General features: G+C 43.1%; 1 protein-coding gene across 1 annotated transcript; it reads left to right on the top strand.

Moving 5' to 3' along the window:
* The first annotated feature begins 11326 nt into the window (after nt 1-11326).
* On the top strand, nt 11327-74467 carry UBAC1 (UBA domain containing 1). Its single transcript, XM_073599692.1, has 10 exons — nt 11327-11573; nt 46633-46753; nt 48851-48924; nt 49741-49848; nt 50105-50207; nt 59626-59734; nt 63101-63320; nt 64447-64533; nt 64870-65008; nt 69626-74467. The coding sequence occupies exons 1-10, from the start codon at nt 11436-11438 to the stop codon at nt 69739-69741; spliced, it is 1215 nt and encodes a 404-aa protein (XP_073455793.1). The 5' UTR covers nt 11327-11435; the 3' UTR covers nt 69742-74467.
* The last annotated feature ends 33581 nt before the right edge of the window (nt 74468-108048 follow it).

The following is a 108048-nucleotide window of genomic DNA, read 5'->3' as shown; positions in this document are numbered from 1 at the left end:
AGGGGGTACAGGATAAGATACAAGGGGTTACTGGATGGCGTACTGGATGAGGTACAGGGGGTACAGGATAAGATACAAGGGGTTACTGGATGGGGTACTGGATGAGGTACAGGGGGTACTGGATGAGATACCGGGGGTACTGGAGGGGGTACAGCATAAGGTACAGGGGTACTGGATAAGATACAGGGTACTGGATGGGGTACTGGATGAGATAAGAGGGTACTGGATAAGATACAGGGGGTACTGGATGAGGGACAGGGGGTACTGGGTGAGGTACAGGATAGGATACAGGGGGTACTGAATGAGATACAGGGGTACTGGATAAGATAAGGGGGGTACTGGATGAGGGACAGGGGGTACTGGATGGGGTACTGGATGAGATACAAGGGGTACTGGAGGGGGTACTGGATAAGATACAGGGGGTACTGGATGCGGTACTGGATGAGATACAAGAGGTACTGGAGGGGGTACTGGATAAGATACAGGGGGTACTGGATAAGATACAGGTGGTACTTGATAAGATACAGTGGGTATTGGATGGGGTACTGAATAAGATACAGGGGGTACAGGATAAGATACAGGGGGTACTTGATAAGATACAGTGGGTATTGGATGGGGTACTGAATAAGATACAGGGGGTACTGGATGAGATACAGGGGGTGTTGGATGGGGTACTAGATAAGATGCAGGGGGTACTGGATGAGATACAGGGGGTACTGGATGGGGTAATGAATGAGATACAGGGGGTCCTGGATGAGGTACAGAATAAGATACAAAGGGTACTGGATAAGATACAGGGGGTGTTGGATGGGGTACTGGATGAGGTACAGGGGGTACTGGATGGGGTACTGGATGAGGTACAGGGGGTACTGGATGGGGTACTGGATGAGATACCGGGGGTACTGGATGAGGTACAGGGGGTACTGGAGGGGGTACAGCATAAGGTACAGGGGTACTGGATAAGATACAGGGGGTACTGGATGGGGTACAGCATAAGATACAGGGGTACTGGATACGATACAGGAGGTACTGGATGGGGTACTGGATGAGATAAGAGGGTACTGGATAAGATACAGGGGGTGCTGGATGAGGGACAGGGGGTACTGGGTGAGGTACAGGATAAGATACAGGGGGTACTGGATGAGGGACAGGGGGTACTGGATGAGATACAAGGGGTACTGGAGGGGGTACAGGATAAGATACAGGGGGTACTGGATAAGATACAGGGGGTACTGGATGCGGTACTGGATGAGATACAGGAGGTACTGGAGGGGGTACAGGATAAGATACAGGGGGTACTGGATAAGATACAGGGGGTACTGGATGGGGTACAGCATAAGATACAGGGGTACTGGATAAGATACAGGAGGTACTGGATGGGGTACTGGATGAGATAAGAGGGTACTGGATAAGATACAGGGGTACTGGATGAGGGACAGGGGGTACTGGGTGAGATACAGGATAAGATACAGGGGGTACTGGATGGGGTACTGAATGAGATACAGGGGGTACTGGATAAGATACGGGGGTACTGGATGAGGGACAGGGGGTACTGGATGTGGTACTGGATGAGATACAAGGGGTACTGGTGGGGGTACAGGATAAGATACAGGGGGTACTGGATGCGGTACTGGATGAGATACAGGAGGTACTGGAGGGCGTACAGGATAAGATACAGGGGGTACTGGATAAGATACAGGGGGTACTTGATAAGATACAGTGGGTATTGGATGGGGTACTGAATAAGATACAGGGGGTACTGGATGAGATACAGGGGGTGTTGGATGGGGTACTAGATAAGATACAGGGGGTACTGGATGAGATACAGGGGGTACTGGATGGGGTAATGGATGAGATACAGGGGGTCCTGGATGAGGTACAGGATAAGATACAAGGGGTACTGGATAAGATACAGGGGGTGTTGGATGGGGTACTGGATAAGATACAGGGGGTACTGGATGAGATACAGAGGGTACTGGATAAGATACAGGGGGTATTGGATGAGATACAGGAGGTACTGGATGGGGTACAGCATAAAATACAGGGGTACTGGATGGGGTACAGCATAAGGTACAGGGGTACTGGGTGAGATACAGGGGGTACTGAATGGGGTACTGGATGAGATACAAAGGGTACTGGATAAGATACAGGGGGTATTGGATGGGGTACTGGATAAGATACATGGGGTACTGGATAAGATACAGGGGGTACTGGATGAGATACAGGGTGTACTGGATGAGATACAGGGGGTACTGGATGGGGTACAGCATAAGATACAGGGGTACTGGATGAGATACAGGGGGTGCTGGATGAGTTACAGGGGGTACTGGATAAAATACAGGAGGTACTGGATGGGGTACTGGATGAGATACAGAGGGTACTGGATAAGATACAGGGGGTACTGGGTGAGGTACTGGATAAGATACAGGGGGTACTGGATGAGGGACAGGGGGTACAGGATAAGATACAGGGGGTACTGGATGGGGTACTGGATAAGATACAGGGGGTACTGGAGGGGGTACAGGATAACATACAGGGGGTACTGGATGAGATACAGTGGGGACTGGATGGGATACTGGAGGAGATACAGGGGGTACTGGATAGGATACAGGGGGTAATGGATGAGATACAGGGGGTACTGGATAAGATACAGGGGGTACTGGATGGGGTACTGAATAAGATACAGGGGGTACTGGATAAGATACAGGGGGTATTGGATGGGGTACTGGATAAGATACAGGGGGTAATGGATGAGATACAGGGGGTACTGGATGGGGTACTGAATAAGATACAGGGGGTACTGGATAAGATACAGGGGGTATTGGATGGGGTACTGGATAAGATACAGGGGGTATTGGATGGGGTACTGAATAAGATACAGGGGGTACTGGATAAGATACAGGGGGTATTGGATGGGGTACTGGATGAGATACAGGGGGTACTGGATGGGGTACTGAATAAGATACAGGGGGTACTGGATAAGATACAGGGGGTATTGGATGGGGTACTGGATAAGATACAGGGGGTACTGGATAAGATACAGGGGGTACTGGATGGGGTACTGAATAAGATACAGGGGGTACTGGATGGGGTACTGAATAAGATACAGGGGGTATTGGATGGGGTACTGGATAAGATACAGGGGGTAATGGATGAGATACAGGGGGTACTGGATGGGGTACTGAATAAGATACAGGGGGTACTGGATAAGATACAGGGGGTATTGGATGGGGTACTGGATAAGATACAGGGGGTATTGGATGGGGTACTGGATAAGATACAGGGGGTACTGGATGAGATACAGAGGGTACTGGATGGGGTACAGCATAAGATACAGGGGTACTGGATAAGATACAGGCGGTACTGGATGGGGTACCGGATAAGATACAAGGGGTACTGATTAAGATACAGGGGTACGGAATGAATACAGGGAGTAAATTATGAACAGGCTTGGAGAAGTTAACTATGACATGAAATGGCAGCCCAGCATTTTGGGCAGGAAGACAGGAAGCGGTATCTGTGTAAAGAGGCCTTGTAAACACATTCAAATCATCCATGTAAAGTATTAGCTGTAGTGATGTTACATTACAATATCCTGCTTATTTGGAAAGTCACTGCTTGTCACTTTGGACTAAAAATCAGATTATATGAATTGTCCTATGTGGTGTATTAGTCCAAAAAAAGATGTGATTGGACCCACAAGTGTATAGTGGGCCCTGTTTGCTGTGCACCTCTCTGTACACCTAAAGGAATTATTGAACATTAAAGTGTATCTATGATCAAAATGGAATATTATATAGTCATTTCCACATTGTATTTCAGTTATTTCCAGCCTACTCCTATTTGTAAACTATCTTTGTGAAGCTCCCACACATTTACTTATATGTATTCTGTGACACTTTGGGTAGGCACTGTGGTGTCACACATTTCACAAAGTCGGCCTTATGCTCTACAGAGATGCTGAGAGGAGGAGTTTTAGGAGGTGGAGGAAGTACAGGAAGCACTATTTGCAGGTAGCAAGGTACCATGGGATATGTAGTCCTTAGAAATGGGAAAATAATCAGCAGAGGAGAAGCTGCAAAGCATGCAGGGAATCCAGGAAGTTGTGAAGAGATGACCAGCAGACAGGCAGAACTCACAACATGAAAGGAGATTTTTTAAGTAAGTTTATATTGGATTGTAGAATATAACTATTGTTTGTATTGTTATTACAATGCTGCTTCTGTGACCATAGAACATCTTTAAAGTGGTTGTAAAGGTTTTTATCTTAATGCATTCTACGCATTAAAGTGGTTGTAAACCCTTACAGACCACTTTTTGCTACAGGTAAGCTTCTAATAAGGCTTACCTGTAGCTACCCCTGATATCTCCTAAACCTGCACGGTTTAGGAGATATCCCCTGTATTTGCATGTGCCGACTTCATTCGCACATGTGCACTGAAGCAAACTGAAACAACAACACGTATGTTTCATTGCTTCAGTAAATGTGCTGTTACCGGCGGCTCATGTGCACTTGCACTGGAGTGACGTCATCGCGGGTTTCGGCCAATCACAGCGCCGGAGTTGCGATACCCGAAAGTAACCCCCAGGAGTGATGTCGCCGGCCGTTGCTGTGTTCGGGCACCACAGCGAGGGCTTCCATCTCAGGTGAGTATTACATAATGAGCTAGTATGCTATGCATACTAGCTCATTATGCCTTTGTCTTGCAGGTGTTAGTTTTTTTTTTTCAAAGTGGGTCTACAACCACTTTAAGATAAAAAAACTTCTGTGTGCAGCAGCCCCCACTCCCCATACTTACCTGAGCTCATCTAGATCCAGCGATGTTGCAGGAGAGTATCAGCTGCCCGGGACTTTCCCTCCTCATTGGCTCAGACAGCAGCGTGGCACCATTGGCTCCCGCTGCTGTCAATCAAAGTCAGTGAGCCAATGAGGAGAGAGAGCATGTGGGAATGGACACACAGAGCAGCAGTTTGGCTCGGGTGTCCCCAAAGCAAGCTGCTTGCTCTGGGGGCAGGAGGGAGGGGCCAGGAGCAGCAAAGAGGGACCCGAGAAGAGGAGGATCTGGGCTGCTCTGTGCAAAACCAACTGCACAGAGGAGGTAAGTATAACATGTTGGTAATTTAAATGAAAAAAAAAATGATATTTTAGTATCACTTTAAAGTGTAAGTTCACCTTTACAGAATATCATCTGTAAGGTGAACTTACACTGGACCCTCTCCCTATCCCCCCCGGTCCCGATGTGTCCTAATCTCGCGATTCCCTGCTGTCAGACACTGGGACGCTGCTTCACCGGTTTAGGGATTTGAAATCCCTGTGACTCAATCTGTTATCTGTACCTCTTAGCGTGTACGGATAGGAGACATTCTAATTGGTCAGCACCGTCACATGGACAGCACTGACCAATCAGAATCTGCCTAGCCCATCCTGTTAGCGCTGGAGGAGAGGAGAGAAATCCAGGAGGATTTTAAATCCCTGGATCGGTGAAGTGACATCTGGTGTCTGACAGTGGGGAATCGCGGGACTCCAGTATAGCAGGACCAGGGGAGATAGGGAGGGGGTCCAGTGGGGGTACAGATTTTCTGTAAAGGTGAACTTACCCTTTAAGTTAAGTTGATTATGTGCCTCTAATGAGGGGAAGCACATGTTTACTTTAGTGATCATTTATACTGGATTGCAGTGCACTGTAATGCACACCTTTTCATGCATTAAAGCTGGCCTCACCCTTACTTTCAGTCTTTCTCAGATGCACAGGTCCCACTCTTGTACCGAAATTGCTTACTCTGACTTTACTTGAATGCGTTAGAAACTGCAGCAAGTCAAATAGAGCCCAACTGATGCCCCGGCTGGAGGATGTCCAGTATCATCTAGCCCTTTCCTTCATATCCTTACTGTCCCTGGCCTGCCCCTTTAATGCATTGGATTTTTTTTTTTCAATCAAGAATTCTCAGAATCACGTGTGGGTTTTGCCCAGGGCGGTATTCATGCAGCCTGCCTAGGAGTGCCTACAGTTCTGGACTGGCACCCACCAATCAAGGCATATTGATAGTTTCATAATACCTCCCAAGAGCCAGTCCACTGCTTGCATCAGGGCTGAGGGCTCCTGAGAGGAGTACTAAGGCAGAGCGCTGTGATATTTTCAGGAAACTATATACAGGACCCTGCTGGCTCCTCCCACCAGCCATGATCTGCCTGCATTGCATAGAGGAGCACAGAGAGTGGGCACAGCCTCACTGCAAGGGAATCATTTTTTTTTGCCTGCAGTTCAGCTTTAAGAAGACTTAAAGTGGAGTTCCACCCACTTTTACAACTCTTCAGCATCCCTCACTAAACTCTGCACTGTAAACGAATTGGATATTTTTAAATTTTTTTTCTCAGCACTTACTGTATATCTGCTGTATTCATTTTTCACTTCCTCCTCCCTGGCCGTGGCCCATCGCATCATTTCCTGTTTGCAATGCCTTCTGGGAAGGGGCAGCAACTTCCTCTGACACTGCCGTTGCTATGGAAACCTGACCTGAAACCTATTACACCGCTTGTGCTGCACTGAGCATGTGTGAGATCTGCAAGGATGAGGTCCAGGAAGAAATACAGTCTGGGTTCAGATGCCCACACTTAAGATGTCCACAGCCTGCTGTAAGTTTATAAAATAACAAACTACTGCTATAAACTAACAAAACAGACCTTAGTTTACAGACTAACCTTACTAGAATACATTAAGCTTGTGTATTATAGGGGTATTTTTATTTAAAAAGTATAATTTCGGCCGGAACACCACTTTAATGTGGAGCACTACCAATTAGGGAAGCTCCGCTTATTCGCACCCTTCCACTGCCACAGTTGGCACTTTTGGTGGGGTAGGTAGGAGCGGATACCTGTCAAAACCAGGTACCCGCTCCCACTTTCAGATAAGATCGGCAATCTACAAATTCTCCTCCTCCTCCGCCCCCCTGCTGCCTTCTGGGAGACACACAGGTCCCAGAACACAGCGGGGACCATTCAGAAAGTTCAGTGTGACTCGCACATGCGCAGCAAGAAACAGACTGTGAAGCCGCAAGGCTTCACTTCCTGTTTCTCTTGGTGAAGATGCCGGTGATGAATCAGTTAGGAGTGCCGACATTACGGGATTCCTGGACAGGTAAGTGTCCTTGTATTAAAAGTCAGCAGCTACAGTTTTTACAGGCACCCAGCTCCCACTTCCTCCCCTGGCACTGCAGGGCCGGAAGCAAGATCACCTCTCCTCCCTCCCTCCCTGCAATCTTCTGGGACACGTTGCAGGTCCCAGAAGATTGCCCGGTCATTCGCAGCGCGGCTCGTGCATTCGCAGTGCGCGCCTAGCTGTGAAGCCACAGCCGGGCGCCCACAGTTAGAATGCCGGCGCTGCGGAGAGGAGGGGGAGAGGAGCGGGGCTTCGTGAGCCCGCATCATTGGACCTAGGGACAGGTAAGTGTTTGATTATTAAAAGTCAGCAGCTACACTTTTTGTAGCTGCTGACTTTTAAATGGGTGGAACTCCGCTTTAAGGAGGGTGGTTGGCAGACAGCAAAAATGGAGCTCAACTGTGCACTTTTGCCAAAAACTGTAGCTGCTGACTTTTAATAAACAGCCACTCACCTGTCCCAGGATCCAGCGGTGTACTCACACAAGTCGTGTTCTTTGTGTCCTCCCTCACCAGCGCCGGCATCTTCACTATGGGCATCCGGCTGTGACAGCTTGCGGCTTTACAGCCGGGTGCTCACTGCGCATGCGTGAGTGGCGCTGTGCTCTGTGACTGGTCCTGAAGTCTTCTAGGACCTGTCATGAAGAAGAACTTCAGCTTCTGATCGTCTAAGGCGATTGGAGCGAAAGTGGGAACAGGTACCTGTCAAAATTAGGTACCTGCTCCCCCCTCCTCCCCAAAAGCTCAGGTTTCCCAAACAGGAGACCTGGGGAAGAGGCCTTAAAGGATAACTAAACCTTTGTTTTATTTGTTTTCTTAAATAACAAACATGTCATACTTACCTCCTCTGTGGAGTTGGTTTTGCACAGAGTGGCCCCAATCCTCCTCTTCTCGAGTGCCCCGTTGGAGAAGTGCTCTCTCTTAGGGCACATGTTCGGGCGCACTCCAACGTCCTGCTGCTGCGTCTATTGACACAGACAGAAGGACTCAGCCCTGCCCCTGGCTCCCGCGTTATTGGATTTGATTGACAGCAGTGGGAGCCAAAGGCTGCGCTGCTATCAATCTATCCAATCAGGACCTGAGACACCGGCTGGAGCTGGTGTGCTCGTTCTCGGTTCTGGAAAGACCGGGCGCAGGTGAGTAAAAGGGGGGGTCTGCACTATAGAAGGTGTTTCACCTTAATGCATAGAATGCATTAAGGTGAAAAACCACGAAAGTTTACAACCCCTTTAAAGCAGAACTTCCCCTTTTGGGTGGAGCTCCGATTTAATAGAAAGTGTTTGTTTTTTTATCCTAATGAAAACAAACTGACCCTGACCTTTGACACTGGCCTTGATGCTAACACAGGCCCTAAAACTAGTCTAGGTCAAACACACAGACTTTGTTTTCTACTCGGAGGAAGGAGGAGGAAGAGATACAAGTATGGAGGGAGGAAGAGATACAAGTATGTTTTTCTCCATTTAGAGGAGAAGGAGAGTAGAGAGGCATGTTTTCGGAGTGATGTGGTTGGCTTTCACAGTGATCATGTGATTCAGAGCCAAACCTCCCAGCTCCTGATTGTTAGTATGAGAGCTGGAGCTGTGGGTCTTAGCTTGGTCTTTGTTCTAGGAACACTTTATGGAGCACGTTTTGCAGGCACCTCAGAAGAAGACTCGCCTCCATGATGCTGGCATGATAGGTCTATAACGTCAAAAGAGCGCAGGGTCTCCGAGTTACGTCACCACATGGCCACACCCCAATGTTATATAAGAACTGTCAAACACCGGAACTGACAGAATGGCGGGAGCCAGCGTCGGAGGAGGAGTGTTTTTTTTTCAGCAGGACGGGGGTGACGGAGGAAGACATCTTGACTGACGTCGGAGCTACCACAGGGGACATTAGTCATTTTTAGTAAAGGACTTGTCAAAAACCGTCTCATGTTTTTATTATGTTATTTATTTTATTATTTTTTTGGGTGAATGGGTAGAGGTACTATGTACCCCATACTCATTCACATGGGGGGGAGATCTGGGGGCCCCTTTGTTAAAGGGGGCTTCCAGATTCCAATAAGCCCCTCCGCCCACAGACCCCCACAGCCCAGGGTTGTGGGGAAGAGGCCCTTGTCCCCATCAACATAGGGACAAGGTGCCTTGGGGCAGGGGGGCTCAAAGTACCCACCCCTCCATGTTGAGGGTATGGGTTCTGGTATGGTTCAGGAGGGGGAGCACTCGCTCGCCCCCCCCCCCCCCTTTTCCTGACTTGCCAGGCTGCATGCTCGTAAAAGGGTATGGTATGGATTTTGGGGGGGACCCCATGCCATTTTTTTTTATAAATTTGGCATGAGGTTTCATCCATTCCAGAGCCAAAGGAATTGTTTTGATTGGTCAAAGGACAAGTCACACTCAAAGTCGGATCAAAATTGGATCCTGTTCATTAACCACTTGCCGACCAGCGCATGCCGATATACTTCCTAACTTTGAGGACGGATATCGTTATTATGGCAGCAGCTAGCTACCATAACCCCGATATCCTCCTATTCAGCGGGCAAGATAAAAGTGGTCTCTGCCGCGAGATCACTTTTATGAACGCTGGGAGAGAGCCCCTCCTGCTGTGCTCCGGTGCCCTCCGCCGTCGGCAGCGGTGGAGGCGATCTGGTCTTTCTCCTGGCTGGGCGTGGAGACGGATGAGGGGAGGATGGCCCCCACCCGTCTCCATGACATTGCAGGGCGGAAGCGACATCAAAACGTCACTTCCGCCCATAGCTCTTAAAGGGCCATTTTTTGTAAATCATTTTTTTAAATGACAAATTTTTATTTTTTTTATTGCATTTTAGTGTAAATATGAGATCTGAGGTCTTTTTGACCCCAGCTCTCATATTTAAGAGGTCCTGTCATGCTTTTTTTCTATTACAAGGCATGTTTACATGCCTTGTAATAGGAATAAAAGTGACAAATTTATTTAAAAAAAAAAAAAACAGTGTAAAAATAAAAAATAAAAGGTAAAATAAATAAGAAAAAAAATGTAAACACGCCCCGTCCCGACGGGCTGGTGTGCAGAAGTGAACGCATGCATGAGTAGTGCCCACATATAAAAACAGTGTTCAAACCACGCATGTGAGGTATCACCGCGATCGGTAGAGTTAGAGCAATAATTCTAGCCCTGGACCTTCTCTGTAACTCTAAACATGCAACCTGTAGAATTTTTTAAATGTCGCCTACGGAGATTTTTAAGGGTAAAAGTTTGTCGCCATTCCACGAGCGGGCGCAATTATGAAGCATGACATGTTGGGTATCAATTTACTTGGCGTAACATTATCTTTCACAATAAGACCGCTGCGCAAATACGGTGTGACAGAAAGTATTGCAACGACTGCCATTTTATTCTCTAGGGTGTTAGGAAAAAAATGTATAATGTTTGGGGGTTCTAAGTAATTTTCTAGCAAAAAAACACAGTTTTTAACTTGTAAACAACAAATCTCAGAAAGAGGCTCAGTCCTTAAGTGGTTAAAGTCACATGGAAGTCAGATCCGAAGTCGCAGGGTAAAGTTGGATCGGAAGATGGCCTTAGTCTGAACAATGTTTATAAACGCTGTGTCCGGAGGTCCATGTTTGACAGCAGTTGTTGGAATAGCTGGTTTTGACAGCAGTGACTTGCTGGGGAATGTGAGGGATAGGGGGAACCACAGCAGGGGAGAAGGCGGGGAAGTATTAATCATGCCCTGTGTCCATCCATGAAGCTATTGGGGGGGTGCAGGCACACCAATCCTTGCACCTAGTTAGGGAAAATGATTGATCCTTATGTCAGTGAATGACACTTCCTTACATCATTTTGTAGCTAAATACTTCTATAAATGTTTTGTTGCCCCTTTTTTGTGATTCCTTACTATACTGTTCAATTTGTATTATAAAACCAAGTACTGATGTACCATAATCATTTTCTGGAATGAAGTGTCCCTCACTAGACATCATATGGACCCATACCTTATTCTGCGATTGTCTTTACTGGTCTATTACAGATTACATATTATCCATTACACTATACTGCTCTCCCTCGCCATCTACCGGCTGCTCTCGTTTAACACCTGCTGCAGCGCTACGCTATATAACAAGGCAGTTGTGCTGCTCTTGTCCGCCACCTGCCGGCGGCTGCGTATATCGCATTCTTATGGCTCTTCTTTCTCGCCGCCTACTGGTGGCTCGTAGGCTGCTGTATTTCCCGGCATGCCCCGGGCGGGGTTCCGGTGACAGAGGAGAGGGGGATCCTGTGACAGGCTGCTGCTCCCCTGTCCTTGGGCCGCTCCATGTTCGTGCAGGAGGAGAAGATCTTCCCCGGCCGGGTGATCAGACTCCATGTCTGCACCATGGAGGGGGCCGAGTGGCTGGAGGAGGTGACCGAGGAGCTGACCCTGGAGAGGCTGAAGGAGCAATGCCTGAGACATGTATGTGACATGGGGGAGGGGGGACTGAGACATGTATGTGACATGGGGGAGGGGGGGACTGAGACATGTATGTGACATGGGGGAGGGGGGGACTGAGACATGTATGTGACATGGGGGAGGGGGGGACTGAGACATGTATGTGACATGGGGGAGGGGGGACTGAGACATGTATGACATGGGGGAGGGGGGACTGAGACATGTATGTGACATGGGGGAGGGGGGACTGAGACATGTATGTGACATGGGGGAGGGGGGACTGAGACATGTATGTGACATGGGGGGGAGGGGGGGACTGAGACATGTATGTGACATGGGGGGGAGGGGGGGACTGAGACATGTATGTGACATGGGGGGGAGGGGGGGACTGAGACATGTATGTGACATGGGGGGGAGGGGGGGACTGAGACATGTATGTGACATGGGGGGGAGGGGGGGACTGAGACATGTATGTGACATGGGGGGGAGGGGGGGACTGAGACATGTATGTGACATGGGGGGGAGGGGGGGACTGAGACATGTATGTGACATGGGGGGGAGGGGGGGACTGAGACATGTATGTGACATGGGGGGGAGGGGGGGACTGAGACATGTATGTGACATGGGGGGGAGGGGGGGACTGAGACATGTATGTGACATGGGGGGGAGGGGGGGACTGAGACATGTATGTGACATGGGGGGGAGGGGGGGACTGAGACATGTATGTGACATGGGGGGGAGGGGGGACTGAGACATGTATGTGACATGGGGGGGACTGAGACATGTATGTGACATGGGGGAGGGGGGACTGAGACATGTATGTGACATGGGGGGAGGGGGGACTGAGACATGTATGTGACATGGGGGGAGGGGGGACTGAGACATGTATGTGACATGGGGGGAGGGGGGACTGAGACATGTATGTGACATGGGGGGAGGGGGGACTGAGACATGTATGTGACATGGGGGGGGGGGACTGAGACATGTATGTGACATGGGGGAGGGGGGACTGAGACATGTATGTGACATGGGGGAGGGGGGACTGAGACATGTATGTGACATGGGGGAGGGGGGACTGAGACATGTATGTGACATGGGGGAGGGGGGACTGAGACATGTATGTGACATGGGGGGGGGGGACTGAGACATGTATGTGACATGGGGGAGGGGGGACTGAGACATGTATGTGACATGGGGGACTGAGACATGTATGTGACATGGGGGAGGGGGGACTGAGACATGTATGTGACATGGGGGGGAGGGGGGGACTGAGACATGTATGTGACGTGGGGGGGAGGGGGGGACTGAGACATGTATGTGACGTGGGGGGGAGGGGGGGACTGAGACATGTATGTGACGTGGGGGGGAGGGGGGGACTGAGACATGTATGTGATGTGGGGGGGAGGGGGGGACTGAGACATGTATGTGACGTGGGGGGGAGGGGGGGACTGAGACATGTATGTGACGTGGGGGGGAGGGGGGGACTGAGACATGTATGTGACATATGGGGGGGGGACTGAGACATGTATGTGACGTGGGGGGGAGGGGGGGACTGAGACATGTATGTGACATATGGGGGGGGACTGAGACATGTATGTGACATATGGGGGGGGGACTGAGACATGTATGTGACATATGGGGGGGGGACTGAGACATGTATGTGACATATGGGGGGGGGGGACTGAGGCATGTATGTGACATATGGGGGGGGGACTGAGACATGTATGTGACATATGGGGGGGGGACTGAGACATGTATGTGACATATGGGGGGGGCTGAGACATGTATGTGACATATGGGGGGGGGGGGGCTGAGACATGTATGTGACATATGGGGGGGGGGCTGAGACATGTATGTGACATATGGGGGGGGGGACTGAGACATGTATGTGACATATGGGGGGGGGACTGAGACATGTATGTGACATATGGGGGGGGGACTGAGACATGTATGTGACATATGGGGGGGGGACTGAGACATGTATGTGACATATGGGGGGGGGGACTGAGACATGTATGTGACATATGGGGGGGGGACTGAGACATGTATGTGACATATGGGGGGGGGACTGAGACATGTATGTGACATATGGGGGGGGACTGAGACATGTATGTGACATATGGGGGGGGGACTGAGACATGTATGTGACATATGGGGGGGGACTGAGACATGTATGTGACATATGGGGGGGACTGAGACATGTATGTGACATATGGGGGGGACTGAGACATGTATGTGACAGTGAAGGGTGGGGGGGGGTCTAGTGAAGGGTCTAGGCTGTACACCGCGTGGAGCACATGCGTGTATAGAGATTAGTAGAATGATAGATTATCATAAATAGAGATTATAGAGCTGCACCATTAATTGTTACAAAATCGCAATCTCAATTCAACCCCCTCATGATGTTAAAGTGGAGGTCCGCCCACCGCTGCAAAAATGAAAAGCCAGCACATACTGCAGCTGCTGAATTTTAATAATCGGACACTTACCTGTCCTGGCGTCCAGTGATGTCGGCACCACAGTTGATGTTTCCATCAGCTGTGGGGTTCATGCCGCCTCCATTGCGAGTAAGGGAACCCGGCAGTGTAGCCTTTCAGCTTTGTGCCGGGAACCCTATTGCACGTGCGCAAGGCTCCGCTCCTCTCTCCTACTGGACCGCTGACGGGGGGGAGGGGGGAGCCCGGGCAGGGACGTCTATACCCACGGCTGAGGCTCCCGGAAGTGGGGAAATCATACCTGTGAAAGACAGGCAAGGGGGGAGTACAATGAGCGGAAGTTCCACTTTTGGGTGGAAATCTGTTTAATCCATCATTTCCACTATTCATGTGAGCAGAGCAGTTCTCCTCACAGCTATCAAAAATAAAAATAGCAGCCAGCAATGTTTATCAACAACATTGGCTGAGAGATAGATAAAAAAAACCCATTGTATCCTTTTGGTTCTTTTAGACATTAAAGGGATGAATTTCGTTCTGCAAATTAGGTCAGTTTAACCGCTTGGACCCCTTTCACACTGAGGCAGTTTTCAGGCGCCTTAGCGTTAGAAATAACCTCTGAAAAGCGCCTTCCATTCATTGCAGTGTTTTTGCACACTGGGGCGGTGCGCTTGTGGGACGTTACGAAAAGTCCTGCAAGCAGCATCTTTGTGGCGGTTTGGGAGCGATGTAAATAATGCTCCCAAAATGCCCTGCCCATTGCAATGACTTGTCAGCAATTGAAAAACACTTTGGAAGCGCCACAAAATGGGACTTTTTACTTTGTTTTTAAGCTAAAAACCGCCCCGCTACTGGTCGAAAAGTGCCGCTAGCCGCTAAAACAGCGTTAAGTGCCTCCAAAGCTTTAGCACCAATGGCACAGGCGTTCCAGTGTGAAAGGGGTCTTAAAGCGGTTGTATAACCCTCTTTGATTTTTACCTTTAAGTAAGCCTATAATAAGGCTTACCTGTAGGTAAAATTAATATATACTAAACATACACGGTTTAGGAGATATTCACCCTGCATGCAGCAAATTTGCCCTCTAATCATAGGCCTTGTTGACTTCTCTCCCAATGTAGTGTTTATGGTTGTGGCCAAAAAGCTCAATTTTGGTCTCATCACTCCAAATGACTTTGTTCCAGAAGGTTTGAGGCTTGTCTCTGTGCTGTTTGGCTTAGGCTCCATGCACACTGGAGCTCAAAAAAAGCTTTTTCTTGATGCCAGATTGCTGGCAGAAAACGCTGGTTGAAAAACTAGCTTGTAACAGCGTTTTGTACTAGCGTTAATGAGTGTTTATGAGCGTTTTTTAGCTTTAGCGTTAATGGGCGTTTTTTATAAAAATACACAGAGAACACTCCAAAAATCCCACAATGCATTCCAAACTCCCACAATGCATTGAAAAAATAGAACGCCGAACCTCAAATTAACGCACGTTTATGAACGTTTATCGGCGTTTGCCGTTTTTTGGCAGTGAAAAACGGCACTTTGAACGCAAATTTCTGGCGTTCAGGAAGAAGCCCATAAACTCCACTGCTCATTAAAGCTAAAAAACGGCCATGTGTGCATGGACACATAGGATAACATAGAGTGGAGTTTATGGGCTTTAAAAAAAAAAAAAAAAAACGCCCAAACTCCAATAAACTGCAGTTTATCAGCTCCAGTGTGCATGGAGCCTTATTGTAAGCGGGATACTTTTTGGCATTCGCGTAGTAATGGCTCTCTTCTGCCGACTCGACCATGCAGTCCATCATTCAAGTGCTTCCTTATTGTGCATCTTGAAACAGCCACACCATATGTTTTCAGAGTCCTGTATTTCACCTGAAGTTCTTTGTGGGTTTTTCTTTGCATCCCGAACAATTTTCATGGCAGTTGTGGATGAAATTTTAGTTGGTCTACCTGACCGTGGTTTGGCTTCAACAGAACCCCTCATTTTCTACTTCTTGATTAGAGTTTGAACACTGCTGATTGGCATTCTCAATTCCTTCGATATCTTTTTATATCCCTTTCCTGCTTTATACAGTTCAACTACCTTTTACCGCAGATCCTTTGACAATTCTTTTGCTTTCCCCATGACTCAGAATCCAGAAACGTCAGTGCAGCACTGAATGAAAGATGCAAGGGTCTGTCAGGTGTCCAGAAACTCATTGACCTTTTTTATACACACAGCACTAATTATAAGCACACAGATCACAGGTGAGGATGGTTACCTTTAATAGCCATTCAAACCCTTTGTGTGAACTTGTGTGCATGTAATCAGGCTAAAATCACCAGGATATGTAAACTTCTGATCAGGGTCATTTGGGTAGTTTCTGTTGTGATTATGATTTAAAAAGAGTAAACACAGTTGACTGATAATAAAAGGCTTCAGCCAAACACTAACCATGAGTGAAAGATGTTTTTGTGCCATCATTCATATTCTCTGCAAAATGGCCAAGAAATCATAAATTCTGCCAGGGTATGTAACCTTGTGATATAATATAATATAAAATTATTTTTTTTGTGTGTGTTTGTATGCTCTTTGGTGCATTTTTGGGCATGGTGTTTTTTCTGCTCAAACTCACGTGAGTTTGGTGGGGGGGGTTTTCTGCCTGTAAGGCGTCATGTACACTGCTGCTGGTAAACGGACATTCAGAGGCAGTTGGATGCTTTTTTTCAGCTGCCCCTGAACTCCTCCAATGTTATCTTATGTGTACATGTACGTAGGTTTGTTTAATGTCGTTTTTAGGCAGTTGAGTTTAGAGGCCTTTTTTGGAAAACAAATGAGTTCAGACGCTGAGTTTAGAGGCATTTCAAGCGCCAAACACTTCTAAACGTGGTAACTCACATTTAACTGCATTTTGTTTATAGGCGTTTTTAATTTTTGGCTATTTAAATTTTTTTTTTCAAACACAGCATGCAAATGCAGAAAAACGGCCGTTTTAAACATGGGTTACTTACTATCTGTCAAGTTAAATTGTTCAGGAGAGGTTGTAAAAATGTCCCATGTACATTCAGCCTAAGAGCATATGCCTGTAAACTCCTGAAAAAGCCATAGTGTGCATGGACACTGGCTAGCATGGAGGGGAGTTTCCAAGCAGAAAAAATGTCACGCTTCAAAATTGCGCCCGCTCGTGGAATGGTGACAAACTTTTACCCTTAATAATTTCCATAGGCGATGTTTAAAAAATTCTACAGGTTGCATGTTTTGAGTTAGAGGAGGTCTAGGGCTAAAATTGTTACTGCTCTCACTCTGATTGCAGCGATACCTCACATGTGTGGTTTGAAGACCGTTTTCATATGCGGGCGTTGCGTTCGTAGGCGCGTTTAAAAAAAAATTTTGTTTGTTTTTTTTTTTCTTATTTTTTCTTTATTTTTACACTGTTCTTTTAATTGTTCTTGTAATAGAAAAAAAGCATGACAGGACCTCTTGAATATGAGATCTGGGGTCAAAAAACACCTCAGATCTCATATTTACACTAAAATGCAATAAGGAAAAATAAATAAATGTCTCTTTAAGAGCTATGGGCGGAAGTGAAGTTTTGACGTCGCTTCCGCCCTGCAATGGTATGGAGACAGGTGGGGGCCATCTTCCCCTCACTCGTCTCCATACCTAACAGGCCCTCTCCCGCCGATAAAAGTGATCTTGTGGCGAATCTGCCGCTGAGACCACTTTTATCTGAAACCAGACCGCTCACTGAAGAAGATACCGGGGTTATGGTAGCTAGCTGCTGCCAAAACAACGTTATCCTTCTTCAAAATACCGACGTATAAAGACGGCGGGCAGTCCGTAAGTGGTTAAAGTGGTTGTAAACCTAGTTACACCACTTTTACCTACAGGTAAGCGTATAATAAGGCTTACCTGTAGGTACTGTAAATACCTCCTAAACCTACAAGGTTTAGGAGATATTTACCATATACGCTTGCGCCAACGTCATCGACGCATGCGCACTGAAGAAATGGCCCGAGCGTGCTGTTTCTTCAGCACCTGGGCTCCCGTGCCCATGTGCGGGAGGGATGTCATCACGGCTCTGGCCAATCATAGCGCCTGGAGCCCGCGAACCTGAAAATCACTCCGGGGGACATGTTGCCGGTCCTGTCTTATTTGCCACCTCTGTGCAGTTGGTTTTGCACAGAGCGGCCTGGATCCTCCTCTTCTCGGATCCCTCTTTGCTGCTCTTAGCCCCTTCCTCCTATCCATTGCCCCCACAGTCAGCAGCTTCCTATGGGAGCACTGGAGCAGAGTCACAGCTCCGTGTGTCAATTCCCTGACCCGGGCCCCACCCCCTCTCTCCCCCGTATGGCTGACTGACTTTGCCAATGGTGCCGCTGCTGTCTCAGCCAATCGAGAGGAGTGTTGTGGATGGCTTAGATCTTCCTGGACATCGCTGGAGAGAGATGGGGCTCAGGTAAGTAATTAGGGGGTGCTGTGAGGCTGCTACAAACAAGGTTTTTTTTTTTTTTTTTTTTTTTTTTTTTATCTTAATGCATAGAATGCTTTAAGATAAAAAAAAAAAAACCTTCTGCCTTTACAACTCCTTTAAGTTGGGAAACATTAAAATGATCCCTTGCAGTGGGACTGTGCCTACACTGCAAAGGCTAACTGCTCATTTTGTCTAGGGGAGATGAGAAATGCTTTTACCTATCCGATCTTCTGCTCCCCCAAAATATGGTGCTCCGGCAGTGAACTGCCCCTTAACATTATGCCCAGTGCAGGGCTTTGGAACCTAGCTTGGTTTTGATGACATCATGACCCTAGACCACTGGAGCATGGTGGAGAAGACTCTGTGGGGGAACGGTCAAGCTGCACAGAGGATTGAGTAAGTAAACCTTCTTTTCTGTGTTCTCTAGACCTACATGAGCAATTAACCCTTGCAGGGAACAGCTGTACTGCAAGGAATATTTTATGTTTCCCAAAGTTGGGCTTTAAAATCAGGCAGTAAGTAGTCCGAGGTCATTACTGCTTAGGTTTACTCAGCTTGAACATCAAGCATTGTTCAAGCTGTCTTCAGAAAGCCCAGCAATGTATGGGCATCAGATGTTTTTAATTTTCTAGTTAAAAATGGAAGGACAAACATTTGAGCGTGCATGAATGGGCACTGTAAGCATGCATTCATTTATCGCTTGCCGGTCAAAGTGCACCCACTCGTGTAACAAAAATCTTAAGTCTCTGCCTCTCTTTTCAATACAGTATTGGGTTTCAGATTATTGTTGTGCGTCAAGACACCTGAGCCATTTCACCGGATACAGAGCTGTGTCTTGGCCTCTAAGATTTTTCTGAAGGTGGCGTTCAAGCTGACCACAATATGCATTTTTTAATCCAGTTCCTTATGTTTTGAATAAGTGTTTTTAATGCAGTTTTGCCACCCTGTACAGATTGATGTTTGCAGCAAAAGGGTTGTTTATTCTTCCACAGTGTATAATCCAACACACTGCCACAGATAAAAATCAGTAGAATGGACGGTTGTTTTGTACATTGTAAAATGTACAAAATCACATTGTAAAATCTGCTTAGATGAAGATCAAACGCATTCATCCACTGTTTCACACCTGCTACAGTGTGTGTGTGTGTGTATGTATATAAAAAAACTATTGCAGCTTCCCTGCAAAGGCAAAGCATTTATACTTGCCTGCCCGGTGACCTGTGCCTCCACTGTTTGCTCAGTTCCAGCACTGCAGGCTCTGTTGGACCCTCTAGCATTTTAACCTTTTAGGAGTGTTGGATGCCTCTGTCCCCTGCTGCACAGTGTGGTTCCATCTTCTAGTCAATATATTACTGCTGGGTCCTATAGTGATGTAGGAGCTATAAGACAGAACCACAGTAAGCAGGCATATGGCACTCCTGGAGGTATTGCATGTTGAGGAGTGCGATGGAGGCTGCAGCACTGGAGAAGGGAGTATACTACCTCATAGAGCTGCACGATTCTGGCCAAAATGAGAATCACAATTTTTTTGCTTAGAATAAAGATCACGATTCTCGCGGCATAAAATTTTTCACATTATACAAAAAAAAATATTGGGCTAACTTTACTGGTTAGTTGTGTTTTTTTTTTTTTTTTTTTTTTTTTTTTTTGTAATTCATTTAAGTGTAATTTTTTTCCCGAAAAACGTCTGCTGTGTAAATACAGTGTGACATAAAATATTGCAACAAGCAACATTTTATTCTCTAGGATATAGAGATATATATATTATAGAGAGAGAGAGAGATATAGAGATATATATATATATATATAGAGAGAGAGAGAGATAGATATAGATATATATAGAGAGAGAGATATATAATGTTTGGGGGTTCTATGCAATTTTCTAGCCCAAAAAAAAAGATTTTAACTTGAAACCAACAAATGTCATAAAGGTTTAGTGGTTAAACTTCCCTCATATACACACCAAAGCATATTCCTTTGATCTAAAGGACAAATTGTTACAATGTTTATACATAAGTTCCACTGCTAAGTGCCGGTTCACACAGGGGCGACTTGTCAGGCGACTTAGCCACCTGACAAGTCGCGTTCCATTCTGTACTATGGAACCATTCTAATAGGAATGACTCAAGTTGCTCCAACTTAGAAAAAGGTTCCTGTACTACTTTGGGATGACCTCAGGGCGACTTGCATTGACCTCTAGACAGAAGTCATTTCGCAAGCCGCCGCTGAAGTCGTGTGCAGATCGCCTTACAAAGTCGCGCTGCAAGTCGGGCTGCCCCTGTGTGAACCGGCACTTAAGAATGTTGTGATTCTTGGCAGGCTGCCCTTCTTTTTTTTTTTTTTTTTTTTCTTTTTTTTTCCTGTTGGCTTCAGCAGAGCAGAGAGAATTCTCTGCATAGAAAGAATCAGGAAATACTTTGTCAAGATCGCAAGGGGGAAATAATTGTGATAACAATTCTTAACAATTAATCGTGCAGCTATACTATATACAGCTGAAGTTGGATTTTTGAATGCAAACAGGGTCTAATAAATTGTAACTTTTGTCAAAATTATCAGTAGCAACATATGTTTTATTTTTTAAGGCCTTTAAATCTACAATATATGATCCCAGTTGGCTGTTGCACTCTTCTCAGTAGTCTCAAACCACAAGCTCTCTCAGCCTACAGGAAGGAGCTCTAAACACTCATACACAGCCATAATTATTAATTCATTTTTAGATGCCTGAGTGTGGCAACGTCATATGATGATGCAGTGTTTCTATTCCATTGAGGGCCTGGATTTGTATGAGGTGTAGCATTACTGTGATGGTAGTCATTTTTCAGTGCTGACATTCACAGGACTGGTGGATAAAACAGAGCATCCCGGGAGCAGTTCTTAGGGGCTGACATCATTGTTTGGCACTCACTGAAGATATTTGTGTTACAGAATATTCTACTGTAATGTATAAGCCCTCATGGGAATTAGAAAAGAACTGCAGTGAGTGCTAATATAACCACTGATGGCTCTTACGAGAGCTCAGTCCTCTTTTCTCACATTTACTTTAAATGAAAAAAGGTGTACAAAAAAGACACCTTTATTGGCAAGCAAAATGTCTCTTTTCAAAAAACTTTTACTATTAAAAGAACCCTAAATAAAACTGCAATCTATAATTCTTAAATTTGTATGTTAAGCGACACAGGATGAAGTAATTCGGGTACATTGGGTTATACTGGTGCCTTAAGAAGATTGCACATAGGCAAACAAAGCTGTAAGGGCAGCCTAGAATAACTCCTTCCACTCCCATCATGCTTCCGTTTTTTGCGGGTGGCTGAGGAGAATGGATGTCTTCCCTCCTTTTTTTGACTTTTTATCATGATTATTTTTCTTCTAGTGAGTACTTTCGGTTGCTTCAATTTCCATGGAAGCTGTACCCAGGCCCCACTAAGAGGAAGAAGCATGGCTGGGCTGTAATGGGTCATTGAACACTGGACTTTACTAAAGGCACCCTCCTAGACACATGTGTAAACATGTGAGTCAGCTGCAGGGAGCTTTACAGGTCCAGGGATGCAGTGCATTCGTCTGGTGGATTTCTGTTCCTAAAGTCTCTTCAGGGAGTGTGCCCACTGGAGGGGTGAAGACTAGTGGAAGCAGCATGTTCCCAGAATCTTTCCTCTCTATACACTGTGTGTTGGTGTGGGAACCACAGGGCCTCTCAAGAACTCTACTGCAGTGAGTTTGGCCTTCTGCCCTTGTGTGCAGGGAGCCTGATGGTTCTTTCTTTGCTCTGGTTCTTTCCCTAAACCAGGGATATGCAATTAGCGGACCTTCAGCTGTTGCAGAACTACAAGTCCCATGAGGCATGGCAAGACTTTGACAGCAACAAGCATGATAGGCAGAGGCATGATGGGACTTGTAGTTTTGGAACAGCTGGAGGTCTGCTAATTGTATATCCCTGCCCTAAGGGATGAACTTGCAGTGCTTTAGCTGCCACACTATTGGTTCTATGGCCAGCGGTATGAATGGGAGTTATGCTATATTTTATCTATATTTTATTTTTTGCACTCTAGAAGCCTACTGCAGCTGTGCAAGTTCTTTGACACTACTGCTCCTTCACAGGCCTCCTCCCAGGGTTCCCATTGTGCATGTGTGTGCCATTTTCTGGTGCATTTGCTGACCTTGTTGCCTTCGCGCCATCTCCCCTGCCAATGTACTACCTCCACCATCCTCTGGACATTCCCCTTGGCTCCCTGTTGCCTTATAGAGACCTGATCACAGCTTAATGATGGCCTCTATTGAAGCAGTTCTATATGCCCAATTTTACTGCAGACCATTGCAACTTCATATTCTAGCAGTGTGGGATAAGCAGGCCCAGTCTAGACATACTCTTGACCCACAAAACCAGGCTTGCATTGGCCTGGTTGATCACAAGTCCAGCACAGGAGTCAAGGATATCCTCCCTCACATTGAACTGAAATGTTCTCATGATGGATGCTAGCCTGTCAGAATGGTGATAAGTCCTGGATCCTTTAAGCTATACGCAAACGTAGCTCCAAAAAAGTGACAATGTGCAAACAATGTGCACAATGTGCAATAATGTATACGACTCCATACAATATGAATACCAAAAGGGTCAGTATACCATATTTCACATAAAGTGACAAATGTGCAAAAAAGTCCAATATAAGTATGATATCCCAAAGTAAGAAAAAAATGCTTCAAGCTAAAAGTCTTTATATAAACGAAATATGTGACAGCAACGTCCTAGTATGCAAGCATTGCAATTAAAGTGCTTAGAGTGATCGACATCCAGTGCATCTTCGTGTGCATACACACTAGTGGGCAATGGCCCCTTACCTTAGGGTAATAGGGCAGAAGCATATGACCAGAAAAAACTTTTATGGCATCCACCTGGGGGCTCTAGCGCATCCCTCACCGTCCTAGATCCTAGGATATGGTTCCCTCAGATATGGTGCAGGGGGGTATATAAGATAATAAAGCAGGAAGGGTCCCAATAGTGTAATTCCATTTATTAAATTGATTTTTATTACAGAAATACAGGTACTCACATTGAAGATAAATAAATAGCGATTTAATCCGACGAGCGGCGAGCTCGACGGGACAGGCTGCATACACTGATAGAGGCTCACAAGCTCGCCGCTCGTCGGATTAAATCGCTATTTATTTATCTTCAATGTGAGTACCTGTATTTCTGTAATAAAAATAAATTTTTTAATAAATGGAATTACACTATTGGGACCCTTCCTGCTTTATTATCTTGTATACCCCCCTGCACCATATCTGAGGGAACCATATCCTAGGATCTAGGACGGTGAGGGATGCGCTGGAGCCCCCAGGTGGATGCCATAAAAGTTTTTCTGGTCATATGCTTCTGCCCTACGTTTGCATATAGCTTAAATCACGATTTATATTTACTTGCACTCTATTAAGGTTGTTTTGCTAATTGATTCTGAGTCAGTCATATGCTACGGTGATATATTTTTAAATATGTGTGTTTTTATGAAGAGTTTCTCACGTTTATGACATCTATTTATATTTTGGTAAGAGTCACGGATCACTCGAACCAGTCTATCTTCTGATGATATAAAACATGACTATTATTGAAGCCACATCTGTTTAACCGCACTTAGGACTAGCGCAGCACCACCCATTTACATATCCAATCCCTAGGTCAGGTGTATACCCGAATCGGTGCAAGCAGCTTCTCCACCCCTTTCACACTGGGGCGGTGGGGGCGACGGCGGTACAACAGCGCTATTTTTAGCGCTGCTGTACCGTCGTTCTTGCAGCTGTATTCGGCCGCTAGCGGTGCAGTTTTAACCCCCGCTGGTGGCCGAAAAAGGGTTAAAATCACTCGTAAAGCGCGGCTATAGCCGCGGTATTGCCGAGGTATAGCCGCGCTGTCCCATTGATTTCAATGGGCAGGAGCGGTTTAGGAGCGGTGAATTCACCGCTCCAAAGAAGCGGTTTGCAGGACTTTTTTCACCGTCCTGCCAGCGCACCGCTTCAGTGTGAAAGCCCTCGGGCTTTCACACTGAACAAACAGCGGAGGCTGTTTAGGGGCGGTTTGCAGGCGGTATTTTTAGCCTAATACCGCCTGCAAACCGCCCCAGTGTGAAAGGGGTCTAAGGGGAAGCTCATCTGATCTATATCCAGGAGCCCAGAGCGATTTGGTTATCTATTCATCACTAGATCTTAGTTGCAAGGTCATCCAAGCATGATCCAGCCAGACAGTTCCCCTGCAGTGGCTTCCATAAATCATCAGGTAGGAACCAGGAATCTTGCAGTTCAAAGGGAAGCGGATCAGATCCTGGCTTGGGACCTACACTATATTACCAAAAGTATTGAGGCGCTTGCCTTTACACTCACTCACATGAACTTTTAATGGCATCCCAATTAGAGGTCGACCGATATGGGTTTTTCTCTGGCCGATGCCGATATTTAGAAATTGCGGTGGCTGATGGCCGATATATGATGCCGATTTTTTTTTTGGGCCGATATATTAGGTCGATTTTTTTTTTTTTTTTTTTTTTCCTTCATCTCATAAAATCTAACAGTTAGACCCCTTTCATACTGGGGCATTTTTCAGGCGCTTTTGGGCTAAAAATAGCGCCTGTAAAGTGCCTGTAAAACGGCTCCCCTGCAGTCTCAGTGTGAAAGCCCGACTGCTTTCACACTGAGGCGATGCGATGGCAGGATGTTAAAAAAAAAAAGTCCTGCAAGCAGCATCTTTGGAGTGGTGTATACCGCTGCTCCACCACTCCTGCCCATTGAAATGAATGCGCACCGCTGCCGAAGCGCCTGCAAAGCGTTTCGGCAGCAGCGCTGAATGGGCGCAATTAACCCCTTCCTTGGCTGCTAGCTGGGTTATAAGCGCCCCGCTAGCAGCCGAATAGCGCCGCTAAAATGATGGTAAAGCGCCGCTAAAACTAACAGCGTTTTACCGTCAACGCATGCCCGCTCCAGTGTGAGAGCAACCTTAAGTAATAGAGAAAATTTTTTACATTTAAACATTTATTAAACAAAACAAACCTCCAATCAGTTCACTTGTATGTATAATTTAGATTAAAAAAAAAAAAAAATAACTATATCTTAAATATTAAATACACAAAAACAGGTAATCAAAACTTTTGGACGAAAAAAAATGGGCTAACTTTACTGCTTATTTTTTTTTTATTATTATTTCATTCATTTTTTTAAAAAAAAATTGCATTTGAAAGACCGCTGCGCAAATACCGTGTGACAAAAAATATTGCAACAACCGCTATTTTATTCCCTAGGGTCTCTGCTAAAAAAATATATATATATAATGTTTGGGGGTTCTAAGTGATTTTCTAGCAGAAAATACAGGATTTTTACTTGTAAGCAACAAATGTCAGAAAAGATTGAGTCTTTAAATGGTTAAACTGAGAGCTTCTACACACAGAGTTTAGCTCATTGATAAAAGAACTTGAAGAGATACAATGTTTCTTCTTATCAGACTTGGCAGGCTGCCCAGGGAGGAGAGAATCCTCTCCACAGATAACCTCAGGAAACTTGCATTGACTTCTATTACAGAAGTCATTTGCAAGTCCTGCTGAAGTTATAATCGGCTTTTTTTATCAGCACAATCGGCAAAGTGTCTATCGTTTTTTTTTTTTTGTAGTTCATTCACAAACTTTTCTTCTCATGATTATCTACTCACATGTTCTGTGTAATAAGTCCGCCTGTGTCCGATTTCGTTGTAAAGAATAACTTATAAAATTCACTGAAGGCGGTTTCCATCTTCATTGTGGGCATTTGAAGCCTACAAGCATGTATTTCCTGGATGCAGTGAATGCTGTGCTCCCAGCATTCACCGAAATGTTGTGATGACACTGTTGCACAATGCATGCTGGGAAGCCTGAGACTAGCTCCCAGGGGACTGTGGGAGGTCTGGGAGAGGCTAGAAACACGCCTACTCCCATGGGAGGAAAAGCAGGAAGTGCTAAGAAGATTAGAAAAAAAAAGGTAATTACGGCGAATTACATTTTTTTTACACAGAATGTCAGCATCTAGGCAAGGAAGAGAATGCATAGAGATAATGTTCAAAATTTGGGTGGAACCCCGCTTTAAGTAAAAAAAGCCAGATATCAGCCAATATATCGGCCGGCCGATATATCGGTTGACCTCTAATCCCAATCTTAGTCCGTATGGTACATTATTGAGTTTGCCCACCCTTCGCAGCTGAAACGGCTTAAACTCTTCCGTGAAGGCTATCCACATTGTTTAGCAGTGTGTCTATGGGGATGTATGACCATTCTTCCAGAAGCGCATTTGTGATGTTGGGTATGGACGAGAAGGCCTGGCTCACAGTCTCTGCTCTAATTCATCCCAAAGGTGTTCTATCGGGATAAGGTCAGGACTCTGTGCTGGCCAGTCAAGTTCCTCCACCCAAAAATTGCTCATACTTATCTTTTATGCACCTTTCATTGTGCACTGGTGCGCAGTCATGTTGAAACAGTAAGGGGCCATCCCCAAACTGTTCCCACAAAGTTGGGAGCATGAAATAGTTCAAAATGTCTTTGGTATGCTGACATCTCAAGAGTTCCTATCCCTGGAACAAAGGGGCCAAGTCTAACCCCTAAAAAAAACAACCCCACACCATAATCTCTCCTCCACCAAATGATTTGGACCAGTGCACAAAGCAACGTCCATGGATGAGCGAGTTTGGGTTGGAGGAGCTTGACTGGCCTGCAGAGTCCTGACCTCAACCCGATAGAACACCTTTGGGATGAATTAGAGCGGAGACTGTGAGCCAGGCCTTCTCGTCCACATCAGTGCCTGACCTCACAAATGTGCTTCTGGAAGAATGATCAAACATTACTGTAGACACACTCCTAAACCTTGTGGACAGCCTTCCAAGAAGAGTTGAAGCTGTTATAGCTGCGAAGGGTGGGCCAACTCCATATTGAACCCTACAGACTAAGACTGGGATACCATTAAAAAAACATCTGGACTTCAGGAAGAAGCTCAAGACCCATCTCTTCTGAAGACCCAGATGGACACTGGTGGCAAAGCGCCTTGAGGCGATTTAGTTAGCATATGTATCGCTATACAAGTTATTCATTCATTAAAGTTCATGTGCGTGTAAAGGTAGGCGTCCCAATTCTTTTGGTAATATAGTGTATATCTGCCATGCACATTTCAGCCATAGAAAATTGGTAGGCAGACTTCCTCAGTTGTCAAGGTCTGGACTGCAGAGAATGATCTTCTTAACCCTAAGGTATTTCAATATAGTGTAGAATACCAAACTGACTTAAGGTTCAGCAAGAAACCGACCAGGTTGGTCTCCAGGTCCAGGGATCCTCTAGCCTTCAGTGGATGCTCTGGTGACTATGGAATCGGTTCAAACCTGTCTATGCCTTTCATTCTCTAAACCCCCCTCCTCTCCTGCACTGCAGGATCAAGTTGAAGGGCATTGTTATTCTCATCAAACCAAACTGGTCCAGGTGGACTAGGTACTTAGACTCTTCCAGATCATCCAGATCTTCTTTCCCAAGGACCTGTTTATCACCTTGCTTCTTAATCTCCAACTTTAAAGGCCTGGCTGTTGAACTACAGGCCTTGAAGGATAGGAGTATCTCTGGTTCAGTTATCCCTACACAAAGCTAGAAAATCAACTTCTAACATATTCTACCTTCGCACCAGTGTATATCTGTCATGGTACAAGGGATGAAAATTAAATCTCAGAAAGTACTCAGTGGGATGAAATCTGTATTTCCCAAATTCTGGTCTGTATCAACATTTGGGTTTGAGTATCATCATGGGCCAAATCTTGGCCCTAGTGGTTCTTTTTCACCAGGATTCAGCAACTTATCATTGAAGCAGATGGACTTAAAGTGGTATTCAACGTTAGGTGTTTGTTTACCTTATTGCATTCTCTACATTAGGGTAAAAATGCACCAGTACCTATCTGTGCCCCCGCTTCCTAAAGTCCTGTTTTTTGGCACCACTGCCAGTCCTCACTGATCTGTGTTACTTCCCAGAATCTCTAGGCTCTTGAGACAATAGCGCGATCCGCTCCTGCTGTCTATAGACAAATTGCTGGGGAAGGTGTTTCCATTGAAGTCTATGGACCCCAGAATCGCAACTGCAAAGCACCAAACTCTGACAGGACCATTTTAAAAATCGAATCACAACCGCAGTGGGACAGATTATACTAGGCTGCCCTTACAGCTTTGTTTGCCAATGTCCAATCTCCTATAGGCCGCAATATAACGCACTGTACGTGAATTACTTAATCATATACATATATATATATATATATATATATATATATATATATATATATATATATATATATATATATATATATATAATGTACACAGTGGGGGCGGAAAATATTCAGACCCCCTTAAAGTTTTCACTCTTTGTGTTATATTGCAGCCATTTGCTAAAATCATTTAAGTTCATTTTTTTTTCTCATTAATGTACACACAGCACCCTATATTGGCAGAAAAACACAGAATTGTTGACATTTTTGCAGATTTATTAAAAAAGAAAAACTGAAATATGACATGGTCCTAAGTATTCAGACCCTTTGCTGTGACACTCGTATATTTAACTCCATTTCTTCTGATCATCCTTGAGATGGTTCTACACCTTCATTTGAGTCGAGCTGTGTCTGATTTTACTGATTGTACTTGATTAGGAAAGCCACACACCTGTCTATATAAGACCTTACAGCTCACAGTGCATGTCAGAGCAAATGAGAATCATGAGGTCAAGGGAACCGCCTGAAGAGCTCAGAGACAGAATTGTGGCGAGGCACAGTTCTGGCTAAGGTTACAAAAACATTTCTGCTGCACTTAAGGTTCCTAAGAGCACAGTGGCCTCCATAATCCTTAAATGTAAGACGTTTGGGACGACCGGAACCCTTCATAGAGCTGGCCGTCTGGCCAAACTGAGCTACCTGGGGAGAAGAGCCTTGGTGTGAGAGGTAAAGAAGTACCCAAAGATCACTGTGGCTGAGCTCCAGAGATGCAGTTGGGAGATGGGAGAAAGTTGTTGAAAGTCAACCATCACTGCAGCCCTCCACCAGTCGGGGCTTTATGGCAGAGTGGCCCGAAGGAAGCCTCTCAGTGCAAGACACATGAAAGCCCGCATGGAGTTTGCTAAAAAAAACACCTGAAGGACTCTAAGATGGTGAGAAATAAGATTCTTTGGTCTTATGAGACCAAAATGGAACTTTTTGGCCTCAATTTTAAGCGGTATGTGTGGAGGAAACCAGGCACTGCTCATCACCTGTCCAGTACAGTCCCAACAGTGAAGCAATGTGGTGGCAGCATCATGCTGGGGGGGTGTTTTTCAGCTGCAGGGACAGGACGACTGGTTGCAATCGAGGGAGAGATAAATGCAGCCAAGTACAGGGATATCCTGGATGAAAACCTTCTCCAGAGTGCTCAGGACCTCAGACTGGGCCGAAGGATTACTTTCCAACAAGACAATGACCCTAAGCACACAGCTAAAATAATGAAGGAGTGGCTTCACAACATATCCATGACTGTTCTTGAATGGCCCAGCCAAAGCCCTGACTTAAACCCAATTGAGCATCTCTGGAGAGACCTAAAAATGGCCGTCCACCAACGTTTACCATCAAACCTGACAGAACTGGAGAGGATCTGCAAGGAGGAATGGCAGAGAATCCCCAAATCCAGGTGTGAAAAATGTGTTGCATCTTTCCCAAAAAGACTCATGGCTGTATTAGATCAAAAGGGTGCTTCTACTAAATACTGAGAAAAAGGTCTGAATACTTAGGACCATGTGATATTTCAGTTTTTCTTTTTTAATAAATCTGCAAAAATGTCAACAATTCTGTGTTTTTCTGTCAATATGGGGGGTGCTGTGTGTACATTAATGAGAAAAAAATGAACTTAAATGATTTTAGCAAATGGCTGCAATATAACAAAGAGTGAAAACTTTAAGGGGGTCTGAATACTTTCCGCCCCCACTGTATATAATTATGTGTGTATTGCTCTCCTCCATTCATGCATTGTTAAAATTAGGAGCAAGAGGTGGGACTTTGAACAAAGCTTGTGGTTGAAATGAATACAATGGTGGAGAATGTGATATTTAATATGCCGTAAATAACAAAATCGCACACAATTTCCATATACATACAAATACATATTAATCATGACGTCAATTCCTAAAACAGTTGTAACTGGTAAAAATCTGGTTAAAAATGGGTAGCATGATAGAGTTAGAGTTAGAGTCCACCATATATCACAGTGGGGTACAAAAATGTTGCAAGGTAACATCTGAATGGCCTATGACCTTACTGGTCCCTGTCACATAATGTGATGGTACAAATATACAAATAATAAAAACTGTTATGCCCCGTACACACGGTCGGATTTTCCGATGGAAAATGTCCGATCGGAGCGTGTTGTCGGAAATTCCGACCGTGTGTGGGCTCCATCGGACATTTTCCATCGGATTTTCCGACACACAAAGTTGGAGAGCAGGAGATAAAATTTTCCGACAACAAAATCCGATCCCGTCAATTCCGACCGTGTGTGGCCTGTTCCGACGCACAAAGTGCCACACATGCTCAGAAGAAATTCCAAGACGGAACAGCTCGTTCTGGTAAACTTAGCGTTCGCAATGGATACAGCACTTTCGTCATGCTGCAATGTTAAAAATGGTTTAATACAGCGCAATCTCTTCTTCTTTATAATGTGACAAAAATTAAGTCGTTTTGCTGCTCATATTCACACACACTTCTCACAAACTTATTTCGTTACTATTTATCATGATTCCCTCAATATATTTTGATTTCTCACATCTGACAACATATTTTTGTATATTTTTTATATATTTTTTGGCTTGAATGTAGATTCTTTTTTTGTGTTTGGGCGATTTTGATTTGTACTCCCGAAAATGTTTGTGTGTGTTTTTTGTGTCAAGTTCCCACAACACCATTGATATGTTGTTCTATTTAATCTGTAGGAGATTGTTTGGTGTTGTTGTCCCTTGTTAATTTCACATTGTACTTTAGAAATGTACCTGAATCGTCACCAACAAACTGTCCTTTTTGGATGAAAAAACACACAGGAGAGTAGAATTTACCTAAAAAATGTTATTAAGGGGTCATAACTAAACAAAGAGGGAGGCAACGCTGGAGAAACTGCAGAAGTGGGTGAAGCCTTGGACCCCCAGGGCAGACATCAATCGTTTTAAAGCCAAATTGGTGGCCTGAGGAGTCCTTATCTAAGGGAGGGCAGTCTGGTCCAGAAGTCCCAGAGATCCGGAAAGCAGCAGATGACATCTGTGTCCCCAGGCTGTGGTCATACGAGAGACTGCAGCTTCTGTCAGACCAGACTGAACCCAGGGCCATCACTCTTTGGTCTTCCTTCCACGCGGTGGCTCTGGTGGTGGAGTTGTGGCAGCAGGAGGAGGAGGAGGATGGTCCAACTCAATAACATCCGTCTTGGGTGTTAGTTCCCCACTCACCCCCTTATGTAGGACTTTGTACAGAAGGTCCTCACAGAGCCTGCATTGACCCTCCTGCATGCCCTGCAATTTGGTGGCAGCCATGCAGGCAAAGGCCTCTTCAGGAGTTGGTAAGGCTCTGAGGGACGCAGAAGCCTCCTGGATCAGCCTGAATGCTGAATCCTGCACGGGACTCGGAGTGGCCTTCCTGGCTCGTTTATGTGGCAGGCGGAGGGTAGGAACCTGAGACTCAGTCAGGCTGCGACTGGTCCCAGGCTTCTCCTGGCTGACACTTAGCCCCGCCTCCTCCTGGCTGCCACTAATCCCCGCCTCCTCCTGACTGCCACATTCCACAACTCCTCCTGGCTGAGGTCTTCCTGTGTATGAAAAAGGGACATAGTTTGAGTTTTTTATTCATCAATCACACACAATTTTCACCTCCTGACTGTTGCAAATTGAATGTTAACAAATATAACAGACTATCCTTCTGAGCCCAGCATTTTTCATTCTTGTCCCAATTTTGGGTGCCCACTACTGTCTATTGATATGTAAGACACTTTCAATCAGCACTTAGTGATCAATACTAACATCTAGTAAACATCATTTATTTATTGACCAGAAATCAGTAGAACAATGCTATACCTGACTCCAGCTGGGCTCCTCCACTTCTTCCTGGCTGGAAGTCCCAGGTTGGACATCGGAAGCCTCAGCTAGTATGGAAGGAAGCGTGGAAGGAAGAGTAGAGAGGGATTCCCTGACTTCAGTGTGGTCTGACAGAAATCGCAGTCTCTCGTAGTACCACAGCCTGGGGACATAAATGTCATCTGCTGCAGCTCCGGACCTCTGGGAATCTGTGACCTTCTTGCGTTCCCTAAGATATGTGCTCCTCAGGCCACCAATTTTAGCTTTTAAATAAGGGATGGTTGCTGTGGGGACCACCGGCTTCACCAACTCCAGCAGTTTCTCCAGCGCTGCCTGCCTGCCTCTTCTGTTTGTGATTATAGTGGGGGTGTCTCACTTGCCACAGACAGGGCAGCTCCCTGTATTTGTCAATGAACAGGGGCAGGAAATTGTGGTCGTTGAACCCATCCATTTTCTCTGCAAGACACAACACAAGACAAACCCTAATGTCAGGCCAAACTCCCCTAATCTTGTTACAATATAGGCTTCCATTTCGAAGCAGTATAGGCGCAAGTTTAGATCTTACCTTGGTTATCACGATCGGCGTCTCCGATGCTCCTTCCTCCGCTCACAGATCGTACGTAATACGCACGTGTGTTACGCTTTATACACACTGCGCATGCGTATAAATCCGCCCGCCCCTGACGTTCTTTCTAGTCTATTCCCCGCCCCTTTTCGTTTGGCGCAGTGGGGGAAAAGCACATGGCGGATAGACAGCAGGTGCGTGCTAATTGTAGCAACGAGGGGGAGGAAAGGCCGGAGCCTGAAACGTCCCGATCCAGAAGGAGATTTAAGGACTCAAATATGTCCTTTGGGGAGATGTTGGAAATGGTGGACATCCTGAAGAAGTCCGACTATGATGGAAAGTATGGGCCTTACCCCAACCCCAATGTCCGAAAGGCCAAGATCATGGCGAAAGTGGTCAGGAGTCTGCACCGGAATTTCGGGGTACGACGATCGAAAGATCAGCTCAGGAAGCGGTGGTCGGACCTCAAATTACGAGAACATGAGCAGTACAGAAAGATCCGGAGAGTGCTGCAAAAAAGTAAGTAGTTGTGCTGTGTTCCTATTCTTTTTGTGTTTATTACGTTCGTGCTGCTCCATGTGCTTTTAGGAACTGTTGTACAATTTAAAATGGCAACTTTCATGTTCATGGGCACATTAGTCGTTCGGATCAAACATTTTTCGTTCCAACTATAAAATACCATTGTTTAGGCCATATGCATTTGGCCACCATTTTGACGCCCTATACTTGTCTTCAAAGAATTAGGTTGTGTAGATGGCTTTGTTACTAGAATGAAATGCAAACTAGATTCTGTGTAAGGAGAGGACACTCAGCAGCTGTTTTCACATCTGGACACTGGAGCACTAGTGTGGGACAAAAGAACACCATTTTTATTAGGGGGCCACACAGGTGCTCCAGTGTATACTATAGGGGGGTCTCCATCTGTGAAGCTTGTACCAAACAGGTAAAGTATTGCAGCTTGACAAAGGACACTAAAAAAGCTACATCTTGGAACTCTGCTAAAATAGACAATTGTACCCCACTTCCAAGCAATGTTTCATCTTTATAGTTCTGCCATCAAATATCTGTGTGCTAATTATACCATTTTTGCTTTACATAGGGGAGAAAAGACTCGGAAGACACCCCTCATCCGAGGAGACCAGAGACCCCCCCCCCTCTGGAAGAAGGGGAAATCCCCCCCAACACAAGCTGAGCAGGAGGAAGAAGACGTGGTGGAACTAGTCACCACAACAGGTGAGTGTCTGCAACCACAGGCTCAGATAAGAGATGGATGGCGGCATTTTTTTTAGACCTAATTTATTTTGGGGTTCCTCTCTTTTTAGGTGATCGTGAGGTTGTGGATCCAGATCCTTTCACATCCGAAAGTGCCCAGATCCTGATCGGGGAGATCATGGGGTGTAATTTACAATTGGAAATCATCAAGCAAAACATCAATGATGTTATTCCAAAAAATAAAAAAATCATTGATGTTTTGGGGCGAGTTTAAAGCCCCTCAAAATCACTTTCTTCTTTTGTGTGCTACAATGTGCTAAATGTTTTTGTGATTTTTCCCAAAGCCAAATTTGGAGGATGCACACAGTGTGTCAACATGTGCTATCTGCCATCATGGAAGATCAAAGGACGTGTTTTGGGGGTGCAACCCCTTCCTCAATAATAAAGTAGCTGAGAGGAAGGGCTTGCTCCCCCAAAACACATCCTTTGATCCCCCGTGATGGCAGCTAGCACATGTTGACATTGGCAAAATTGTGTGCATCTTCCAAATTTGGCTTTTCCAGGGGTGATTTCCCCCCATCTGAACGCAATATCAAACACAGTTCCTAAATACTCATGTATGATATTGCCTTCAAGTTCTACCAAATGTGAACTTTGTAAGTTCAAGATTTGTGTCTTTCTTGTTGGTTTTACACAGGCCTGTTTTATGTAAAATGGACATTTTGAGTTTTGATAATGCCACCACAAAAACTGGTATACCACAAACATGTTGTTTTTTTTAAAAGACCTTTGGTAAATGCACATGTGATTGTGCAGGTATTAAAAAGATTGTTAATCAAGAATGTGTGGATTATTGTCTCAACGCTACAACACTTTTGGGGTGATGTAATTGCTGTTTTCATTGCAAATGGGGGTTATTTACTAAGGGCAAATCCTCTTGGCACTACAAGTGCAGTTTCAGTGCATTTGCAAGTGCACTTGTAGTGAAATGTGTTTTTGCATTTAGGAAATAACAGCCAACAGTGCTTTGTATAAGGTTACACAATCACGACATTTTCTGCACTCAAAACATTTCTGTCAGGGTCAGCTAAAACAAACACAAGCAGTAAATGTCCACCAAGAATTTCTTTTTTTTTTTATTCTAAAAAGGCTTCACAGATTGTCTGGCATATTGATAGCCCCCCTACCCGCAAAGAACTCCAGGTAGCGTAACCGGACATCACGGGCACTCAGGGAGGGCAAGCCAGGACGGCCACTTTCAAGCGCCGTCAGTGTGGTTTGATGTAGGATTCCGGCCTCAGGCCCAACTGAGCTAGCATAGTTGGCCGAATGTTTCCTTAAAAAGTTATGGAGAACACAGCACGCCAGTATAATATGGTTCAGTTTATACTCCGCCATATGGATGGGTGTCATAAATAGGTGGAACCGGCTGGCCAGGATTCCAAATGTGTTCTCCACCACTCTTCGGGCTCTGGCCAGCCGGTAATTAAAAACCCTCTGTTCCGGGGTGAGGGTCCTCATTGGGAATGGCCGCATCAGGTGGTCCCCCAGCGCAAACGCTTCATCAGCAACGAACACAAATGGGAGTCCTTCAACATTGTCCTCTGGAGCTGGTAAGTCCAAGCTGCCATTCTGGAGTCGCCTGTAAAACTCCGTCTGGGCGATGACTCCACCATCGGACATCCGGCCATTCTTCCCCACGTCCACATACAAGAAATTGTAATTAGCCGACACCACCGCCAACATCACTATACTATTAAACCCCTTGTAATTATAATAGTACGACCCCGAGTTGGGTGGTGGGACGATGTGGACGTGTTTCCCATCAATTGCCCCTCCGCAGTTAGGAAAGTCCCACCGCTGGGCAAAGTGGGAGGCCACAGTCTGCCATTCCTGTGGCGTGGAAGGAAGCTGTTGAGGAAAAAACAATAAACATTACTATTTTTACTCAGAAACACGGCAAGCAGATTATACACAAACATTATGGGGCAACCTCCAGATAGTATTTACTAAGGGGAATTTAACAAGGCCAAAGTATAAGGTACACCTATCATATTCCCCCCCCCCCCCCCCTCATGGGCCATTTCTAACATTATAGGGGGTGTGTGGAAACCTTGGACAGGTAACCCTCTTCACTTCATTTAGAGATGAATGCCTAAATAATGGGTATTACTTTGAACAGACCCTCCTTAGTTACCCTATTGGCAGACCACTGGACAGGTAAGAAGTGTCATAATACAAAGATATAAATACACATTGTACACATTTGAGGACATTTGGACATTCTGCTATTACCTATAAAGATAATAATAGGATACAAAAACTTTAAACAGTACCATTTGAAAGTATACAGGCAGGCCCTTGCACTACATGCTTTGGGGAATTCATCCATAAATCTGACCACAAAAGGGATGGGTATAGTGTGTATGGGTTTGGCAAAGTCAGCAGATAGATGATTGAGGATAGAGAATTGGGATCAGCTGACTTAGCAGTTGGGGGAGGGAGGGTTACTAAAAATTTTTGGGGGACACCACCAAAAAAAAAACTCTGGCACTCTGCCTGAATTTAAATCAAAAATAAAATTTCCAAACATTTTAGGGGGTGTTTGGGGTAAAGCACTACTATGGAGCTGATAAAATACATTGTTAAGTGACTACATGAGGTGAATATAGGGCAGGAGACACCATGCTGGGGAGGTTATTGAAGGGCAAATATGTATGAAGGACATAAAATAATAATTACATAAAAATCCAGCATGCATGAGAACAAAGGGGAAATTCACAGCATATTACAATCATGGTAATTAGGGAATGAGGAAAGAAATACAATATATTAGCAAACATTCAATACAATAAAATGTGATATAAAAGGATAAAAATCTTACCTTCATATACTCCTGCAGGACCTGGATGATGGCAGAACAGGTCTCCGGGATAATGATCCCCAGAGCCTGGGGGGAGATGCCTGTCGAGAACTTCAAGTCCTGCAGGCTTCTCCCTGTGACCAAATACCGCAGGGTAGCGACCAACCTCTGCTCCAGAGTGATGGCTTGCCTCATGCAGGTATCCTGCCTGCTGATATAGGGGGTCAGCGAAGCCAACAAACGGTGAAACACGGGGTCCGTCATCCTGAGAAAGTTCCTAAAATCATCAGGATTATTCTCACGGAGCAAAGGCATATGAGAGAACTGGTCATGCTGAAGCAACCAATTCTTGGTCCATGAACTCTTCCCCACCCTGTTCATGGACTGGACTTGTGTCAAGGTCAGGACCCCAACACCAAGCCCCCGCACAGCACGAACTCTACGAGGAGTACGCATACGAAACATGGCTAGAAAACGGTCGGCTGCTCAGAACGAAGTAACAGAACGCACTGAAGAACAGCAAGGCCTGTGAAGAGCGACCTGAAAAACAGCAACGAGCGGACAAGATCGCACAGAAAACTCCAATACGAACTGACTGCACGCACTGAAGAGCAGATACAAACCCACAAGCACAAACTGAACGGCAGAAAACGATCTGAAAGCCACGAGTCTGAAAAAGCGCGAATCGTCTCTCACCAAACTTTTACTAACACGAGATTAGCAAAAGGAGCCCAAAGGGTGCCGCGCTTGGTTCTGAACCGGCCTTTTCTAGTCTCGTCGTACGTGGTGTACGTGACCGCGTGGTTGGCGATCGGAAATTCCGACAACTTTGTGCGACCGTGTGTAGACAAAATAAGTTTGAGCCAACATCCGTCTGAAAAAATCCTAGAATTTTGTTGTCGGAATGTCCGAACAAAGTCCGACCGTGTGTACGCCCTATTAGAGCTGTAGTATACTGGTATATGGCAGTTAGCTCAATGCGTTTCGCGGCTTGGTGCTGCTCATCAGAAAGCACGTGGTGTATCTGCAAATGGGAGATGAACAACCAGATACAAGATTATTTATCAATAGAGGGGAGGAGAATGAAAATGGAGACCCCCCCCCCCCCCCAATAGATCACTTACAGGTATATATGCAGCTGGAGGCATAATGTCAAGGGCCACGGACCACCCAAAGGCATCAGTGTCGGGAGCTGGGGGGGGGGCTGGTTCAACGGCGACACACATCACGGGCGGACCCAGGCACGCAGGGCATACCTAAGGTGAACATGTGACAATAAGAATAGGAGGTGAGTAGGCCAAATAAATGTAGTGCAAAATTGGTGTAAAAGTGGGTGTGATGACCGCGATGGTATGTATACAGGGGGAGGGGGAAAGAAAGGGGACTGGTGGGGGTTGAATGAACAGGAGTGAGGGTGGACAGCCATGGCAAAGGGTTGCCACCGAGGCGCCTATAAACAGGTGTGTTTATGAACGACTCTGTAACTCTATCATGTTACCACTGTTTTAGGAATTGACGCCACGATTAATGTGTATTCCTATTTGTATGTATATGGTAATTATGTGTGTAATTTTGTTATTTACGGAATATTAACCACTTCAATACCAGGCACTTAGACACCTTCCTGCCCAAGCCAAGTTTCAGCTTTCAGCACTGTCGCAATTTGAATGACAATTGCGCGGTCATACAACACTGTACCCAAACACATTTTTTTATCATTTTGTTCCCACAAATAGAGCTTTCTTTTGGTGGTATTTGATCACCTCTGCATTTTTATTTTTTGTGTAACAAATAAAAATTACCAAAAATTTTTTTTTAAAAACAAGTTTTCTTTGTTTTTGTAAATTTTTGTAAATAAGTAAGATTTCTTCACTGACGGGCACTGATAGGTGGCAATGGTATGCGGTACTTATGGCACTTATAGGTGGCATTTTGTGGGCACGGATAGGCACTGATAGGTGGCACCGATGGACACTGGGTGGCATTGCTGGGCATCACTGATATATAATGGTGCCAGTCAGTGCCCATTTGTGGGCACTGATTGGCACAGATTGGGCATAATTTGCACATGTGGATGGCCATGGGGTACATACCTGGCCATCCACATGTTGCCCCGTTCTCTGGTGGTCCTGGTGGCTTCCCTGGTCTAGTGTGGGCATCTGAGGGGGGTCTGCCCTGATAAACAATCAGCGCAGACCCACCTGTCAGGAGAGCCGCTGATCGGCTCTCCTCTACTCACGTCTGTCAGACGCAAGTGAGGAAAAGACAGTCAACGGCTTTTCCTGTTGACATCGTGATCAGCCATGATTGGACACGGCTGATCACATGGTAAAGAGCCTCCGCCACAGTCCCTCCCGTCCAATGGCGGGACTGCGAGTGGAGCCGAGTACACAGTACACTTGGCTCGGTCTTTTGCGGCAACGCTCGCTCCTCATCCTCTCAGAGACAGCAGGGAGGAAGGGTGGCGTGACGAGCCAAGTACACAGGCTTTGTCTATCTCGGCGGCAAATTTAACCACTTGACAACTGGGCACTTAAACCCCCTTCGTGACCAGACCAATTTTCAGCTTTCAGCGCTCTCACACTTTGAATGACAATTACTCAGTCATGTAATACTGTACCCAAATGAATTTTGTATCCTTTTTTTCATACAAATAGAGCTTTCTTTTGGTGGTATTGGATCACCTCTGGGCTTTTTATTTTTTGCGCTATAAATGAAAAAAGACCGAAAATTTAGAAAAAAAACGCATTTTTCTTCGTTTCTGTGATAAAATTTTGCAAATTATTAATTTTTTTTCATAAATTTTGGCCACAATTTATACTGCTACATATCTTTGGTAAAAATAACCAAAATTAGTGGATATTATTTGGTCTGTGTGAAAGTTATAGAGTCTACAAGTTGTGGTGCAAATCATAAAAAATTGATCACACCTGTTGTACTGGTGGCCTATCTCATTTCTTGTGACCCGAACAAGTCAGGACAGTACAAATACCCCCCAAATGACCCCTTTTTTGAAAGTAGACATTCCAAGGTATTTAGTGAGAGGCATGGTGAGGTTTTTGATGTTGTCATTTTTTCCCACAATTCTTTGCAAAATGAAGATTTTTTTTTTTTTTTTTCCTCCCATAAAATTTTAATTGTAATTGGTTATTTCTCTCACATGGCATGTGTATACCACAAATGACGCCCCAAAATACATTCTGCTACTCCTTCTAAGTATGGCGATACCACATGTGTGGGACTTTTTCACAGCCTAGCCACATAGAGAGGCCCAACATGCAGGGAGCACCATCAAGTGTTCTATGAGCATAAATGACACATCTAACTTGTTAACTACCTATTACACTTTTGAAGGCCCTGGAGCACCAGGACAATGGAAACGCCCACAAAATGACCCCATTTTGGAAAGCTAACACCCCAACGTATAATCTATGAGGCATAATGAGTCTTTTGAACGGTTCATATTTTTCCAGAAGTTTTTGGAAAATGTGGAAAAAAATGAAAACGCATTTTTTTTTACACAAAGTTGTCCATTTATAAGCTATTTCCAACACATAGCATGTACATAGCAAAAATAACACCTCAAAATACATTCTGCTACTCCTCCTGAGTATAGCGATACCACATGTGTAAGACTTTTACACAGCCTGGCCACATACAGGGGCACAATACTGAAATAGCACCTTCAAGGGTTTTAGGAGCATAAATTACACATCTCATTTCTCACCCACCTATTACACTTTTGAAGGCCCTGGAGCACCAGGACAATGGAAACGCCCACAAAATGACCCCATTTTGGAAAGCTAACACCCCAACGTATAATCTATGAGGCATAATGAGTCTTTTGAACGGTTCATTTTTTTCCAGAAGTTTTTGGAAAATGTGGAAAAAAATGAAAACGCATTTTTTTCTACACAAAGTTGTCCATTTATAAGCTATTTCCAACACATAGCATGTACATAGCAAAAATGACACCTCAAAATACATTCTGCTACTCCTCCTGAGTATAGCGATACCACATGTGTAAGACTTTTACACAGCCTGGCCACATACAAGGAACACCGTCAGGTGTTCTAGGGACACATAGCATGCACATACCAAGAATTACACCCCAAAATACATTCTGCTGAGCAAAGGGTAAAAAAAAAGATTACCTGTGGTTTTAGTAGCACAGTTGTCCACAGGAGGATAGCACTGGTCCAGGCAGCAGGCAGGGACTTGGTCAGCAAAAGCGAACGCAATTGTCCAGGCAACAGACAGGAACACTGTCCATAGTCAGTACAGACAGCAGGCAGGGATACTGTCCATATACAGTCCAGGGTCAGTGCAGGCAGAGATTGTCAGCAGTGCCAAAATATTGATCCTGGTAGTAGGCAGGAACATGGTCCATCCATGTGGTGTGGTCAGTTCATGCGACAGGCAGAGGTATGATGGCATAGGTCCTACAGGCAGCAGGCAGAAGTAGGGCCTCGTTCAGGACAGAATGGGGACAGGGATAGAGGCTTCTCCCACCCAAATCTCTTTGAAGACTCCGAGTCTCCAGACCCTAATCTAGGAAAGAGAAAACAAAAAAAATGTTTTCTTCATCCAGAAAAACAATTCTGGAGCCCCACACATATGTGAGACCCCTGTGTTATGAATCCCACTAGTCCAGTAGCAGGGTACAAGATCAGTCCAAGAGGCAGGCAAAAAGGATGGTCAAACAGTCCAGGGTCAGTTCCAGATCAGGCAGAGGTATGAACAGAATCGGTAGGCAGAAGCGTGGTCGAAAAACAAGCCAGGGTCAGTTCCAGATCAGGCAGAGATATAAACAGAATCGGTAGGCAGAAGCGTGGTCGAAAAACAAGCCAGGGTCAGTTCCAGATCAGGCAGAGATATAAACAGAATCGGTAGGCAGAAGCGTGGTCGAAAAACAAGCCAGGGTCAGTTACAGAGCAAGCAGAGGCATAAGGGGTGTGAAGGTAAATGGCAGGAAGTGAGGGTTATGTTTACCATACTTCACTAATAATTTAGTGAAGTATGGTAACGGCGGAAACAGTTAACTATACAGAGGCCTGGTTGGGAAGGACATTGGGGACAATAAAAAGTAGTGTCTCTTCTCACTCCTCCTTTGGTGCACACCCGGCATTTTTTCTGCCGTTTTTGGCCTGTTGGTCTGGGGGGGATTTTTTCGGGAAAGTGGCGTTCGGACAGTCTACTAATCACATCGGATCGAATGGTTTCTGGTGGGCCGTTCGGGTATATAAGGGCAGTGATGATTTCCTCCTGGTATCCAAGGAAGGATTTGGGGCTTGCAGTGGATTTATGATAAATAACATAGCTGTTATATATGGCCAAATTGAACAAATATATCGAAACTTTTTTATACCACTGGTATGTTCTTCTCGTGGCAAGATAGGGTTCGAGCATCTGGTCGTTGAAGTCGACACCCCCCATATACTTGTTGTATTCAAAGATGCATGTGGGCTTTTGGATTACCCCATTCCTCCTGGTTACCTCCACGACGGTGTTATTGTGGATTAATGAAAGCACGTAGACGTCCCTTCTGTCCCTCCACTTCACAGCCAGAATTTCCTCATTCCTCAAGCTCGCCATTTCCCCTCTTCTTAGCTTTTTGTTCACGAGGCTTTGAGGAAAGCCCTTCCGGTTCTTCCTTATGGTGCCACATGCTGGAGTCTTCTGTCTGTGAAGATTTTGGAACAGGGGCAGACTAGAATAAAAATTGTCCACATATAGATGGTAGCCTTTTTCCAGGAGTGGGTTTATGAGTTCCCAAACGACTTTCCCACTCGATCCGATATATTCTGGGCAATTAGGGGGATGTAGCTGGGTGTCCTTCCCTTCGTATACCATGAAGGCATAGGTATATCCTGTAGCTCGGTCGCATAATTTATACATTTTCACCCCATAGCGGGCCCTTTTGGTGGGAATAAATTGTTTTATGCCCAATCTGCCACTAAATTTGACCAGGGACTCATCCACACATATGTGCTGGTCTGGGGTAAATAACTGGGGGAAGATATCAGAAAAATATTTTAGTAGTGGGCGAATTTTATATAGCTTGTCAAAATGTGGGTCATTTCGGGGAGGGCACTGGGTATTGTCATTGTAGTGTAGGAATCTCATAATCATGAGATACCTGGTTTTGGGCATTACAGAGGAAAAGATGGGCATGTGGTGGATGGGGAGGGTAGACCAATAGGAACGTAATACATTTTTTTTGGTTAGTCCCATACAGAATGTGAGGCCCAAAAAAATTCTAAACTCCTTCACTGTTAGGGCTCTCCATTCGTAGGGACGGGCATAATAGGACGTTGGGTTACTTGCGATGTATTGTTGGGCATATAGATTGCACTGGGCCACAATCGATGCAAGCATGTCCTCAGTAAAAATAAGGTTGAAAAAATCTAATGGTGAAAAATTTTCTGTATCCACCTGGACTCCTGGCTGGGCAGTAAAAGGGGGAATGATAGCTTCTCCTGAATTGGGTGGCAGCCATAAGGGGTTCTCAAGGGAGTAGGGAAGGCTGGCATGGGACCTAACCCTTTGGGCCTGAGGTGACACCCCACTGGTACGTGGACTTTGTCGAGGTACTGCGGTGCTGGTGGATGGCACTGCGGTGCTGGTGGATGGCATTGCGGTGCTGGTGGATGGCACTGCATCCTCACCAGTACGTCTTCGTCTGGTGGGCGGACTCTCATCCTCCTCTGAGGCTGTCAGTGTACCACTGCTGAGGACAGGCTCGTAGTCCACGTCAGACTCAGAATCTGAATAGAAATCTGAAGCGGAGAGCTCCCCGTTGCTCTCGTCGGCCGCAAGAATATTATATGCCTCCTCGGCTGAATATACTCTTTGTGACATAGTGATGAAAAATGGCAGATATGTGGCACTGATGACACGTGACACTGGCAGATTGCACTGGTGATAGATGGCACTGATACGTGACACTGATGTGGTAGGTGACACTGATGACACTGATGTGGCAGGTGACAGACAGGTGGCACTGACGACAGATGGCACTGACAGATTGCACTGATACGTGGCACTGATACGTGGCAGGTGACACTGACAGGTGGCACTGATGTGACAGGTGGCACTGATGTGGCAGGTGACACTGACAGGTGGCACTGATGTGGCAGGTGACACTGATGTGGTAGGTGACACTGGTGACACTGATGTGGCAGGTGACAGACAGGTGGCACTGATGACAGATGGCACTGACAGATTGCACTGATACGTGGCACTGATACGTGGCACTGATACGTGGCAGGTGACACTGACAGGTGGCACTGATGTGACAGGTGGCACTGATGTGGCAGGTGGCACTGATGTGACAGGTGGCCATGATGTGGCAGGTGACACTGACAGGTGGCACTGATGTGGCAGGTGACACTGACAGGTGGCACTGATGTGGCAGGTGACACTGATGTGGCAGGTGACACTGACAGGTGGCACTGATGTGGCAGGTGACACTGACAGGTGGCACTGATGTGGCAGGTGACACTGACAGGTGGCACTAACGGCAGGTGACACTGACAGGTGGCACTAACGACAGATGGAAGCACTGTGGCACTGATGTGGCACTGTATGGGCACTGTATGGGCACTGTAGGGTGTTTCACTGAAGGCTCGGCACTCACAGTTATGACAGATCGCTCTCTCTCCTCACACACGGTCTCTGTGTGAGGAGAGAAAGCCGGCAATGAGAGATGATCTCATATGTTTACATTTGAGATCATCTCTCATTGGAAGCTCGGATCGCGCTGTAAACGGCCGCTGTGATTGGCCGTTTACGGCGATCTGTGACTGGCTGTGTCCAAGGGACACGGCCAGAGCAGAATTTCCCCGATGCACGCTCCCGGGAGCACGCATTGCGGAAGTGAACAGGAGGACGTCCAGGGACGCCCTCCCGGCAATTGGAGTCCGCGCTGTAGCCGTCTTTCGGCTATAGCGCGGACGCCTAGTGGTTATTAAACAATTAAATGCTGCATATGACAATGGGCAAGGCTGCAAATGGCACTTAGCAAGGCTGCAAATGGCACTGGACAAGGCTGCAGATGGACACTGATAAGGCTGCATTGATTGGCATTTAAATGTAAGGTTTTTTTTTTCCTTAAACTTCCCCCCTAAAAGTTTTTTTTCCCTTAAAATGCCCTCCTAAACTTGGGGTGCGTGTTATACGCCGATAAATATGGTATATCAACCAAGTATTTATTTTATGATCATTCGTCTTCTGTATCTAACCAGAAAACAAATTGCTAGGTATTAGAGGTCCTCTACTGCACCTAGTAGAAAACCATGGGTAGATTATGTTAAGTCTCTCCTACTGATGGAAATAGCTTGCCTATTGCCATCGTAAAGCGCTGCGTAAATTTGATCTGGTATAGCAGAGCTGGTTAGTTACCCCCAGATTGGCCCCTCAATGGTTGGTGATGAATAGGCTCTTACAGTTATGAGTGCTAATGGTTTCCCTAGTAAGGGTGGTAATGTTTCTGTACCCACCAGTTGTTTTTTTTCTGCTCCGAAATGGATTGTCCTTATGATTTGACCCGAAGAAAAATATTTTGTAATCCTACAGCAAAGAGCTGCTACCTGTTTAATTTGACTGTTTTTTATTTTTGTATGTCTTGATCTGAACGTTTTGTCCTTATTGGATCTCTGCGACTCCTATGATATGTGGACCGATGTGTACTGTTTTTTGTTCTTCACTCTTTTCTTCACTGGACGAAAACTAAATATGTACTGTCCTGTCATGTTCCATCTACTGTAAATCACCCAGGGCTGACCCAAAAAAAGCACCCACTGAGGCCAATGGATCAGCACCCTATAATATTATGGCAATCTATCCCCAGGATTGCGGCATCACAATGATCCACCAATCCACCTCTTACAGCAACATAGGTCTTCATACCAATGAAGTTTTCTAATAAATGCACATATTTTTACAAGAGAAAAAAGTGCATTTTTTTTCACATGAGCCTGCACAACCTGCTTCTCTGATGCCTGTATCCCTGTGTGGGCTTTCAGTTACTAAGCTGTTGGTAGCGTGATTGGGCTGCGAGTGTGTTGATCAGCAGGCTCATGGCGCATTGAAACTACAAGACCATCTGCTGTTGTGGCAGACATGACTTGTAGATCATTCATTCACTGATTTCTGTGAATGAATGACAAGGCTGTGCAGGTGGAGCCCCATACCCCCGTGACATTGTCAAATGTGACAGCAGGTACAGGGAGAGGATTCCTGGCCCACTGTCATATGAAGGGAGCTCTGGTGGCAGGAGGTGGTTGAATAGGGGCAATGTTGCATGTTATAACCTAAATATGGGTGTAACATTCTCCTAAAAGTGAACTTGGTATTTTAAATAAAAAGTAACCAAGTCCACATAAATGTGGATTGCAGATTGTTATGCTAGTCAGAATTGTCTTTTAATCATTATCAGTTAATAACTGCTTTATACATATTTTTCTTTCCTTGGCAGTGTGCACACGGAAGCCTAGAAGATCCCAAGGTCTTAACACATCATAAGCTAGTCCATGCCGCATCAGAGCGAGTCCTGTCTGACACCAAGACCATTGCAGAAGAAAACCTTCAGGACAGAGGTGATCCATGCGTTGTGAAATATTCGGAATTATTGTCAATTGCTATTAAAGTGTAACTAAAGACAAAACTAGAGGTCGATCGATATATCGGGCCAATATTTGGCTTTTTTTACTTAATCGGCAGATTGTGCTGATAAAAAAAGCCGATTATAACTTCAGCGGGACTTGCAAATGACTTCTGTAATAGAAGTCAATGCAAGTTGTCTGAAGTTTTCTTCTCTCCTCCCTGGGCAGCCTGCCAAGTCTGATAAGAAGATACATTGTATCTCTTCAGGTTCTTTTATCAATAGACTGAACTCCATGTGTAGAAGTTTAACCATTTAAAGACTAAATCTTTTCTGACACTTGTTGCTTACAAGTAAAAATCCTGTATTTTCTGCTAGAAAATCACTTAGAACCCCCAAACATTATATATATATATATATTTTTTTAGCAGAGACCCTAGGGAATAAAATAGCGGTTGTTGCAATATTTTATGTCACACGGTATTTGCGCAGCGCTCTTTCAAACGCAATTTTTTTTTTTAAAAATACACTAATGAAATAAAAAAAAAAAAAAATAAGCAGTAAAGTTAGCCCATTTTTTTTCGTCCAAAAGTTTTGATTACCTGTTTTTGTGTATTTAATATTTAAGATATAGTTTTTTATTTTTTTAATTTAAATTATACATACAAGTGAACTGATTGGAGGTTTGTTTTGTTTAATAAATGTTTAAATGTAAAAAAATTTCTGTATCACTTATTACTTAAGGCTGCTTTCACATTGGAGCGGGCATGCGTTGACGGTAAAACGCTGTTAGTTTTAGCGGCGCTTTACCGTCATTTTAGCGGCGCTATTTGGCTGCTAGCGGGTCGCTTATAACCCAGCTAGCGGCTGAAGAAGGGGTTAAATGCGCCCCTGAAGCGCTGCTGCCGAAACGCTTTGCAGGCGCTTCGGCAGCGGTGCGCATTCATTTCAATGGGCAGGAGTGGTGGAGGAGCGGTATACACCGCTCCAAAGATGCTGCTTGCAGGACTTTTTTTTTAACATCCTGCCGGCGCATCGCCTCAGTGTGAAAGCACTCGAGCTTTCACACAGACTGCAGGGGAGCTGTTTTACAGGCGCTATTTTTAGCCCAAAAGCGCCTGAAAAACGCCCCAGTGTGAAAGGGGTCTAACTGTTAGATTTTATGAGATGAAGGGGGGGAAAAAAAAAAAATCAGCCTAATATAGCGGCCCAAAAAAATCGGCATCTTATATCGGCTACCGCAATTTCTAAATATCGGCTTTGGCATCGGCCAGAGAAAAACCCATATCGGTCGACCTCTAGACAAAACACCTGTGGGGTTTTAATGGATCTCTGTGACCCCCGTTGGGGAGATTCACCCTCTCTATTTGTCCTCATTACAGTTCTCATTGAAAGTAAAAGAAAATCCCAAATTTTGGGTTGTCTGTAGAATGGGGATAGAGGGAAAAGCTTCTAATGGGGACACTAATTCTGTTAACCCTGGTGACACCCCAGGATTCCATCACTTAAGGGATTTCCCCTCTTGTTTTGATTGTGGGACAGGAAGTGAAGAAAAATCTCCTCTATTGGACACAAATGGCAAATATAAAAGTGAGAGAGGTTACAATCCTCCCTTACTCTATCCAAAATGGAAAAAAGGAAACCATTTTCCTTTTAGTTCTAATTTATTTCCAAACAATAAAGCTTCTAGGTGATGTAAGCTGCTGCTGATTTCCTAACCGACATTCAGCAAGGATGCTGATTTCACTGTCTGATGTAAATATAGCCACTTGCACCTGCAAATCTTGATATGAAGTTTAATCACACAAAATATTCAGCAATTATGTAAAAAAAAAAGTTAAAACTTTAACCTCTTCAATACTGGGCGCTTTTACTCCATCATGCCCAGGCCAATTTTCAGCTTTCAGCACTGCTGTACTTTAAGTGACAATTTTGAGGTCATGCAACACTGTACCCAAATTAAATTTTTATCATTTTGCTCACACAAATAGAACTTTCTTTTGGTGGTAAATTTTTAAAACCTATTGTTTGCTATAGCTGCTTTATCAGTCAAGGCTAATAGAATGCTAATTTTCCTGTCCTCTCTTTACAGATGTCCTGCTGTTAATTAAAAAGCGGGCACCACCTCCGCCACCCAAGATGGCTGATGTTTCGGCAGAGGAAAAGGTGGGTCAGTGTATTTATTTTGCCATTTCTAGGTTAAAGAGGATCTTGACCCTGGAAAAAAAATGAAAACTCAGTAACTACAAATACTGTGGCTGCTGACTTTTAATAAAGACATTTACCAGTCAAGGGATCCAGCACTGTCCTCACCCAGGCCACTAGTCTGTTGCCCATAGGTCTGTATGGAGCCGTGCCGACCTGTGACATGTCCCGGGGGTTGCAGGCACTGAAAGGGAGGGGGGATTATGCTATCTCAGCTTAAGTGGGAGCGGGTACAGAAATAGAGGGTGAGGATCAGAGGAACTTCCCTTTTTAAGGTGGAGTTTTGCTTTAACGTGAACTGTTTTGAAAAAAAGAAAAGAATTGGCAGGGAAAACCGCAGTCATGTTTAGTTAAATCAAAGTGCAGCAATGTTGCTTGCTTTGCTTAGTTTCCCAAGAACATTACATGGAAAATATATATTTAGAGGCTGTATGGACTTGATTAGTTCTTCCATGGACAACAGCATGAAAATGGTCTAAAATGATTCTTTTATTACAACAATTAGATAAAACATACACAGTATTGTGCCAAATTAAAGGCACAAAAAACACTCTTGAATCGATGGATAACTGCATAGTGATACCAAAAAGCTGATTCTCATGGTCCATTAGATGGAGTTTATCCATATCATCTCAACATGTTTTTCAGTAGTGTCCACTTCCTTAGGAGTATTTTTAGAGCATAAACTTATCTATAAAAAGACCATAACTATCATAATCCTAATAACAATCCGTTTCCTAAGAAAACAACATTCTGTAATTTCTTTGTTCTTGACAGCGGAAGCAGGAACAGAAAGCACCAGACAAGGACGCCATCATCAAGGCCACTGCTGGTCTACCTGTTCGCAACGCGGACCGTTCGGTTGCTCATCACAACATGAGAGATGTAAGTGCTTGCTTAGATTGAAACTCTAGTTGTGTGTGTTTTACTAGTTAGAACTCTTGTGTGTGTTTTTTTTCGGTACTATCTGTGTAATTGTACACTTTCTGCTCTGGTGGTAACAGTGGGAGAAAAAAGCAGGGGGAATCTCCCCAACAGTTACAGACTGCTATAATATTATGACAAACCCCCCCTACAGTAGTCAAACCTAAAAATGTTCAATTTGGACATTTTGGCGTTTCATCTTTTTCTTCTTCTACAGTTTCAGACAGAACTTCGGAAGATTTTGGTGTCCCTTATTGAAGTTGCGCAAAAGTTGTTGGCTCTGAACCCTGATGCTGTTGAACTCTTTAAAAAGGCAAACGGTGAGTTGAAGACAATCCAAATGACAAGTTAGTCAGTGAACTGCTGATCCTATTGGCTGGCTATTGGTCAAATGACTGGGCACTCTTTGTTTGGTTGTACTATTACCTTTTGTATAGTAAATGCTACTCCTTTGGAACCCTTCTTTTTTCCACTGAGCTGTTCGCTTAAAAGCATTACTCCAGGCAAATATTAAACATGTTTAAATCACTTTTTAACATAAATGGATAACATTAATTATACTGTAATTATACTTTTTTTTTTTTTTTTGTAATTATACATATTTAATATATTGTCATTTATAAATAATAATGGGGGGAAAAGTGTGTGTATGTGTGTGTGTGTGGAGAGATAGAGATATATGGATATCAATCTATCACATGGTAAGAACACAGGTGTAAACCAGAACACTGTATACGGTGTGTGTGTGTGTTTTTTTTTTTTGTTTTTTTTTGTTTTATTTTATCTTAATAAACATTACATTATTCTCTTAAGCTTCGCGCACACGGGCAGAATATCGGGGAAAAATACCAGACAACATTCTGCCCATGTGTATGTCCATCTGTCCGATAGAAGCCGGCCATTCAGCCGACCAACTCCCAATCATCGTTCTCAGCCAATGGCAGAGAGTGATGATCGGAGCGGGGGAGATCGCTGGACTAACCTTGCTCCCGACTGGAGCTGTCAGGTGTTTTTTTTTTTTTGTTTGTTTTTTTTTTTTGGTGCAATCCCCCGGGTTGAATGGAAATAAAACTGTAGTCTGTACCAGGCTTTAGGAGATAGAAGCTGCAACCTGTCCGTGCCACTCGCCTCCCACTTGCATCTCGCTTCCTATGAGCAAACAGGACATGTGGCTGAGCTGTCATACGTATGTGTACACCCAATCCTGTTGCTCCTAATACCTGGTTGAACGAAAAAAAATTGACCGCTGTACTAACGATCCATTAGTACAGCAATCTCCCGTACTAAACTGTTGTGTTCTGGCAGGGGGATGCCCCCCCCCGCCAGAACACTCCAATCGGCGCTGATCGGGAGCCGGTCAGCTGCTGATTCTCCAGCATGTTCGTCTGACGTTTGTCGGGTCACCTGTCAGATTGGCGACTATCATTGAGGTGAAAGTTGTGGTTCAAAACTATGCATCTGGGCTTCGTTGAGTAAACTGAACGATTGACTGTTGTCCAACAGAGCAGGGCTGACAGTGCCCCAACAGTCAGTGATTTTCGGCCAGTCCCGCAAGAACCAAACAAAATTTACAGTGTATGGCCAGCTTAAGACTGTACATATTTGTGGGCCATATCATTTAAGTTACAATTTTTTCCTGGAGTTCTTCTATGAGGGAAGAATTTATTGATGCATTTTCATGTGGTTCATTGCTTCTGAAGTCATGACAGTGGAGCTTTGCCTGCTCTTACCTTCGTGTACTCTGTGCTATTTGTGGTGATTAAAGCTCCGGGATAATTCTGTCCTGGTGTTATTTACAGTAACATTCCAGTATCTCAAGTAACAGAGGACCATCACTAGCTTCTTGCTCGCTATATCCTCTATATTTGTCCTTTCCTCTGCAGAAGATTTTCTGACTCTTTACAACTGCTCTGTCACTTGAAGATGGCTTTTTATGTTTTTCAAAGACTACATTGGCTCCTAAAATAAGATCTTTTAGGAAACTTCATTTGATTTTGTGGAAATTGTTTCAGCTTGTCTCCTTTCCAGGTGACTTATCAACTTTTATACACTTCAGAACTTCTTTGATTGTTCAGATGACAGGCTTATTAGGAGAGATTTGCAAAATAGGCATGTTTCGCTGAATGGTTGTGCTTGATTTCAGATTGTGCTAAATGAGACATGGAGACTTGATGTAATGAATGTGCAAAAAAGAAAAAAATTGCAGTGACCAAAATTATCAACAACTTTTTCAGAAGAAAATACACAGGAAGTATTTTTAATGTGCTAAAAATCTATCTGCAAAATAGATTTTGCTTCATTTATTATATAACTGCACACAGAAGATTGTTTTAAGAGAGAATGCATTAAGGTAAAAAAAAACTAACTTGACAACCACTTTAATTACCACTGAATCAACATTTTTCCAATCTTCTATTGTCCAATTTTGGTGAGCCTGTGCAAATTGTAGCCTCAGTTTTCTATTCTTCACTGAGATAGGAGTGGCACCCGGTGTGGTCTTCTGCTGCTGTTCTGCTTCATAGTTTGATGTGTTGTGCATTCAGAGATGTTATTTTGCATACCTTGGTTATAACGAGTGCTTATTTGAGTTACTGTTGACTTTCTATCATCTCGCTGACATTGAGGCATTTTCATCCACACAACTGCCGCTCACTGAATATTTTCTCTTTTCCGGATCATTCTCTGTAAACCCCAGAGATGGTTGTACATGAAAATCCCAGTAGATCAGCAGTTTTTGAAATACTCAGACCAGCCCATCTGGCACCAACAACCATGCCACGTTCAAAGTCACTTAAATCTACTTTCTTCCCCATTTTGATACTTGGTTTGAACTTCAGCAAGTTGTCTTTACCGTGTCTAGATGCCTTTAATGCATTGAGTTGTTGCCATGTGATTGGCAATTTCTTTATCGTACATCATAGGACACAGGGCCTCAAGTAATTACTTGGTGGGTTATGGGCCTACCTTCAGGTGTTGACACTGGTATAACCAATACAGGAATTTGACTCCCCTATATAACCCCTCCTCATTCCAGGAGTCCTCAGTTTTTTCGCCAGTGTCTAAGGTGTTGGTCACGAGTGAAGATGTGCTCTGAGGAGCTCCAGGGAGGGATCCATGCTGGATTTAAAAAACCTCCACAACAGGATCCATCCTCGCCACTGAGGCCATAGGATGGTACCTGGGCCTCGCATTGAAGAACGAGGTTTTGCCTGTAAGCTTCTGTTTGAGAGCTGGACCCTAGGAACCAGGACTCTTTTTGGTTTTTCATATTACCTAAAGTTGTTCCTGAGGGGTGCTATACAGGTCCAGAGGAGAGGAACCCCTATTAAAAGGGCCCCAGTCTTTGAAGGTTTAATTACGCTGCCTGCCATGATGGGTGAAAGTTGGATCTGTCTGTTAAATCAGCAGTATCCTGCAGCAAGGACAAGGTAAGGGGAGAAGCTTAGGAACTGTAAAAAGTCCACCTATGCCTTTTTCTCCAAAAAATACATATAGATATAGATATATAGATATATAAAATGTATAATTGTATGCCTTGAAATGTCTCCTCTAGAGGGAGTGTATTACACTTACCTAGTACGATGCCTTTTTCAGCAGCTCTGTGTCTGGCTATAGCAGCGGGTGTGGTCCCTGCAGCCAGAGGGGAGTTCTTAATTGAACAGATGGTGTTCCTCTTCTGAGGGATCTAAAGGGGTTACAGCAGTAGTTTATGAACATACAAAACCAGCCATTTGCATTTTTTTGTATAAAGTGAAGTCTTCCTTTAAAACTAGGAGCCTAACAAACCCTGCTGATAAAAATTCCCCTCCCCCTCCCCTCTCCTCCTGGAGAGGTGTGGTAACAGCTGACACTTACATGTAATCAGGTTCTCACCTGAGGCTTAACACAGACGCTCTCAGTTCATATGCTGAAGGCTGAAGTCTGTCACACTAAGGCTCCATTCACACTAGCGCGTTTTTTGATGCATTTTGCATTTTGCAGAAATGCACGGGAATTTTTTAACATGGGTTCCTATGGAACATGTTCACATCAATGCCTTTTTGTTTCTCTGCATTTTTGGAAAGGGTCAGGGACTTTTTTTCATGCAAAATGCAGCGTTTTGCATGTAATAGAATTCAATGGACAAGCATCAAAAACGCATGTGCACCGTTTTTGCAGCGTTTTTGCCGTTTTTTTTTTTTTTGTTTTTTTTTTTTGTTTTTTAATTTTTTTTAAATTTTTTTTTTAGACTGTAAAAAAAAAAACTGTAAAAAAAAAAAAAAAAAAAACGCAAAATCGCGGCAAAAACGCTGCTCAAAAACGTGGCAAGCATGAAAAAAAAACCTCCAAAAACGCCCAAAAGCAACATGCATAGGTGTGAATCGAACCTAAGAGACACAAGAGCGCTGGGCGTGTAAAGGTGTGTAAACAGGCATTTCCAGCACAGGAAATATTATGGTACTCAGCATCAAAGGCTAATCCTTAGGGTGACTTTGTTTTCTTTTACTAAAACTATTGTTCAGCAAATACCATAATTTGTTAAATTGCCTCTGCTGTTGTGCTTAGCACTTGATTTCCAGTGTACCACAAAGGTACCAAGGATTCCACCCACAGGCGCTGGGAACTCCAGTCATGCCTCCACACTGTCATCCTCTCCGGAGATACCTGACATGGCAAGCCAGGGTGAGTCATTGGCAGCAATTGGTGGTGCAACTGCTCCTCACACTTCAGCCCCTGTGTATGTGACTGAAGATGCATTCTCCTCTGCCCTGTTGGGCTTAGAAGGAAGATTAGCGGCTTTAATTGCATTCTCCATCCAAGAGGATAGGAAGCAGGCTAGATCCCCCTCCCCCACCTCAAACCCCTTTTTCCAAGGGAACAGTGGGCACAGGATGAGATATTATCCTCAGGTGATCACGGGGAAAAACGAGCCAAATTTCCCTCTGCGGAGGAAACAACAGTTGATGAACCTTATGCAACCTCACAATCTGACAGATTGATGGTACAAACTCTTACAGAGATGGTTCATTCCACTTTTTATACTACTCCTAACAGAGTAAGCTGAAAGTCCAGGTCCCTTCTTTGGTTTCTTTTTTAAAAAAAAAAAAAAAAACCTTTTACAGCGCTTATTTATGCTGAATGGGATCATCTGGATAAGCATTTTTTCCCTCCAAAGAGTTTCTCAGTTCTCTATCATGGAGGAAAAATTCACAAAGGTTGGAAAGTACCAGCAGTAGACGCTGCGATTTCCAGCATCAATAAAGATGCATAATTGCAATGGCGCTATGTTTTGCCATAGATGCCATAAAATACCCTATCCACCAGGCGTCTCGCCTTGCGCTTGTGCTAAAGCACATGCTTAGGACCCTGTGGTTAAAAGGGTTGGTCAGCTGAAGCATCTTGCAAAGAAGGGTGTCTGACTAGTTTCCCTTTTCATTGGGGAAGGTTTGGTGAAATACATCCAAATGATTTCTAGCAGTAAAGCTCTTTTGTCCAAAAGAAGGTATAAATGTCCTTTTATTTAAAGTGAAGCCACAACAGCTCACAGGTTAAGTACTCTGATGGCCAGTGCAGCCATGGGAGACTTCCTGACAGACATGGGTTCAGATCCACATGTCGGCGTTCACTAGTGAAGGAGCCACTCCTCACAGGTTAACTACTCTGACGGCCAGCGTAGCCATGGGAGGCTTCCTGAAAGACGTGGGACCTCGTCCTCACGTTGGCTCCTTGTGACCTTGGATAAGTCACTTAAACGGATTCCTTCCCCTGCACAGGGGCAGCTGCCTCTAGGCAGCGGTAACGGCTTCCACCGTCAGACTCTAGGGCATGATTTCCAAGGAGTACTGTTCAGATCTGTGCGACTTCAAGGTAGTCCCTGCACTACTTTGGTACCACTTTGATGCGACTTGAGGCCCATAGACCTCTAGAATACACAGGCATTGTTTCCTGTAGCATCAAAATCGCGCCCGACGTATTCTCGGCGGCAAAAGATCACGGTAAAATCACGCAACTTTGGAGTTGCAATAGTGGAAACTGAGCTTAAGAGGAGAAAATATTCAGCCCCTCTATACAGGATTGAAAATGCGTCTTTTCTTCCGCCCGGCAGGGCGTAGAAGGAAAATTAGCGACTTTAATCGCATCCGCTATCCAAGGATGGGAAGCGTGTTAGATCCCCCTCCCCCACCTTAGATCCCTTATCAAAGGAACAGTGGGTAGAGGATGAAGGATTACCCTCAGGTAATCGGGAAGACAGGCAAACCGAGTACTCCTCTGCAGAGGAGACAACTAGAGTTGAACTTTTTTTCAGCCTCGCAATCTGAGAAATTGCTGGTACAAACCTCTTATAGAGATGATTTGTGCCTCTTTCAAGCTACCTCTAGTAGAGTCAGCTGATCTGTTTTTTCTTAGGTTCCTTGGAACCTTCACTGCCTTTTTCATGCATTTCCTGTACATGTACAGAGCCACGCAGAAATTCAACAGATCCATTCTAGATCTAAAAGAATCTAAATCAGTTCCTGAAGATCCGCTCCTTTCTATGGAGTCGATCAAGTCAGTAGTTTCTATCCTGCAAGGAGGAAAACTTCAGGCGCCTATCGGCATCAGGGATGCATATCTGCATGTCCATATATTTCCCGCTCACCAAAGGTTTCTGCGGTTCAAAGTAGAACAGCAGCATTTCAGTTTATAGCCTTGCTCTTCGGGCTAGCTACAGCACCTCGAGTGTTCACAAAAGTGCTAGCCCCACCTGTAGCCAGGTCAAAGGCACAGGTCTTAAACAGTCTTGGCATACCTAGACGATCTATTGCTAAAAGACCAATCGCTGTTCGGAGTAGGTGTACGCATTACAACAATTACCTGGAAAGGTCTGGGTTGCGTTCTCAACCTAGTAAGGTCTCCATTAAAATTGCTAAAATGGACTGCAGTATTTGGGTCTGATCATAGATACAGCCCAGAAGAAGAAGAAGAGGAAAAAAAAAAAAAAACACAACTCCATTAAAGAGTTGGTGCGGATGGTCAGGTCAAAAGGAGGTCCCTCCATTCGCCTTTGCATGAGGTTGTTAGAAAGGATGGTGGCTTCATTCGAAGCCGTTCCCTTTGCCCAGTTCCATTCGAGACTGTTGCAAAACAGTATTCTATTTGCTTGGAACAAAACGATCCAAGCTTTGGACTTGCCAATGCGGCTGTCCCCAAGGGTGTCCCAAAGCCTCAATTGGTGGTTACTAAAGAATGTCCTAAAGGGTAAATCCTTCAGACCGCTTATCTGGAAATGACAGAGAAGACAACTGTCAAGGACAGTGTTCAAGAACCGAAAGAGGCTTGCCCATCAACATCCTAGAGATTCGGGCAGGGCGTCTGGCTCTAAAAGCCTATATCAATCACCAAAAGGGGCACCAAGAATCTCTCAGTGCAGAGAGAAGTGAACTATATTCTAACTTGGGCAGAAAGAGAAATATTCCATGCCCATCGGCAGTCTTCATTCCGGGAATAGAGAATTGGCATGCGCACTACAGGTGCCGCCAGCAGATTATTCCCAGGGGAATGGTCTATTCACCCCGACATGTCTCGGGCTGTTTGTCAAGGATGGGAGACTCCAAGTGTAGATCTTCTAGCATCCAGTGCAACATAAAGTTAGTCAACTTTGTTTCCACAACAAAGGATCCATTCGCAAGCACAACAGATGCGTTGGAGATACTGCGGGATCAGCTTTTACTGATCTATGCATTTCCCCCTATTCAGTTGCTGCCTCGACTTCTTTTCAGGATCAAGCTGGAAAGAAAACCGGTAATTCTGGCAGCACCAGCATGGCCTAGAAGGCCATGGCATGCAGAGGTCGTAAAGATGGCAGTGGAAGGTCTGTGGTCCCTTCCACGAAGGCCAGACCTGCTCTCACAGGGGCCGATATTCCATCCTACTTTACGAATGCTAAATTTAAAGGCCTGGCTATTGAGACCCACATTCTGAAGAAATGTAGGCTTTTCAGGGCAGTTATTTCTATTAATGCTAGGAAGCCAGCTTCTAGAACTATATATTATAGAGTCTGGAAAGCTTATGTTTCCTGGTGTGAATCCAAGGGTTGGCACCCTCGGAGATATATTATAGGCAGAATTCTTGCCTTTCTACAAGTAGGCGTAGAGATGAAGTTGGCCCTGAGTACTATTAAGGGCCAAGTCTCAGCCTTACCAGTTTTATTTCAAAGACCACTTGCTACGCATTCTTTAGTCCGGGGTTTCATGCGAGGAGTGATGTGGATTAATCCGACCAGTTAAATCACCCTTAAGCCCTTGGGACTTGAATTTAGTTTTGTCAGTGTTACAAAAACTGCCATTCGAACCATTACAGCATGTTGCCTTAGTCCTTCTGACTAGGAAGCTGATATTTTTGGTTGCTATATCCTCAGCAAGGAGGGTTTCAGAATTGGCTGATCTTTCCTGTAAAGAGCCATATTTGGTTATTCATGAGAACAGAGTGGTGTTGGGCCCTCATCCAGGTTTTTTACTAAAAGTGGTCTCAGGTTTCCACCTGAACCAAGATATTGTCCTGCCGTTTTTTTCCAAAACCATGTTGGTTATTCATGAGGACAGAGTGGTGTTACGCCCTCGTCCAGGCTTTTTGCCAAAAGTGGTTTCAGGCTTTCATCTGAATGAAGATATTGTCCAGCCATAGTTTTTTCCAAAACCATGTTCCAAAGAAGAAAAGTCACTACATTGTCTTGATGTGGTGAGAGCAGTGAAGATCTATTTAAAGAAAACTGCTCAGGTTCGTAAGACTGATGTCTTATTTTTTCTGCCAGAGGGTCCTAAAAAAGGACAGGCAGCGTCCAAATCCACTGTGCCTAAATGGATTTGGCAGGTTATAATTCAAACTGATGATTTAAAGGGAAAGATTCCCCCTTTTCAAGTTAAGGCGCACTCTACCAGAGCGGTTGGTGCTTCTTGGGCAGTGCGTCACCAGGCCTCCATGTCTCAGATCTGCAAGGCCGCGACTTGGTCTTCAGTGCATATATTTATCGCCTTCGGGCACAGTGTGCTGCAGGCAGCAGTATAATTCCTCAATTCCTACGGGTTGTGTCTCCCTCCCCTCAAGTAGCATTGTTATGGGACATTCCACCATGTAATTACTTGAAGCTCTGTGTCCTATGATGTACGATAAAGAAAATAGGATTTTTAAAACGGCTTACCTGTAAAATCCTTTTTTTGGAGTACATCATAGGACACAGAGCTCCCGCCCCTCTATTTTATGGGCTGAGAGTATATTGCTTATATTGCTTGGCTACAAAAACTGAGGACTCCTGGAAGGAGGAGGGGTTATATAGGGGAGTCCACTTCCTGTATTGGTTATACCAGTGTCAACACCTGAAGGTAGGCCCATAACCCACCAAGTAATTACTTGAGGCTCTGTGTCCTATGATGTACTCCAAGAAAAGGATTTTACAGGTAAGCTGTTTTAAAAATCCTATTTTTTGTTACCAAGCAATTGAACAGGTGTACCTAATAAAGTGGCCGGTGAGTGTATTTATAAAGCGCTGCCTAAATTGACAGTGCTATATAAGTGCCTGTAATAAAATAATAAATAAAAAGGTACATTTACATGCTCTGAAAAGTGCTTTTATCATTTCCATGATACACTGCCATATAACACAGAAGGAATGCGTGGAAGAGTACTTGGATTCATTTACAGGTGTTTTGACAGGTAAAATAGTATGTGTGTGTATGTGTGCGAAGACATAGTACTTTAAAATCCTCTATTCATCCCTTGCAGCCATGTTAGATGAAGATGAGGAGGATCGAGTGGATGAGATCGCACTAAGGCAGCTGACAGAGATGGGGTTTCCCGAGAGCAGAGCGGTGAAGGCCCTCCGGTTAAATCAGTAGGTACTTCTGAGTTTGTAATAATGCTTCTTATCACAGCACATACATTTTGCTACATTCCAGAAGCCAATACTGTAATATCAGCAGATACTCTGAGCAACTAATGAAACCTGAAACCAGGATGGCAAACTGTACTGGGCCCTTTCCTTCCAGTGAATCTGCAGATGTCCGAGTTCTGATATGGCAGAAGATAAGCAATCAGTTTGAGTAGTTATATCAAATCTTAAAAGGGTTGTAAACCCTTGTGTGTTTCTTTTTTTTTATTTTTTATTTTTTTTTATAACAAACATGCCATACTTACCTCCATTATGCAGTTAGTTTTGCACAGAGTGGCCCCAATCCTCCTCTTCTGAGATCCCCCGGCGGCGCTGGTGGCTCCTCCCCGCATCGAAAGCCCACATTGGAGAAGGCTCTCCTTGGGTGGACACCCGTGCGGGTGTGCTCCCGAGTCCTGCTTCTGTGTCCATTCACACAGAATGCAGGACTCGGCCCGGCGCCCACGTCTTTAGATTTGATCGACAGCAGCGGGAGCCAATGGCTGCACTGCTATCAATCTATCCAATCAGGGCACAAGACACCAGCTAAAGCTGGTATGCTCGTTCCCGGTAGACATGTGCACTGCCAAAAAATTTGTTCATTTTCGTTTCATTTGTTTAGTTTTTTTTTTTTTTAAGTTTTTCGGGTCATTCGTTATGATCACAATTCGTAAATTCGTACGTTCTCACATTCGTATATGAATGGAACAAATTAATAATAAATAATAATAAAAAGTTTTTATTATTATTTATTATTATTCATTACGTTCCATTCGTTTGGATACAGCATTCGTTATTTCGGATAATTCGTAACTTCGGATAAATTTGTATGTGTTACGTTCACTAACAGCCAAATTTGAAAGGAATTTGCAATACCTATAATTTAATAGTTAGTAATAGTTATTATTAGTTAATTATTTCAGATTTCCGAGTTTACAAATTTACGAATGTACGCATTTACAAATGCACGCATTTACGAATGTACGAATTTACAAATTTTTCGAATATTCGGAAAAATTCGTTAAACGGGTTTTCGTTAATTCGGATATTTCCGAATTAACGAATTTGTTGAAATTCGTTAAACGAATTCGGAACGAAACTAATTGCACATGTCTAGTTCGCGGCCAAGAGAAGGATCGGGGTCAGGTAAGTAAAACGGGTCATGGGGGCTGCAGCACTAAGAATGCATTAAGGTGAAAAACCATGAGGGTTTACAACCCCTTTAAGGTGTTTACTGTCTCAACAAGAGAGTACTGTATATACCCACTTTGGGTCACCATATACTGGTGTATTTCATCCCTGTTGTATTGAATAGCATACTCTTTTTGGTCTTGGTGCACTTATTAAAAAAAATAAAAAAAGATGGTTTGTCTGAGATTTTGCTTATCTCCACCAGATGAATTGCTGCACTGTACTGAAACATTTTTGCTGTTCTTATGTGAGAAATACTGAGGTTACAATTGCTGATCTCCTTATGAAAATGCTAGTTGCCTGGCTGTCTCAGGATTCAGTGCTTTGAGGCAGTGTCTTGAAACCTTTCAGGTCAGGAAAATCTGTCAGATCTTAAAGTTGTTCTAAAGCCTGAACATTTTTACCTTAAAGCGGAGCTCCAGTCTCCTTGTCAGTTTTCTCCAAAAAGCACCCCCATTATTCTCTTTTTTTTTTTTTTGCACACTATAAATAAGATACTGGTATACGTGTATTCCTTCTTCTTACTTACAATTATGATATTTCTCACAGGATCCCGGCAGATAAGGCAGCGGTCATTATAAGTGTGGGCATCTGAAGCCTGCTCCTACTTGCTTCCGGGACTCCGTGTAGCTGGCTACCCAGCATGCACGTCCCGATCTCGTGCCTGCGCAGTAAAGATGCAGCGTGGCACACTGTTGTTTACAGGTTGCCATAACAACGACAGCAGCGGCGGAAGTTCCCGCCCCATTGCTATGGCAACCTGTCAATCAAGACGGAATTCAAGTGCGGTTCAAAGACTCCTGGGATAGATGACGTAGACATCCCAGGAGTCCTAGCAAATGGCTAATGACGACATCGCCTAGGCGGCCAAGCCCGGAAGTGCAGAATATATAAAGAAAAACAAGGTATTTAGAAAAAAAAATAATAATTACCATTACAGACTGTTCTACGGGTGGGCTTTGTCTTTCAAGGAACTTGAAGAAATGGGCGGAACTCCGCTTTAATACATTTCTTACATTAAAGTGGGTTGTAAATGCAGAGGGTTTTTAAACTCAATGCATTCTATGCAATAAGATAAAAAGCCTTCTGTGTGCAGCAGCCCCCTTAGCCACCCTAATACTTACCTGAGCCCCATCTCTATCCAGCGATGTGCACGAGTGTCTCGGGCTGTATGGGACTCTCCCTCCTGATTGGCTGAGACACACTTTGTCAAAGTCAGCCAATCAGAAGAGAGTGGGGCAGGGCCGAACTGTGGCTCCATGTCTAACTGGACACAGGGAGCCTTGGCTCGGGTACCCCCATAGCAAGCTGCTTGCTGTGGGGGCATTAGACAGGAGTGAGGGGCCAGGAGCACCTAAGAGGGACCTGATAAGTGGAGGATCTGGGCTGCTCTGTGCAAAACCACTACACACAGCAGGTAAGTATAAAATGTTTGTTATTTTTAATGGAAAAAAAAAAGACTTTAGTATCCCTTTAAGGTAAAAAAATGTTTAGGCATCAGTATCCCCAGTCACCCGCCCCTTACACTTGAGCTCTCATTCGATCCAGCACGGTGCACTTCTGCAGCTCTTCTCTCCCTGGCCAATGGCTCCTGCTGCTGTCAATCAAAGCCAGTGGCACGTTCCCCAAAGAGAGCGGCTTTCTGTGTAGACACTCGCTAGAGAGAAGGAGCCAGGAGCATTGGCAGGACAAAAGGAGGTTCGGGGCCACTCTGTGCAACTCCATTGCACAAAGCAGGTAAGTATAAACCTGTTTGTTCAATTTAAAAAAAAAATAATTTTACAATCCACTTTAATCTGCTTACTTGTTACGAATCATTGATTTAGAAAAACTCTAAAACATTTGGTTTACCCTGACAGCCAGGTAAATGGCATTTTCAGGAGAAGAGGTTAGTGGTGTTGGCTTAAACACTTGTAATGCATGTACTGTACTGCGGGTTTCTGTTTAAAGTGTTCTGAATGTTCATGGGCATTGTATGATGATTCTATGTCTAGATTGACTACTCAATTTTTTTATTTATTTTTTTGGAGACTTTGGTTCTTGCTGCTCCATTGTTGTATCTGTCTGTCAATACCACTTGGACTCCATTTCATTCCCTCTATCATTTTTCGGATTGTTTTTTTTCTGTTATTGTTTCAGCATGTCAGTGACTCAGGCCATGGAGTGGTTGATCGAGCACGCAGATGATCCAGCAGCAGATGCTCCTCTCCCAAATGAGAACATACCCGAAGCAGTGGGAGATTCGGCCTCTGCTGATCCCAGAACCAGCTTAGGAGCCACAGCAGAGGAGCCGACAGACGAACTCACAGAAATCTTTAAAAAGATTCGAAGGAAAAGAGAATTTCGGCCTGATCCTCGGGTGTGTTAACTAGTTGTTCAGTGAGAAAATATTTTAAGCAAATAAATTTAAATTTGCAATAATTTATTGCTAAGTTAAAATGTTCCAGCTGTTATCGCAGAGTGCCAGAGTACATGCTTGTGAATAAAGATGCTTTCTAATTATTTTTAAGGCTAGGTTCTCACGCTATTGTACACATTCCTGCACTCGCAGGTACCCGCAGCCAAAGCACGCCACTCTTTAGCGGACATGTGGGAGTGCCATTAATCTTTAATGGCAGCCCCACACGCCTGAAACGCAGCACATTTGTGGGTTCTCAAAAATGCACGGTGCCATACTATCAGGCAGTTTCGTGCAGCTGCTTTGCGGGTTCTTTTTGGAAAAGGGGTCAGGGGTCTTTTTTTATGGTTTCAAGCAGGTACAACAGCCCAATCAAATGAAAGTACTGCTGTGCCTGTGCAAACGCAGCACGCAGAATCCGCAGTAGTGTGAACCTAGCCAAATTATCTCCTAGTGTTCCATAATCAACTCCTCCTTCCCATCTTCGCTCTCTTTTTTTTTTTTTTTTTGGCAGGTGATTTTTGTTTGCATTTAAAAACAAACACACTTTAAAAATAATTATGTAAGTAAATTTAATATTCTTTGTACCAGGAATGTAATTTTTGGGTTATGATAAACAGGTTAAGTTCTGTAGCTTGTATCTGCAGTAACTGAACAGAACGGGAGCATAAAATAGATTTTGAAGGGGAATTCCACCAAAGGGGAGCCATGTTTGTCCCCCAAAAAATATACATCTTGCTTTTGTATCAATAATGGCACTGTTCATATCAAATCAGTAGGCCCACAGCTGAAATGTGAACATTTTGTAAGGGATAACCAGCTACTAGTCCAAAAGGTACTGAAGCCAATAAAGCACATCTGTTAGAAGAGGGCAGTGTGGTGCATTCCCCCATAAACTGTAAAAAAGCCAATTTTAATCAAGTCTATCCCCAGCAATAGAATAGGGCTTGTGTCACATGGAATGATTTGCGTTTATATTGCTGTGGGCTACAGGGTAATGCACAAAGGCGAGGGATGGAATGTGTGTAGCCCTTGTCATTGTACAGTATATGTTTTGCTTTAGTGTCATTGCTTCTCATCCTCTTAGGCTGTCATTGCTCTGATGGAGATGGGCTTTGATGAGAAAGAAGTGATTGACGCACTACGTGTGAACAACAATCAGCAGGATGCAGCTGTGGGTAGTAGTTTTGATATCTTAAGATCTTTTTCTGCCCTTCTGTTCTATTTTGCTGACCTCCACTTTCATCACTTTTCCATTTTCATTACTTTTTATTGCATTTTTTGTATTCCTTTTTTCATTGCCAGGTTCCCTTATTTCTCCTCACTTTTTTTTATTTATTTATTTTTCATCCTTTCCCCCAATTCTTCTTCTTCTTCTTTTTTTTTTTTTTTTTTTTTTAACTGCCCCTCATTTCTCTCCTTCTCCCTCTCCCTTTTTATCTCTGCTTTTACTTATTCTTTCTCTCATCGGTCCCTAGAACAATGTAGTCATTCACATTTGTTTCTGCAGTGCGAGTGGCTGCTGGGAGACCGGAAACCATCCCCAGAGGAGCTGGACAAGGGGATTGACACTGATAGTCCTTTATTCCAAGCCATCCTAGACAACCCTGTTGTACAACTAGGCCTAACCAACCCTAAGACCTTGCTAGGTAGGTGTCCTTTGGAGTCCCTCCCAAAGCTGTGCTGCAGCCTGCCCTGTCCAAGAGTGGTGAATATGGCACCATGCCACAGTGAAGCCGTTCTATTATTGACAGTTATTGTATGTGTTGTTGGAACTGCAGTGAGCAGGTTTTGTTCCAGTAAATGGAAACCTCAGAGTTTGAAGGATTGTTGTCAAGCTGGATGATTTCAGTCTCCTGTATGGGTGTGAAGGAGCTTTACAATGGCATTATGGGTTTAACTGTCTTTTTTGCTCTGCTCAGATATAAAGTACTTTTCTGCTTTTAAATGAAAACTAGAGTGTATTTTCAGTTACATCATGCATTATTTTAATATCCTCCTGAGAGTAATTTTTGAGATGGGTTTCAGACTTTTTAAATTAATAATAATAATAATAATAATAATAATAATATTATTATTATTATTATTAATAAATAATTATATTTCATATATATAGGTTGGTAGATTAGACAAAGACCTGCTTGCCTTCTGTGAGATGCTGAAATTAGATTGAATAGCCACACAGACATATCTAAACAGGAAGTACAGCTTACATATATAATGTTTACATCTGCCTGCCCCATACATTGACAGAAGGGGGTTGATTTACTAAAACTGGAGAAAATCTGGTGCAGTTCTGCATTGAAACCAATCAGCTTCCAGCAGTGTTGCCAACCTACCCGATTTTAAATTTACTGACACGCGACACCCAAATTTTACTGGCACAGACACGTTTTTACTGGCATTTCCAGAAGTTACAAAACTTGCAGTTTTAAGTGCAAATTTCAGTATTGTACAGTATAAATGTGATTTAAGGCAGATAATGAGGCAAAAACATTTTTTATTTTTTATATTGTAAGTAAGTAGCTCAGGGACAGGACTCCGGAGGGCAAGAAATTAGAATGGGCAGGCACTCACACACACATGAAATTGACTCTCACAGTGACACTGACCGCAGTGTGCAGCAGCACAGATGATGATGACAATTCACTGACACGACACGTCTCCTCCTGAGTCACAGTGACAGTCTCTCTCTGTTAGGTGGTCCCTTCAGTCCACTCAAGTCCAAACAGCACTGACAGTTGCTCCTGGCTTGCCTTTCTCCCATCCTGCAGACCTGCACATGAGGCTCCGTTTGGCTCCCTGTCACTATGACATCACACAAGGAGCTCAGACTTGGGCCCTGCAGCCAAAACACACTGTAGCAAGCACTCGGGTGGTCTCAGGCAGCATGCACAGTTCCAGGTCCAGCATCACAGCCATATTTTTTTACTGGCAACCTTTTCCTATCCCTGGCATTTACTGGCAGGAGAAAAGTGCCTGTTTTTACTGGCTGCCAGCAAAAATACTGACGGTTGGCAACACTGGCTTCCAGGTTTTTTTTTCTCAAAGCTTAATTGAACAAGCTAAATTTAGAAGCTCCACAATATGCTATATGTATGCTGTGATGTCAGGGGTGAGAGGATGTTTGGTATTAGACTGCACATTGGCTACCGTCTAATTACAGATGAGGAGAGAAGAAAAAACTGTTATTTTGCTGTATATAGCAATTTTAGCAGCTACCAGGGGCGTTGCTAGGTCTACAAAAGATCTGAGGCTAGAGCCCATAGCAGCGTAGTAAAGAAAGTCATGCACTTGGGCGGGCATACACATGTATATACAGTAATATACGTGTGTGTATATATCCCCAGAGGGCCCCCCACTTACATCAGGGTCCCCAGAGAACCTCCCCTCCCCTTGGGGACCCCTGCAGAGACTCGGGGCTATGGGCCCCAGATTCGGGGCTTTAGCCCCAAAAGCCACCCCCTAGCGACACCACTGGCAGCTACTAATTTTACTTTTAATTAGACTTCTTTAAATTTTCCCATAGTCCTTTGCCATCATTAAATAAGGATAAGGCCCCTTTCACACTTGTACGACTTTTCCTGCGACTTGGGACTGCAAAGTCGCATGACAAGTTATATCCCATAATTTCCAGTTACCATTCATATCCTTGCAAATTCAAAGTAGTCCATGTACTACTTTGGTCTGACTGATGCGAGTTGAGGTCCATAGACCAAGTTTACACGGGCATTCCCTGAAATCGCATCCATAAAATCGGCAGTATGAAAGGGGCCTTAGAGTTTGTGCTGCTAGCCCCCGTGTCTTTCCTTCATCTGGCACATCTAGTGTTGCTGATAATCTTATTGTGAGCTCAGTTACACAGGATTTCTCATCATAGTACTGTACAATTCTTGGCTGTGATCTCAAGTGCCCTGCTGTGCCAGGGCCTAAATAGTAACATCACTAATAACTTTGCCCTATTGGAGTTCCTTGTTTAAACTGAAGCAGATTTTAGAGGCTCTCTCTGCCCTTCCTGAAGTTACAACGGAAATCTTTACCTTTTTGAATATATACAATGTCAAACCACAACTCTTTGATTATATACAATTACAAACATGAAACTACTTTCCAGAATACTTAACAGATTTAATAGATTTACCTTGGTCTTCTAAATCTCTCCTTTTCAGTCTGTTGCTGCAAACTGCAGGTCATGATGGGGCAGTTACACTTAACTTTTTTTTCTTAATTTCTCTCTTTTTATTTTTTTTTTTACATTTTTTTTTTTTTTATATGATTTTCTTACTAACACAAAGTAGCTGGAAAGTCATAAAGAAGCTTGCCTGAATTTTATCTCTACAGCAAGTTCAGAAAGTTCCCATTACTGACAGGTGTGCTTGATTTTCAAAAAGTGCTTAGCAGAGTTTTGTCATTTCGGTAACACTGTTTACAACTTTTTTTGTGGTTGAACCACTTGCTGACCACTCTATAGCGCTTTTACTGTTACAGGGAGGCAGCTGTGCACAGGATCACGTGTGTGTGTGTGTGTGTATATACATGATCCTGCCCTTCTGCCTGCAGGGGGCGCAATGTTCATTTCATCAGTTTAGTTATGTCAAAATAGCAAGTATTCATCCGTTTTTTAACAAAAAAAGTGACTGAACTGAACTTCAAACACTATATTAGCTGGTTGCTAAGGAGGGGGCCGGGAAGCCGGCCGTTGCGTCCTTAACAACCAATGAATCGTCAGCTGTCTAATCATTAAAAAAACAGGGTGGGGTTACCCCTCAGGTCCATACCAGTCCCTTCGGGTCTAGTATGGATTCGGAGGGGACCCCCCAACGCCAAATAAAAAAGAATGGCGTGGCGTCCCCCTCAAAATCTAGGTCAGGAAAGGAATGGGGACCAACAAGTGCTCCCCCCCCCTCCGAACCATACCAGGCCGCATGCCCTTAACATGGGGGGGGTGCTTTGTTGAGGGCATGCCGTGTTGATGGAGACAAGGGCCTCTTCCCAACAACCCTGGCCAGTGGTTGGCGGGGTCTGCGGGCGGAGGGCTTATCAGAATCTAGAAGCCGTCTTTAGCCTCCAGATCCTGGCCCCCCCACCCCATGTGAATGTGTATTGGGTATATCGTACCCCTATCCATTCACCTCAAAAAGCAATGAAATGTAAAAAAAAGAGTCGGTTTTTGACAAGTCCTTTTTATTAGAAATAATACCTCTGAGCCACCTTCTCCCGGTGCTGTCTTCTCCCACGCTGCTGTCTTCTTCTTCGCTGCCGGTTACCAGCTAAAAACGAAAAGACGCTCTTCTCCTGAGGCTGTCTTCCTTCGTTGTGTTGTCCCCCTTTGTCTGACAGTCCACCCCTTGTGATGGCAATGGTTGGCCACACCCCATGGCTATATAAGAGATCTCAGACAGCACAACGGAGGAAGACAGCCTCAGGAGAAGAGCGGATTTTTTGTTTTTTGCAGCTAACCGGCGGCGAGGAAGACGACTTGGGGTGAATGGGTAGGGGTACGATGTACCAGATACCCATTCTCATGGGGGGGCAGGATCTAAAGGGAGCTTCCAGATCCCCTCCTTGGCAACCAGCTAGTATAAAGTGGGTTTAAAACGGATGTCAGCGGATCAGATGTAAGCAGATGTCGTCCGCTAACATCTGTTTTTTGTCCATTCTATTTTCTTTGACGGATGAAAAATAAGGCTTTCATCCCTTCAAAAAAAAGTTGTTGACGGAAGCGGATTAAAATGGATGCAAATGAATGATCATCTGTTGTCATCTGTTTTTCCATAGGAATGCATCGCTGTCCATTTTTCATCCATCAATGGATGTGTAAAAGGGGCCCTAATCTAAAATTAAATGTTCTATATTTACTGCATGCTGTCTTCTATCCTGCCAGCAGATGGACGTATCCAGCTAGATCAGCTTCCAGCATTCCTAAGTGAAACATATTGTTTATAGAACCAAGAAACTGATACATTTGTGGCCCAAAAGATATTATAGTTTCCCTTTTAACATTTATAGGAACTTGAATGGTGTCAGAAATATGAATATGGTAATAATTAAACCTGTGGGTCTTGTTAATCCATCAGTTTTACAATGTTACAAGCATATCTCACATCTTTTGAATCGAGACTATAATCTTTCTTTTAGATTAATGAACGTGCTTGAATGTTGGTTCATCCCACAAATATCTAATAGTGCTACTGTGTTTATTGAACGGCTGACCGTAAATTTGCTAATTTTATCTTCTTTTTTTCTTTTTTTTTTTCCTTTTTCAGCATTTGAAGACATGCTTGAAAACCCTTTAAACAGCACGCAGTGGATGAATGACTCTGAAACTGGTCCCGTCATGCTGCAAATTTCTAGAATTTTTCAGACCTTAAACCGCACGTAGGAGGCGCTGTCACTTCAGCAGGAATCGCCTTTGCTACATCGTGTCCTGGGACTTGGGGAAAGAATACCAAAATCTTAATGATTGCATTACTTTTTTATTATTATTCTTGGCCCCTGTCATTTATTCAGCTCAGGAGAGTGTGAGTGTGAATTTTCTTTAATCACAAAAACCACTTAGATTTGTGAGCGTATTGCTGTTGTTTTGTGATTAGACTAAGAGGCTGTTAAATTGCAAGTTCACCTTTTTGTACTACAAGAAGCAAAAGACACAAACATACTTTCTGTGTGTGTAATATATATATATATATTTATATATATATATATATATATATATATATATATATATATATATATATATATATATTACACACACACACACAACCCCCCCATGGTGGAAAGATAAAATTCCACTACATTTGGAACCCCTCTAAGTAGTGGCGGTGTTGAGTACTCCCATCCCTCCTATAGGTCCTACATTTGCTTGAAGATTTCATCTACTGTATCACTTGCCGGTGAAATATGAGATGATGGATCCTAAAAGACATATTTCAAAGCTTTGCTTGCATATGTTTAATTGAAGAAAAAAGGCTCACTTTTAAATTCATCCTTTAAAAGATAGGACCAGTTGATTTGTTGTGATGGCCTTTTCTTTAAAAATATTTTTTTGGTATGAAGTTATTACAATTTGTCTTGCTGCGCCATATTTTTGTGAAGACATTTTCAAACAAATTTGTACATTTTGGCCTTTATTTGTTGATTTGGAGGGGTTACTAAAGTTCAATTATGGAAATGAATACACCAGTGAGATATCCGGATAAGCCAACCAGACTTTTTGTTACTTTTATTGAGTCTGACATACTTGCACTTTTGGGATGGTCATATATTGGGCTTATTGTTCTAGCTAGCAGTACTCCAATTTCAAACCTTGCTTGTAATAAGTGACCTATTCCTGATTTCCTATTTCTTCTAGGGGCTATAATTGGCAATCTGGCTGGCAGTACAAATCATGTAGGAAGTTGTCCTCTGATGACCTGATCCTCCTTTGTTCCTGAGGAGGGATCTTTTGCATGTAACACCCTAAGATGTTCTTTAAATCACAAACGCTGTACAGGATCTCTAACAGGACTGCATATAGAATTACTTATCACCAGAAATACAGCTGCTTTCAGGAATAAATTACACCTAGAGCTGCCCGCACTACTGTTCCCTACTTCCTGTACTGTTAAGGTTGCACACACCCACCCCTTTTCCATCTCCCTATTCCTATTGGCCAGCAACTGTACCATAGTGATGGGCCAATAATATTATATGTGGGGAAGAGCAGTAGGGAGTGGACATGCTCAAACAATACAAAACCATGTCAGAGCTTTGTTCAATTAAAACTGGGCTGCCTTCAGGGTGAGTGGGGGCCTTAAAAGCTACTCATGTATCACATACAAAATTAACTTTAAAGTGACTAGATTTATTTCAGCATAGAATATTTTGCCCAATGAGCCATTTTTTGAATGTCGGCCTTTAATTCACTAAGCACTTAAAGTGGCAGAGGAGATGGGGCTTACATAGGGGAGCCCTAACTCACTTTTCTTTCCTTTTTATCTTTAAAAAAAAAAAAACACACACACACACATGCTTTGGTCTTTATAGCTGTTGAATCTTCTAGGTGGGGCTTGAATTTTAAGTATATCAATGTTATCAGCACTGCCTAAGATCTTCTTTGCTGAACCAAGTGTTATGGAGAAGAAGATAAAGAGAGGTGTTCTGTAGGCAGGGCTAACACTGCATTGAATTTTAGTGCAGCAGAGGTAGCAATGTTGGCCCACTACAGGAAGTTAGAAGCTTGCCAGATTTCTGGCTGGATCAACATGTACTGTATTTATTTATACTTGCAGCATTTGTAAGGAGACAAAACATGGGGGAACTGTGCATGTACTGCAAAGATGAAATGTGTTCGTTTTTAGTTATTCTTTTATTTTTCCTAGAGATGCAAATTAAGAATTGGGTTCCATGCACACAGGGCATCAAAAATATCATTTTTAAGGGCGTTTGACATTTTCTTTTTCTGCCTCTAAACACCCTTCTATGTTGGCCTATGTGTCCCATGTTACATGCAGAGAAAAAAACCTCTAATAGCTAGCGTGTTCAGGAGAGGAGTGTTTTGTCACTAAAAAAATGGACAATGCACCTAAATGCTAGGCACGTCAAGCGCGTGCGTGCTCATTTATTTTGATGGCCAGAATAAATTCATATTCTGGTCGATAAAATGAATGAACAGCCAAGCACTTAATGTGCCAAGATGCATTTTGATACCGCTTTTCTCCTGCTAAGACAAAGGCATTTAGAAGAGCTGGGCAAACTCCTAGTGTCGTTGGGGCCTTAAATCGGGCGATTCCCTATCTGTGCTGCTTCTGTCCAGAGCTTCACAGCCTGATGGTTACATTTTGGGGTTTTGTGATTCCAGGGCTGATTATGTTTCCTGCTGTTTGGAGTTTGGTGTTTGTGCAGATCCAGCACTGCAAACTGTAATTTGTCAAAAGTAGGGGAGGGAAGGCAAAAGCAAAGTGAAAGGGTAATGCCAAGTAGCTGAAAAATGAAAAACGCACAGCAAATATGATACTAACAGGTGAACTTGCACTTTAACGGATACAGTGATGGGTGTGAGCTGTGGCTCATTTTACATGTTGGCGATGCGGTACTGTCGTGTGATCTCTTAATTTGCACAACAAGTCTTTGGTCATGTCCATCTTGATGCATGGTTTTCAGACATCTGGTTAATCCCCACCAGACAAGTCTTAATGAAGCTACTCCCCCTGTTTCTTAACTTTCATTGGCTTTGGAGGCAGCCAGTTGGACCACGCTAGAAGACCGTTTTCCAAAATTTGGTCAGTCTTATGATGCTCTCGCAAAATTTGCAATGTCTAAGGTACTATTTTTCTGCTGTTACTGAGGGGGTCTTTTTGATGCAAGCATGAAAATCTTGTCTTGTGAAATCTGTATGCTTGCTCTGCATAGGTGACTATTGCCATTAGGATCCTACTGCCTTCTGGGAGTTCCACCAATACACTGCTCTCTTAATACAACACTCAGAGCAATGAGAAGCAGACACCTCCACTATTTAAATGAAGCATGAAAGAAATTTCACTTCACCTTCTGCGTAATTATTTGCAGTCAGTGACTGTATTGAAACCAGAGCTTCAGCTTGATAGCCATGCCTGAAGGAGCTTTGTAAGAGCAGCCCATTTGTTTTCATTTTATTGCAAGTTTTTCTTTTGAATCTCTATACTCCCTCCAGTGCCTGGTAGATTTCCTAAGATTGAGTTACTATGCTAATTCTAGTGACTGCTACCAGACCCTATATAGGGCACAACCATGGACTGAAAGGGCTTGCTTTACTAAAACTTCAGAGTGCAAAATCTGGTGCAGATGTGTATTGTAGTAAATCTAACTTCAGTTTGTTCAATTAAGCTTTGACCAAAAAAAAACTGGAAGCTGATTGTTTTCTATGCAGAGCTGTAACAGATTTTGCACACTCAAGTTTTAGTAAATGGACCCCAAGGTGTCTTCTTTGAGCTGCATTTGGTCTTCTTCTTACATGGAAAGTCTTGCCAAATGCCAACAATGGTGCATATTCCACATGTTGAGTGTGAAGGTAGGAGTGGAAATGGCAAATGTTTTGTAATGACTGAAAAATGTTTCAACAAAAACATGTTGATTGCATGTGAATTAATCTCAAATATGAGTTGCACATGCAAGCCTTTGCTAATGTGACCACCCACATTGTATTGTAGCATCCACCATAGTTGTTTGCTCTCTAAAGCAAACAACTTTCACAGCTGCTAGCATCAGTAAATAATGATACTTGGATTGTTTTCAGTTTGTCCTTCCTGACAGCAGCCTTTACCCAAAAGATTACCCTACCCCCTAATCTACAGAAATCACCAACCTTCGCACAACTGCCCAGTGTTTTGCTGCCCGAGTGCAAAGTTGGTGGAGGTGTTATCTTCAGATGAGTGTGTAAAATCCTCTTTAACAATATCTTAATTCGTATAGATGACTTAATGCTGGGAAGAGCTATGTTTCTTTTGGAATCTTCTCAAATAAATGTTGTCAGGGTGTATAAGTTAGAAGAATAAATTCAGATGTCAGTATTTTATTACCGGGAAACCTCCATGTATATTGCTTCCTGTAACTTAGTCCTGAGGTTTATTTTACACATGAATGTTAATCTTCAGGATATGTTGAAAAGGTATTTTAGGGCAGGATGTTTAAAAATACCAGTTTACTGCCACATAAGATAAGTAGGATCCCTCTGTTGGGTAAAGGGTGCTGTCATAAAGGATACCTAGAAATGCAGTCCTCTGTTACTACAGTTGGCATTTTATGCATTTCATCTGGAAAAAGTGTTGGGTGTGGGAATAGTGTGAAATGGCTGAACAGCCTTTAAATTCTGACCAGATAAATGCCTTTTTCCCCCTCACTAGCTTCTTTTGCTTATTTGATAATGCTGGGACTTGCCCTTCAACATTCACACATCAACTGTCCAGGATATCATCCCACAATCATCACAGAGTTACTAAGGATGTATCATGTGTAAAAATGCAATTTAATGAAATGTTTTTAACAATCTGATATACCTCCTATCCTAAGGAAAAATATATTTATTTATTGCCTCAATCTCTTGTTATTCTTACCTGTCAAATGAAGAAATGGTAATGAATGTAACATTGACATCTGTCGTATATTCATTTTTTATTGTGTTAACAAGTGTTTTCTATTATTTTAGTGAGAAACTGCATCCAGACACATAAATGTACAAATTAACATTTTGCCTGCCAAAAGATGTGTACATTAAAGCATATACAGTATATTAATATGTTCAGCACATGCACCTGTACATATCATAGCATGCCATTTTGCAGACCTTATGATGAAAATAGTTGGGTTTCTTTCCCTGTAAGGTCACCCAAACACCTCCCAGAACCTGCCAAGCGGTGTAAACGGCAGGCATCTCTGTTGCAAGCCTAATTTTGACGTTCAGCTTGTATTTTGGGCAGCTCAAAACGAATAGAGTGTTTGGTCCATCATGCTGTCTGAATTGAAAAATTATTGATGGGTGAAATGTAGAATATCTTGCAAAGAAGTTTATGGATTATCTAGTGGACATTAACTTTGGTCACCTAGTAATGACTAAATTAAAGAGGACGTGGCTAAGCCCAGCAGATCCATATAAATTCCCTTCTTTTAAAACGTCTGTTCACATTACCAGAAGTTCTTATTAAATATTCAGCCAAAACAAATTATTAATGATATGTAGTAGATATAAAAAGTCTACACACCCCTGTTAAAATGTCAGGTTTCTGTGATGTAAAAAAAACAAGACAAAGATAAATAATTTCAGAACTTTTTGGACCTTTTTAACGTGACCTATAAAGTGTACAACTCAGTTGAACAACAAACTGAAATCTTTTAGGTGGTGGGAAGGTAAAAATTAAAAAAACTAAAATAATATGATTGTATAAGTGTGCACACCCTTACACTAATACTTTGTTGAAGCCCCATTTGATTTTATTATGGCACTCGGTCTTTTTGGGTATGAGTCTATCAGCATGGCACATCTTGACTTGGCAATGTTTGCCCACTCTTCTTTGTAAAAACACTCCAAATCTGTCAGATTGCGAGGGCATCTCCTGTGTACAGCCCTCTTCAGTTCACCCCACAGATTTTCAATCAGATTCAGGTCTGGGCTCTTCAGCTCTTTCCATTGATGTTCTTTAGGCTACAGATCATAGAAAGTCACTTCAGAATAGTCCAATATGTCTTAGTCATTCTTGGGTGCTTTTAGCTTTGTGTTTTATACAGCTATCCTGTTGGAGAACCCATGACCTGCCACTGAGCAGTACGAGTAGTATGTTTCACTTTAGAGTTCTTGGTAGTCTTCAGATTATATTGTGCCCTGCACAGATTCATTGTGCCCAGTGCCAGACAAAGCACAGCAGTCCCAAAACCTAATTGAACCGCTATGTTTTACAGTAGCTAGAGTGTTATTTTCTTTGAAAGTTTTGTTTTTTGTCTCTGAACATAGAGCTGATGTAAATTGCTCAAAAGTAAAAAAAAAAAATTCTCATCTTCTCTCAGAAACATTGTGGCTTTTCAGTATGCATTTTTAGTGAACTCCAGTCTGGCTTTTTTATGTTTTTCATTCAACAATATAGTCCTCCTGGGTCTTCTTTCCATGAGCCCACTGTCCCTTAGAAAGGGAATGAGGGTGCCATCAGACACTGATATATCTTGACCTTGCAAGTTTTTCTTGACACTTTGTCTACGGGGTCTCAAACTGGCGGCCCTCCAGCTGTTGCAAAACTACAAGTCCCATCATGCCTCTGCCTGTGGGAGTCATTTTTGTAACTGTCAGCCATGCGATGCCTCATGGGACTTGTAGTTTTGCAACAGCTGGAGGGCCACCAGTTTGAGACCCCTGGTTCACACTATCCATCTGTTAAATTTAGGGTCTTTTTTTTTTTTTTTTTTTTTTTTTACATCCAGGGAGATTGGCTACGCTCCCATTGACCTTAAAGTGTTACTAACCACTTCCATACCGGGCCATTGTCATATGACATCTGCAGGAGCACTCTGCCATCCTTGGTGGGCGTCATATGATGTCCTCTGCCTCTCACTGCTCCTGCAGGCTCCCGGGGGCCCCTCGGGGACACAGCCCATCCCAGATCAGTGTATCAAGAGCCAATAAAAATCATCTCTTTGACACATGACCGGCTGTGTCCAATCACAGCTGGCCACATGCACTGTCCTCGTGCGTGCCCCTAGCAGAGTGGCGATCGGGGACGAGGCTTGTTACCCTGACACAGCCCAGCCCTGATCGCAGTAATGAGCCAGTGAAATTGGCTCTTTGTCATGTGACCGGCTTTGTCCAATCACAGCCAGTCACAGAATGTCAACAAACCATGATAACAAGCTGTTACTGGGTTCTCCTCACACACTGATTGTGTGTGAGGAGGATATTGCGGTAACGGCTCGTTATCACCTCTAGTACACACCAATCACACTACTCACCCCCCCCAATAAAGAGGACCTCACACCAGCCCATCTGAGTACCCGAGTACCTGTCACCAGCCCATCAGAGTACCCGAGTACCTATCTGCAACCCATGCCTCATAGAATATACGTTGGGTTGTTTTCTTTCCAAAATGGGGTAATTTTGTGGGTAATTCCACTGTCCTGGTGCTCCAGGACCTTCAATTTGTGTAATTTATGTTTCTAAAACGCCTGAAGGTACTACTTCAATGTTGGACCTCTATGTGGCCAGGCTGTGTAAAAGTCTCTCACATGTGGTATCGCCATACGCGGGGGAGTAGCAGAATGTATTTTGGGGTGTAATTTTAGCTATGTACATGCTGTGTGTTATAAATATCTTATAAATTGACAACTTTTGTGAAAAAAAGTTTTCATTTTCTTTCCACGTTTTCCCGAAGACTTGTGGGAAAAAATGAAGCGTTCAAAAGACTCATTATGCCTCATAGAATATACGTTGGGGTGTTTGCTTTCCATAAGGGGGTCGTTTTGAGGGTAATGCAATTGTCCTGGTGCTCCAGGGCCTTCAAAAGTGTAATAGGTTGTTAGGAAATTTTATGCTCCTAGAATGCCTGACGGTGCTCCCTGCATGTTGGACCTCTCTGTGGCCAGGCCGTGAAAGTCTCACACATGTGGTATCACCATACTTGGGAGGAGTAGCAGAATGTATTTGGAAGTATGCATATGCTGTGGGTGAGAAATAACTTTTTATTATGACAATTTTGTGTAAAAAATAAAAAAAATAAATAATAATAATTTCTTCATTTTCCCAAGAATTGTGGGAAAAAATTACAACTTCAAAAAACTCACCATGCTTCTTCCTTAAATACACTGGAATGTCTACTTTCCAAAAAGGGGGCATTTGGGAGGAATTTGTACTGTCCTGACATTTCAGGGCCTCAAGAAATGAGATAGGCCATCAGTGCATCAGGTATGATCAATTTTCAATGATTTGCACCATAGCTTGTAGACTCTAACTTTCACACAGACCAAATCATATACACTTATTCGGGTTTTTTTTTACCAAAGATATGTACCAGTATAAATGTTTGCCCAAATTTATGCACAAAAATTGCTTATTTCTAAAATTTTACCATAGAAATGTAAAAAGTGGTGTGTGGGGTTTTTTTTTTTTCAAAATTTTCGCACTTTTTTTCACTCATGTCGCAAAAAGTTCAAAACCCAGTGGTGATTAAATACCACCAAAAGAATGCACTATTTGTGTGAAAAAGATGGGTACAGTGTTGCAGAACTGAGTAATTAATTGGCATTCAAAGTGTGAGAGCACTGAAAGCTGAAAATTTGGTCTTGGCAGGAAGGGTGTATAAGTGACCTGTATTGAAGTGGGTAAAGGCATTAATATTTTTGTTTTTGTTTTATTTATTTATTTATTTATTTATTTTTAATAAAAATGTTATACTTACCTGTTCTGTGAAACAGTTTTGCACAGTGCAACCTCAATCCTTTCTCATCTCAGGTCCCTTGCTGGCACTCCTGGCCCCTCCCTCCTGCCAAGTTCCTCCAGAGCAAGAAGCTTGCAATTAGGGCATCCAAGCAGGCTCACCCCCGGGCCACAGCTCCGCGTGGCTATTTACACAGCCCTGCCCCCTCTCTCCATTCGCTCATTGGCTGTGATTGAGAGCAGCAGGAGCAAATGGCTCCCGCTGCTCTCTTAGCCAAGGAGGAGGGAGAGTCCCCGGAGAGAGCCGAGGTTCTAGTGCACATCACTGGATCGCGATGGGGCTCAGGTGAGTATTAGGGGGAGCTGCTGCAGAGAAGGTTTCTTTCTTTATGCATAGAATTTAAAGCGGAGCTCCAGGCTCCTTCAGAAAAAAATTAAAGTCAGCAGCTACAAATACTGTAGCTGCTGATTTTTATTATTAGGACACTTACCTATCTGAATTCAGGAGTGTCCTCACCCAAGCCGATTTTTTTTTTTTTTTTTTTTTTTTTTTTTTTTACTTGGCTCTTGGGTCCTGCCGCCACCATATTAGGTAAAGCGCGTTGCACTTTGTGAATGGCCCGGCACCAGGGAAAGGAGGAGAGGGCCAAACTTTTGGATGAGTTCGCTGCGGCGAGATCAGTTGGAAGTGGGAGTGACTACCTGTCAAAACAAAGTAACCCTTCCCCGAAAGGTGCCAAATGTGGCAGTGGAGGCAGGAGCAGGCATACAAGTGGAGCTACCCCTTTTGGGTGGAGCTCCACTTTAACCCCTTGAATGCATGGCCTTTTTCTCCCTAAACCCCCTTGATCTGCTGATTTGTGGGTGCAATGCTTTCAGGCTGCAGTGTAAAAAAAAAAAAAAAAAATGCACGTTTTATTTATATTTTTTGTAGCTGAATAAAGTATGTGCATTTATTTTTTTTCGAAAGATGACCTTATCCTTAAAGTCCCAACTTAACAAAAGTCAATGGGAATGCAGCATCAGAAGTGAAACTTCTTGATCCTGTGAATATAACCAGAACTAATTAATATGGATGGCACATCAGAGTGTAAGACCCCAGATGGCTTGAGGTTAATATGAACTTGTATATTCATCCAACGCTGCAGCACCAGGAGTGAAACTTTAGGTCCCTTTCACATGAGCATTCCGATTAGGGCTGCCTGTCCGTTTTTCAGGCAGACCCGATTTGGAACTTCCATTCTCCTCTATGGAGCAGCGTATGTAAATGGACGTGTGTGTTTACACATGGCGACATCTACTCCAGTCTACTTAAAACAGACGGATAGGGTATTGGGGTTGGCAGTCGTGTGTAAACGGAGGTTCTCACCCTGCCACACCCCATCCAGAATTAGAACAAAAACAAGGAAAAACACTCCTACTGCCTCATCCGTATTATTGGAATATCGAAAAAAAAGGGGGTTCAGCAAGGAAGCCCCCGGTCGGACTTTAAGGCACAGCAAACCAAAGGGATAGTACACAATATAATATAATGAATTTTATTCAATACAAAAGTACATATACTATGAAAAGGACATTACAAAAACATAAAAGTCATCTATATAAAAATATACATGATGTGAGCCCTAATGTGTCTACGCGTTTCGTTATGAAAACTTCTTTGGGACACATTCAGGTTTCAGTTGCAAAGAAAAGGAGAAAGGTCTCACTATCAAAAGATAAAAACAAAAACATAAATATATACAAACAAATAATACCATAAAACACCAGATGACGCTCAATGACACATGCACCACAAGCATATACCGTATATATCCGCATTGTTACCTTGCAGAAAGGCTCCCGTAAGCCCGAATAATTGATTATAAAAGGTGTGTATTTCCACCATAGGTGGAAGTAACAATCAGCTAGAAAAAAAAAAAAAAAGTATAGGAGGGGATCAGGAGACCAATATATACATGAAAAGCAAAAGTATATATGTACTTTTCTCCCTAAACCCCCTTGATCTGCTGATTTGTGGGTGCAATATATTATACAAAAGTATAATATATGTACCTGTGGTCATGTAAATTCTGGCTATAGGTGCATTCTTAACGAGGGAGCCACAAGAGTTGCTACTAAAACCTGGTTAAAAAAAGGCCTTCAATAAGGCCCGTGGTCGTTCAAGACATGAGATCCTGTTCTCAGATTCCAAAAAGAGCGAGTCCGATGTGGTAAGATTTATCACTACTTTCTCTGACCAGCATCAGGTTGTACGTTCTGTTCTCAACAAGCACTGGCATAGCCTGCTAGCTGACCCCATACTTTCTAAATACCTGGGGCCATGTCCAGAAATAACATACAGGCGTCCCAGGTCCATTAGGGATTGTCTTGTACAGAGTTATTATCACAAATCCCAGGATAAACATAATGATATATCTGGTCTGTTCTGTTGTGGCAACTGTGATTTCTGTCATCTTCTTCTGGAAGGACCTTCTTTTGTCCTTTCTAGTGGACAGACGCATTTCTTGCGCCATCATGTTACCTGTTTGACCAAAGGGGTCATATACATCATTCTTTGCCGATGTGGAGCTTTCTACATCGGCAAAACAATTAGATCACTGTGGAAAAGGGTGAAGGATCATGTCTATTATGCCACCAATGGCATACTTAACAAGGCCATCGGCTATCATGTGGCATTTAAACATAACTATGATCCACACACTTTTAAAATTGCCGTCCTTGATCATGTTTATGAGGATCCGAGAGGCTGTAATTTTGATCAAATAATGTATATTGTAGATCAGCATCTTACTGTGAATTTGTGCCACATCCAAAATTATTTATACATAACAGCAAAGGGGGTCCCCTAGTGGTGGACTTTTCAGGCACATGTAGCAATCATAAAAGAGGTATACTTGGTACAAATATAATTTATTGAATTAACATAATAAAATATGACAACAACTGTAACATCTATTGTTAGGAATGTAAATCCATCATCATTACAATCGTGTATATACAGAGTTTTGAAGCAGTACTTTTTCACCCGACACGTTTCGGAGTCAATTAAACTCCTTCCTCAGGGGTAGTGTATGCTTTAAATGGTTCTGTGTTAAAAAAGATATATTGAAAAGATAATAATATCTGAGTATCCATCAGTAAAGCATTTCATAATGTAATTTTCATATCTGATACACTTACATTAAACACTGTATTGGCTGATTTGACATTCCATAAAATTTGTGATTAAAAACGACGACAGTGACAAAGTCTGCCCAGTATGCTCTTGATTCCAATATGAACAAACATCTATGTGTTGGAGATGATGTAAACAGGTAGAAGTGAGTTTTTTTCTCCACCATGAGTATATATATGTTGTTCTCTTCAAAAAGAAAAGAAAAGCCCCCAAGTAAAATGGGCGTAAACTATATGCTTGAGGCTCCACTGAGGCCGAGAGGCAAATCCTGCAAGAAATGTGATAACAAATATATAGTAGGAGGTCCTATTTTAATATAGTAAGGAAGTTGGTTTGCAAAATTAAGTTCATACCTGAAGGTGGCTCAAAAGTTGATGTTCATAGGTGTATCTATTGATAGCTAGAGAGGTAGTAGATAAGATAGGGTATTCAATTAGTTGTCTATTTAGATTGCAAGTATTATTTTAAAATGATTGTGTCCTTACGCTAAAGGATTGCTTAAAAAGAAATAATATAGATACTGTGATATTAGGTGGCCAGATGGGACTAGATATGCTTGACAGAGACATACCTGTCACATGTACAGTATATATATAGTGAGGCTTGGTCTAAAGTATAGTAGTCATCATATAGTTAATCCTTTAGGGGGTTAATCTATCAAGTTGACTGGGAGTGAACAAAGAGGTCCCAGACAGAGCCAAATATAGATGTAATTAACAGATTTAGGGTAGAAATTGCATAACCAATAGGTAATGATTGTTCATTTATAAAAATGCAGATTCAAGGATTATTTTCTCCAAGTACTACATGAATAAAGAGGTATATAGGAATTATTATGGTTGTAGAGCCTCCAAATAGAACTAATGAGTTTTTTAGTTAGGAGTTGATTGTAATGCAAAGGGTGTTTAAGAGCATATAACTATCAGTCTAATGAGGAAAAGTCCCAGTTATAGCCACAATAAATAGAAGTAAAGTTGGCCAGCTTAGGTTGGTATCATAGTTAGTGAATGAAAGTAGTTTAACTTACATGACATGAGAGTGACTCGGATCAAGTAGCTGTTCAGGCCGGTAACATCCCGCAGTGTGTGGAGGATGTCTGGCATGAGAATCAGCTAGTTTAAGAAGCCTCTTTCCTCCAATCAGCTGCTGATATCTGATTAAAACAACTGATTTGAGTAGGAGGGAGAGGAGGCAGGTGCAAGCCATGTATGGCCCCCTGGAAGGAGTGACCGCCGTCCCGTCTGTGGCGCGCATGTGCGAGCCCATACGTCGGGACGTTAGCACGCCCACTCCACCCACTGACATAGAGAGCTTCCCTGGCAAACTGCGCATGTCTGCCAGAATCGCAACATGGAGGCCAGTCTAAGATGGATATAGACTGTAGCCTCACATAGTGCGGCCGTGGGTTTTGTAATCCGGCCGGCTTGTGGTGCCGGACGAGCATCAAGTAATTGTAATAGTGTGATGTTACGAAAACATCCACTAAGGCATAAGAGTACAAGTGTAGTAATGATTTGTGTGATATTCTGGGAGCAAGAGAACACTGGTAACAGGCAAGGTCTCACAGGCATAAATGACATGTTGGGACTTTCGTTATATAATTAGAAAATACATGCTTCAACATATCAAAAAGTTGTATGGGGTCCGAATCATCATATACATCAAAAGACAAAGTTAATGACAGGATCAACGGAATTTCTTGCATAGGGAAACATTTTCTTATTGGATACATATCAAGCGTGTAGATAGACAGAGAGTCCAGGTCTTTGGACTAATTATTGTAGGATAGGCAGGAAGGGGAGGTTAATGGCAGGGTCAACAGAATTTTTTTGAGAAATAGTGTTAAACAACATTTTCCTATTTGTTATATATTTGAAAATACACGCTTCAACATATCAAGAGTTGTATGGGGTCCAAATCATCATATACATCAAAAGACAAAGTTAATGGCAGGATCAACAGAGTTTCTTGCATAGGAAAATAGTAAAAAAACATTTTCTTATTGGATACATATCAAAAATGTAGATAGACAGAGAGTCCAGGTCTTCAGACTAATTATTATAAGATAGGCAGAAGGGTGAGGTTAATGGCGGGATCAACAGAAATTTTTTGAGAAATAGTGTTAAACAACATTTTCCTATTCGATGTCAAGGAGTGCAAATGAGCAGAGAGAGTCCAGGTCATAGAATTAATTAGTATGGCATAGGTATATCGCAGAAAATAAAAATAAATAATGAATAAAGGTACTTAAGCAGCTTTCACTTATATAACATATCAAGTGCCATGGTCTTGGTCTCCCCTTAAAACTCTGGGATTCGGATGCAGGCAGTCCAGTTATATCTATGTCATGTCATGTCATGTCATGTAAGTTAAACTACTTTCATTCACTAACTATGATACCAACCTAAGCTGGCCAACTTTACTTATATTTATTGTGGCTATAACTGTGACTTTTCCTGCTTGATTGAGTTCACATTAGACTGATAGTTATATGCTCTTAAACACCCTATGCATTACAATCAACTCCTAACTAAAAAAACTCATTAGTTCTATTTGGAGGCTCTACAACCATAATAATTCCTATATACCTCTTTATTCATGTAGCACTTGGAGAAAATAATCCTTGAATCTGCATTTTTATAAATGAACAATCATTACCTATTGGTTATGCAATTTCTACCCTAAATCTGTTAAAGGGGTTGTAAAGGTAAATTTTTTTTTTTTTTTTAAATAACAAACATGTTATACTTACCTTCACTGTGCAGCTCGTTCTGCACAGAGTGGCCCCGAACCTGGTCTTCTGGGGTCCCTCGGCGGCTGTTTCAGCTCCTCCCCGCAAGCATTCACCACCTTAATGCGAGCTCCCTCGCATGGTGGTGAGTGCTTGCGGGCGCGCTCCCGTGATACAGCCGGCGGCTATAGCCGCTCGCTGTATCACTCGGCCCCGCCCCCCGGCGCGCCGCGTCATCGGATGTGATTGACAGCAGCGCGAGCCAATGGCTGCGCTGCTTTCAATCCATCCACTGCAGCCAATCAGCGACCAGGCTGAGCTGCAATGGAGATGACGAGAACGAGCAGCAGAGATTCGAGGCGTCAGGTAAGTAAAACGGGGGGGCTGGGGGCGGCGGTATTGTCAAAAGTTTTTTCACCTTAATGCATAGAATGCATTAAGGTGAAAAAATTTTTACCTTTACAACCCCTTTAATTACATCTATATTTGGCTCTGTCTGGGACCTCTTTGTTCACTCCCAGTCAACTTGATAGGTTAACTCCCTAAAGGATTAAAGCGGAGTTCCACACAAAAATGGAATTTCCGCTTTTCGGAACCCTCCCCCCCTCCGGTGTCACATTTGGCACCTTTCAGGGGGGAGGGGGGTGCAGATACCTGTTTAAGACAGGTATTTGCACCCACTTCCGGCATAGACTCCCATGGGAGTCTACGCCTCTTCCCGTCCCCACCGCGCTGTCTCCTGGGAAACACACAGCTCCCAGGAGAGAACGGGGACCACTTGGGACGCGCAGCGCAACTCGCGCATGCGCAGTAGGGAACCGGGAAGTGAAGCCGCAACGCTTCACTTCCTGATTCCCTCACCTAGGATGGCGGCGGCAGCTGCCGAGAACCGAGCGGGTTCTCGGCGTCGCCTGCCGACATCGCTGGACCCTGGGACAGGTAAGTGGCCATGTATTAAAAGTCAGCAGCTGCAGTATTTGTAGCTGCTGGCTTTTAATATTTTTTTTTTTTGGCGGTGTGGGTGGACCCCCGCTTTAACTATAAGATGACTACTATACTTTAGACCAAGCCTCACTATATATACTGTACATGTGACAAGTATGTCTCTGTCAAGCAAATCTAGTCCCATCTGGCCACCTAATATCACAGTATCTATATTATTTCTTTTTAAGCAATCCTTTAGCGTAAGAACACAATCATTTTAAAATAATACTTGCAATCTAAATAGACAACTAATTGAATACCCTATCTTATCTACTGCCTCTCTAGCTATCAATAGATACACCTATGAACATCAACTTTTGAGCCACCTTCAGGTATGAACTTAATTTTGCAAACCAACTTCCTTACTATATTAAAATAGGACCTCCTACTATATATTTGTTATCACATTTCTTGCAGGATTTGCCTCTCGGCCTCAGTGGAGCCTCAAGCATTTAGTTTACGCCCATATTTTTTTGGGGCTTTTCTTTTCTTTTTGAACAACATATATATACTCTTGGTGGAGTAAAAAAAAAAAAAACACTTCTACCTGCTTACATCATCTCCAACACATAGATGTTTGTTCATATTGGAATCAAGAGCATACTGGGCAGACAGACTTTGTCACTGTCGTTGTTTTTAATCACAAATTTTATGGAATGTCAAATCAGCCAATACAGTGTTTAATGTAAGTGTATCAGATATGAAAATTACATTATGAAATGCTTTACTGATGGATACTCAGATATTGATTATTATCTTTTCAATATATCTTCTTTAACACAGAACCATTTAAAGCGTACACTACCCCTAAGGAAGGAGTTTAATTGACTCCGAAACGTGTCGGGTGAAAAAGTACTGCTTCAAAACTCTGTATATACACGATTGTAATACTGATGGATTTACATTCCTAACAATAGATGTTACAGTTGTTGTCATATTTTATTATGTTAATTCAATAAATTATATTTGTACCAAGTATACCTCTTTTATAATTGCTACATGTGCCTGAAAAGTCCACCACTGTTATGTAATTTTGATCAAAGGGTACTTCAAAGAGAGACCCAATGGGTGTACAATTTGCAGGCCACATCATATCCTGGCCTCAATGACATGCTTAGTTTCAGACCATTTTTATAAGTTCTATTTTGTTCAGTACCATTTATCGAGTGTTTGTTTTTTGGTTTTTTTATTACACATTGGTACTTTTGTGATATTATATCACAGGGGGTGGTGGACGAAGCAGAGAGTTAAAGGTTGAGAAGAGCCGACGGGGACTGGATGACAAGGAATTAATAAGAGAGACAAAGTAGGCTTGTTTGGCAGCATGGAGGCATGAATAGCCCTTCTAAAATACAATTCATGCCTCCATGCTGCCAAACAAGCCTACTTTGTCTCTCTTATTAATTCCTTGTCATCCAGTCCCCGTCGGCTCTTCTCAACCTTTAACTCTCTGCTTTGTCCACCACCCCCTCTACCCACTAACTCACTCACTGCCCAAGAGATTGCCAATCACTTCAAAGACAAGATCGATGCAATTCGTGAGGACATCTCCACTGTGCGTACGTCTTCCCCACCCATCATACCTTGCCCAGCAGCACATTCAACACTCTCCTCTTTTGAATTGGCTACTACGGAAGAGGTTACAAAAATTTTCTCGGATGCCCACCTAACCAATTGTCCCTTGGATCCTGTTCCCTCACAACTACTACGGTCACCCTCTTCTTCTATCCTATGCTCCCTCACCCACATCTTCAATCTCTCCCTTTCTAGTGGCATTTTCCCCTCCCCTCTAAAACATGCACAGATCACTCCCATTCTTAAAAAGCCCTCACTGGACCCTACCGACCTGAACAACTTAAGACCCATCTTATTACTCCCATTCACCTCTAAACTTCTAGAACGCTTAGTCTACAACCGTCTTAGCTCCTACCTGAATGAAAATAACCTTCTTGACCCCTTACAGTCTGGCTTTCGCTCGCAGCACTCCATGGAAACTACCTTACTAAAACTCACTAACGATTTACTAACTGCTAAAACCAACAGCCAGTACTCCATACTCCTACTACTTGACCTCTCTGCGGCCTTTGATACTGTTGACCACCCGCTCCTTCTCAATAAACTACATTCCCTTGGCCTCCGAGATTCTGCTCTATCCTGGTTCTCTGGCTATTTATCACAGCGCTCCTTCAGGGTCACCTACAACTCTGTCTCCTCCTCTCCATTGCCCCTTTCTGTGGGGGTCTCCCAAGGCTCGGTTCTTGGACCCCTTCTCTTTATCTACACCTCCTCCCTTGGTCACTTAATAACTGCCCATGGCTTCCAATACCACTTATACGCTGATGACACCCAAATCTATCTGTCTACTCCTCACCTCACTCCTTCAGTCTCCTCTCGCATTACTAACTTACTAACTGACATATCAGCATGGATGTCGCACCACTTCCTTAAACTAAATCTCTCTAAAACTGAGCTATTAATATTCCCCCCCGCCCGTGCCCACCTCCATGACTTTTCCATCAAAATCAACAATGCAACCATCAGTCCCTCCCCTCACGCCAGGGTACTAGGTGTAATCCTAGACTCTGACTTGTCATTTCAGCCTCAAATCCAATCGCTGTCAAAAGTTTGTAGAATTCACCTCCGTAACATCTCTAAAATTCGCCCTTTTTTAACAAATGAAACCACCAAGCTCCTCATTCGCTCCCTTGTTATCTCTTGCCTTGACTATTGCAACTCCCTTCTCATTGGCCTACCGCTCCATAGGCTATCCCCTCTTCAGTCTATCATGAATGCTGCTGCCAGACTTATCCACCTTACCAACCGCTCAGTGTCTGCCAACCCTCTACTTCAATCCCTACACTGGCTCCCAATCACCCAGCGAATTAAATTCAAAATTCTAACCACAACATACAAAGCCATTCACAACTCTGCCCCAAGCTACATCACTAATCTTGTCTCCGATTATCACCCAAATCGACCTCTCCACTCTTCTCAAGACCTCCTGCTTTCAAGCTCTCTCATCTCCTCCTCCCATGCTCGTCTCCAGGATTTCTCCAGAGCCTCTCCCATCCTCTGGAACTCGCTACCTCCATCTATCCGGCTATCCCCTACTCTTGCTACCTTCAGGCAATCCCTGAAAACTCATCTCTTCAGGAAAGCCTATCACGTCTCCAACTAATCTCCTACCACTTCCACCAGCTCATTCCCCACAGTTACAACCTTTTGTACCACCTGCCCCACCCTATTAGATTGTAAGCTCTTCTGAGCAGGGCCCTCTTAATCCTATTGTATTGTATTGTATTATAACTGTATTGTCTCCCTTTTATATTGTAAAGCGCTGCGTAAACTGTTGGCGCTATATAAATCCTGAATAATAATAATAATAACTTATGTATTTACAATACTTGTCTGCATTACTATATGCTTTATTATAAATTTCTGTACCCATAAGCAAACCAATCCTCTGATGGACACCCTTTATTAATCTTTCTTGAATTGAGTGGGACATTTCATTGTATACCATATTCCAGTATGTTGACTTATGACCCATGACAGATCCATTATATTTTGCCTGCAGTAGGTTCTGATTCATATATGTGATTAGTGGCCGGCAGGTATTATATATATTATAAAATCCCCCCCCCTCTTTTTGTGGGGGATGTGGTGACCGTATTGGCCTTCCGGTGCCATTATTATTATTGTTTTTGTTGTGGTTCCGGTTGGCCGGTTGGATTTGTTTACTTCTATTTTGTTTGATTTCCTTCTATGTTTGGTTGATATGTTGCTCTCTTCCTTCTTGTGTGCCGATCTAGGCCTTGTTGCGACGGGCTTACGTTGGTCGGACGTGCACGCTGCTCCGTTCCCTTTCTCTGACGCAGCCTAATGTTGTTATCACTATTTGGTCTTTTGTTCCGCCCATGGTGCTGCTGTTCTTTTCTATACGTGCGGTGGCGTCATCACGCTACGATATATTCACACCAGGCGGCTATGTTCGCCCTGGCCCCTGCCCCCCCCCCTCTTTGGCGCTGTTGTAGGACAGGACTTGTGGCTTTGCTCCACCTGTTTTGGCGCCAAAACCAGCAGCGGTTCCGCCCCTTTTGGCGCCAAAATGAGTTATTTATTGTTTGCTTGCTGGTCACCATTTTATGAGCGTTTTTGCTTCCTTCCAGGGGACCTGTATGATATCCAATTTAAGGTAAGTGTTCTATATCCAACTACACTATACCCCTTCCTTTCCTTCTTCTCTTGTTGGGATGTTGTAAATGTTTATTTTGTGTTTATTCCTTGTTTCTATAGGCTCTATCTGTGTATTTACATATCTCTAGCTGTGCAACTGAGCGGACATCTCATATGAGCTATACTATAGCCCCCCCTATTTCCTGTGGAGCTTTTCTTTGGTGTGGATACTTATCCCTGTTGCTTAGTAGCAACTCTTGTGGTTCCCTCATTAAGAATGCACCTATAGCTAGGATTTACATGACCACAGGTACATATATTAACTTGGTCCATATATATACTTTTGCTTTTTCATGCATATATTGGTCTCCTGATCCCCTCCTATCCTCCTTTTTTTTTTTCTGACGGTTACTGCTTAAGATTTGTCTCCATTACAAGTCCCTTGCACCTACGGTGGAAATACACACCTTTATAATCAATTATTCGGGCTTACGGGAGCCTTTCTGCAAGGTAACAATGCGGATATATACGGTATATGCATGTGATGCATGTGTCATCGAGCTTCATCTGGTGTTTTATGGTATTATTTGTTTGTATATATTTATGTTTTTGTTTTTATATTTTGATAGTGAGACCTTTCTCCTTTTCTTTACAACAACTGAAACCTGAATGTGTCCTGAAGTTTTCATAACGAAATGTGTAGACGCATTAGGGCTCACATCATGTATATTTTTATATAGATGACTTTTATATGTTTTTGTAATGTCCTTTTCATAGTATATATGTACTTTTGTATTGAATAAAATTCATTATATTATATTGTGTACTATCCCTTTGGTTTGCTGTGCCTTAAAGTCCGACCGGGGGCTTCCTTGGTGAACCCCTTTTTTTTCTTTTTTCGCCCATCCAGAATTAGAAAAAAATGGTTTTGGCTGAAATTCCAGTTTAAATCGATCCTATCAGGTAGAGCTGCGTGATTAATCTGTAAGAATCGAAATTGCGATCTTTTTCCCTTCCCGATCTTCAAAATAGCATGTCACGATTCTTTCTAACAAGTGCAGAGAGTTCTCACAGCTAGAAAAAATGAATAAAAAAATCCAGGCAGCCTGCCAAGTTTTATCACAACACTAATAAGTAGAAACAAAGTATTTTTTTGTTCTTTTATCAAAGGAAAGAACTCTGGCATGTAAAATGTAACCATTTAAAGACCAAACCTTTTTCTGACATTTGTTGCTTACAAGTAAAAAATAATTATTTTCTGATAGAAAATTAATTGGAAAACTCAAAGATGATATATATTTTTTTAGCAGAGACCCTAGAGAATAAAATGGTGGTTATTTTATGTCACATCGTATTTGCGCAGTGGTTTTTCAAACGCAATTGTTTAAAAATACACTTTAATGATTTAAAAAAAAACCTAAACAGTAAAATTAGCCCAATTTTTTTTTTTTTTTTTGTATAATGTGAGAGAAGAGGTTACACTGTGAGAATCGTGATCTTTTATTCTAAGCAAAAAAATAGTGATTTTTATTTTAGCCAGAATCGTGCAGCTCTACTATCGGGAAAGAATTGTGGTAGCTGCCATTGCTGCCTTGTTTTAATGGTGCATATTCCAGGGCTGCCATACTTGACCTATTTAATTCATTAGATTCGATTCACTGCTCTGAAACAGACATGTCTGGGAATTAGTGAAACAAGAAATCGAATGACAGCCCTGGAAATATCACCATAAAAAACAAGCCAGCAATGGCATGTTACTGTCAGTTCAGATTCCCTTTCATTGCAGCATATTTTAAGCAATCTTTCTTTATAGTGGAGACTTTATATAAACAGTGTAAAGAATGCCTTATTAGTTTGTGAGATGTAAAATATGGCAGCCTATTCAATTAATCAGTGTTTATTGGTTAGTTTTAATAGCAGCCGCTGACGTCAGTACCACCTGGAATCCGACGTTTGATCATTTTATAGCAGGCTGTGGGTGGTTCTTACAACAGAACAATTTCAGCCTCTCCGCTGATCACAAGCTGAATGTTCTTAATTTAATATCAGGAAGGAAAAAAAATTGTAAGATTGCTATTTTCAATAGATGTGTTCTGAGAACGCTGAGCAACCACTTAGGAATGTTTTTAAGAGAACACAACAAGCTCCAGCTGAGCTCTGAACCGAGTCAGAGATATTCAAAAAGGAAAGCTGTGTTTGGACGAATGCCGGTGTGACGCAGGACAGATAATGAACGGTTTTATTTCTGCACTCCTCTTTTGTAATATTACAAAGGATAGAATAGAACAGTAATGGGTAAATGGGGGCCCCAAACTAGTATAACAGATGACAATATATATATATGTATATATATATATATATATATATATATATATAATTGATTTTAAATTTGGATAGAGTGGAGATGGATTAGAACACCCGTCAGTTGTTATTGCTGTCTGTGTCCCCATTATTTAGATTTACCCTTTCTATTTGTCCTGTTCACCATTATCATGGTAAGTAAAAAAAAAACCCAAATTTTGGGTTGTCCTCAGAACAAGAATATAGGGAAAGTTTTCCAATGGGCACATTGTTCTGGTGATAACCAGAGATTCCCTCACTTTGGGGGAATTTACTCTTGCTTCCTGTTTTGGCTATGGGACAGTAAAGTGAAGGGAAGTTTTGGCTCTGGGACAGGAAGTGAGGGGAAGTTTTGGCTATGGGACAGGAAGTGAAGGGAAGTTTTGGCTATGGGACAGGAAGTGAAGGGACATTTTTGCTATGGGACAGGAAGTGAAGGGACATGTTGGCTATGGGACAGGAAGTGAAGGGAAGTTTTGGCTATGGGACATGAGGGGAAGTTTTGGCTATGGGACAGGAAATAAAGGGCCATTTTGGCTCTGGGACAGGAAGTGAAGGGAAGTTTTGGCTATGGGACAGGAAGTGAGGGGAAGTTTTGGCTATGGGACAGGAAATAAAGGGCCATTTTGGCTCTGGGACAGGAAGTGAAGGGAAGTTTTGGCTCTGGGACAGGAAGTGAAGGGATGTTTTGGTTATGGGACAGGACGTGGGGGGAAGTTTTGGTTATGGGGCAGGAAGTGAATCTCTCCAGTGAAACACAAATGGCAAAACAAAAACAAAAAGTGACAGGAGTCATAACCCTCACACTATCCAAAATATTAGAAAAAAAGGTTTTGTGTTTAGTTCTACTTTAAGTGTGACCCACATCTTCTCCTAATTACCAAACTTATTTTGCTAATTAGTACTGATAAACAAAGCACAAACTCCATTATCGGTCCATGAGCAAATTAATTTTGACAAATGAGGATCAGCCAGATTTAAACAACCTAATTCACTTTCCCCTATTTTACAAAATTTCACATCAGTGTACATTTCTGTGAAATCATATAAATCTGTTATTTTTAAGTTTTATTATTTACCTGCCTTTCTAGTGCTCACAAAGCTTTCTTTTATTTCTAAACCGATGAATTTCATACAACATATGCGTAAGATAAGCAGTATGACACCATCTCACGCATGCGCAGTAAATAATACAATACTCGCTAGATCTCCCTGAAGGCACCGATGATGTGGTCTTGGACACACTGGGAAAACAAAGTAATCAATGCCTTCAGGGAGATCTTGTACCTTATCTGCGAGATCTCATGAGTATTGTATTGTTGTACTGCGCATAAGGGAAATGGGGTGTACGAGGTCATGCAACTCATTCTGCACATGCATTGTACGTTGTTGCATTATTCTATTTATAAAACAAAGCGCCTCCCCCTGAGATCTTGGGGGCAGGCTTTCCTTTTTTTTTTTTTTTTTTTAAATAGACAAATATAATATCGTTTGGCCCATGTACTCTATCTTGTGGATGCATAATAGGAAAATATTGCAAGTGGACCCCAGAAAATAATTTTAAGATGGTGATGGCGGGGGGGGGGGGGGAGCAAGAGCACAGGCAGCAGAGAGGGACCCTGAAGAGGTTGAAATGCGAGTGACTTTTTTCATTACTGGCCAGCTGATGCACTTGCAGTGTTCTAATAAGAAAAGCTACAGGGTCTGCGTCCTTTTAAATGTGATTAACCCTTTGAAGCATCTCGCCAAAAATTAGATTTTTGTTGCAGGGGATGCCCAAAATCTAACTTGTATCTTAGTGTAAACTTCCGGGAAAATCAGTGAGCCAATCACACAAGCAGGAAACTACATTTCTAAGGGGAGTTCCGCACACCATCTGCATACAGATTGCCTCCTGGTCGCCATATTGCATTACATTTTACAGAAAATGACAGCGATTCAGATTGAAAAGGAAAGATCATTTCTTATTAACATTCAAATACAATATGACTTGTGTTGCAATTACAGTTGTACTCATAAGTTTACATACCTCATCAGCATTTATGATTTCTTGCCCATTTTTCAGAGAATATGAATGATAACACAAAACGTTTCTTTCACTCATGGTTAGTGTTTGGCTGAAGCCATTTATTATCAATCAACTGTTTTTACTCTTTTTAAATCATAATGACAACATTACATACATATCCCAGTTCTTAATACCGTGTATTGAGCTTTAACATCAATGACGGCTTGAATTCTTTTGTGGTATTTGTGGATGAGGCGCTTTATCCCTTTCATGCCTAAGCCTATTTCTGACATTTGTTGCTTACAAGTTAAAATCCGTATTTTTTGCTAGAAAATTACTTAGAACCCCCAAATATTATATATATATATTTTAGCGGAGAATCTAGAGAATAAAATGGCGATCGTTGCAATATTTTATGTCACTCTGTATTTGCGCAGCGGTCTTTCAAACGCAAGTTTTGGGAAAAAAAGACTTTCATGAATTTAAAAAAACTAAACAGTAACATTAGCCCAAATTTTTTTGTATAATGTGAAAGATGATGTTACGCCAAGTAAATAGATACCCAACATGTCATGCTTTGAAACTGCGCACACTTGTGAAATGGCGACAAACTACGGTACCTAAAAAATCTCCATGGACGGCGCTTTATTAACAGTTACCAGGTTAGAGTTACAGAGGAGGTCTAGTGCTAGAATTATGGCTTTCAGTCTGACGATCGTGGCAATACTTCACGTGTGATTTGAACACCATTTACATATGCCGGCGCGACTTACGCGTGCGTTTTGTTTGCAGCATGAGCTCGCGGGGACAGGGGGTGCTTTCAATTTTTTTCATTTTTTTTTTCTTATTTATTTTTATTTTTTTACATTGTCACTTAAAAAAAAAAAAATGATCACTTTTATTGCTGTCACAAGGAATGTAAACATCCCTTGTGACAGTAATAGGTGGTGACAGGTACTTTTTATGGAGGGATCAGGGGTCTAAAAAACCCCAAATCCCTCCTTTGCACTTCAAAGTATTCAGATCGCCAAAAGCGGCGATTCTAAATACTGTTGTTTTTTTTTTAAATGGCACCATTGGAAGCCGAGTTAACCAGAAGCAACGTTGTGACTTCGCTTCCGTGTTTGCAGGAAGAAGACTGGAACCGTTTCCCGCTTCCTTCCAGTCTCTCTCTAGCCGACAGAAGTGCTGGATCGTGGTTCGGGTCTCCCTGCGGGACGGGAGGCCCAGGAAGAGCGGCGGGATGGGGGGACATCCCTTCTCGCTCCTTCGGAATAACAGCTGAGTGGCTTTTAGCCGCATCGGTTGTTATCCCTGAAGAGCTGACCGCCTGTTTTAAAGAACAGTACCGGGATGATGCATGCATCATCCCGGTATAACCCCTTAAAGTCGAGGCCGCATATGTGCGTACGGTCGGCGGGAAGGGGTTATGGCTGCCCATTCCTCTTGGCAAAAAGTCTCCAGTTCCTGTAAATTCTTGGGCTGCCTTGCATGAACTGCACATTTGAGACTGAGATGGTCACTCCAGAACCTTCACTTCATTCTGCTGTAGCCAATGACTGGTCGACTTGGCCTTGTGTTTTGGATCATTGTCATGTTGGAATGTCCAAGTACATCCCACGTGCAACTTCCTTTCTGACGAATGCAAATGTTCCTCCAGTATTTTTTGATAACATACTGCATTCACCTTGCCATCAATTTTGACCAAAGTCCCTGTGTCTTTGTAGCTCACACATCCCTAAAACATCAGCGACCCACCTCCGTGTTTCACAGTAGGAATGGTACCTTTCATCATAGGCCTTGTTCTCCTCTTCAAATGAAGTGTTTATGGTTGTGGCCAAAAAGCTCAATTTTGGTCTCATCACTCCAAATGACTTTATGCCAGAAGGTTTAATGCGGCGTACACATGACCAGTTTAGACGTCGTAATAAACTCCGACGGTTTCTCCGACATAACTCCAACGGCATTCCATTCAAGCGGTCTTGCCTACACACGGTCAACCCAAAGTCCGACCAAAGTCCGACTGTCCAGAACGCTGTGACGTACAACACTTATGACGGGACTAGAAAAAGGAAGTTCAGTAGCCAGTAGCCAATAGCTTCTGTCTCGTACTTGCTTCAGAGCATGCGTCTTTTTTGGTCCGTCGGACCAGCATACAGACAGTCGGTTTTCCCAATAGGAATTGGGTCCGTCTGAAAGATCTAGAACATGTTCCATTTCTAGGTCCGTCAAATTTTTTGAAAAAAAGTCTGAGGCCTACACACGATCGATATATATACGATGAAAAGCTTCCGTCGGACTTTTTCTGTCGGACAGTCCACTTGTGTGTACGCGGCATTAGGCTTGTCTCTGTGCTGTTTGGTGTAGTGTAAGCGGGATACTTTGTGGCATTTGCATAGTAATGGCTTTCTTCTGGCGACTCGACCATGCAGCCCATCTTTCTTCAAGTGCCTCATTTTTGTGCATCTTGAAACAGCCACACCACATGTTTTCAGAGAGTCCTGTATTTCACCTGAAGTTATTTGTGGGTTTTTCTTTGCATCCCGAACAATTTTCCTGGCAGTTGTGGCTGAAATTTTAGTTGGTCTACCTGACCATGGTTTGGTTTCAACAGAACCCCTCATTTTCCACTTCTTGATTAGAGTTTGAACACTGATGATTGGCATTCTCAATTCCTTGGATATCTTTTTATATACATTTTCCTGCAGATCTTTTGACAATTCTTTTGCTTTCCCCATGACTCAGAATCCAGAAACATCAGTGCAGCACTGGTTGAAAGATGCAAGGGTCTCTCAGGAGTCCAGAAACTCATTGACCTTTTATATACACACTAATTACAAGCAAACAAATCACAGGTGAGGATGGTTACCTTTAATAGCCATTCAAACCCCTTTGTGTCAACTTGTGTGCGTGTTATCAGGCCAAAATCACCAGGGTATGTCAACATTTGATCAGGGTCATTTGGGTAGTTTCTGTTGTCTTTATGATTTAAAAAGAGTAAACAGTTGATTGATAATAAATGGCTTCAGCCAAACACTAACCATGAGTGAAAGAAAAGTTTTTGTGTTATCATTCATATTCTCTGAAAAATGGCCAAGAAATCATAAATTCTGCCAGGGTATGTAAACTTATGAGCACAACTGTATATATGCTATATTATTATTTTTTTTTCACAACAGTGGAGTTACCCTTAAAGTTTAGGGAAAGGTTTCATTTGCTGAGTAACCTGCACTGCAATGACCATAATTTGTGGTGATATTGAAAATCCCTGCACTAAATTACTTTGAAGCACCAACAGCTTCAGCTAGGCACCTACAGGGGTCAGCTTCTGTAGACCCAAACCCGTACGTGAACCCATACCATTTGTTTCTGCCACTTGTCATGCCATCAGACTGTCCAGGTTACTGGAGACTGCTATGGATTGCTTCCAATTACAGCAGATTGTCACAGTTTCCACATTACAAGAGGCTACTGTAAACTTAAAGTAGTTGTAAAGGCAGAAGGTTTTAATCTTAATGCATTTTATGCATTAAGATGAAAAAACCTTGTGTGTGCATCAGCCCCACTAATACTTACCTGAGGTCCCTCCTTGATCACATGCGCCAAACACAAGGCCTGCGGGCCGAATCCGGCCCCCCAGGCCATTTCTTGTGGCACTCCCACCTCTCCTGCAGCTGTGGCACCCGCCTCATCTCAAGCCCCACCCCACTTCTCCATGCAGCTGCACCACCCCCAGCCCTCCGGTTGGTCCTCCTCCAGACACTGCACTTTCTGCTTCTCAGGTCTGCCCCCGGCCATTCCCAACAGCAGCACAAGTGTAAGAGGCTTGCAGTGTGATTTAAGGGATGGTGGGAGAGGGCTCTTGACATCTGATGTAAGGGGGAGTGGGGTGACCTGGACATCTAGTCTTACAGATACAACTGGCCCTTTGAGGTCAACCATAATGGTAATGCGGCCCGCGACAAAACCGAGTTTGACACCCCTGTTTAGATCCAGCGATGTTGCAGGAGTGCCTCGGCTGTTCAGGACTCCCCTCCTCATTGGCTGAGACAGCAACGCAGTGCCATTGGCTTCCACTGCTGTCAATGAAAGTCAGTCAATGAGAAGAGAAAGGGGGTGGGCTGCAGCTCCGTGTCTGAATGGACACAGGGAGCTGTGGCTCAGCTCAGGTGCCCCCATAGTAAGCTGCTTGTTGTGGGGGCACTGAAGAGGGACCCAAGAAGAGGAGGATCTGGGCTGCTCTGTGCAAAACCACTACAATAGGGCAGGTAAGTATAACATGTTTTTTTTTTAATTAAAAATAACAATTACAATCACTTTAAAGGAGACTGATACACTAAATGCTCTGATTGTACAATCACTGTACAATCTTCTTCAGATTTACCCAAGTTATATAATAAGTCAACAATCATAAACAAATAAAATTACATTTTTATTAAGTTAGCCAGGACCTTTACATAGTTAATGGTAGGTCTAAAGAATATTGTACAATCCAAAATAGCATTAGAGACAAGATAATAGAGTTTCCAAGCAACAGGAGACTGTTAGTGACAGCTGTTAAGTTAAATCGACAGTTTCTAAATCACTTCTTAAATAATGTTTTTATTGCTTCAAAAGAAATCATACATATTGCAGAAGCCGGGAAGCTGGAGATCTCACTATAAGGGATGTATTTCTTAAAGATTTTCATCGCAATTCTCCAGTGAAAGTGCATGTATATTTGTTTGTTGCAGATGGGGCAAAAATGAATGTTATTAGACTATTTCCTGTGCTGGATGAATGTTTTTCATTAAAGGGACATATCCTTAAAAATAATCCATACACATCCATCATTTAATGGTCATGTAATTTTTTCCGACGGATGTTGGCTCAAATTTGTCTTGCATACACACGGTCACACAAAGTTGTCGGAAAATCCGATCGTTCTAAACGCAGTAATGTAAAACACGTACGTCGGGACTATAAATGGGGCAGTAGCCAATAGCTTTCATCTCTTAATTTATTCTGAGCATGCCTGGCACTTTGTGTGTCGGATTTGTGTACACACGATCGGAATTTCTGACAACGGATTTTGTTGTCGGAAAAGCTCTCAAACTTTGTGTGTCGGAAATTCCGATGGAAAATGTGTGATGGAGCCTACACACGGTCGGAATTTCCGACAACAAGATCCTATCACACATTTTCCATCGGAAAATCTGACCGTGTGTACAGAGCATTACTGTGTTTTTCTGCCTCCTTGTAACATCTGTGAGCTCCTGAACCTCTCCTTTTCCCCAGTTGTTCAAAATGAGCAGTACAGATTAGTTAAGCTCATGTGCGCTGCTCTATGCACACTACAAATCCCATAGTCTATAGTCCCTAATCCATCCCAGGAGTAAGAATCAGAGTATCTATGGTCCCACTTACAGGGGGACCATGGAGAATGAATTTAGCTACCCTCCAGTAGGAAGTCCAGATTACAGCAGAATCTGGAGGAGGAGGAAGAGGGAAATAGAAGGCCCTTCTCTGAGTTAATGTAAACTTGAATTAAATATATTTTGTTAAACCAGAGCTTCATGTTACTTTAATATAAAACAGAATATTGCATTTGGCTACTATAAGCCAAGAAGTATAAGAAATGACTTAGCACCATCTAGTGGCCAAAATGCAGGATTTTCTATTTTAAATCAAAGAAAAGCATTTGTCCAGCCCAGGAAATAGCCTAATAATATTTTTTTTCACCCTAGCACACATGTACTTTCATGAATTGCTTTGAACATTTTTTTTTTTTAATAAACACACCCCATAGAGTCCCCCATATGAGAAGATGGTGAGAGCTGTGGCCATCAACCATCACTGATATTTAAGGCCGTGCACACAATACAAAAATCGGAAGTAAAATTTCATCTGACGAACGATCTGCCGATTTTCAGACTGTTAGTATGGTGCTTTCAACATCCGATTCAGTTTTTTCGTCCGACAAAAGCTGGATGTGCAGACTATAAGAAAATTTGTTGGATGTGAACACAACGTCCAATTTTCGTATAATTAATATGGTTTTCGTACGAAAAAAATCATAAGAGCAAGACTACGCATGCTCAGAAACAAAAGAATACATATAAAACTAGACAACACATTACGTCACTTCTGAAGTTGTATTCTGTTGTATGAGAATTTTTGTATGGTGAGTAACCTCTTCGCTTTCGACATGAGACTAGCATGCAACAAAAAACGGACGAACGGTCGTCCAAAAATCTGATCGTGTGTATGAGGCTTATGGTTTGTGTTGGCTGCCCTTTTTGATATAACATAGTCTATGCAAACTGAACGTTTTGGAGAAATGATCCTGGATGTACCTATGGCCATTTTTAGTTCCAGGCTGCTAACCAGGAAGTATGCCATTCAATATATTTATATTTCCTCTGCTTATATAATTCAGCTTTAATAAGACCATATTCGATTTCAAAACTATTTACATGGCATAAAAATAATTACATTTTAACACAAATGTACAATATTCATTTGAAAAATAAAAAAGGAAATTCACTTCACCCCCACAATTTTATTTGCTTCTCCGCAGCCGCGGGCTCAGCTATAATTATGTTAATATTTCATGAGATGCAGTTTATTCCTAACCAATGGTCAGGTCAGCAGCATGCTGCATTGTGTTGGGCACAATGACAAGCTCTGACAAAGATTTGGTTAGCAGATGAAAAAACTGAGGTCTAAAAATGGGGAAAATAACAGATTTACTGTATTTGAAGGAAAACACGTGGGCATTTAATACTATTAAATGAGATCTGGTCATAAGAATAGAAGGCAATAAGGCCCTCTTTGCTGGTAACACAAAAGTATGTAAAACTATTAGGACTTAACACAATAATAACATATTACAGTTAACGGCAGTGGCGGCTGGTGCTCAAATTTTTTTATTTTTTTTTGGGGGGGGGGGGGTACAAACAAACAGAAAAATTAAACTGTTAGTAATGCAGGACTGCAAATAGCCATTTATCAGGTAATTATGTATCATTACTGCTAGATAAAACTGTGCCCATCAATTGCAGCCTCACTGTGCCCATCACATCCACATTTCAAGTAAAAAGTCCCTCTTTACATCAGGTGTTCCCATCAGAGTCCTCCTTTACATCAGATGTTCCCATCAGAGTCCTCCTTTACATCAGATGTTCCCATCAGAGTCCTCCTTTACATCAGATGTCCCCATTAGAGTCCCTCTTTACATCAGATGTCCCCCTTTACATCAGATGTCCCAATCAGAGTCCCCCTTTACATCAGATTCCCCCATCAGAGTCCTCCTTTCCATCAGAGTCCCCCTTTACATTATGTCACCATCAGAGTCCTCCTTTACATCAGATGTGCCCTGTTCAGTCAGGGGAGAGGAGACATCGTTTGTTCCTATTAAGTAGGAACAGCAATATGTCTCCTCCCCCAGTCAGTCCTATCCCCATACAGTTAGAATCACTAACTAGGGAACACATTTAACCCCTTGATCGCCCCCTAGTGTTAACCCCTTCCCTACCAGTGACATTTACACAGTAATCAGTGCATTTTTTATAGCACTGATTGCTGTAGAAATGTCAATGGTCCCAAAAATGTGTCAAAAGTGTCTGATCTGTCCGCCGCAATGTCGCAGTACCGCTAAAAATTGCAGATCACCGCCATTACTAGTAAAAAAAAATAATAATAATAAAAATGCCATAAATCTTTCCCATAGTTTGTAGACACTATAGCTTTTGTGCAAACCAATCAATATACGCTTATTGCGATTATTTTATTTATTTATTTATTTTTTTACCAAAAACATGTAGAAGAATATATATTGGCCTAAACTGATAAGGAAATGTGTTTAAAAAATGGGGGCTATTTATTATAGCAAAAAGTAAAAAATATATATATATATTTAAATTATTGCTCATTTTTTTTTGTTTATAGCACAAAAAATAAAAACCGCAGAGGTGATCAAATACCACCAAAAGAAATCTCTATTTGTGGGGAAAAAAAGGACCCAAATTTTGTTTGGGTACAGCATCGCACGACCATGCAATTGTCAGTTAAATTGGCACAGTGCCAAATTGTAAAAAGTGCTCTGGTCAGGAAGGGGGTAAAATTTTCCGGGGCTGAAGTGGTTAAAGGAGCTACAGGAATATCTGACAAGTACTGGCTGTGTGGTACATGTGACAACAATCTCCCATATTCTTCATATGTCTGGGCTATGGGGTAGAGTGGCAAGATGGAAGACCTTTCTTACAAAGAAAAACATCCAAAATACATTTTGCAAAAACACATCTGAAGTCTCCCAAAAGCATGTGGGAAAATGTGTTATGGTCTGATGAAACCAAGGTTGAACTTTTTGGCCATAATTCCAAAAGATATGTTTGGTACAAAAACAACACTGCACATAACCAAAAGAACACCATACCCACAGTGGAGCATTGTGGTGAAAGCATCATACTTTGGGGCTGTTCTTCTTCAGCTGGAACAGGGGCCTTATTCGAGGTAGAGGGAATTATGAACACTTCCAAAGCTTCAGGCTTCTGCTAGAAAGCTGAACATGAGGAATCGTCTAAAAAATTTTGGATTCCCCAGTGGGGCTTTCAAGCAGCAAAGTGCACCATTACAAAATATCATTAATAAGACAGTTTATTGACAAAGTGTCCAGTATCATATATTCATGTAGAATCTGGTCCAATGATAAATTCATATTCCATAAAACGGCAAAAATACATTTATAATCCATAAAGCTGTAAGAATGCATATCACATCATTACATTACATAGTATAGTAAAATGCCGAAGCCCCAACGCTTTTCGACCTATATGCGGTCTCTTCAGGGGTCACATCTGAATCTATAAAGTAATACAAATATTCAGAATTGTGGATATTTTCTAAAAAAGAATCACATTAGATAAATCATGATTATGGGTTTTACCGTTAAAATGAGGTAGATGTCTCTAATAGGGGCATTGGGGAGCCATTGAGAGGTCCGAGTGGTACGCAGGCCATCCCCACCCCCCCCAGACAGGGAAAGAGCCAGCCCCAAGGGGGCTTACAAGGAGCCACACTGGTGCACGCCCCCCCAGGGGAGCGAAAGAGTGAACGCCTGCAATAGACATCCATAGATAGCCAATTAATGAAGTAATGTATTAGTATTTAAGTCATCATTGTAGGTATTAATTTTGATTGTATATAGAGACTGAAAATGTATACATATTTAGGAATATTAATTGTATCACATGAATTAGGCGAATAATCCAAATGAATTAGTGTTGCTAACAAACCCTATGCAGTGTGCAAATTAGTGCCTGGTGTGTGTGTGTGAAAGTGTGTGCTGTGAGTGGAATTAGGGAGTCCTTAGGAAAGTGCATGATACGGTGTAGTCATAGTGTAATAGTGTGATAGACCAAGTGTTGGCAAAAAAGTGAAGGGTAAAGAACAAAACCAAACCAACAAAAATATGAGAGGTGAAAAAAGAAAAAATGAAGAGCCAACCAAAATGACAGTGTATGAATATAGGGGGGATGTGAAATGAGATAATGTGGTTGAGAAGACATGATAATTTACCTTGTGCTGTATAGAATTGTATGAAGTGTGTGAAGCTTGTTGGCTGACAGAAACCGGACTGCAGTTACTGAGAGAACAGGTACCGTCTGTCCTGGCCAGCATGGAAGTACTATTTGACTGGTAAACATTTGGTCTCCTATATAGCTAGGCTGAGGCTAATGGGATAATCCTATGCAGGTGCCAAGCTTCCCCACCCACCCAGGATCATGGCGTATGGGCCACCAGTCAAATAGTACTTCCATGCTGGCCAGGACAGACGGTACCTGTTCTCTCAGTAACTGCAGTCCGGTTTCTGTCAGCCAACAAGCTTCACACACTTCATACAATTCTATACAGCACAAGGTAAATTATCATGTTTTCTCAACCACATTATCTCATTTCACATCCCCCCTATATTCATACACTGTCATTTTGGTTGGCTCTTCATTTTTTCTTTTTTCACCTCTCATATTTTTGTTGGTTTGGTTTTGTTCGTTACCCTTCACTTTTTTGCCAACACTTGGTCTATCACACTATTACACTATAACTACACTGTATCATGCACTTTCCTAAGGACTCCCTAATTCCACTCACAGCACACACTTTCACACACACACACCAGGCACTAATTTGCACACTGCATTCGGTTTGTTAGCAACACTAATTCATTTGGATTTTTCGCCTAATTCATGTGATACAATTAATATTCCTAAATATGTATACATTTTCAGTCTCTATATATAATCAAAATTAATACCTACAATGATGACTTAAATACTAATACATTACTTCATTAATTGGCTATCTATGGATGTCTATTGCAGGTGTTCACTCTTTCGCTCCCCCGGGGGGGCGTGCACCAGTGTGGCTCCTTGTAAGCCCCCTTGGGGCTGGCTCTTTCCCCGTCTGGGGGGGTGGGGATGGCCTGCGTACCACTCAGACCTCTCAATGGCTCCCCAATGCCCCTATTAGAGACATCTACCTCATTTTAACGGTAAAACCCATCATCATGATTTATCTAATGTGATTCTTTTTTAGGAAAATATCCACAATTCTGAATATTTGTATTACTTTATAGATTCAGATGTGCCCCCTGAAGAGACCGCATATAGGTCGAAACGCGTCGGAGCTTCGGCATTTTACTATACTATGTAATGTAATGATGTGATATGCATTTTTACCGCTTTATGGATTATAAATGTATTTTTGCCATTTTATGGAATATGAATTTATCATTGGACCAGATTCTACATGAATATATGATACTGGACACTTTGTCAATAAACTGTCTTATTAATGATATTTTGTAATGGTGCACTTTGCTGCTTGAAAGCCCCACTGGGGAATCCAAAAATTTTTTTAGACAAATCAACTTTGGGGTGCGCAGCTCTTTTGTTCTCTCCTATGTATGTCTCCCCTTAGTTGCAAATTTTTCTTGGGTGGTTAAACACCCCCTCCCCGCTTTGACATACCAGAGATCAAAACAGGAAGCAGTGTGTCTCATGCCACCTTCAGATTCCTGCATTTGCCAATTTTAGTATATACATAACTTTTGAACATATTTGAATTGTCTCGATTAATGGGAACCGGATTGAGATCCAATCCCTTCCCTTTCCATGCACCAGGAGGAACAGACCCCTGCACTGCATGATACTCAAATGCCTCACATGGTAGTTTGTGACTAGACTTCATTGGATTCCATGCAGGAGTCCGGAGTTATGGCTTTGGCACTCTGCTCCTGTCTATAATATTTTACACCTATTGTTCCCTTTGGTACATCTCATGATCATGTAAAATGTTATTTTAAATGTGGTTTTTATGCTTGGGGGATCGTTGTAGGTCCCGGTGGGTGCAGTTTTACCCCCCCCCCTGGGTGGAGCCTGGCTCCTTTGGGACATCCCGGCAGGGTGGGGGCGTATGGATATTCCGTGCGCCCCCATGCTTGCTCCATCGGCGTCTGTCATCAGTCGCCGCGGCGAGCTTCGCCCTGCCGGCGGCATCCCGTGTTCACCTCCGGAGTGTCTATGGTGGTGTGCGCGTGCGTGAGGGCCCGGCGCGTGCACGCCGTCATGACGTCACGAGTTTTACGAAGGAGATGACGACGGTGGTCGGGACCTTCCGGTCTTCCGGGACGCCCAGGGAGCCACACGTGGGTTGCAGCTGGCGGCCCATACGCCATGATCCTGGGTGGGTGGGGGAGCTTGGCACCTGCATAGGATTATCCCATTAGCCTCAGCCTAGCTATATAGGAGACCAAATGTTTACCAGTCAAATAGTACTTCCATGCTGGCCAGGACAGACGGTACCTGTTCTCTCAGTAACTGCAGTCCGGTTTCTGTCAGCCAACAAGCTTCACACACTTCATACAATTCTATACAGCACAAGGTAAATTATCATGTCTTCTCAACCACATTATCTCATTTCACATCCCCCCTATATTCATACACTGTCATTTTGGTTGGCTCTTCATTTTTTCTTTTTTCACCTCTCATATTTTTGTTGGTTTGGTTTTGTTCTTTACCCTTCACTTTTTTGCCAACACTTGGTCTATCACACTATTACACTATGACTACACCGTATCATGCACTTTCCTAAGGACTCCCTAATTCCACTCACAGCACACACTTTCACACACACACATCAGGCACTAATTTGCACACTGCATAGGGTTTGTTAGCAACACTAATTCATTTGGATTATTTGCCTAATTCATGTGATACAATTAATATTCCTAAATATGTATACATTTTCAGTCTCTATATACAATCAAAATTAATACTTACAATGATGACTTAAATACTAATACATTACTTCATTAATTGGCTATCTATGGATGTCTATTGCAGGTGTTCACTCCTTAGCTCCCCCGGGGGGGGCGTGCACCAGTGTGGCTCCTTGTAAGCCCCCTTGGGGCTGGCTCTTTCCCCGTCTCGGGGGGTGGGGATGGCCTGCGTACCACTCGAACCTCTCAATGGCTCCCCAATGCCCCTATTAGAGACATCTACCTCATTTTAATGGTAAAACCCATCATCATGATTTATCTAATGTGATTCTTTTTTAGCAAATATCCACAATCCTGAATATTTGTATTACTTTATAGATTCAGATGTGCCCCCTGAAGAGACCGCATATAGGTCGAAACGCGTCGGAGCTTCGGCATTTTACTATACTATGTAATGTAATGATGTGATATGCATTTTTACCACTTTATGGATTATAAATGTATTTTTGCCTTTTTATGGAATATGAATTTATCATTGGACCAGATTCTACATGAATATATGATACTGGACACTTTGTCAATAAACTGTCTTATTAATGATATTTTGTAATGGTGCACTTTGCTGCTTGAAAGCCCCACTGGGGAATCCAAAATTTTTTAGACAAATCAATTTCGGGATGCGCAGCTCTTTTGTTCTCTCCTATGTATGTCTCCCCTTAGTTGCTGAACATGAGGAACTTCATCTTTCAGTATGACAATGACCCAAAGCATACATCCAAATCAACAAAGGAATGGCTTCACCACAAGAAGATTAAAGTTTTGGAATGGCCCAGCCAGAGCCCAGACCCAAATCCGATTGAAAATCTGTGGGTTGATCTGAAGAGGTCTGTGCACAGAAGATACCCTCGCAATCTGACAGATTTGGAGTATTTTTGCAAAGAAGAGTGGGCAAATGTTGCCAAGTCAAGATGTGCCATGCTAATAGACTCATACCCCAAAAAGACTGAGTGCTGTAATAAAATCAAAAGGTGCTTCAACAAAGTATTAGCCCCATACACACTACACATTAGATTTTCTTCAGATTTTAGTCTTCAGATTTACCAAAACCATATAATATGAGGTTAAACCTTAAGAGTTTCAATTTGTATGCAATCAGGCAGGCCCTTGCACTACATGGTTTTGGTAAATCTGAAGACAAAAATTTGCAGAAAATCGAATAGTGTGTATGGGGTCTAAAGCCCCGTACACACGGTACGACTGTTGGCCAACCGAGCGTCTGATTTTTGTCAAAGGGGCGTGTGCCAGGATCTTGTCTTGCATACTAATGGTACACAATTGTCGTGCCACAAACACGAATGTAGTGACATACTACGAGGAATTTCAGCTCTTGAGCGCCACCCTTTGGGCCTCTTCTGCTAATTTTGTTTTTGGTGAGCATTGATTCCGAGCATGCGTGTTTGTATTTTCAATGTTTGTGTGACAGATTTGTGTACTGACAATCCGAAAATCAGACGTCAAGCCGTTGTCCGCTGAAAATTTACTAGCTTGTCATCCAACATTTTGTTGGTCGAAAGTTGGACAACAATTGTCAAAAGGAGCGTACTAACAGTAAGATTTTAGGACAACAGTCTGTCAACAGACACTCCCCTGCCAACAATCATACCGTGTGTATGAGGCTTAAGGCTGTGCACACTTATGCAACCATATTATTTTAGTTTTTTATTTTTACTTCCCTCCACCCAGTGGTGTATTTAGGTTTTGTGCTGCCCTAGGCCTGACTAAACTCCTGCACCCCTAATTTAAATACGACCCACCCTTCCTGTCAAGGCCACACCCCTTCCCATTTAAGACACGCCCTGTCATCTGTAAACCACACCCCTTCCTCTTTAGGCTCCACCTTTTCTTTTTAGAGCTCCACCTCTTCCTCTCTGTATTAGCACAAAAATAAAAATCACACACCATTCACTCCATACTTGCATCAATCCTACACCGCATCAGTGTGAACCGGGACTTAAATTCACAATAGAAGCACTAAAATTGCAGCTCTGGCCAGCCTTCTAATGTAAACAGCTGTTAGAATCAACTGAAACCAAGCTTCAGTGTCTGTTGTGATCCTGAGCCCAGGTTCACACTGAGCTGCGGGAATG

Source organism: Aquarana catesbeiana, linkage group LG09 (genome assembly GCF_042186555.1).
Source record: "Aquarana catesbeiana isolate 2022-GZ linkage group LG09, ASM4218655v1, whole genome shotgun sequence".
NCBI lineage: Eukaryota > Metazoa > Chordata > Amphibia > Anura > Ranidae > Aquarana > Aquarana catesbeiana.
This window is presented reverse-complemented; position numbering and strand designations above follow the sequence as displayed.

What these genes read in the sequence shown, in the direction of transcription:
- UBAC1 (XM_073599692.1), top strand. Translation starts at nt 11,436, where the DNA reads ATGTTCGTGCAGGAGGAGAAGATCTTCCCCGGCCGGGTGATCAGACTC. An exon ending in AGAAAACCTTCAGGACAGAG is followed by an intron (nt 46,754 to 48,850) that starts GTGATCCATGCG and finishes CTCTCTTTACAG; the next exon opens with ATGTCCTGCTGTTAATTAAA. An exon ending in ACTCTTTAAAAAGGCAAACG is followed by an intron (nt 50,208 to 59,625) that starts GTGAGTTGAAGA and finishes CATCCCTTGCAG; the next exon opens with CCATGTTAGATGAAGATGAG.